Source organism: Sminthopsis crassicaudata, chromosome 6 (assembly GCF_048593235.1).
Source record: "Sminthopsis crassicaudata isolate SCR6 chromosome 6, ASM4859323v1, whole genome shotgun sequence".
In the NCBI taxonomy this organism is placed as follows: Eukaryota; Metazoa; Chordata; class Mammalia; order Dasyuromorphia; family Dasyuridae; genus Sminthopsis; species Sminthopsis crassicaudata.
In genome coordinates, this window is record NC_133622.1 from 151,398,738 (window position 1) to 151,542,916 (window position 144,179).

At 33.3% G+C, this 144,179-nt stretch overlaps 1 protein-coding gene across 1 annotated transcript; it reads left to right on the top strand.

Annotated features, from left to right (window-relative positions):
* Positions 1–46,708: 46,708 nt before the first annotated feature.
* GPRIN3 (GPRIN family member 3) lies at positions 46,709–96,475 on the top strand. Its single transcript, XM_074272990.1, has 2 exons — positions 46,709–47,251; positions 94,182–96,475. Exon 2 carries the CDS (start codon positions 94,293–94,295, stop codon positions 96,360–96,362), a length of 2,070 nt encoding a protein of 689 aa, XP_074129091.1. The 5' UTR covers positions 46,709–47,251; positions 94,182–94,292; the 3' UTR covers positions 96,363–96,475.
* Positions 96,476–144,179: the final 47,704 nt, after the last annotated feature.

Genomic DNA, 144,179 nt, shown 5'->3' on the forward strand with positions numbered 1-144,179 from the left:
GGGAGGGGGTGGGGGGAAGCAGGGGAAAAGTTGGAACAGAAGGTTTTGCAAGGGTCAATGTTGAAAAATTACCCATGCATATGTTTTGTAAATAAAAAGCTATAATAATAATGATGATGAGTTAATAAAACTCAATATTCATTTTACCAGATCCTGTATGTTACCTATAAAAATTTTAAATGAAATTTCAAGTCAGTAGCAATGTTGGAAAATGAAATGAAATATATGTTATGTGTGTGTGTATACACACACACACACACACACACACACTTACACACAATTCAATTGAGCTTTAAATCCCTATTGGTAACATGAAAGTTTTAATGGACAACAGTATCAACATAATACTTACAAATGCAAAATTTTTCTTTAAACATTTCCTCAAAATAATCCATAATCAAATTCAGTTACTTCTCCAGTGTAATAAATTCATCAGGCAATATTATATTTTTAATTGTGTGGTGACATTTACAGTACAAAGGAACAAGCTCCAGGGAAAACAATTCAAGGGTCTTCTAACCAAATTACACAGAATATTTGTGTGAGATATGATTTTTTTGTGTGTTTTTAAGCTATTCATCTTAACTAAAGGTGAGTTTTTTACTTCTTTAGTGATATTGTGGGATAGTTAAAGGGTTTGAGGATATGGTATAGGAAAATTAAAAAGATTTGAAGATACAGCATAGAGAACTGAACATAAATCTCCAGATTTTGTGCTAATAGTTTTTATTTTTTTTTAATGTTATGTTCTTTCCAAGACTTTTCAACAGCTTTGGATAACATATTATACAATTTTATGCCTTCTATAATAATGCTTACTTATTCTGGAAATTGTTTCTTTTTAAAACCAATTGGCAACTATTTGGGCTTGCCCCAAGAGAAGGCAAATTCCTTGATTTGAGACTATTTTTGTTTTTGTATTTCTAGTGTTTAGGGTAGTTCTGTATATATGTTTGTTAAATTGAAATGAATTACACTTAATTGTTTTATTCACATCATCATCATCATCATCATCATCCTATTAATTTTGGAGGATCTTAAATAAAACTTTATATACATTCAGCCTGACCTACTACTTTTCAAACTAGTTTTTAAATTTATAAATAAATTTTAATTGCTTTTACTTTTACATTACATATATAATTCTCTCCTCTCCCCCATCAGAGAATTATCTCTCAGTCAAAAGAAAAAACCAGATTAGTGAAACTAACCAACATGCCAAGAATATATGACATGACATGCAAATGTTCCACACCCACAGTCTTTCACCACAGCAAAGAATAATTAGAGGAAGTTATCTTCTTATATTTCTTCTTTGGGAGCCTACTTCCCTAAAGAAGTCTCAAATATAATTTTTCATTTTAGATTGTTTTGTTATTGGAATTTTTCTCTCTATTTATACTGTTGTACTTATTGAATATAATTTTTTGGTTCATTTTACATTAGTTCATATCAGTCTTCCCAACCTTCTCTGCATGTTTGTCATTTCTCATAATGTACTAATAAAATTCAATTATATTCATGGAGCATAATTTGTTTAGCCAATTTTGCTTCAGAATTTCTGGACTTGTCCATTTTCCAACTTTTCTACCTCAATCCCAACATTTTTCTGTCTCCAACTTTAGAGTGGTCCCTTATCTCCATTGGTAAGTTCCTAGCCAAAAACAACCCATTTGAAAGAATACCAAATTTAGCCATAGCTTACTTCTTTCCAGGCTATGCTCCTAGCTCTCTGAACTTTTTTTTTAAATCCTCTATTTCTTTTCTCTTACGAGACTTTCTCCCTTTCCTTTTTTCTTTCTTTCTTTCTTCCTTCTTTCTTCCCTTTCTCTCTTTTTCCTTCCCTGCTTTTCAGCTCCTTTTTATATGTTGTCTTTCCCCATTAGATTATAAGCTCTTCGAGGATAGGGACTGTTTTTCTTTTTACTTAATATTTCTACTCCTAGCTCTTAGAATATTACTTGAAACATAAATGCTTAATACATGATTATTGATTCTTCGACTATCTCACTACTGTTTAGATACTTTTTTTTTTATTTGCTACTATGAAAAGTATAGTTTTGGTTTATGTGGGCTACATTATCATTTCATTATTATTCACTAGTTAAAATCACTGCCCTCTTCTGAGTGCCAAACCTCTAGCTTTAAATATTACAAGCTATTTCCACTTAGCTAAATCAACCAACCAATAAGCTTTTCAGTACTTCTATATTCAAAACCATGCTAAGTGAAACATACAAAGAAAAGGTAAACACAATTTTTCCTCCGAAGAAGTTTTCATTTGAGTGAGAAAAAGAATATGTACATATGTAACCACTAGGAGTTACTTTGGAATAAGTACTCCTTATTTTCTTCCCCATTTAGTCCAAGAAAGGAAGGAAGGAAGGAAGGAAGGAAGGAAGGAAGGAAGGAAGGAAGGAAGGAAGGAAGGAAGGAAGGAAGGAAGGAAGGAAGGAAGGAAGGAAGGAAGGAAGGAAGGAAGGAAGGAAAGGAAAGGTGGAAAGAAACAATAGGCATGAAATAAGTGCTAACCAACATTACAAAAATTAAAACAATTTAACAAGTAATAAAATACTTTATTACTTAAGTGAGAATCACTCCCAAATCAGCTGTGTACAGTCAGACACCAAGTTTGTTATATAAAGTATAAAACAAAATTAATATAAAATCAGAGGAAAGAATTTTTAAAAATTAAATTAATTATTAAAACAAAAATCAAAAAATAAAATATTGAAATTTCACCTATTTTAAGTACTCATGAAAATGGGAAATAGATAATAGACATCAATACCAATTAAAACTACAAACAGAAATTTAACTGATGCAAATCTATGCCATAACATGTAGCAACAATGAATCTACTAATAGTCTTCATAAAAGATGATTACCTTCTTGACAATAGAAATAGGGTTAAAAAGAAGATAATATCACAAAGCATAAATTCATTAGTAAAATGTTACAAAAAAAGATGGTAAGAGAGTATGAGCACCATCACTTCACAAAATCATTAGAAACAGTAAAAAAAAAAAATCACATTAAAAATGTAATATAAAAACCCACCTGGCAGAAAGTCAATCCAAGGACACATAAGGATGGAATGTTAAGAGACTAATAAAGAGGAAAAAGTTGGAAAAGATCTCCAATTACATTTTATAACATGCCCTTTTCTCCATCAAGCTCAAAGGAGACACCCATTTGGAATTTTACATAACACTCCAAAATGTTTTTATTGAGGAAGTAAAATAACCATTTAAAATTAGCAAAAGTAATTGAATTACAGTAATGGAGGAGGTTAATGATTGAGACAACACAATTTTGAGGGCTCTGAGGGATAAATTCTTAAGTTTTCTGAAGGAGAGAAAGATATTAAAGGCATAGGGGGAAAAATACACTCAGACCTCCTTAATTTAACTGGATCTGAAATTTCATTAATTTAGGAGCTTCCTCTAATTAGGTAGATTATAATTTATTCACACCTGCCTATCCTATGTGATTGACCATACTATTGCAAAAATTTGCCACAGGGAGATCTCCAAATATGCTGAATCTCTCCCTCAGTTTGTCACAGCACAAGAGTATCAGTAAAGTACTCTAGTTATCCATTTGCCATGTTTCCTTCTTGCCATATGATCGTTTTTCCTTCATAAGATAACTCCCTTACCTCCTGTTTTTCAGATTTGTTTATTCTACATTGCATTCTTCCTACACTTACCATGCATCTTTCCTATTATCCTTTGTATGATATTCATCTTTTGTTCTTTGCAGATAATGATGATCATATCTGGCTAACATGTAATGATACTGCCATGGAAAAGATGAGCCTTTACTTTCATGGGAAGCCTGTGGATAAAGATAATCACTATCTAGGTCATTCTCATCTTTTCAATTCTGGGCCCAATTAATGGACTATTTACACTGTCCCAAATACACATACATACATATTCACATAAATGTATGCATATATATATATATATATATATATACATATATACTGTGTAAGATCTATAGAGTATCTATATGAATGCATATTAAAATCTGAGCAATCGCCATTCTTTGTTCACTTTTTCTTTCCTGTGTGGAAAAGGACAGTGTCAAAGATTTTACAGGATAGCCTGGCAGAGATTGGTTATGTTCTGCATTGTTGGAAGGATTGCCCATACCATTGAATTAGAACATAGATCAATTAGAATATTAAAGCATGACTGATATGCAAAATAATTAGCAATACAATGGGAAAATCATGAACTATTGTTTTAGCTGCACTAGTAGCAACTAGCTGAAGGAACTAGCTGTAGGAATAGCAAGTCATTTAAAGTCTCTTGGTTTCCTTATCTGTAAAATAGAAATAATAAAGCCTTTATTGCTTGCCTCCCAAAATTGTTATAGAGATAAAATACGATAAAGTATATGAAAATATTTTAAAATTGCATGCATAGTATTATCATGATATTGGTTCCATTTCTACAAATGTAATTTCTATCTCTTATATTTGGCCAGTAGAGGGCTCTTGGATGCAGCTTTAGTTTAAGACTAATATTTAAAATATCTTTTAAAATTTTTGTCATTTAGATATATGTATGTATATAAACTGAGAATGGACATAGTGGCAATATCAGGAAGATGGCCAATAGCTGATGAATGTTTTCATCACAGCCACATGGAGAGTATTTACTAAGACACAAGGAGATTCCAATTTGTTTTGGTGGAGGGAGGCATGAATGAAATCAAGGATTTTCATTAAATATCGAAGAAACTGGTAAAACATGAAGAGGAAATTCTATTTTAACGTTAAGTGATCCTCTTATCATTGTATAAGTCAATATTCAGCCCATTTAGAGTACTGTACTAAGTCCTTTTTCTATTTAATTATGCATTTATCACATTTTTCCTATTACTATACTAAGGCTGGGTTAGATATATTGTTTTAGATGAGAGGTTTCAAACGCACAGCTCATAGGCCTTATATGGACCATAACATTCCTGAGGGTGGCCCAAATCAAGTTCAAACGTCATTGGGAATAATACAATTTGAAAATTAATAAAACCTAGGTAATAGCAATATATGGTTTTTAAATCAATGAGGCCTGCAGAGATCCTTATATATGGTTAAGTGACCCCTGTTAGTATTGAATTTATACCAATGTTCTAGATCAGCTGATAGTATTTTACATATGCTATTGTGTGTATTCCTTTTGGGGATGTGTTGGACTAAGCCACTAAGGTTCAAAATTCTGTGATTCTGTGATTCCAATTATGAACTTCTCATTTATGGATATCAAGGTAATGGGTCATAATCTTAGAAAATCTTCACTCAGACAAAAATTTAGAATGGAAAATACACAGACACACACACATATATATATATTCGATATTTTCATGCATACCTTAATTTTAAGGACCTATGACTATAAAAATGTGGGAACACCTATCAATAGATTATAATCCTTTCACCATGGATGAACAAAAACCATAATTTTGTAACCACTTAAAAATTTTGGAACTTTCATATGTACAGTATCATATCATTTTTAAAAGGGTTTGAGGGGTCTGGATTTTGTTTTGCTTTATTTTTCCTTTTTCTTTTATTAAAGTTGAGTCTTGAGTATTTTGTTTAAAGGCTATACTTTGTTGTCATCAAGCTACATAAAATCTTGAAATCATCAAGATAGAAAAAGACCAATTATACAGAGCATTTAATGACAGTAGTAACTTAGTCATGATTTCTTGAGAAGAATTCTGTTATTGAAGAACCCTTGCTCTAAATAACTTAGAATTATCTTCATTACTTTTATAAGACTGGCATTCAACCTATATATAGGAAAATGATTAGAAACATAATGTATCTCTTTGGTAGTTAATTATTCATTTAATAGATATTTATTGAGTACAGTGTCTTTGCCAAGAAAAATCCAAATGGGGTCACAGAAGAGTTGGACATGACTTATCAACTGAACAACTATAATATGCTATGATAGGTGTTATGGTAATTGCAAAGATGAATAAAACATGGCTTTGCATTCTAGGTTGTCTTAATGACAAATAGATTGCCCTACTTTCCATAAAGCTGAAATCATTTTCACAAATGCTAATGTAAAGGAGGTAGAAATTTACTGCTTTGAATAAAAATACCATTTTCACTTGCACAACTTCACCAATAAATATCTCTCTCTCCTCATCGATTGAGAACTACACCCTATACCTGCCTACCTAAAGAGTGAGATGGAGTTGGTGAAAGCCAGAGAATGTATCTCTTTAATCTTGAGGATCTCTTCAGATTTCTTAAGTCTGTAAAGATCACTCTGAGTTCTCTTCATTCTTTTCAAGTTCTTTGGAATCTGCATTCATTCCTAACACTTCTGACTTGCAGCATTTAGAGAGAAAATGAACAATGTCCATTTGATTTCTGCTTGTTCAAAAATTCTGGGAAAAAGCCAACATGAATAAAGCAGGCAGTCTCCACCCAGCTATCCACTGATCAAGAAATACTTATTGAGCACCTACTATGGGCCAGGAATGTTACTAAAGAGACAAAAGACAGTTCCTACCCTCAAGCGCTAGAATTAAGAAAGATTGAGAGATTTAGAAAGGCTTCATATTTTTTAAATATAGATTTTTAATTGGGACTTAAAAGGAAATCAGTGGATGGAACCAAGATGGCAGGGTACACATAGTGTTCCAGCTGAACTCTCTTAATACTCCCCTTCAAACAACTTTAAAATATGCCAAATTAAATTGTAGAACAGCATAGTCAATGAAAGGTCATGGTGAGACGTTTTTCCAACCCAAGACAACTTAGGAAGTAAGAAAAAAAGGTCTGTGACTCTGGGGTGGGGGCTAGTCTAGGCCGTATAAGGTAGCAAAACCAGCTCTGAGTCTTGAAGGTAGCTATGACAATAGCAGCAGCAGCTTCAGGTAGAATGGGCAGATGAGAACAATTTGTTCCAACAGTCATGAAAGCAGGTGTGGTGGTGTGCACAGAGCCTGGTTAGATACAGAAGACATCAAGGTTTGCATTTTGAGTCATCACTAGTCGTCCTGTCTCTATCCTGCCACTGGACAATGGTGGCTTTGACTACTTCGTGCCACTCTGCCTCACTTAAGTCCAATTTACATATGGATCAAATTTAAAAAGCAGCCTCAGGAGTTCTCAACTCAGAGAGGGCAAGGGGATTGGACAAATGACCAGAAAGACATTATTAGGCATCCCTGTGCTGACACTGAACAGAGTACTAGGTGTTGTTTGACCACAGAGTTCATCTTTAATAGAAAATTCAAAGTCAAGAAATATGTTGAAAAAATAATCAAGCAAACAAAAGAATCTGATCATAAAAAAGCTAGTATAGTGACAAAAACCTTAAGCCAAAAACTCAGAAGGGAAGGAATTGAAAACAGCTGCAAACAAAGCCTCAAAGGAAACTGCACACTGAACACAAGCTCATACTTTAAGTATGCTATATATAAGGCAAATAGGAAATAATTGATAAAGGAAAAGCCCTACAATTAAGAAAAATTGAAAAAGACTTCCTGTTAAAAAAAAAAAAAAGACTTTTAATTGGGATTTAAAGGGAAGCCAGTGGATGGAGCCAAGATGGCAGAGTACATATAGGATTCTAGCTGAACTCTCCTAATATTCCCTCCAAACAACTCACCCAGAATTCATGAAATAGCTAAAGAAAGAACTAAAAACATTTTTAAATCAAACAAGAGTAGTATAAGAAAAGTTGTGGAAAGAAATGAATGTTGCAAGAAAATTAAGAGAAGAGAATTAACAGCTTTATACAAAGATATCCTAAAGGAAAATAGAACCCTGGAGAGTAAACTATAATACTAGTTGAAACAATCAAATATGTTATACATAAAATAAACTTACATAACTCATCAGTATTTCTATATATTACTAATGAAATCTAACAGGAAGAAGAAGAAAGAGAAAATCCACTTAAAATAACAGCAAAAAGTACAAAATTTTGGGGGAGTCTACCTGTCAATACAAATCCATGAAATATATAAACACTTTCCACACAAATAAAGACAGATCTAAACAACTAGAGAAATATTAATTGCTCATGGGTAGGATGAGCTGATAAAATAAAAATGATAAGTCTAATTAAGCTAACTTATTTAGTACCACACTAATCAAACAACCAAAGAACTACAGAGTTTAAAAAAAATTACAAAATTCATCTGGAAGAACAAAAAGTCAAGCATATCAAGGAAATTGATCAAATAAAAATTAAAAAATTAAGAAAGGCAGCCTTATAATAGAAGTTTTCAAACCCGGTTACAAAATGAAAATCAAAACAATCTGTTACTAAGAAATAAAGTAATGTTTCAATGGAATAGATCAGACATAATAAATAGTACTAAGTGACTATAGTAATCTAGTGTTTGATAAACTCAAATATCTAAACTTAGGGGGCAAGAATTCACTATTTGAAAAAATTTACTGGAAAACCAGAAAGTAATCTGGTAGAAAGTAGGCATAAACGAATATCTCATACTGTATAAAAAGACAAGGGCAGCTAGATGGCACAGAAGATAGTGCCCTGGGCTCAGAATCAGAAAGACATGTTCCTGAGTTCAAATCTGGTTTCAGACATGTGACTTGGAAAAGTCATTTAACCAGATGTGGCTCAGTTCTTCCTTTGCAAAAGAGAAGGAAATGGCAAAGTACTCCAGTATTTTCTCCAAGAAAACCTCAAAATGGGGTCATGGGATATCAGACACAACCAAACAACAATAACAAACAAAAACATAAAAAGACATGTTCAAAATGGGTATATGATTAAGGAATAAAGACTGATATTATAAGTTAATTGGGAGAGTACAAAAAATTTACCTGTCAGATGTATAGATAAGGGAAGATCAAACAAGAGATAGATAGAAGCTAAGATTGATCATTTTTATTAAATGGAATTTAAAAGGTTTTACACAAATAAAAGCAATCATTAGGAGGAACGCAGGAAAGCAGAGAAAAAAATTTACAAATTCTTTGATAAAAGTTTTGATAAAAATATTTCTCAAATATGTAAAGAAATGAGCCAAATGTGTAAATGTAAGAACTATTTATCAACTGATAAATGGTCAAATGATATGAATAAGCAGTTTTTAGAAAAAAAAAGTTATTCATGATCATATGAAAAAAAATACTATAAACCAGGAATAATTAAATCAATACAAATTAAAACAGCTCTGAAGTTTAAAAATATAGGAATGGCTAACATGACTTTAAGGAAAAAACAACAACAAACTCTAGAGGGGAACTAAAAAAATTAGCACACTAATGCACTGTTTATGAAGTTATAAACTGGTTCAATCTTTCTAGAGAACAATTTGGAATTATGCCTAAAGAGGCATAATACTGTGTGCAAGCCTCCAGATTATAATTACCCAGCAATAACACTATTAGATCTGTATTCCAAAGAGAGCAAATAGAAAAGGAAAAGGATCATACATACAACAAACAATTATAGTAGTTCTTTTGTAATGGCAAAGATTTGGAAATTTAAGGGAAGTCTCATCAATTCAGAAATGGATGAACAAGTTTAGGTATAAATCTGCAAAAAAAATTTAAGATTTATATAATAAAAAGCAAAGTGAGCAGAAGCAGGAGAACATTGTACACAATAAAAGCAATATTATAATAATGATTAACTATGAAACATAGCTACTCTAATCATTACAATGATCTAAAATAATTCAAAGGGATTCATGATAAAAATTGTATCTACCTCCAGCAAGAGAATTGATAAACCCTGAATACAAATTGAAGAACACTGTTTTTCACTTTCTTTATTTTTCTTGCTTTGGGGGGGAGGGAATAACACAGTTAATATGGAAAAACACTTACATGATATATATATATATACAAATGTATATATAGGAAGAAGAGACTTTGGAACTCAATTCTTTCTTAAATTAACTGAATGTTAAAAATATAACCAAGATATTTGTGCACTAAATACTTTAAAATGAAAAAAAAATTAAAGAGAAAAGAATATACCTGGGAAAAATAGAAGGCTCCTGAGCCACACAATGTAATGATTTTGATAGATAGCTTAACAGAGAAGTTGCAAACTCAGCATTTTCTCACATAGAAGCAAGGCCAGCTATTTCCTGGCATGAATGTATACAAATTTAAGTTGCAGTGTTTTGGGGGAGAGTAAGGGAGATCAGAAGGTCCCTAAGCTAATTTTGGCTCTAACATTATACAACACAAAAGAGAAAAGTCTCCTATTGAATTTTTCCTCAGGACAGAGCAATTATTACAGATTGATACAGATGAGCTCTGTGGATCCTGTAAATGAAGAAAAAATCACACTGCAAAGATGTGCCAATGCTTGATACACAGTCCTCAATTATGCAGAGATAGAAATCATTGCTATGGTCTTAATTGACTTCAAGGATCAATATAGTGTACTGGGTTTAATCTCAACAGACTGCAGCCCTTCTCAAATGTGGGTCACAAAAGCAAAGCAGAGTAACAACATTATCAATGCATATTACTTTAGATGACCAGGAAAAAGATGGAGTAATGTACAATCCTTTTCTCTTTGGTAAGGTAAAGTATCAAAAAAAAAAAAAGGAGGGAGGGCACAAATACCTGGCATAAGAACACCTCCATCAGATAAATGGATAACTGATAAACCTTTTGTTATAATTGTGAGTTGGGTGGATATACTTATGATTAGATATACATATTTATATTAGATGTACTAGCAAAAAAAAGACAGCATTGGTCATGAAGTTAAAACCTTCTGATCCACCTTAAGGAAATTGGACCAGGGATGTTTCATTCTGGGCCCTGAAGATAAACATATTGACCTCATCATCCATTCATTATGGTCTGTTCTACCTGGACCCAGATGGTGGTAAATATTGAGAATAGGAACTGTAATGCGGTCTTAGATAATGAATAACAAATTACTCTCATTTTACAGTTTTTTTGTGACAGACTTTTTTGGATCAAATACCTTTAAAAGCTATAACTTGGTGATTTGAGTGATAAAAACTATCCATACTTGGGATACATCCAGGTGATCTTAAAATTCCCCAAGGAAATTGTTGGTAAACATTGTAGTTCTGGTATTTGCAGAGCATCCAACACTTATTGGAATGTCAACATTGATTAGAACAAGTTCTAGTCATTTTAAAATCCTAATAGGATATTTGAAAAAATTCCTATGGGATCCAATACCTGTATTCTTTGGCCATCAATACAGACTATGCAAAGGCTTATAGAAGACTAAATATAAGAGGTTTCAATGAATGTCCCAGGACCCCTAATTCTTCATCCTCTAAGCTGGATCCTTAGATATTTTACTGGGAATTCCCTATTACTACAAGAATGAAAGGAGAGGTTAAGGCTAGAACTCTACAAGAGGACAATGAGCTCAAGGTGGAATCCATAGCATCTAGCTAATTGATTCCTGACCATTCAGAGAAAAATCTGAGAGGATTCCTTTCTTTATGATTGAAGATGTCAAAAACCATCTCAAATAATTGCTGGCTCATGTCATCATCACAGAATCCAACTTCCTTATGCATCACTCATGGTGGCAATGCCTAATAAAAATAGAAAGATGCAAATATGTATCAGTAGCTGAACTTTGAACTAAAGGACTAATGTGGACCATTAAATGAGGCCTTAGGTGCAAGATGTTTTGGATTTTCTGTTAGGCCAGTCAGTGTTTTTTGGTCTTAGATTTGCAATATTGGATACCACCAACTTCCTATGTTTGAGGAAGGCAAGGAGAAGATAGTTTCCAGTTGGATTTTTACCAGTTTGAAAGGCTGAACAACCTGCCTTTTGAAAAAAATTGCTCCATGGAATGAAGAAATCCTATCAGGACTATCCATCAAAACCATTTATTACACTAGGCAAATTAGTTAGAGTTTATAAGGAACAGGAGGAAAGAACTCATTCAAGCAAAGGCTAAGAAAAAGAGATTCTCTATCAGCAGTACAAAGACTTTCTTAGTCAGATCTGGGCATTAAAAGTAAAGCATCCTTTGAAAAAGACTGTATGTTATTTCAGGGCAAAGTTACTGAACCCAGAGGCAACATTTTTTTTCCAAAACTGCTCCAGGGATTTACAGATTCAACCCCATAAAGAAGGGATATACTTGAGGTTCAATCTGACATTGATGCCAGCCCAGATATAAAAAAAATAAGTCTATAACATTCTTTATGGTTAGTTCATGTCATCTACCATGACACAGGCATAGGAGCTGAAAGATCATTTAATGACAAGAGAACTAAATCATCCATGTGTTGGCATTTTGTCAAATTTTTCTCCTCAATCCTCCCTGGGTGATCCACAAAATATGTGAGGATCCTTCTTCTATTTCTCTTAACATTTGAATTATGCTAGGGGAGGATTTAACCTATTTATTAATTATCCCTTGATGCATTATAAATTTTAAAAATTGTCTTTCAGGGCCAAATCAGTCAAATGGAGAATCAGGAATTGGTTTTCCTGGCATCTTATTAGCTCCCTTCATAAGCAGGCCCATTCAAATATATTATCAGATCCTGGAGCAAATATCAATAGCATTGATTAATTGATTAAGATCCTCTAAAACAACTCTCATGCAGTGAACAGATAAAAATTATTTATCATTAGCACATTATTTGTTTGCAAGTGAATATAGAATAGGTTGTTGAAAACATTTTAAAAAGGAAAAATTGTGCTTATAGTCACAGTACCTTATATATATTCCATGCCATCCTAATTAAATTACAAAAAAATCTGTTTTACCGAATTAGAAAAATAATAATAAAATACACAAAAGTGAAATCTATCAAAGGAAATAATGAAAGTATAAAGGAAGAAAGTTTAGCAATACCAAATCTTAAATTCTATTATATGACAGTAATTATCAAAACTATCTTATACTGGCTAAGAAATAAAAAGGTAGATTAGTAGAATGGAATAGACATACCATTCATAGGAACAAACAAGCATCATTATTAATCAGAGAAATACAGATTAAAACAACTTTGAGATTTCATTTTATACTAACATGATAGAAGGCACATGTAAAAAATGTTTGAAAAGATGTGGAAAAATTGGGGCATATTCATTGTTGGTGGAATTATAAAATGATCCAACCACTTTAAAAACAATCTGGAATTATGCCCAAAGAGTTATTAAACTATCCATAATATCCTATGACCAGCAATACCACTACTTGGTTTATTTCCAAAAATAATTAGGGAAAAAGAAAAAACTCTATATAACCTAAAAAGTTTATAGCAGCCCTATTTGCAAAGAATTAGAAATTATAAGGATAACCATCAATTGGATAATAGCTAAATAAGTTGGGGTACATGATTGTGATGAAATATTACTATGCTATAAGAAATGATGAGCACAATGATTTTAGAAAAAAATAACATGATTTTTTCATGTTTTGCAAGAAATGATGAAGAGCAAAATAAACAGAACAAAGAGAACATAGTATACAGTAATAACAATACTGGTTTTCTTTTTTTTTTTTTCATTCTGTCAAGGAAATAATTTTATTAATAAAGATGTTGAAATGAATATCAATTTAAATGAGGCACTTGTAACCTCAGCTATAATTACATTTAAAAAGTGTCAGATTTTACAGTCTTATTCACAACTTCAATAATAGTTTACAAAGCTTTTAATTAGTATTTCTTGTGGTTAGTCTTTGTCTCCCACTGCATGGGTCACATCTCTCTGTCAGTTAAACAGACAACTCTGGACCTCTGAAACTGGAATGTAACACATCTGAAAAGCTTTGGTTGACTACTGCTATTATTTGCAGAGGAGCTGGAGAGAAGATTTTGGCTGATAGAAGGAAGATCAGACTCATTAGATGTCTAAATAGACTTGTTTTGTAGCTGACTATCAATTTCAAGACCAGCTTCTAAACAAATTCCTTCTGGTTCTATCTTTAAAAATACTTCATCTCCATCATCACCTGTCCTTGTTTTTTCAGTTGTGGATAAAGTGTCAGTGGATCTTATCCCCATTGGAACAGATTGAGATGTGTGCTCAAAAGCATTAATAGTAGTACTTTCAGTAAATAGTCAATAGAGCTGCAATATGTAAAAAAAATAATAGGAACACTTCAGTTCTGAATTTTTTTTCATGATCTAAGAAGAGGGGTATGTCATACATATCTAAATCTCCTTGAGATGCAAGGTAAGATCTGAGTGACACACAAATTAAAAAGAAAATTTAAAAAGGATAAAACCTTAGAGCCTCTGATTTTATGTCAATGAATAAGAATTTATTTAATATTTACTATGTGCCAGGTACTTTTAAGGGCTGGGGATAAAGTCACTTTTTTCATCTACATTATTTAATTGTTTACTAAAGCTTTCCCTTGTCCCCCCAAAAAACTCATCTGAATATTTCAAATTGGTAGGATTTGGATTTTTTTTAAAGGGTCAGTTATATTTAGCCAAGGGTAGTACAACTAAACCCAACAAAAATAAAAATTGAATATGGTTTGGCAAAGTGATTTAGGAAAAGAGATGCCTGATATTTCCTTCTATCGTTAACTTTTCAGTTTTATTAATAGTAACAGGAATTTTATCCAAGCCATTAAAGGCTAAATTTCAAACTCGACTTATACATATATGCAGACATTCAGGTGATACTATATCATACACACACACACACACACACACACACACGTATATTTGATAGCAGTAATTGGAGATGAAAGCAGTTACATTTTTATTTCAAGCTGAGTTTAGGAATAAATACCAGGTGAATCATTGATACATGACTTATATGTGCTTCTATGTTTCAGGATAAAAGTAGTGTCTATCTTTTATGTGATTTATTCTTTTAAACCATAAAAGGTGAAATGAAATAGGTTCTTCATTTTATATTTTTCACTAGAAAGAAAATAGGACTTGTCCTATTGCTGAGAAATAACTAAGATGTTCATTTGCTTAAAAAACATTAAAATTTGAAACTAAATTCTATATAGTAAAGTATTTTTTCCAGCACACTTTAATCTAAAAGAGTTAATTCTGCTTTTTCAAAGTGAACTCTTAGAGAAAAGGCCCACCTTTTCTGAATGAAATGTATATTCAGTATAATCTTGCCTGGTATTGAAAAATAGAACAGGAGCTTTCTACATACATACATATATATATTTATCGTTAGGATTAAAAATTTCAAGAGGTTCATCTGTATAGATACTATCTTTTAGGTTCCAAGAATGGATCCTGCTTTGTGATTGTGAACTGCTACTTGGTATAAAAGTACTTATGCTATTAAAGTAACACCAGAGCAAGGAAATGGGTACCTGTCAGAGAACAAAGAGAATTTTCCTTGATGTGCACAATGAACTTCTTTCATTATCCTCAAATTAGAAGAAGAAATAAAATGCATATCTCAGGCCATACCAAATAAAATTGAATTTTCTAAAAAGATAATTTTCTTAAAAGGAGAAAAAAAAAAAACTTTCCTCATACTTTGTGTTAGGACAGAAGAAAAAAGTCCTCTGTTTTATTCAAGGTTCATGTTTCCCCTACAAAGTTAACCCAGCTTTGCTAAATAAGTTATAACTGACTGTAAGTTTATATAGTTTTTGCTTTCTGCAATATTATATTCCACATTCTTTAGTCCTTTATAATGAAGGCTGCTAAATTTTGTGTGATAGCAATTGTGTCTCCTTAGAGCTTGAATTCTTTCCTTCTCATTTACTTGTGTTATTTTTTCTTTGATCTGAACTCTGGATTTTGGCTGTTATGTTCTTGGGACTTTTCATTTTGGGATTTCTTTTAGGAATTAACTAAGAGGTTCTATTTTCATTTTGTTCTATGGTTCTAAAAGACAGGCAATTTTCTTTTAAGATTTGTTGAAATATTATGTCTAGGATTTTTTTTTATGTATTCAAGTAATCTAATATTACTTAGTATCTTTTTACTCAATCTGTTTTCCAGGTCAATTGTTTTTACTAGGAGATCTTTATATTTTCTATTATTGTTTTCATTTTGGTCTTTGTTTTAATTTTTGTTGTACCACAGGGTGTTGTTTGAGCAAAGTTTTATACATCTTGTGTAATGTAAATTTTACTTCTAATTCTTCCTTCTACATCATTGATTCCTTGTTTGTTTGTTTGTTTGTTTGTTTATTTAACTCTGGCTTCATCTCTTCCAAAAATTCCAGTTGGATTTGTGTCCAAGCTATGTCTTGCTTTGAGGCTTTGTTTGTAGATATTTTGAAGCATTCTCTTTTGCATTTTTGTATAAAGCCTCCCTATAACCATAAGAGTTACTTTTGTGGAATTTTTGTTTGTTTGTTTGTTCATTTTTACAACCTACTTCCTGGCTTCAGACTTGATACTAGTGCTAGTCTCTATTCTGTTTTGGAGAGAAGATCCTGCTGTTGCTTTTTTGAAGTGTTGGATGTTGAATTATTTCAGGATCTCTGGGACATACAGGAACCAATCATCTTTTCATGCTTCCCAAAGTAGTCTGATCTGAGATAAGATCTGATTGCTGCAAGTTCTTGATCTTAGTTTGGGTTTCAGCAAGCTTAGATTGCTCTTAGAATTCTGTTGGCTCAGACTGACACCTTGAATACCATGGATTTTTTTTTTTTGCTCTGAAAGCTAGTCTAGTCATAGAAAGTGAGACCCTGATTTGACTCCTTTACTTTTATTTTATTTTATTTATTTACTCCTTCAACTTTTTTGCTCCTGAGGTTTAAGACACATCACTGCTGCTGTTGGCTTCTGAAGCCACTCTTTTCTCTATACACTACCTTCCTGTTTAAGAATGACACTTTGATGGTCAGGTTTTAGTTGTTATATGTTGTAAACAAACATGACAAAAATTTTTTATCCTGCATGTGCTGTGTTTTATTTTTTTTATTACCTTATATGATAGAATTTCTTTCTCCACTTTTTCTAACATATCCATTAGAATAGTCCTTTTCCTAAAATCCAGAGAAGATGTTCCCAACAATTTATTGATCCAAGAGGATCAATTCATTTAATTCCTGACAACTTCAGGCCATATTGATGTACCTTATTCACTATAGGATGTAAAAGGTCACGTGAACATACAGCTAGGGACCTTTCAGGCTTAGAGGATACCAAGGTCATTAGCGTTTACTATTTTGAGTCTGTTGACTAGAAGTATTTGTATATAGGGGCTGAGATTACCCAAGCTGAATTCTGTAATTTTCTTGAATGTCCTTTCTATAATTTAACTAAATAAACCTTGAATGACTTATGAATCTCTCATTTCATTCCAAAATGTACCTAAACTACCTGGTTCAGGATGATCCTCTACAAAGACAGAATTACCCTATACTCACTTTGCATATATATATGTGTGTGTGTGTGTGTGTGTGTGTGTGTGTGTGTGTGTGTGTGTGTGTGTGTCACTTCCCCAAATAGAATATCATCTCTTTGAGGGACTTATTTCTTTTTATGTTTGAGCCCCAATACCTAGCACAATGCCTGGAACATAGTAGGCACTTAATAAATCTTTTTGATGGATGAATTCATTTATTTTCTATTACCCATCTCCTTATCAGAAAGATGCTACAATCTGAGATTTGCAATATCATGTTCACTGATAACAGGAGATAGGGAAATAGGGAGAGGTGGATCAACGGAACATCACATAAATTAAGCATAGTTTAGATTTATCACAAATAATAATTTTTGCACTATGTCCTGAGATACCTTTTCTTCAAACAGAAACAATCCCAAGTTGTTAACTCTATTTAATAATAACATTCAATAGCTTTATTGACTATGAGCAGGCACTTTTTTCTTAATTGTTAGTTATTAAGTCACAATTTTGCCAAGCAATACAAACACAAAATCATAACTTCATTTTTCTGGGAATTGATATGTTCCTGTCTAATAACACAATCTAAATTACAGCTAGAATAAACCTGTCAAGTAGGAATTCTACCTTAAAAGATAACTGAAGAGAAAGAAAAGCAATTTTGTACTTATGGCTTCCCAATTAACATAACTTAAATGTAATTATCATGATCGGATCCAAGGCATCTAGACCCAAAAGGTCTTCTAGTGGGCCTGAAAAAAATATAGGCTTCTTAATGCCCTGCCAACTACCTGGCATGACCTAGTGCACCTCATGCAGGGGAATGAGGGGCTTTTTCAGACTTTCTGATACCTATACTACAGAAATTACCTTCCTATAGAGCCCTGTGAGGGTACCTGCTGCCTTGGTCTCTTACCTTGGTCTCTGCCTGCTCAGACAGTCCTATTCTCTGCTGCTACCTAGTTCCAGGCCTACACTTACCCCATACTAGAAGTCTTTGGCAGAAGGCTATTTTGCTAGCAAACTCAAGCTCAGACAACCAGTAAAGATGGGAGAGGAGAGTTCAATGCATTTCTGAGGGGAGAAATATCAGATCTCTCTATATATCAAGAATTAAATAAGAAAAAATGTTTTAAAAAGGCATTAAACAAGAAAAGGAGCTTGGTTATCTGGATGTGCCCTAGACCCAAGTGAGCAAGAAGCATGGTTGATTTCTTTTTTTTCTGGAGAGACCTTACCAGCTGGCCAAGGAGAAAGAAACTAGCTCTTAAGCTACAGAATAGACAGGAAATTGATGTTACTAGGTAACTACCATTGACAACCAAGACTATTGTTATTCCTATTTCCCTCATAGCCATACATGAGAAGGAAATTGGATCTGGACCTTTAGCAGCAGTCCCCTTCCCTTATCTTCAAGCTGGTTCTAGTTGACTTAATGAAATAAAAAATGAAGGGCACAAAGGGTATTTCCCTTTGCCTGATGGACAAGAGTTCCCCTGGGACAGTTACCATGCAGTATGTATATGCACACACACACACACAATCCTACATTTTCAACTGCTTCTTGGACATCTCTTCCACTTATATCTTATCGGCTCAACTCAAAATGTCAATACTTAATATTCTTTCCTTAGAAGCTAGCTCCTTTAAGTAAAATTGCAAATTATGTCACTACCATCACTATACCATCATCCAGGATATAAACCTTATCATTAACCATGCTACTTCTATGTCCTTCTCAGAATCATTGAATTTTAAATTTGGAAGGGGTCTTATCAGCAATCTAATCCAACCAATATATCCCCTACTCACCATCCAGATATTACAAGATAGTCAACTTGTGGTCATTCAACTTTTTGTTATTGTATTTTTCAAAGTACTTGGGGTTAAGTGATTTGCCCAGGGTCACATAGCTAGTTTCTGAGGTGAGATTTGAACTCAGATCCTCCTGATTCTAGAGCCACTGCTGTATCTACTGCATCTTTTAGCTGCCCCATCATTCAGTCTTTGATTGATGAACTTCTATTGTGAAGAAGGGACCTAATTATTTAGGTCAATTTATTATACCTTTGGATAGCTTTGTTAGGAATTATTAGAAATTATGGGGAGCAAAGAATCAAAGTTTATTTCTTTTTAACATGAGGTAATTATTCCAAGTTCTATCACTTAGGCCAAACAAAACAAGCATATGCACTTTTTTCCTTAGAATAATTTCAGATATTTGAAGATAGCTTTGTTCTTGGTATTAAATTGCTGCTATTTCTCTTTCCCTCCTAAAATTATTTTGAATTACTTTGTTTTATATTTATTTTTATTGCTTTGTATTTATTGATTTATGGACCTATTTTATTCTCTCAGTAGGATGTAAGCTTCTTGTGGGCAAATATATCTCTGTATATTACACTAATAACTACTTAATAAATAAATGTTTGACAAATGATTAAAAACAAAAGTAGCCATAAGGGAAGCTGAAAACATGCTGAAACATACAATTCAGGAGAAAGAAATGAGAAAAATTGAGAGCTTCTAGCTTCTGCAGAATCCTAATGTCATCATGAATATTTTCAAAAGAGAGTCAAGAAATACTAGCCGTTAAGAAATAGACTAGTTAATCAGTGGAATATATTAGGTTCACAGGAAAAAATAGTCAATAACTTTAATAATCTAGTGTTTGACAAACCCAAAGACCCCAGCTTTTGGGATAAGAACTCACTGTTTGAAAGAAACTGCTGGGAATATTGGAAATTAGAATGGCAGAAACTAGGCTCTGACCCACACTTAACACCATACACCAAGATAAGGTCAAAATGGGTTCATGATTTAGGCATAAAGAATGAGATTATAAATGAATTAGAAGAACATAGGATAGTTTACCTCTCAGTTCTGTGGAGGAGGAAGGAATTTGTGACCAAAGAAGAACTAGAGATCATTATTGATCACAAAATAGAAAATTTTGATTATATCAAATTAAAAGGCTTTTGTACAAACAAACTAATGCAGACAAGATTAGAAGGGAAGCAATAAACTGGGAAAACATTTTCACAGTCAAAGGTTCTGATAAAGGCCTAATTTCCAAAATATACAGAGAATTGACTCTAATTTATAAGAAATCAAGCCATTCTCCAATTGATAAATGGTCAAAGGATATGAACAATTTTCAGATGAAAAAATTGAAACTATTTCCAGCCATATGAAAAAATGCTCCAAGTCATTATTAATCAAAGAAATGCAAATTAAGACAACTCTGAGATACCACTACACACTTGTCAGATTGGTTAGGATGACAGGAAAAGATAATGCTAAGTGTCGGAGGGGATGTGGGAAAACTGGGACACTAATACATTGTTGATGAAATTGTGAATGTGATGAGAATTAGATAAGGAGTACCTAAATGAAGTTAGGGTTAATTGAGGTCTAGTGGCAGGTTTGGGGTACAGGGAGTCAAATAGAGCTCCCCTGCAACTCCTTTGGATTCAGTGCAAGGATATAAAGTTAAATGAGGTCTAGTAGTGGCACAAGAGTCTTCTGTAAAGGAATTTACAGCCCCCCAAACCTAGAATAATAAAAGAGGTTCATTGTGGAGTTTGGAAGTAAGGTTAGAAAGTAGAAAGACAGCAGGACAAGGGCTGGCACCGGTGGGCTGGCGTAAGGATGCCATGTTTGGGACTCCTGCAAAGTGTGGACTCCAGGGTTCCCCTTTTAATCTAAAGGGGCTCATGGGTGAAGTCTCAGATTGGCTCCTGGCTGGGTTTCAGCCAGGGTTAGAATTTGAATAGAATTCAATGGGTTTTTGGATAAGGAGGAAGCTGTTAGTGCTTGGGGTGAGAGTTGGGAAACTTGAGCAGATCATTAGAATGGGGGCTGGGACAGCCCAAGTTAGCTCAGATCCAATGGGGGCTGAGAGAGTCCAGCAATCTCCCATTGGAATTCATGGGGGTTGGGAATTAGAAAGGAATCTTAACCCATATCAAATACATCCAGCCATTCTGGAGAACGATTTGGAACTGTGCTCAAAAAGTTTTCAAACTGTGCATACCCTTTGACCCAGCAGTGTTACTACTGGACTTATATCCCAAAGAGATCTTAAAGAAGGGAAAGGGACCTGAGTGTGCAAAAATGTTTGTGGCAGCCCTCTTTGTAGTGGTCAGAAACTGGAAACTGAGTGGATGCCCATCAATTGGAGAATGGCTGAATAAATTGTGGTATATGAATATTATGGAATATTACTGTTCTATAAGAAATGACCAGCAGGATGATTTCAGAAAAGCCTGGAGAGACTTACATGAACTGATGCTGAGTGAAATGAGTAGGACCAGGAGAGGAGATTATTATATACTTCAACAACAGTACTATATGATGATCAATTCTGATGGATGTGGCTCTCTTCAACAGTGAGATGAAGCAAATCAGTTCCATTTTTTCAATAATGAATAGAACCAGCTACACCCAGCAAAAGAAATAAGTGTGAACCACTATATAGCATTTCCAATCCCTCAGTTTTGGTCCACTTGCATTTTTTATTTCCTTCACAGATTAATTGTACATTATTTCAGAGTCTGATTCTTCTTGTGCAGCAAAATAACTGTATGGATATGTATACATATATTGTATTTAACATATACTTTAACATATTTAATATGTATTGGTCTGCCTGCCATCTGGGGAAGGGGGTGGGGCAAAGAACGGGAAAAATTGGAACAAAAGGTTTTGCAGTTGTCAATGCTGAAAAATTACCCATGAATATATCTTGTAAATAAAAAGCTATAATAATAATAAAAAATACTAGCCATGGTGAGCACCAACTGTAATACTCAAAAGAGACTGGTTATGTTTTAACACATAAAATATTAGTTAGCAATTGGTTGGAATGATTTCCAGATCATCTGTCATTCTATGTAATCATTTAAGTAGAATTATTTTTACCCTTTTTTCTCATCTCACACCACTTGAGCATCTTCCACCATCTTCTCCTATTTCATTCTGAGGAGGTGGGTTTTTTCCTTCTTCTATTATAAAAAAGCCAGACCTCTACATCCATTTTTAACTCTCTCTGATTTTCTTCAACAGGTTTTCCCTACTATCATCCTTAATTCCTAATCTTCAGTCTCTTCTTGTGTTACTTGCTCCTTCCTTGCTGCTTAACAAATGAGTCCATGTTTTCTCTGTTCTTAAAAGGCTCTCTCTCACTTGATCTGACTATCCTTGTTGGTTTCATCCTCTATCTTTCTTCCCTTTTACCAACATTCTGAGAAAGCCATCCACTTTAAATGCCTCCACTTCCTCTCTTTTTTTCCTCTTTATGTTTTATCCTCATAATTCAACTGAAATCCTCTTCAAAATTATTAATGATCTCTAAATCAAGTGGCCTTTTCTCAATCTCCATCAGTCTTGATCTTTCTATAGCATTTAACACATGGATTACACCTTTTCCTTTTATACACATCTGTCTCTAGATTTTTGTGACACTAGTCTTTCCTGGTTCTCCTATCAATTTGACTGCTCCTTCTCACTCCCCTTTGCTAGCTCTTTATCAGGGTCATGCCTGCTAAATGTGATTGTCCCATAAAACTGTTTTGAGTCCCATATTTTTTCCCTTTATACTATTTCAACTGATGATCTCATCAATTCCTATGGAGTCAATTATCATCTCTACACATTAAATGATTCTACTGATGATACTCAAATCTATTTTATTCAACCTCCGGTCTCATATTTCCAACTGCCTCTTAGACATCATGAATTAGTTGTCCCAAAAGAATATTAAAAATCATTAGCAAAAACGGAAGATATTATCTTTTCCTTCCAATTTCTCCATCTTTTAAATTTTCCTCTTACTTTTGAGGTCACCAGTAGCCTACCAGTTATACAGGGTTATCATATTGGAGTGACAAGGAAACCCCAAAACTCTGAAAAATCCTTAAAGGAAAAAACCTCCTTAGACTCTGCCTCAGGGAGGGGACTCCACCCCAACCACAGTTTCATCTTTGTTATCTGGGTGGGGTCGGCTCAGTCCCCAAACCTATTGAATTCAATTTAAATTCTAACCCTGGCTGAAATCCAGCCAGGAGCTAATCTGGGACTTCACCCATGAGCCCCCTTCAGCTTGTAGCCAAAGCCTCCTATTATAAAAGAGCCAGACTGGAGCCCTCTCTTGTCAGAGGGTCTAAACAACTCTATCATCTAACTTCTAAGGTTTTCATAATCTAAAAATCATATTCTCCTGATTAATAATATTAAGTAGGGGTGAAAGGGAGAATGGTATAACTCTAATCTGATACCCCATCTTTTTGAGGAGAACAGAACAGTTAATTTTGGACCCCAACCTTCTACTTCTCTCCTGGCAGAAATCTTGTCTGTGATCTGTGAGATCCTAAGCAAGCCACCTAATAATTTCTTACCTCAGTTTACTCATATGTAAAACATATGTAAAATATGTACTTACCTCCAAGGATTGTTATAAAAATGAAATAAGATAATAACTGTAAAGTGCTTAGCATATAGTAAGCACCTAGTAAACTGGCACAGTGAGCAGTATATAAATGTTAGATATTTTTATTTTTATAGATGCAAATGAAACATGATGAACATCTTGAGTGATTGTAAGATCATAAATTAAGAGAGGAAGGGACCCTACTGGCCATTTACTTCAATCCTTGAGCTTATTTGACTTCTCCAAGTAGGTAGTAAGTGGCACAGCCAAGATTTCAAACCAGATGCACTCATTTTAACTTCAGTACTCTTGAGTTACAGCTGCTGAAAAATAAATCATTGCCTAGGAACCAATTATACAGTGATGAGTCTCTACCAGTATAGAACTCTTGAGTGACACATCTGATATTTCAAATATACTTGAAACCTTTGACCTTGATGGAACTTGCAAGAGTTCACATTGTGATGATAGTCTTGGCTTTGGGAAACAAAGGTCCAATCTATGTCAAAATGAGGTTTTTTTAGAAAATAGTTTATGTTGATTAGAGGGTAAAAGAAAAAATATAGTTTATTCTCTTGTTTGTTTGTGTTTTTTTTTTTTTTAAACCATTGGAGAAGGAAAAGAAAAAAAAAAACTACTAGGGGCATTTGGGGACCTTGGTGAGACAGGCATTTGAGGGGGTTTTAAGCACACATTTGAAAAAAAGGAAAACTAGGAGGTTGAGGCTTGACATTTCTTAATCAGAATAATGTTCAAGTCAAAAAAGTGGAGAAATAAAGAAGTTATTAACGACAGTAAAGAGTGGGAGAAGAAAACAAAGGAAATAATAAGATTAAAGAGATTTCAGAAATACTTAACAAGATAAAAAGCATGTGGGTGGTTATGAGGGTGTAGAAGGCAGGGAGTGGAGCTCGGGTATAATTTTACCTGTATACCTAATGATATTTAAGTACGAGCTGTCAGAGAAGTAACTTCTAGGCTAAAATAAGGTATATGTAAGGACTCAGAAGATGAGAGATGTATTATTGGCCTTAAAAAAAAATAAAAAAAAAAATGTTCGTTGTATAATGCTATCTAAGAACACTCACTTCCCAACTATACAGTTATACAAACAGATAATTTAAGGGCCAGAAGGTCATTTAATCTAAGTCTCTCCAAACTATATTCAGTGAAACTCCAGGATTTGGGGAGATATCTTTCATTTTTTTATGAACGTACATGAAAAGGATAATTAGATTTTAGGCATTTTTGTTTAAATTACTAGCTTTTTATATTAAGCTTGCATTAAGGGTATTATTTTTGGAACTAGGTAATTTTCTTTTATCTTCAAACTAAATTTCTAGCTATACTGTATAGCATAAATTATTCTTTAAGGTATATTTGTATATTTGAAGCAACTCTAACTTGACCTAATTAAACAATCTGATGTAATAGGACTCTGTGTCCCTCTGATCTTTGTGGAGGGTGGGCCACTTGGCCTTGGAAAATTCCTAAAATGATCCTCACCCTCCTACCTGGTTCCCATGGGAAATTCCCACCTCCAATTGATCTAGGAATCAGTTTGGCCTGGGAAACAATCACCACTCTTTATTGATTTGGAAATTAGTCCCTCAAATGGCTCCCTAGCCCCAAGCCATAGAAACCTAAATAAAAATCAAACTCTGTACCCCAATCTTTGTTATCTTTCTAATCAGTAGAGAGAAAGAGCTTCTCCATGAAAATAAACCCATTTTTTGCCAAACCTCGCTTGGAAACTGGGACTGCAAATTCTTTCCCAAAACCTACAATACCAGCCTAGGGACCCCTATCGGGGTTAGGGTATCCCACCCCTCAACAATATTAACCCTCTCAAATTTAAAGAAAAATCATGAAAGAGAAAGCCCATAAGTAGTCTATCCTCAATCTCTAAAGAAGTTTACAAAATGTATACTAATCACCACAAAAGGGTCAAAAATAGCTAAAAACCACCTTAGTCATCAAATACAGTCTCCTTGTCAAGCACAGAGGAATCAGCAGGAATACCAGTTTAAAATATATATTTGCTTGTGCAGCATTATGGAGGAAGATGGTAGAAGATATTAATATTATTTCATGATGCACCAAGAAACAATGAAGAGAGATAAATAAGTTTATAGAAAACTTGGTAAGAGACCCCAAAAAACAAAGTAATACAGGCATCTCAGTCATTTCACAATGTGCCATTTCTATATTTTTTGAATACAGTAAGACTCCAAGAAAGGAAACACTTTTTTGAATGTGCAAATGATCTTCAATACATTTCATTTCTAAGGAAGTTTGATGGACAACTAAGAGAAAGAGTCTACAGGCCAAGCAGAGACACCTGAAGAGGACTGTAATGAAGCCATGTGAGAGGTTAAGAAATTGAATGAGTTTTATGTGACAGTTAAGAACTCAGTTCATCTTTTCTTAGGTATCACATTTATAGTGACTTTTCCAAGGAAGTGGTTTCACTAACCTTTTCCTGTAGAATATGGCTTAATCACCATAAAGGAAAAACAGCTGTCTGACAGACAGAGACAAAAACACAAAGAGAATCAGCAAGATGGGGGCAATTTCATCACAGTCTAAAGGTGGTCTTTTCTTCTTCTCTCTTAGGCTCTTGGAACGCTATTGTCCCCTGGTTCTTCCATCTTTCAGACTATTCTCTAGTCTCCTTTGCTGGATCTTCATTGAGGTCATGCTATTCCAACCCTTGGTGTCCCACAGAGGCTGTCTTGAGCTTTCTTCTCCCTTTCATCAGCTCTCATGGGTATGTGTGGAATTAACTGAATGAAGACACTCTCATGGGAATGTACCTTAAACTATACCTTAATTGTGACTTGAGACTTTATAATAACTGGTAGAGCTATAGCTAAAAAAAAAAAAAAAAAAAAAAAAAAATTGCAGGTGTTTGTCCCCTCCTGTTTCCCACCACCTCTTAATTAGTATTTAAGTGCCTCTTTTAAAGGCAATTTATTCTTTTATTTCTGCAATGGATTTCAGCCCAATTAGAATGTAAACCCGACTCCGCCAAACAATAGGAGAAAAGGCCGGGGAGGGAGTGGAGGAGGGGGAGGGACTTCTGCATTCAAGCTATTTAATCTTGTGCTCTACAGTTTTTATTTTGCACTTCTTTTACTGACAAACCCCTTGTCAGATGGGAGATGCCATTTCTTTTGAAGATCGTAATAAACTCCTTTTTTACTTTTTCTTCCTCTAAAAGTCTCTGATTGTTTTTGTGGTCGACACTGTCCTACACAGGTATGCTGCTGTTGCTTTATCCTGCCCTAACTCTCTGCTGATCTCCAGTCTTGCTTCTCCAACTATCATTCAGAAATCTCAAATTGTACGTCCAATAGAAAATTTAAATGTATCCCTCCCATCCAAGTCCTCTTCCACTCCTCTTACTGCTGAGTGCAATATCATTTTCCCAATTACCGTAGGCTTGCAATCTGGCTATCCCTCTTCATTTCTTACTGTCTCCCAACATTTATAGACCATTCTGTTGTCAAGACCTGTTGATTTTGCTTTTGCAATATCTTTCAAATATATCTATTCTTCTTTGACCCAAATATGGGTCCTCATCACCTCACATTTGTATTATTGCAAAAGCCTGTGCATATGTCTGCCTGCCCTAAGTCCCTCCCCTCTTTAATTCATTCTTAATTTATTTACCTCCACACCACACTCAGTAAGCTCCAATAGCTCCTTATAACCTCTAGAATTAAATACAAATCATTGAAAGCCTTTCATAACCTAATATCTTCCCCCCACTTTTCCATCTTATTACATCTTATTTCCCACTACTTTTCCATTCAATGGCACTGACCTTCCACAAATAACACACTTCATTTCTCAGCTCCAGGAATTTTCTGTCTGGCCACCATGCATGGAATGATCTCCCTCCTCATTTCCATTTTCTGATTTCAAATACCAATCAAAATATTATCTCCTATAGGATGCCTTTCTCAATACTTCTTAATTCTGATGCCTTCCCTCTATTAACTAATTTTTATTTATCTTGTATGTAGCTTGCCCACACATATTTATTTGCTTGCTATCTACCTCATTAGTGAAAGCAGCGATTCTCTTTTCTCTTTGTCTTCTGTGCTTAGGCTATTGACTGGCACCGAGTAAGAGCTTAATAATTATTAATTGACTTACTATGGTAATAGACATCTGAACTGTCACTAAAATGTCTTGATTATTCTTTTCTAAAGGATCTCAATTGTCATTTGAAATAAAGCTACAATCTATGGCCAAGAATTCGTAGAGTGTGCTTAGAAATGGTCTGCATGAGCATGGAAGATCTGGGAGTAGTGAGATAGCAACTTTCTTGCCTTTAACTGCCAATGACTCAACCATATAATTCATTTTACTAAGAAACCTAAAATGCAGTCTGTCAGAAATAAGTTAAAAACATTATTGTACATCAACTCCTACAAAAATTAAAAATAAATGCATGACTTGAATGGTGAAGATCATTTTTAAAATGGAAAATATTTGTAATAGAAGAGAAACTGATCTTAATAATTTTTTCACAATTTTGGGTAAGAAATCCTAAGAATATGCTTTTTAAAAAGCCATTTATTTCATTATTATAGCTTTCTACTAATACCATTATAAGTAACTTTAGCTTTCTTACATACTTGTCAAAACAGATGAAAATAAAGAATTTGCAAGCTTCTTTGTTTCTGTCTTTCTTTACATTGTATGCTATTTTATGATTGGCCAACATATATTTAATATGCATATACACACGCTATATTCTCTACTATAAAAGAACTCATAGCCTAATTAATGGGGAAGATAATATATATACCATTATGTACAAACAACATACATACAGGATAGATTAGAAATAATTAACCAAAAGAAGGCATTATATTAAGGAGTATTGGGAAATGTTTCTTGTAGAAGATAGGTTTTTAGCTCGTACTTGAAGAAAGCTGGATAAGCTAGGAGGCAGAAGTGCTGAAGGGGAGAATTTCAGGAAAGGGAGACAGTAAAAATGCATAAAAGTCAGGAGCTGGAATGTCTTGTTTGAGAAACACATAAAAGTCCACAGAATGACAGTGTATTCAGGTGAAAAAAGATAGAAGACTGCAAAGATAGAGAGGGGCCAGAATTTATTTTTTGTAAGTCAACAAGTACTGACAGAATATAATTGCAAAAACATTAAAAAGGAATAAGAAAAAAAAACTATCTTTTCTTATCCTGTGTTTGAAAAACAGTAAGATAAAATAATTTTTAATTAGATATATTATTAGATCTGATTAGATACAGCTTTCCTTCAACCAGCATTAACATTTTAAAGTTGCACCCTGGTGTCAAAAGAGCCAAGTCACATAATATTTCATAAGCATCTTGCTAACACTACTTCAGATTGTGTGAATGTGTTATTTGTATTTTGTGTTTAATTTTATAGTTGTTCTAAGAAATATAGCTTAAACAAATATCTGTATGAGTGATACAACAAAGTAAAGAATAGTTACCCATTTAAGGCTTTCAATAAATTCTCAAACTAAAAAAAACTGCAAGGGATTTTAATTTAAAAACAAAAATAAAATACTTTGGATTAAAGATGATTTTTCTTTTTTAATATATTGATTGTTTGATGAAAAACAACATATTTGCACATCATCCTTACGAATTTTTAAATTGTACAAGATAAAAATACAGTTTGCTGTATTTCTCTACACTTGACCTGTTCATCCACTAAAAGCAAAAGGGGAGACAAGTAAAGGATGATAAGGAAATATCAAAGAGATGACAACTTATACAGTGTTTAACCAACTTCTATCCTTTTATAGAAGCAGGATATATAAATGATGTGCACTCCCTTCTTTGTTAGAGAAACTGCAAATCAAAAAATATCTAGGTAATGGTTGTTAATTTTTTTAAGAGCTTTAAAATGGATTTTAAGTAATGGCATTTACGGGGCAGCTAGATGACACAGTGGGTAGAGCACCAGCCCTAAATTCAGGAGGACCTGAGTTCAAATCTGGTCTCAGACACTTAACACTTCCTAGCTGTGTGACCCTGGGCAAGTCACTTCACCCCAGCCTCAAAAAAAAAAAAAAAAAAAAAAAAAAAAAAAAACAGTAATGGCATTTATAGTTGAAGTTGAAGAAGATTATTCATCTGATTTTTGAATCTATACTTTATATCTGCAGCCCTGCTTGGCCTTAACTCCATGAAACAAGATGACCTTTCCAGGATAAACTAATCTCATTATGGTGTTAACTCAGACTTGGATATACTTAGGACCTTTCCAACTCCTCTTGCCTCCTTTCCCTTTTAATAGGAGGGCTGGAGTGGGTGGAGCACTGAATTTCATTCAATCTTCCTTTATAATCAGCTAAACTTGTGTTTCACAATTTATTTAAATTTATATCTCTAACCTAGCTTAGTTTCAAATCTGCACAAGATGGCCTCCAAAGATATTTCCTGGGGCTCCACTCCCCCCCAAAAAAAATTGAATTGAGTTGATTATTTGGAACAGAATTTTTAATGAGTCCAAAATAAAGCATTTTCTTCATGTGAGTTAGTACAATATAGGACCAGGACAAAATGAAAGTATCATTCAGATTGTTATATGATTTTTAATTAATCCCGACTTGGTTATCTGATAGTATTAATGAAAATCTCAAAGATGCCTAAATTAAAAGCAATAGGGTAGGAGGACCTGAGTTCAAATTTGATCTCAGACACTTAACACTTCCTAGCTGTGAGACCCTGGGCAAGTCACTTAACCCCAGCCTCAGAAAAAAAAAAAAAAAAAAAAAAACCACAGGGATAGGGAAGCTAGTGGCACAGTAGATAAGATTATTACCCCTAAAGCCAGGTGAATTTAAGTTCAAATCCAATCTTAAATACTTATTAGTTTTGTGATCAAGGACAAGTCATTCATTTCCAAAGAATCATAGATGCTATTGCCTAATCTTTAAACATTGTCTCAACCAAATACATTCCTTGTTTCCTGAATACAAAAGACCAAGTCCTTTCACAATGAAACTAAGCCCAAAAACTCTGTGAATGGTCCCATTAATCTTACAGTTATTTCCTCTCTTGTTATCCCCCATTCTTACTCCATCTGTGCTTTCAGTTGTTGATGTTTGTGAGTTTGATTTAAACGGTATTTCTCCTGGAAGCTTTTGAAGGTTTATGTCATCCTGGGACATCTCAAGTTCCACTCCTGAGATATATATATATATATATATATATATATTTTTTTTTTTTTTTTTTTTCCTGAAGCCCAGTGGATGGATTAAGTTGTAACTAGTTGATTGTAGATTTTTGTTTTGGTCTTGCACCTAAGGTCTACTTGGTATAGGTTTGGTATACCTATGAAGATGAAGAGCTATTAGAGCTGGTTCTGCTGAAGATTATTACTTATTAGATTTAAAAGAAATGATGGGTGTTTGGTTATCTCATGGTTGTCAAGGCACCACACTGAACCCTTGATATCATCTTTATAATTGATGAGGAAAATGACATAAACATTCACCAAAATATATGAGTTACATATCTAGAATCCTAAAAATTTCTGGAGGTAGAAATCCCAGCTCATTTTCAGATAAAATAGTTTTATAAAATGTACTCATTCACAGCTCTACCAACATTACCTAGTGAATCTATATTCCCACTTACCTCTAAGTCTTTTGGGTCTGAGATATCTTGCATGCTAAATCCTTATCAAAGAAATTTGAAATAAAGAATTTTCTCTATCTTTCATCATAGATGGATTGATTTTATTTATGCAGAAGCATTTCAATTTTAAAAGCTAACTAAAAATACCTATTATAGCTTTTATAATTGCCTATATTCCTTGTTAGGTTAAGCATATGCTTTCTATCCATAGCTGCTAAAGGTATATGATCTGTTTTTCTTGTAATTTTTTGTCTATGGTATGATTTTTGCTTAGGGCACATATCTACTTTGAATTTATTTTGGAAGATACTATTAGTATAAGATTAATTTCTGTCATATTGCTTTCCAGTTCTCCCAAAAGTTTTCATAAAGTAGAAAGTTTTAAATAATTTATTTTTAGGTTTATTGAATACTGATTTATTGAGTTCTAAGTTTCTTATTCTTCTATGTCTGGTCTGTTCCAATTCTTTACTTCTCTTTCTTTTTTTAAATCATTACCAATTGGTTTTGATGACATACTTTTAAATGTAATTTAAAATTTGGAAGTACTATTTATCCCTCATTCTTTCTTTTCTCATTATTTTTTTTCATAGTCTAGATTATGTATTCCTCTGAAAGAATTTTGTTATTGTTTTATGGAGTTCTATAAAGTCTCTCTTTGATAATTTGCAAATTAACTTTAGCAGTAATGTCATTTTTAAAAATATCGGCATGATCTAGCCGATAGCAGCCCATTATCTAAGTACTTTATTTCTTTCAGAAGCACAATAAAAGTGAAAATATAGAAATTTTTGTGTGATTTGATGGATTAATTTCCAGATATCTTATACAATTTGTAGTATTTTGAATGGAGTTTTCCTTTCCATGTTTTCCTCTTGGACTATTATAATTATGTATGGATAATTATTGGATTTTATGGTCATTTTTTTAGCCTCCAACTTAGCTAAAGATATTGTTTCATTCATTATGTTTGCTAATTTTCTGTAATTGCTAAGTATATCATTATGTCTTCTGCAAATAAGGATAGTTTTATTTTCTCTTTGTATATCTTCATATCTTTAATTTCTTTCTCTTGTCAAATTTTTATAGCAAGCATTTCTAAAATTTATCTAAGTTTCTGGGGATGATGGATATCCTTGCTTGACACCAATATTTATAAGGAAAGATTATAATGTATTCCCACTGCATATAATGCTTTTTCTGATGTTAGATAGATTTTTAATGGTATTAAGTAGGATCCCACTATTCTTATACTTTGTAGGTGTGCAGGTATTTTTTTTAAAAGCATTAATGAGTTCTATATTTTGTTAAAAGCTTTTTTCCAACCATTGAAATAATCATGATATTTCTGGATATTTTGTTTTTAATATGATTGTTTTAAAATGCTAGGTAATTCCTACATTTCTGGCATAATGATTGATTTCTTATACTATTTCTAATGATTGCAATAGAACAGCTAGATGGTGCAGTGGGTAAAGCACTGACCCTGAAATCAGGAGGACATAAAGAGGTCTGACTTTAGACACTTAATACTACCTACCTGTGTGATCCTAGACAAATCACTTAATTAACAATTTTAAAAGATTGCTGTAGTCTATTTCATGTGATTTTATTTTAAAATCTATAGAAGTAATATTAGGCTACAATTCTTGTTTGTTTTGTCTTTCCCTAGTAAGATTTAGGATTATATTTGTCTCATAAAAGGAGTGTCTTTGTTTTCTGCTAATTTGGTAGTATTGGTATTATTCTTTTTTCATATGGTTTTTACTTTTATATTTTATTTTTCTCAATTACATATAAAAACAATTTTAACTTTTCTTTTCAAATTTTTATTTCCAATTTCTCTTACTTTCTCTCCCCTAGTTCCCCATCAAGAAAGATATGTGTAGTCATGCAGAACCCATTTCTGTGAAAGAAAACACAAACAAGAACAACAACAAAAACAACCAAGAAATATAAAGAAAAAGTATTTTGATATGCATTCAAGCTCTACCAGTTTTTCTCTAGAGAAAATATTTCAAGCAGCCAAAAAATAAGCACTTCAAATATCATGGAGTTACAGTCAGGAAAACAGATTTAGCAGTCCTCTAAGCAGAGAGCTTGGAACATAATATTCTGGAAGGCAAAGAGAATGGATTATCACCTATCCACCAAAATTGGGTATAATCTTTTGGGGGAAAATAAACATTCAATGAAATCGGGGGCTTTCAAGCATTCTGGATGAAGAGATAGGAGTTGAATAGAAAATTTGACTTTCAAAAACAAGACTCAGAGGAAGCATGAAAAGATAAACAAGAAAGAGAAATGAGGGATTTAATAAAATTTAAGTGTTGGAATTCCTACATAGAAATATGATACTTACAACTCCTAAAAACTTTCTCACAAGTGTGAGTTGAATATGATGGGTTGATTCTCTTGAAAAAAAAAATCATATTAAGGGATCAGAAAAAAAGAATGCCTTGGGAAAAAGGAAGAAGGTTTATATTTTTCTTCATTTGCTTCTAATGTTGCTTTTTTCTAAATTAGGATTTTTTTTCACTGTCTTTGTAAAGAAAGTACTTGTTTTTTCAGTTATTTTTGTTCAATCTACTGTAAGCCACTTCTATAGGCAAGCACAGGCTCCTTTCCCCTCACTCTCAAGCCTATTTCCTTCTATTTGTTACTTTCCCCCTAGTTTTTGAACTTAGCTTTACTTAATAATTCTTTTTTCCCTTTTTCTTTTTATTATTATGTAATTCTTCCTCTCTTTTTCTCTAAATAATTATTTTAAATAATTTTGTTTGTTAATTTCTTTTTCATTTTCTGTGCCTTTTTCTAAAAGAATTTCTTTACCTCATTTTCTTCATTATTTCTCTTCCTACTGTATCTATTCTCAACTTTTACTCTTTGATTCATTGTCCTTATGGGTTTTTTTCTTCCACCTTCAATCTTTGTGTTCCTCCTGAAATTAAAATTTCTAAAGTATCTATGTTGAATTTCCTCTTCTAAACAATCTCTATATTATTGCCTTATAGATCATGATTTCTTCCCTCTTTTTTTCTGTTGTTCACCACTCTTGGAAGAGGTATTGACTTTTGGTAGAAAATTTCTTCTGTCCTTGATTGTACTGCACATTTCTATCCCATGATCATTTTCTTTCCCATTTACTATGAAACCTCTTCCCTATATCTATAACTTCTTATCCAGCTTGACAGTTGCTACCAGAAATTCTGATTGCTCACTGTCCATGAAAGTACAACACTCACTTTAAGGTAGTGATCTTTTTGAGCAACAAATCTCTGCAGATTATGGTTTTTAAAGAGTCCATTTGGGAAAGAATAAATCTCTCCCCTCACAGTTAATCCCTGATAGGTTTTCAGTGGAACTCTCACCAATCAATTAATATTTACTGATTACTTTCCTGCTACTTTAGTTTTCCCCCTTTGTCATCTCATCCATTCTCATGTTACTCCTCATCTTATTCAAGTAGTTTTTACTTCATTATTTATCACTGATTTTATTAGAGCACATTGCACATTTGTCTTCTATTTCTGCCTTTCTCTTTTCTCTTTTATGTACCTTCTCACGCTGCACTTTAGTTTCACTAAAATCATTGATTTGCTTTGATGGGGTGAAACTGGTTGTAAAGTTCATTATATTTTCTTTCAAACCTCTTTCTCTACTACTACTTAGTCTATCTGGGTTGTTTCCATATTTATCTTCATATTCTGAAAATTATTTCTGCTCTACAAACCCTAACTTCTGATTCCACAGTTCTTAAATCTCTCTTGAAGTTTCTGTTCTTTTGGGAATCCACAAGACTCTACTCCAAAAGTGTCAAATTCAAATAGAAATGAGAGTCACTAAGCCATAAATAAGTATCTTCATCATCCATGATGATCAATCACTGTTGCCAGTTCATTTGAGACACTGATGTTTAAAGAATCTATGGGGGGGAAATGGGAATTTCAGCTTCTTCCAGAGCTTTTGAAACTATAAGGAATTCACCTAGTCAAAATGGAAAGGGGAACAAAGCATGGCCAAAATTGAGATCTCTTATTCCCCCCCTAGCTATTTTTCCTGAGTAATATATCAAAGCTGCCATGCACTGCAACATCTGGAAAAGTTCCCATCCCAATTAATCTGATGGTTTTATGTAGAACTTAGAAGATGTAATGAAATCTCATAGCCAGTTAGAAAAGACCTCCTTGTTTGAGATTATTTCACTTCATCAACTGGCTTTCAAAGACTTCATAGTTAGCTTGAATTCATTAACTTATTGATTGCAAATTAATGAATCAAATAAAAATGAAGTAGAAGTGGTTTTGACCATACCCTTACACATTCTTTACAGAGAGACCTACATAATTAGAATAATACTGATTGTTTGTGTTTATGTCATAACAATAAAATAAAAATGACAGTACTATTGAATACTGTCATCAATCTACCAAAGAATTATTTTATGCAAATGGATAATAATGAAATTCTTCTTAAAGAACCAAAGATGGAACATCTCAAGTTAAATAATGGAAAAATTGCAAAAGAAGAGGGCCTTGCAATGCCATTTCTCAAACTGCACCACAAAGAAAATTTGTCGAGCTTCAGCTGAAGGAAAAAAGGCATGGGTGACAATTATGATCTCAGGCAATGCAAAGCAAAAATAGTTCTAATTAAAACAGAAAAACTATAAAACCACATTTTGCTAAAAGGTACTATAGGCAATGAACTAATGATGTCAACAATGAACTTACTAATGTTAACCAATATTGACATTATATTGAAATATGTGCACCAAATATCATTGTATCTAAATTATGGGGGGGGGAAAGCTAAATGATTTTCAGGAGGAAATAGATAGTAAAACTATATTAGGAGGAACCTCAATGTATTTCTTTGAAGAATGACTATGCATATTGTTCACACTGAACATGTATTATAATGTAAAAACATAAACAAATGGAGGAAAGAAGAAATATTAAACATATCTTTTTTCTGATAACAACACAATTAAAAATACATTCAACAAACCTTTGAAACAGAACAAGAATTAGTTGATAACTAAAAATAATAATAAATCAATGGAATGGATTTAAGGACAAATTGTAGAAAAAAGGAATCATTTTATTAAAAATAATTACAACAATAAAACAACTTAATAAGATTCATGGAATGCAGTCAATGCTTACATGAATAAACAAGAGGAAAAGTAGATCAATGAATTGAGCATGCAACTAAATAAAAGAGAAAAACAATAAATTAAAAGCTCCCAATTAAATACCAAAATAGAAATCTTAAAAAATCCAAGAAGATATTAACCAAATTGAAAAAAACTCACAAATAAAACTAGAGGTTGTTTAAAAACAATAAAATATCTTAACCAATGATTAATCTGATTCTTAAAAAAAAAAGAAAAAGAAAACCTAATTATATTATAAAAATCACAAAGATGAATTCACAATGAAGAGGAATAAAAGCAATTATTAAGAACTATGTTCTGGAAAGGTAGGTGGCAGAGATAGAGCACCAGCCCTGAGTTCAAATTTGTTTTCAGACACTTAACACTTCTTAGCTGTGTGACCCTGGGCAAGTCACTTAACCCCGACTGTCTCAAGGAAAAAAAAAAAAAAACGCTATGTTTCCCAAGTATATGCCAAATAAAATTGACGATCTAAATGAAATGGACAAATATTTACAGAATGTAAATCACTCAGTTTAACAGGAAATGAAATAAAATACTTAAGTATCCTTTTCTTTCTTATATTTGTTTTGTTTTGTTTTTAATTTGTCAATTCCAAATTCTCTCCTCTCTCTCCTCTTCTCCATCCACTGAGAAGATAAAAAAAAAATGATACTCATATATGTGAAGTTTTCATATTAGACATGTTGTGGAAAAAATCAAGAAAATAAAGTAAAAAAATGCTTTAGAGTGTATTCTTCAGGCAGAATGCAGTCAGTTCTCTTTCTGAAGATGGATAGTATTTGGAATTGCTGTAGGTCACTGTATTGATCAGAGTACCCAAGTCTTTCACATTGATTATAATTACAATATATTGCTATTATTCTATAAAATTTTCTCCAAGTTTCACTAATTTAATTTTATACTAGGCCATATAAGTCTCCCAGATTTTTTTTGAAATCATTCCTTTCAGAATTTCTTACATGACAATAATATTTCATTGCAATTATATAGCAGAACTTCTCTAGTCTTTCTTCAATTGAAGAGCATCTCGTTATTTTCTAATTCTTATTCATCACAAATATGAATAGATATAAATACTTTTTCCTTTTTCTCTAATTTCTTTAGGATATAGATCTAGTATTTACCTGTCTTTGGGGATTATTTTCCAATTATTCTTCAGAATGTTTGTATCTAAAATGAGGAACATATTATATCTAACAATGCATAAATATATAGTGTAATATATTAGTGTAGTTTAATATACATTAACATGCCTATTTTTCTATATCCCTTCCAGCATTTGTCATTTTCCTTTTCTGTTATGTTAGCTCATCTGATGACTGAGAGGTGTTATCTCAAGTAATTTTATTTGCATTTCTCCAATTAATAATAATTTAGAATATTTAAATTAGTAATTTAGAACTATTGATAGCTTAGAATTCTTCTGAAAATGGTCTGGTTACATAATTCTACATTTATCAATCAAGGATTGGATGTTATTTTTTATAAATTTATATTTGAGAAATGAGACCTTACTTAGAGAAAGCTATTATAAAATTTTACCCCGTTTCCTGCTGTCTTTTTGATTTGGACAGCTTTGGTTTTATTTGTGAAAAAACATTTCAATTTAGTGAAATTCTACCTCTTGTTATTTCTTTTCTCTCTCATTTTATCATGAACTCTTTCTTTATCCACAAATCTGTCTGGGAACTTTTTGCATGATCCTTTAATTTGCTTTTGATTTCATCTTTTATTTAAAAGTCATATAACAATTTTGACCTTATAATGCTATAAAATGTGAGATGTTGATCTGTACCATTTTCTGCTAGACTGCTTTCTAGTTTTCCTACCACTTTTTGTCAAATAGTAAGGTCTTGCTCTAACAGCTAGGCTTTGCAAGAAAATTCTACTAAATATTTAAAATACAATTAATTAAAATATTGCACAAATTATCTTTAAAAATAGGTAAAGAAGGAATTCTATCAAATTCCTTCTATGACACAAATATATCTTGAGATCTAAACCAAAAAAAAAAAAAAACTATAGAACAATTTCCTAATGAATACCATTGAAAAAAATTTAAATAAAATATTAAAAAAGGAGATTATAGCAGGGGTTGGTTCAATATTAGGCAAAGCATAAGCACAACTGGACATATCAATAATAAAAACAACAAATAAAAACACATGATAATTTCAATAAATGCATAATACTCTTTTGACAAAACTTATTCCTATTTAAACTATCAGAAAGCACAAGAATAAATAAAGTTTTTTCTTCAAATGATAAAATCATGAGCAAGTATTATCTCTAATGGAGATAAGCTAGAAATTGTTTCCATAAGATCAGGGATAAAGCAGAGATGTTCATTATTACTCTTACTTTTCAATTGTATACTAGAAATGCTAGGTATAGCAGTAAGGATAAAAAAAAAAAAGAAATTGATGGAACAAGTATAGGCAATGAGAAAACAAAAGTAACACTCTTTTTTTTTACTCATAAAATGAGCCAATCAACCAAAAATCTAATCAAAACAATCAATTTCAGAAACAAAAGTAACACTCTTTTTTTACTCATAAAATGAGCCAATCAACAAAAAAATCTAATCAAAACAATTAATTTCAGTTTGTAAGATAAAAGATAAAGCATTTTTGTATGTTACCAACAAAACCAAATAGGAAAAGAGAGGAGAAATTCCATTTAAAATATCTATGGCCTATATACAATACTTGGGAATATATCTGCCATACAAAACACCCATAGGAACTATATGGACACAATGATAAAGCATTTCAACCAAATAAGTACTGAGCTAAATAAATGGAGAAATGTTTATTGTCCATGAATAGTCTAAGCCATTGCAATAAAAATGACAAAAAATAAAGAAATAAAAATAACAATACTACCTAAATTAATTTACTTTTCAGTAAATACCAAATAGCCAAAGAATTTCTTTATAAAATTAGAAAAAAAATAATAACAAAATTCATTTGAAGGAACAAAAGTTTCATGAATAACAAGAGAAGTAATGAAAGGAAAATGAAAGAAGGGAACCTCTCAGTACTAGATCTCAAACTATACTACAAAGCTATAATCATCAAATCAATTTGGTAATGGGTAAGAAATAGAAAAATTTATCAGTGGAACAAATTAGGTACATAGTATATTTATGCAAATAAGCACAGTCACCTATAATTTGACAAATGCAGAGATCCCAACTATTGGGGCAAGAAGTCAATATTTCACAAAAACTTTTGAGAAAACTAGAAAGTAGTCTATCAGGAACTATATTTGGGCTAACATCTTGTACTGTATACAAAGATAATTTTAAAATGGGCATATGATTTATATAGAGGAAGGGTTACATCATAAGAAAATTAGTAGAACATAGAAGAAATTACCTATCAGACTTATGGATTAGAGAAGAAAGTGGAATAGGCTATGTTCAGGAAAGCCAAATACTTCTGGTGTAAGGGCTACTGAGTCCTTTTCAGGGTTCCTTTTCACCTTCAGTGTCCACCAGATCTTCCTAATTCTCACCTATGGCTCCAAGAAGCTGTTGCATGCACAGTGGCCACACCCTGCTAAAATATTTCAGCAGATGGGCTAAATCAGGTTGAAGGTAACTGAGGAGCCTCAAATCCTATGGTAAGTTAGGGGGTGTCTATCTCAAGTATGTGAAGATTTGGTGGAATGGGTATGTGAGAACAATACCAAGGTCATCTATTACATTTTGAACCATCACTAGTCATGTTCTCTCTGTTCTGCCACTGGACTGGGATGTCTCTGAAAGAGAGAGTGAAACCAATGACTCTATGCAATTCTGCCTCAGTTAAATCCAATTTATGCATGAATCAAAAAACATCACCCATAGCATTTCTGCCTATCTCAAACCCCTGTGGTGATAGACAAGTGATGTAACAGCAGGTTCAGATACACTGGGAGTTAGAGTGACAGTCCTGCACACAAATAGCCTAAGCCATATCTTCTCACTGGAAGCAACAGAGAGATACAGCAGTCCCCTGGTTCTCTGAGCAGCCTTTTAAGAATACCACTGCTCACCTCTAGATGTGAGGAAGGGGATAGAAAAGATTCCCTGAAATTGTCTGCTTACCCAACCTTGGCCTAATTACCATGGCAGATGGGGATCCCACCCAGTGGTTGAGACATCAAAAAAAAAATTGTACAAAAATTTCTGCAAAGATGATTCCTCTCACCATTGGTTAATAGAATATGTGCACACTTAGAGACATGCAGGATTCTTGGCTCAGTAACAAGGTAGATGAAATTTGGTTTTATGCTGATAATACAATCCAAAGCACTTTTATGATGCACTGAAGGTTATTTGCGTATCTCAACTACTCAGGGCTGGATGGAGCCACATTAATTAGCAACAGGATATGTTCTTGGAAAGATGGGCTGAATATCCCCCCAATGTTCTCAACAGACTGTCAACAACCAATGCTGAAGCCATTGACTATTTGCCTCAGATTGAAGTCAATCTCTCCCTATTTGAAGTTCCAACTGAAAAAGAGGTTTTGAATACCATTCCGCTCCTGGTGGTGAAGCACCTGGTGCTGATTCCATTCAAGCTGAGATTTATAATGTGGAATTCCATCAATCATACAAAAGCTGACTGAAATTTTCCAGATTATATGGCAAGAGGAAGTTATATGGCAGAAGTTCAAGGAGACCTCCATTGTCCATCTTTATAAAGGGAAAGAGATTGTCTTGTGACCATCACAAGAAGTATCTCTCTCTTAGTCATTACTGGTAAAGTTCTGGTCAAAGTCCTCCTGAAAAGGCTAATCCGTCACCTGAAAGATGGTTATCTATCATTTGAAGTTACTGTGGCTTCAGAAGGGGCTGAGGAATAGTTAGTATAATGCCTGTTGCCTGATGACTCCAGGAGTCTGACTAAGGCCTTTAATACAGTCAATCATTAAGGCTCATGGAAATTTTTGTCAAAATTTGGTTGCCCAGAAAAGTTCTTCAGTATCATATGTCAATATCATGATGATATGCTTGCACTGTTTCTGGACAATGGACAATGCTCTCAAGTTTTCCAGCCATCAATGGGCTGAAATAAGCCTGTGTGCTTGTTCCCATGCTTTTTAGCATGGTGTTTTCAGCCATGTCTTCAAAGAGCACAAGCATGGCATCAAGGTCAGCTATCATGCTGATGATAAGTTCTTCAACTTGAAAGGCCACAAGCTAAAACTAAAGTGGAGGGAGGGATGGTGCATGATTTTTTTTTTTGCTTGTTTGTTTGCAAAGCACTCAGTGCAGTCTCTGAAGCTGAGATGCAACAATGTATAAATCAATTCTCTGCTACTTATGTTAATTTCAGCTAATAATTAACACCAAGAAAACAAAGGTTCTCCTTCAGTCAGCACCATGCTATCCATATGGAGAACCACCAATTAGAGGGAAATAGAGAAGTTTTGAATGTTGTAGATAAATTCAGTTACCTTGCAATAACATCCAGTAACATCCACATTGATAATGAGGTTGACATCTGCTTTGCCAGAGCTATCTCAGTGTTTGGGAGGCTCTGAAGGAAAGTGTGGAAAAGAAGAAGTGTTAAGAGTGACTAACAAATGCAGTAAACAGTGCAAAAAAAAAAAAAAAAGAGTGACTAACAAAATGAAAGTCTACAGAGCTGTTGTGCTGACTGCATTGTTGTATGCCTTTGAAACCTTGACATTATAGCAGCGCCATATCAGGAAACTGAATCTCTTCCATTTGAATTGTCTCAGGAAGATGCTGAAGATCACCTGGAAGTACAAAACGCCAGACACTGAGGTCTTTTCTTAAACTAAACCACGAAGCATTTAAACTCTATTGCGTAAAGCACAATGTCATTGGACTGGCCACATTGTTTGAATGCCAAATATATACTTCCCTAAAAGACTATTTTATGGAGAATTCATACAGGGCAGGTACTCATGTGGTGGTCAGAAAAAAGTGATGCATGAACACTCTCAAGGTCTCTCTCTTGAACTTTAGAATTGATTGGACGACATGGAAGTCGCTGGCATAGTACTGCTCAGCATTATGTGCCCCCATCAAGAAGGCTCTATACCCTAAGAGCAAACCAGAATTATGTAGCTCAGAAGAAATGGGAGATGAATTAAAGAATCTATCCCAAATGTTCATCTGGTGGACTTTTTGTGCCTGACCTATGGCAAAGCATTCTGAGTTCACATTGGTCTGATTAACTACAGCTGCCACACTATAGCTTGATTCTAACATAATGATGTCATTTTGGTCCCCTTCAAGAATGAAGGATAACAACCAACCAACCAGGGGAAGACTTCAAGAGCAAGTGAAAGATAGATTCACAGCAGATAAAATGGACAATTTTGATTACATAAAATTAAAGAGGTTTTTCGCATATAAAACAAGTGCAGCTAACAGAAGAAAAGTAGACAAATGGAAGAAAATGTGTATAGCCAATTTCTCTGATAAAAGTTTCATTTCCAGAACATATCTGTCATATTCACAAGAATAAGAACCATAATTCCTCAACTGATGCATTGTGAAAGGATGTGGCTAGATGATTTTCAGAGGAAAAGTATCAAAAAATATCAAATATGAGAAAATGGTTTAAATCACTAATAATAAGAGAAAATCAAATTAGAACAACTCTAAGGTATTACTTCACACCATCTTATTGAAAGAAAAATGACAAATGCTGAAGACAGTGTGGTACACTAATGCACTGGTGACAGAGTTGTGAATTAATCTAGTCATTTTAGAAAGCCATTTGAAACTATGCCCCCCAAAGTTATCAAAGTATGTATTCCCTTTGACCCAGAAATGCCACTACTAGGTCAACATGCCAAAGGAAAAAAAAGAGAAGGGTGGAGGAGAAAAGACCCTATTACAAAAATATTTATGAAAACTCTTTTTATGGCAGCAAAGAATTGGAAATTGAATATATTGTTCATCAGTTGAGGAACAGTATATATGAATGTGAGGGAATACTATTATGTTATAAAAATTGATGAAGGAAGTATTTTCATAAAAACCTAGGAAGATTTGTATGATCTGATGCACAGTGATAGGAGTAGAATCAAGAGAACAATCGATACAGCAATAACAATATTGTAAAGTCAACCAACTTGGAAAGACTTATTAACTCTGATCAAAACAATGACCAACCATTTTCCATTCTAACAGTGATTCTTATAGTAATGAAAGTTTAATTTCAAAATATTCATGATGAAATATGTTATCTCCAAGTAGAGAACTGATGAACCTACACTGCAGACAAACATATTTTTCTTCTTTCTGTATGTTATTTTCAGTTAAAATAAAATATTTTTACTTAAAATATGTATAACCAGGTATATTTGTGATGGATTTTGTTTTTCTTGCCTTAACAGGGGATAAAGGCAGCAGAGGAGGGAGAGAATTTGTAACAATGCAAAAATGACTGGTTTTTTTTGTTGTTGTTGTTAAAGAAGAAATTTCACAGAAGGAGAAACATTTGGGAAAAATCACAGATTGCTTTGAAAATTAAATTATTCAAATCATATATTTTTCTGCAGTTTTCTGTGTGATCTTGTTTTTCTGTTCTGCTATTATGTAGTAATGACTTTTTTAACTGCAAAATTCAGAATAAAAATATTTTTTAAAAGAAGAAAGGGAAAATATTGTGTTACATGAGTAAATTTTAAAATTTTATCCGAAAGCTTTTTTTCTTTTTTTTCTTTTTTGCTGAGGCAATTGGGATTAAATGACTTGGCCAGAGACACACATCCAGGAAGTATTTAGTGTCTGATGTCAAATTTGAACTCAAGTCCTCTTGACTTCAGGGCTGGTGCTCTAACTACTACACCAACTAGTTGCCCCTGAAAGCTTTTTTCTTGAGGAGATAAGCTACCTTTTCATCTATTTTCACCCCCAGTTTTTATTTTACATTTATTACTTTTTTCAAATTGTTTTCTTATTTGGGACAGAGCCTTAGATTCACCAAGGAAGTCATAAAATGTTATGGTAATTCTCTAATTGCATCTAAAAGTCTGATTCTGAACTTTTGAACTTGGGTACTCTTGAACTCGGGATATACTCAGGATGCAACTCCCCAAAGATGCACAGCAAATCCATTCTCTGGCTAAAAGGTTAATGCCTGGGACCATCCTACTTAGGAAATGCCATCACCACCAACTCCTAGGCAGGAAGTTGGTTTTCAGAAAGGTTGTCTAAGATGTCTCTTTTGGTCCACACAGGCAAAAAAAAAATTGTGTCTGCTTATTCCACTTTATTCTTCAAATATTCCAGATATCCAGGCTTCCATGAACTGTGAAAAAGGCATGTAACATATACTGCCTCTGTTTCTTCCTCTATAAAATGATTCTTTTTTATGATTATTATAGCCTTTTATTCATAAAACATATGCATGGGTAATTTTTCAACATTTCAGAGGACTGAAATGACATCATTATGTTAAGTACTGTTAAAGTGTGTCTGACTGCGGCTGATCAGACAAATATGAGTTTGGAGTGCTCTGCCACAGATAGAACACAAATAGTTCATGTGAACATTTGAGATAGTTTCTCTTATTTTGTGCATCTCTGAACTAATTCAATTCTGCTTTGTTCATAGAGCACAGCACCTGCTTTGATGAGGGCATGCCATACTGGGCAGTCCTGTGTCAGTGTCTCCCATGTCTTACAATCAATTTTAAAATTTTTAAAAGATACCTTGAGAGAGTGTTTGTATTGCTTTTTTCTGACCACCTTGTGAGCTCTTTCCCTGTGTGAGTTCTCCATAAAATAATTTTTTGGCCAGAGTATATTTGGCATTCAAACAATGTGGACAACCCAAAGGAATTGTGCTCTGTACAGCAGTTGGAATCTTGGCAGTTTTGTGGGAAAGGAACTCAGCATCTGATATCTTAACCTGCCAGATGATCTTCAGAATCTCCCTAAAACAATGCAAATGGAAGTGACTCAGTTTCCTGGCATAGCACTGGTATACTATTCAGGTTTCACAGGCATACAACAATGAGGTCAGAACAAGGAGCTTCCCAAACACTGAGTTAGCTCTGGCAATCCATGTGTCAATTTCATTATCAATATGGATATCCATAGTATAACAACTACAGGGTTATTAGGATTAAAAAAAAAAAAGGACATAAAGTCCTTTGGAAGCCTTCAAACTTATGTAAATTAGAGTTATCATTATTTTCCCCACCATGATCACTCTTATTATTTACTAAGGCATCAAATGAACTTTCCACATTCTCTATGGGAAGGTGCCCTTCCGTTGTCTCCAAAGAGACACCTGTGTCCTATAATCTCATTAATTAGGGGCACTCATCAAATTACCTCCCTGATAAAACTCATTTATCTGTCAAATATTAAAAGAAATAAGAAATACGTGCATGGTGTTTTATTATTTTTTTTCCTAAAAGACAGTTGCGTAGTGATTTGTCTCCAAGAAATCTTGTAGCAGTCTTAACTTCGAAGATATTATTTATGCAAAAAACAACAACAGGTTATACTTAAAATCAGAAAATACACTGCTCATCCAGATTTGCAGACGTCTAGATTTTGCAGCCACCCTTTCATAAAGGAATGATTATGATATTGTTATCAAAGCCACCTAAGCTCACATTCTAGCGGAGGTGAGTAATAATTCGCATTTATACAATTCGTTCAACTGATTCCTCACAACAACCTTGTGAGAACTTGATCCTAATTTTACAGATGAGGGAACCGAAGCTCAGGGCGGTTAGCAGCGACTTTCCTGTCTCTGTGGGACTCCAGGTCCAGCACTGTTCCCCTCAACCTGCCGCCTTTCGAGTGGCCGTGCACAGGGCGTTGTGAGAAGTATCCTGCTAGCAGCAATCGAATCCCAGACATGGAGCCTGGAGACAGGAGGGAGAAAAGGACGGAATGCCTGCTGAGGCTGTCTGCCTCCTTTGTCCCCTTCCTGAACCTCTCTCCACGCTTTCAATGGGTGTCACAGGTCCTTGCTTACACATAGACCCGCTGCTATTTCCCCCGCGGTGAAATATCAAGAACCATTCCTGGGGAAAAAGAAAACGGAATAGTCTGGGGAAGGGTTTGGCGGGAAGGCGGAGCCTACCAGCTCGCCTGCCTCTACCTCCGAGGCCGGCCGATGTTCCAAATGCTTGTTGACTAGGCGAGTTCAACTGTAGGACAGAATGGAGGCTGGGGGGATGTGATAGGGGCAGAGTGACAAGGTTCCTGCCAGGTTGATCTGAAGGCGGGGCACGTGGAAAATCCACCTCTGCGTTAGTTGAGGGAAAGGCGGAGGAAGGAAAAAGGAGCTAGGAGCAGCCGCAGGCTCAACCCGGGTCATTTCAGTGTCTGCGAGCCAAGCTTTGGCAGCCCATGGGAAGCTCTCCCCACACACTCCCAAACCTGCAGCCGCGAGCGCTGAGCCTTGCTGCCATTGGAAGCAACGGCCCCTCTACAGGACACAAGAGGGCAGCTTCCCCAGATCCCGGGAAGCAGGTGACCTGTGGCTCTGCGGGATGCCTCCTCTCTTTTATTAATGGGGCTCACCCTCGGCTCCGCATTCTACCCTGTGATTTCTTGGAGATTGCCCCTTTTTCGTATTCTTCTCAACAGCCAAGGACAAGGAGGAGGAGGAGCTGCTGCTACCAGGTGATGAATTTCTCTGCAAGGTCACTGAGCTTTCAATCACCTGCCTAATTACTGGTTTTCAAGGTAAGAAAGAGGGAACGTTCCCTCCCTTTGTGCTCTTGGAGGATATTTGTATTTACACAGTGTGCACACCGGGTGTGCGTCTGTGTGTGTGTGTGTGTGTGTGTGTGTGTGTGCGTGCGTGTGTCTCTGTGTGTGTGTGCCCGCGTGCCTGTAAGGAGAGGTGTGTGTGTTAATGTGTTGCAGTGGTGGAAAAGCGCATTGACTAATTGGATCTTTTCCTGCCTTTAAAGCAAATTGCGGTTCTATTTTTCTCTGAGTCTGGGATTGTTGGAGGAAAGATTGTGAAATTGTTCTGTAGATAAACTTTGGAACCAAATAAAATCAGGGTGCCAAATACATGCAGTAAAGTGTCCCTTGAAGGTGGGTTTTTATAAAGCTTTTAAGAAAATTGTAAACCAAAAAATACAATGCCAGAGGCTGGGCCTAGGAAGAAAATCCTGGGAAAATCGAGACCTCATCAATGGACACCAAACAAATGAAAATAGACCCTCACACATTTATTACGATGATGAAGATTATCTTCATCATCATCATCATCATCATCATCATTATTATGAAACGGTTGCAAAAGGTTTTTAAAGGACTTCTGGGGTGATAGCTGAAAAGGTGTGAGCTTTTTGCTGTTCAAGGTTAGGGATATGAATTTCAAGAATTCATAAAGTGTATTGTAGAAGGGGAAAATACAAGTGCAGTGGGAGAAAGAAATAAAGCTCTGGATGGGGTTTTTGACTCCAGAGACAACCCATTCTCCATTTTTTCCCTAGCAAAATCCCTTTCCAGAATTGCAATATTACATTGTCATTTTTCAAAATATTTTTATAAGCATGCTAGCTAGCCCTTTTTCTTGTTTTTGTTTCAATGCTAAAATTTTGAGTCATGGTGAAACTTAAAGAAATTGAAGTGTTTAATTTACTAGAAAGGTTTTGAGAGACATGTAGAAAAAAAGCTGATTAGCTCCTAACTATGAAATATGCATAGCTTTATGAGCCTTTTTGTGGTCACTTCTATGTAGTTTATGCTTTTCACTATTTTGGGAATGGAGATACACCTATGAGTCAATGCAAAGAAAAAAACCTGTTTTTTTAAAAGGAATTACTTTTAAAATATTTTCAATCTGTATAAGATAGAAGTTTGTATTGTAAAGTATTACTTTCAGATCGACTGTACAAAATCAGTTTAGATGGCTGGGTGTGTGATTAGTTTATGTCTAACAAGGAGGATCAGAAATAAAAACAATTGAGGCTCCAATATATTATGTTGTATGAATGAGCTTAGGATAGAGGTATGAAACAGGTGGAATATATAGACTTTTTGTTTTGTTTTATTATTTAAAGGTAATATTTGGTAGGAGGAAAATACTTTCTAAGAAAGAATTGGATTTTGGCTTGACATTGCCTTTTATTCTGAAATTGTATGAAAACTAAACTGATGTACACATGTGGACTCTGTACAGTAAAGTGAAGTAAGTTTATTTAAAAAATTCAGGCTAAGCAAATCACTTATTTCAGTTATATATCAGAGTTTGGATTTAAAAATATTTCTAACAAACTCATAATATGTTGGGTTTTTAAAAGATTGTTTCATAATACTTCTGAGATTTTTGCCCCACAGTTTAGATTTGGATGTTTCAACAATGCATTTGATATATTTTAATGAAAGAAAAAAATTTTAGGTTCTACCATGAACTGTATGACTTCAGATCATTTAATTTTTCTGTGTCTGGACCAAAGAGACTGGTGTACCTTTATCTTATCACTAATTTTGTCCTATGAAAACTTGGTCTCTTATGACATGTTGCTCAAAAATAGCACATGTATGGGAACAAAGGTAGGAAAAAAATTAAAATTATGCTGACTAGGTCCACTGTAAATTTATGTTACATAACCTCCACTGGACTCTGACTATCACTAGACAATCCTTCTAGAATTTACTTATTAACTTATCCTATTCCTCACAACAGCTCTTCCAAACTTTTTCATTACTCCTTAAATTCTCAGAGTTTCCCCATCCCCCTAAATTGAGAAACTAACTTCATTTTATTGAAAAAAATGAGGACATTTGTTGAAGGGCATCTCTTCTCCTCTCCACCTCATTTCAAACAAATGCTTTCTGCTACTCTTTTCCTTCATTTCTATCTCAAAGATAATTCAAAGAAGCTTCATAGTTCTAAATTCTATGATGGGTATGTTTTGGGTTTTGTATCTCTCTAGATCTATTGGAGCTTCCTGTTAGAAAAATTACTGCCTGGGGGATAAATCAATTAAGTCTAGGTTAGGATAGATAATTTCAGTCCTAGGTTACATTAAAATTATATCCCTCTATATAAAGTCAAGCAAACCAAATTCTCTAATTAATTGAAGAGTAGGTGACTAACCTGGATAATCTTTTTTAAGTATATTATTGTCCTTTCATATATTTCATTTACAAGAGTGAGACCCATCACCCAATAGGTGGTTGGCCATGAGGTTCTGTACTCTTTGGTCTTGGAAGCCCACGAAACTAACACTGAGGTAGATGAATAACTCTGTCATCTTTCTATGTAATTTGGTCTCTTCGTCTGTAAAATGTCTCTTACCATAAAGAATGTTGTGAAAATAAATGTGAGAATGTGAAATCTGTGCTTTAAATAAATCCGTACCTCTTGGATTATGATTAATCTGCATGAGTTTACAAAGAAGAAGTGCTAAGGGAAAAATATGTTTCTAGCATTTAGCAATTGTTCAGTTTTCAATATCCAGAATCATGACAGCTGAATGAAAACAAATGAAAACTGAAGCTAACTCAGTGTAGTTCTATGCAAATTTCAAAAGAAAATTGAAAACTAAGACTGAGGGAAAATGTTTAGCATAGTGCAACAAGAATCATATTGATTATTGATCATTACATGTTTATTGAACACTATGCTGACTACTCTATCATAGAACTATGATGGAAGGAAGGAAGGAAGGAAGGAAGGAAGGAAGGAAGGAAGGAAGGAAGGGAGGGAGGGAGGGAGGGAGGGAGGGAGGAAGGAAGGGGAAGAAGGAGGAAGGAAGGAAGGAAGAAGGGAAGGAAGGAAGGAAGGAAGAAGGGAAGGAAGGAAGGAAGGAAAGAGGAAGAAAGGAAGGAAGGAAGGAGGGAAGGAAGGAAGGAGGGAGGGAGGAGAGAGGGAGAGAAGGAGGGAGAAAGAGAAAAAAGAAAAAGAGAAAGAAAGACAGATGGGAATATCATGACAGTCATGCTAGATTTTTACAGAATAGATTTCAAAGGGTTCAGAAGAAGTATATGGGTAAGATCATTAGGAAGGAGGAACTAGGTTCATCTGACTACTTACCTTGCATTTCATGCTCTGTCTCCACCTTCTGCTGAAAAAAGATACTTTTCACTTAATGATTAACAAACTTCCATTAACAAACCCATCAGTCATATTCCAAACTGTTTTCTATCTCCCACTCCCCAATTCTTTATTCCTATCCCCCTCAACTCACCCATCCAAAAATCCCAACCAGATGCTACCCCTTCCTTCCACTGTACCCTATGGAATGCAACAAAAACCTTGCTTTCAGTTTTTTTCTCATCCTCTCATCTTGTGGCTGTCATTGAGACGTCACTTCTCCTTAATAGTACTGTCTCTCTGGCCATTCTTTTCATCACTAATTATACTTTCACTTGTTTTTCCCAGTTTACTAGTCAAGGAGGAGGAGTTAGGATCCTCCTTGCTTCTTCATTGTTACTCTTTCTTTACCCCTATCATTCAATAATATCCCCTTTGAGATTTTTATGATACACATGTATTACTCAATGAAAATCTTGGTAAGTATTGTCCACAGACTTCCAGACAGATCTCTTCCTTTCTTAATAAGTTTAGTACCTGATTTACAATTTTTCTCTCCTTCCTAATTCCTTTCTTCATAAGTAGGAAACCCCAACATACTCCTTTAAATAAACTCTTAAAAACCCTAACCTCACAGTTTCTCAATTTACTCATTTCCCATGACCTACTCCTCCACCCCATCACAATCACATGCAGAAATGATCATATTTTTTTTATTTCAGATGTCACCCACAAATGTACCATCTCCATATTTAAGAACTCTGAAAATCCCTTATCTAAACAATCTTTCTACCACTTCCTCTTTCCCATACCAAACCTTACTCTTACACCACACTATAACCCCAATCCTTTGACCTCTAAATGATCTCTTGGACCATCATCCCTGCACTAGTCATTCCTTGTTCTTTGCATTTTTGACCCCTTAGTGAATAATTCAGTTCTATACTGTCTTCTTCTGTTGCCCCTTTATTTTATTACTGTTTGTGCCCTATCAAACATTACCCTTTGCTTCTTTAATATGTTACTGAGCAGCATGTGTGTAGGAGCAAAGGTAGGAAAAAAAATCATAAAATCTTGCTGATTGAGTCCACTATAAATTCATGTTACATAATCTGATTTGGGCTCTCATTCTTGCTAGACAATCCTTCTATAATTTACTTACCACTTTCACTTTTCAATTTCAACTTCAACACTTCACAGCTCTTCCAAACTTTTTCATTCCTTCTCCTTCCCCCACCTTCTAAGCTGAAAAACTTATTTCATTTTCATGAAAAAAAAATTAAGACCATTTGCTAAGGACCTTTTTTATCCCTGCTACCTAATTTCAGATAATGCCTTCTGGCACTATATCATTCTTCATCTCTGTCTCAAATGAAGAAATGGCTCTAGCTCTTCGGACAGCAAACTTCTTGACTTGTACAAGAGACCGCATTATGTCATTTCTCCTCCATCAGATTGTCCCCTCTCCATTCTCTCACTTATCTTCAATCTCTCTGTGTCTGTTGAGAACCTTCCACACTCACTGCAGACAAACAACTTATCTCTCTGTTTAAAAAAAAAAAAAAAAAAAACTTCATCCTTTCATCCCCACTAAGTGTTGTCCAATTTGTCTCCTGATCCAAAGATCAGGATAAACTCCTTGAGAAAGTTCTCTATAAGTGCTTCTGCTCCTCTTCTCATTCTCTCCTTAACTATTTACAATTTGGTCTCTGATCTCATCATTCAGCAAAACAGCTTTCTTCAAAGTTACCAATGATCTCTTAATTGCTAAATCTAATGATCGTTTCTCAATCCCATTCTTCATCACCTCTCTGCAGCCTTTGACATTGTCAATTATCCTCTTCTCCTTAGTATTTTATTTTCTCTAGGTTGGGGGACACTATTCTCTCCTGATTCTCCCTCTATCTAACTTTTTTCTCAGGCTCCTTTCCTGCATTCTCCCTCTATATTTATGATCTTATTAACTACCATGGATAAATCATCATCCCTATATTGATCATTCTCATATCGATTTATTCCTCCTTAACCTTTGTAATCTCACATTTCAAACTGACTTTCAAACATCTTGAACTGTATGTCTACTATTTCACTACTACATTTCAAAATCAATGTATCCAAAATTACACTTATTAACTTTCCTTATAAACTCTCTCCTCTTCCGTACTTTACTGTCATTGTTGAAGGTACAACATACTGCCACCATCCTGATACAGACTCTCATTTCCTCCTGCCTGTTCTATTGCAATGGCCTGGTGGTTGATTGGTCTTCCTGCTACAAGTCTCTCCCTATTCCGTCCATTCTCCAGCTGCCAGAGATTTTTCCTAAATAGAAAATCTGACTATATCATTTCCCCATTCAGTAAACTCCAATGGCACAATATCATCTCCGGATCAACTATAAAATCTTCTACTCAGCATTGAAGGCCTTTTCATCACTTAATCCCCATATCTTTTTCTGGTCTTCTTACATCTTATATTCCTTCTTGCACTCTGATTCAGTGACACAGACTTCCTTGCTATTCCACACACATGTTACTCCATCTCTTAGCCCAAGGCATTTTTATGGCTATCCTCTATGTGTGGAATGCTCTTCATCCTCATCTCCTTCTCCTCATTTCTCTTGCTTCATTCAAGCCCAAGCTAAAATACTACCTTCTACAGAAAGTCTTTTCTAATCCATCTTAATTCCAATTCATCATTTATTTTCTTTTTATTACATATACATACATACAGATATATACATTTATCTCCCTCATGAGATTGTGATATTTTTGAACTAGACACAGTTTTTTGCTTTTCTTTATAACCCTATGTCTTAGAACAGTGCTTAGCATAGAACAAAAACTTAATAAATGTTAATCGACTGACTAAAAATGATGGCAACCTTTGAGAGGAAATGGCTACCACATCTTAGCATTTGTGATAAGGAAAGGAAACCTAGGAATATTTTTTTTAATTATATATATATATATTTTTTTTTTATAATATTATCCCTTGTATTCATTTTTCCAAATTACCCCCCCTCCCTCTATTCCCTCCCCCCGATGACAGGCAATCCCATACATTTTACATGTGTTACAATATAGTCTAGGTACAATACATGTGTGTGAATATCATTTTCTTGTTACACAATAAACATTAGAATCCGAAGGTACATGCAACCTGGGCAGACAGATATTAGTGCTAACAATTTACATTCACTTCCCAGTGGGAAACCTAGGAATATTAAGATATGTAGCCTAAATTTGAAAAACATACATACATGCCACATTTCAAAGTAATCAGAGAAAAGATAGGTATTATTCTTTGGCCTAAAATTCTAAAAGGGACAAAAGGAAACAATATAGAGGGATAGAAAGTTTACAAGAATTAAATCAGAATACAGTAAGAGAAACAATTGCAATGAAGAAATGTCTAACGAAACTCATGTGGCTGCTCATGGAACTTCCCAAACCAGTTAGATGTTTAAAGGAAATGTGCACAAGATGGAAACAAGGAATCGTAAAAGAGGAAGAATGCCTTGATTCTATAAGAAGAGTGCCAGGAAACTGAAGTTAATGAAAAAGTTATGCTACTCAAAAAATTAATTATATTAGAAAAAAAAGAGGAGAATCCCCCAAAAGCTTATTGCTTAAGGTAGTTGGAAAGATAATTGATACTAGAAAGAAGACAGGGCTATTTTATTTCACTTCTGTTTCCTTTGCCCAAAGAACATGATCTCTGGACTGGAATAACAGAAAAAAATGACTAATAGGGAATTGATACCCAAGATAAATAAGGAAATAGTGAGAGAGTACTTAGTTGCCCTGATTAAGTTCAAGTCACCTGATCCAAATGAAATATGTTGGCGATACAGAAAGAACTGATAAATGTTTACCATTGTTAGTGATCTTAGAAACATAGTGGAGAACAGATAGCCTACAGAACTGTAGCAAATGTTGACCCTAGTTTCATAAAAGGGAAGAGTATAGTGGTTGCAAGATTAACTTTGATTAGATTCAAAATTTAATTCTAAAATTAAAGTTCTAGAATATTTAAAGGGATTATTTGTAGTTATATGGATAACAAAACAGTGACTAGGAGTTTGCTAGAGAGTTCATCCTCTTCTCTTTTTTTTTTCAACAGAGTTCTACACTAGGGAATGTGGTAGCTACCATTTACCTACATTTTATTTTTAATCTTTAATCCATTAGTATATAATTTAATAATTTATCTTTAATGCTTCGAAGTTTACAAAGTACTTAACCTAACTTTTAACTTAATAGATATTGTATTTAATTCTTGAAACCACTCTGTAAAGTAGGTAGTATCTCTATAAATAAGGGAAGTCAGGTTAAATGACTTGATTATAGTTGTATGGTTCATGATATATATTAATTATGTAATTTACAATTCTGACAGTAGACTGAAGTTTAATAATGTCTTCAAGAACCAACCGGTATCAATATATAGTGCATATATTTATGCCAAAGAAAATAGAGGTAATTGGGTAAAACGGTTTTTTTTTCAAAGTCATTTTTACATCAATCGACATGCCTTGGGTTAAGTCATATTTCGATCCTATGGCCTTATTGTAATTTACAGTCTGTTAATTTAAGCCCTCTCTAAGGTCTTTTAGATAGCTTCAAAACTCAATTACCTTCAAAGAAGCCTCCAGGGATTGATTTTGGGAGATTCAGAAAGAGATTTTCTCATCAGATAAGGACAAATTCATGATGAAGGGAATATGTGTCATTCTCTGTTCTCTGAGATCTCATGTGCTTTTCCATTACTCAACTTCCTTTTATAAAATCTTAATTCACATCATTATAATGATTGTCTTGATTCTGCTTATTCCACTCTCCATCAGTTCATAGAACAGAGTTGCTGTATTCTTCTGGGTTCTTTATATTAGTCATGTCTTACTGTACAGTAAGGTTACATTATGTTCATATATCTATGGGTTTTTTTAAACCATTCTCTGAATGTGTCTCTACTTTGTTTCTTTGTTACCAAAGAGTATACAGCCATGACCTCAATCAACCCCATCAATAAACATATGTATTATATCATAAACATTTGTTATCATCTTTTATTTTTCTAGGGTGTATGATCAGTAATACAATTACTGGATAAAGAAGAAAAGTATAAACAGCTTAGCCATTTTTCTTCCAAAATTCTCTATGGATAGCAATAATGGTTGGGCTACTTCACAATTCTATCAGCAGTGTGTTGGTATATCTATCTTCTCACAGCCTTTCCAAAGTTTTATATTTTGTTGTTGTTGTTTCTAATTTGCATTGTCTAAAATGAAATCTCAAAATTGTTTTGATTTTCATTTCTCAGTTGATTATCTTTGGTCTATTCAGGTAGGTATCCTGGAACTATATATTTCTGCTAAAAACTGCTGTTTACAGATGATTTTTGTTCAATGAAGGGTTGCCTTAAATGACCATTGAATTCTCTCTCTCTCTTTTTAAAGAAATAGTCAGCATTAAATGAGTTATATGGGTCCCACAAGCTAGTACATGCCTGAGTCTGAATTTGAACTCTGGTCTTCCTGAGTCTACATCCAACACTCCATCCATTGCACCATCTGGCTGTCCCAAATTATCTTTTAACTTTGAATTTCTGGGATTTTGAATATCAGAATTGCCTTAATAACTTAATAAATAGAACAAGGATTAAAAATGTAACTCTATTTCCCTTTCAGACTTATGCCATGTAAATACAGAACTTGAGAAAAAAAACAAAATAATAATCAACAAGAATATTTTAAGACCCTACTTTCTATCAAGTACCATTAAGCATTGGGGTTACGAAGACCAAAAGGAAGCAACTTTTTCCCTCAGGGAACTTACATTCTTTCAGGGAAGACAAGTACATATACATATATATGCACATGTTTTCTTTGTATGTGCATATATATGTATACATACAAAAATATGTACAAGGAAAGACCACAGTTAGGAAGTGTTATGTGAGCAAAATTTATAATGAAATTGAGAAAATGAAGAAGGATATCATTCCACATATTTACCTGGATAAAGGCAGAGAGATGGGAGTTAGAGTGTCATATGTGAACAACTGAAACAAGACTAGTTTGGTGGGAGAATGCATGCCAAGGAATCATGGAAACTGAAAAGAGAAATTGGAGTTGTATTGTAAAGCACTTTAAATGCCAAGCACAGTGTGTAATTGATCCTAAAGATGGAGGGTAGGGAAAGAGTTTATTTAGTAATATTGTCTAATTTGTGTTTTAAGAATATCACCTTGGTAGCTCTATGTAGTTGGGATAGAGAAGGGAAAGATGGGAGGCAAGGATATCAGTTAAGAACTTATTGTAAAATCATATGAGAAGTTTTGATTTAATAAGCTGGACATTTCAGATGTGACTTTCTTAGCACCAAAGTACGAGGAATAGTTTTATTAAATCACTCACAATTTCTCTACTTGCCTGCTGCTTCATCCCTCCGCAGACATACACTTAATTGCTTTGCCACCCCCACTCTTATATTACCTCCCACTTATATTCTAAAAACATCCTCTCATCTAATTATTCATTCCAGAACATCTTTGATACTTCACCATAGTTCTGAGATGACATGGAGGGCTGAGAACAGTATCAATTAGAAGATTAAATATGTTGTCTATTTACACAGTCAGTGGGATCTTCTTTTCAAAGTGTTTATGTCTCTGAGTTCAAGATTTAGGTATATTCCATCATAATAAGTATATATGTTTACTGCCAGGGAAAGAAAATTAGACATTACCTTTTTGAAATCATTTTTACTTTAACTTATATTAAAAGTATTATGATAAATTCATAAGTATCAGCAAAAAATCAACATATAAACTAAGAAAATCACAGAAATATACATGGTATATTTTTAAAAACAAATAAGTCTTGGACCTAAAAGAATTTGTATTCTCTGTGGATAGGTAAAACATGTATATATGTGTATACAAAACATATAAAAGTTGATAAACTTTTGTTGGTAACATAGAAATGCTAATAATTTATATGCATTTATTTTATATCCCACAACTCTCCTAATTATTCATTGTTTCAACTAGTTTTTAAGTTGGCTTAAACTAGGCTTCTCTGAGCTTACTATTATATTGTCTGCAAAGAGTGATCATTTTGTTTCCTTGTTGCCTATTTATTTATATACATTTTATTTCTCTTTCTTGTTTTGTTGCTTTAGCTGGCAATTCTAATATAATAATGAATAATAGAGGTAATAATAAACATCTTTGTTTTATTGCTGATCTTAATAGAAAGGCCGATCCCCATGTTTGCTCTTGGTTTAAGATAAATACATAATTTAAAAAATATATCTATTTTTATTTGTTTTCTAGTATTTTTAGTAGAAATGGGCATTATATTTCATCAAATGTTCTTTCTGCATCTATTAATTATACATTTTGGGGTTTTTGTTATGGATTTTATCAATTATATTAGTGTGTGGTTTTAGCGATATGTTGCTATAATTTCCTCACTACTGTTTTATTTATTTATTTGTTTGTTTGTTTTGCATCTATAGTTATTAGGGAAAGTGGCTTGTAGTTTTCTTTCTCTCTTTTTTCTCTTGTTGCTTTAGATATCAAAATCATATTTGGGGTTAATTATTCCTCAACTGTTTGTTAGAATTCATTTGTAAATTCATCTGATTCCGGGAATTTTTTTTTTTCTTTAGAGAGCTCCTTGAGGGCTTGTTCATTTTATTTTCAAGGTTATTTAAGTATTCTATTTCCTCTTCTGTTAATCTGAGCAGTTTCTATTTCTGTAAATATTTATTCATTTAACTTAAGTTGTTAGTTTTACTGACATAATCCAGCAAAATAGCTCCCAACAATTGCTTTGATTTCATTTTGGATATTGGTAATTTAGTTTTCTTCTTTCTTGTTTTAATTAAATTAACCAGTGGTTTATCTATTTTATTGTTCTTTTCATAAAACCAGTTCTTAATTTTATTTATTATTTCAATGCTTTAACTTTATCAATCTCTCCTTTTGTTTTCAAAATTTCCTTTTTTGGTGTTTTAATTAGGAATTTTAAATTTAATTTTAAATTTATAGGCTTTTCAGTGACTTGTTTTTCCCTGTAAAGATAGGATCAATTTTTTTCTGAATCTTACCAAATCTTTACTGAACTCATTGAAAAAGGCACTGTCTCAAGTTTTCTGTTTGCTTTTCCAGTGCTTACTTTAGCACAGTTTTTGGTACATGGAAGGGTTTATTAATGCTTTTATCCCCATTCATTCATATATTTATTCATTCATTTTTCTTGCTCCTTAGTGAAACCGATCTACAGGAAGCACAGATTATTGCCAGACAATATTCCAAAGCTATCTAGCATATTAGAACATGACAATTAAGAACATATTAAGAACATATAAAAGCAAATACTGAAGTTGAGACTGCCATGACAGTTTTAATTTACTTTTAATTGGTATGAATAAAGCTCTAAGTTTGGTTGTTAAAATGAAATATGAGCAAATCTGCAGAATATGTAGACATTAAAATAGTCATGAAAGACATAATTTTCATTTTTAGATATTTTTCACTCAAAATGGATTTAAACTAATGGGTCATCAGAGCAGTGGGTCAAAGTCTTTATTAATGAGGTTGGTATTTATAGATCTAATCCCCACATGTATCTCTTAGCTTCTTTTGTTTTAGAGTCACAAATGGATTTGGCAAAAATGCAGTCACTTAAAAACTATAATATTTATTTCAAGCAGAAATAAGATAGGATGATTGGTATGCAGCAAATCTACTTCTTGCTACAAAAACAGCTTAAAATGTTGTCTTCATGGCAAGTCATTATATAAGCTTTAATAGGTTTTCTCATTGTGAGATTAAGAAAGATATTACCTGTGGAACAACTTTCTGGTGGTGGTCTATCCATGTAAATACACTGGTCCTTGGATAAAAATATATTCCTTATTCTAAGGCACTGTTTTGGAGTCTTTCTATTAGGAACATCCTTAGGAGTTTGCTTCTTCTTTTACAGTCTTCAAGAATCCAAACTTTTTTTTTTTTTTTCCGGTGAATTCAAACATTCTGATATAGCCAATTATTTTCCTTTAGTCTTTGTTCAAATTTGTGATTAATTAGATTAAGGAAATCCTAATTTGGAAACTCCCTCTAATCAAAACAGATCAGCAAATACTCTGCATTTTTAGGCTTAGAGAGTTGTGTTGGAGTAATGAGAAGAAATGTGAAGTAAATTGACCATCTTGTTCTTGCCACTGTCAGAGGACTCAAATTCAAACTTTCTTAGTCTTAAGAATGGTCCTATGACTATATGGTACCTTTTCTAACTTACTTATCAATATTAAAATATCAGTTATAAAGTAATTTTAAAATAACAGTTATGTGTAAGTCCATTTCTTCATCATAACCACCAAAAATCATTTACTAAATGCCCACATTGCATACTAAAGTTGTATGTACATAGAAAAATACTGAATATTGAAAAGGATTATCTTCAGCAATTCTGGCTTTAATGGCTGCTTAAATAAAGACAGGCGGGCAATTCCTATACACCTACTCAAGTAAAAACCTCAAAATAGCAGCTTACTGAATAATAATGGAGAAACCTACTGAGAATATATACAGTATGCTACTCTATTCATTCCAGAACTACAAAAAAGTCAGCCAGCAATCCACAGGCAATAGGAAAGAACAAAAAATCCAGTACCAAAACAGTAAAAAAACAAGAGAAGCCTCTTGCCATGATTGGAGATAGAAAAGAAACACCTATAGTCTGTAAGAATATCAAATGTGAAGGACAAAAAAATTAATGGAAATGTAGCAGAATTGTTTGGAAAATCTCACTGTGGACCTTGACCTCAAGTTGAAGTATCTGAAACCAGTCTAGGCATGGTAGCCCTAAAAGCAGGAGACTGAAATCCCAGGTGCCCCTTGGTCTGCAACAGCATGTTTTTAGATGGCAATGAAGATGCAGCATTCTAAACCTTCAAGATTAAAGGATGCCTAAAAACCTAGTCCCTTCCTTAGTTTAGACATAGTCTAAAGTTTAGATGTCAGAAACAGGTGAGACTAAGCAGTACTGAACACCTCTTCCAAAAGCACTGAGCCCAGGGACAAAGCCCCAGTTCATGATTGTGGCTGGAAATATGAGTAAATTGGGGAATATATTGACTATTACAAAGAATTTATTATAGATGAAGAGATACCCTCAAACGCAACCTAGAAGACGAGAACAACTGTACAACAGTTGTAAACAACATTCAAACAGAATTTTTCACAAGCACAACAAGAAATTCTGAAATAAATGAAGGGAAATATTAAGAAATTAAATGCAAGGAGAATGGATAGTTTGGAATAACAAATGATAAACCATACCACTGAAAATTAAAATAAACCCCCCAAAACCAATGATCTAAAAAGAAAACAAGAAATATCAGAACAAAATAAAAATATACAAAAGCAGAAAATTGATCACCAACATGTAAAACAGGTAAAGAGAAGACAATTGAAGAATAATCAGACTATGCAAACAAGCTTGGTACTATCTAAAATATTCTCTTGCTTCTGCTTACTTCCCTTTGCATCATTTTTAAAATATGAAATAGGTGAACTACCAATGGGAACCCCCAGAACATGAGCAGAGCACTACTCTTTCTGCTCCTGTCAGTCAGATAGAAAAGTTCAGGAAATTTGCTTCCATAAAGGCATAATATTCATTTCCCAGGTATGCCTCACTTAAAGCACATGGCTGTGCGTTGCTCCCATTGCTGTTGGGTCTATTTTTTTCCTGACTTAAGAGAAGGATTTTTGAAGATGGATTCAAATGCAATTCTATAAGCTTTAAAAGGTCAGGACAACAACCAGAGAGCCAAGAATAAAATTCCAGATCAGAATTTGTAGAGAGCAAAATCCTGAAGAGTGACTGGGATTCAACCCAGCTGTGAGTTGATCTCACAATCAAAACACTGAATCTTATAAGAGGGAAAGCTACATTCAACCATTATGTCACATTCAGAAGTGTGATAATCTTGATGGGAAAAGTGCTTTGAAGAAATTAAGTATGAGCCCACTTTACCAAGAAATTGAGGTGGTAGAGGGCAAAATGTGTCCTTGGAAATTGGGGGAATAGTTTATAACTTCTATTTTTACTACACCTTAATAAATATCTCTTGTAAAAACGAATTAAATTGCTGAGTGAGACTGATGAGTTAATGACTAGAGACTATCCATGCATCCAGTGGAGATACAAGGTAAAAGTGGCAAGATATATTGAGGAAGCCACCAGAATGGTGGCAAAACTGAAAATATCAAAATCCTATTCATCCAGAATCCTGAAAAAAGCAGTATTTAGCTTTGACTTTAGATCTAGAAATAGACAAGTCTCTTTTGGCACTTGCAAGAGGGACTTTCCAAGAAGGCCAGAACTCATTGGACCTCTTTGAATAAAGAGGTGAGAGCACAATAACAATATTCCTCTATGCAAAATAAGAAGTTTACAGGGACTAGGGAGAAGATGCAAGTAGAAGCCAGGGATGCATATTTATAAAGGTCAAGATTGTATGAGATACTTTGGTAAATTATGTTATATGGGTACTGATCTTGGCCAAGAATAACACAGAATAACAAAGATTGTTTTTTCAGAAAGCACTGGAAGGCAAGATAACTGTATAAATATGTATACATATAATGGATTTAACATACACTTTAACATATTTAACATGTATTTGGATTACCTGCCATCTAGGGGAGGGGGTGGGGGAAAGGAGGGGAAAAGTTGGAATAGAAGGTTTTGCAAGGGTCAATGTTGAAAAATTACCTCTTTGTATCTTTGTCTTTCTTTCTCTGTCTCTCTGTATTCTTCAGAACAAAGCAGCTAGGTGATGTTGTAGATAGAGTGTCATTAGGCCTGGGGTCAGGAAGACTCATATCTTGAGTTCAAATCTGTCCTCAGACACTTATAATCTGTGTAACTCTAAGGTATTTAAAAAAACCTCAAGAAAAATAAAGAGACAGACAGAAAGAGAGGAGGACACACAGAGAGAGATAGAAAGGGAGACAGAGAGAGAGGAGAGAGGGAGAGAAGAGAGAGAATGAGACAGAGGGGAGAGAGAGAGAGAGAGAGAGAGAGAGAGAGAGAGAGAGAGAGAGAGAGAGAGAGAGAGAGAGAGAGAGAGAATATAGTTGAATCTGTTTTCAGATACATTCATTTTTTTCTTCTCTGGATATTGGATAGGATCTTTCAACATAAGTCCTTCAGAGTAGTTATGAATCAGACTATTGAGTTAACAATTTAACTCAAAGACCAGAGCTATATCACCCAAACCAGAGTAATAACTAGCAAAACATGATCGAGGGTGAAATTGTTAGCTATATTTGTAATATATGTCATTTTAAAGTAATCTAAAAAATTCTTCATTAGTTGGTTTGAGGAGTAAGTCTTCCCATACTATGATGGACTTAAGAGAATTCTCTAGGAGAGGAATGGAGAAAATGTTTTCTTATTGTTTCCTGGGCTCCATTCTGAACACAAGGAAGAGAAGGGTTTCTGTCAGAAACAAAATCTTGACTTTTTTTGAGGGATAAATTTTCAACAAGAAGTTCTTATTTGTCTCAGGTTCTTCATCTGTAAAATGATTTGGAGAAGGAAATGACAAACCATTTTAGTATCTTTGCCAAGAAAACATAGATCTCTCACTCTAACTTAAAAAAAAAACAAACCTCAGAAGGTAGAATTTACCTTCTTCTTTGAATGAAAGAATGAAAATGCTTAATTAACTCCTAACTCATTTGAAAATCCAGTACCAGGTATATACACCATTTATGAGAATTCCTTCATCATTTGTATTTGTTTTTGATTTTGGCTATCTGTCTGAAATGTTTTTAAACAGCTCTTTCTTAAAAATCAGTATTCACATATGCTTAAAAGGCATTGGTTTTCAAAAGGCAAGGTTCTTGCCAGTATTCAGTGTGACTTGAGTAGCAGAATTAATTCTATAAATTGAAGGTACTAGGGGTATAATAACAACAGCTGACATTTATAGTTTGCAGATCTCCACATTGTCTCAGTTGACCCTCACATTACATAGATAAAGTGAAAGATGTGAGGTAGATGCTGTGGATGTCATTGTCTCCTTTCTATAGATAAGAAGATCCAAACTCAGAAAAATGATTTTTTTCTGAGGGCCTGCTCTTGAAAGTAAGTGTTGGATGCAAAATTCGACCTCTGTCTTCCTAATTGAACATTGCTGCTTTTCCACTATGTGTTCTGCTTTCCTTCTTTAGAATATGCGTTGAACATTTGCTCTTTTGAAAAGAATGTATAGTTTGATATAGGTTTTGTAAGAATATAATCCTGTTCTCTGATCGCTCTATATTATTGTCCTTTGTTGTTTTATAAAAATCATATGGATCCCCTTCATGTAAAAAAAAGGTATCCAAAGAAAGTTAAGGTTTTGTAAGTATCGTGAGATGAATGTGAAATCACAACTACGATTATGTGATAAAAGTCAAATAGACCCAAAAGAATTTGTAGGAGATAACAAATTATATCTCTCTCTCTATATGTATATTAATCTTGTTTTAATTATAACTTTGAAGTCATTTAATGCTTAGTAGTTTGACCTAATGTCTGGATCATTGAGCCTGGAGGAAAAATTCCTTGGATTTTGCTAGTCTTTAAACATTAATTTGGTCAGTATTTCTAATCGGATGCCTTTCCAGGTATCTAATAATTGTGCCAAAGGGAATATTCTAGTTGTGATCATAACTTATACTCTAGTTAGCCATCATGAAGATTTCTGAAATTTGAGGGGAACAATTACAAGGGAGCCTTCTTTGCTATCTGAAAAAATTAAGAACTTATACTAGATCAATCAATCATTTTTAAGGACCTACCATCTTATATACAATGCAGATAAAAATGCAAAAATGAAATGATTACCATTCTTAAAGAGTTTATCTTCTACTGGATGGTTATATGTAAATAAATGCAGAATTTATGCAAAATGAATATATGTTGAAAAGTGGGTGGGGAATAGAAAGCATATATTAACAGTCAAGGAGACCAAGGACACTTTGAAGAAAGTGACCCTTAGCTAAACCTTGAAGGAAAATAGGAAGTTCTAAGAGGGATAGTTAAAGAGGAAAATTATTGATCTCAGGTATGGGAGATAACTTGTAAAAAAGGCCTAGAGGTGAGAAATGTAATGTCATGATAAAACAACAAGGTTGTAATGTTAAATCAGACCAAAAAATTAGGCTGGAAAAAATAGTGAAGAGCTTTAAAATGCCAAATAGTTTGTATTCTATCTTAAAAGCAATGGGAAACCACTGGAGTTTCTTCAGCATAGGAATGACTGTCATATGTGTGCTTTAAAAATATTAATCTGATGGATGTGGCCATTTTCAACAATGAGATGAACTAAATCAGTTCCAAAAGAGCAGTAATGAACTGAACCAGCTACACCCAGTGAAAGAATTCTGGGAGATGACTATGAACCATTACATAAAATTCCCAATCCCTCTATTTTTGTGTGCCTGCATTTTGGATTTCCTTCACAGGCTAATTGTATACTATTTCAAAGTCCAATTCTTTTTGTACAGCCAAACAACTGTTTGGACATGTATACATATATTGTATTTAATTTATACTTTAACATATTTAACATGTATTAGTCAACCTGCCATCTTGGGGGAGGGAAAGAAGGGGAAAATTAGAACAAAAGGTTTGGCAATTGCCAATGTTGTAAAATTACCCATGCAAATATCTGGTAAATAAAAACTATTATCAAAAAATAAAATATTAATCTGGAAGTTTTGTAGGTCATAATTTAATGGAGGAGAGAAGAAGGGAAGGGGAAAGAGTAAGATTTATTAAGAATCTACTGTTTTCCATATACTGTTCACATTGTACTTTACAGGTATTTTATAAATATTAACTTAAGTGACTTGCTCAAGGTCATATTGACAAGACTACATTTGAACTCAGATCTTTCTGACTTCAGGCTCAGCAATCTATTCACTGTGTAGCCTAGCCACTGTTCCTTGAGGAGAGGCTGAATTCAGGGAAGGTAATTAGTAGGCTATTTGTAATATATCAAGGAGAGAAAATATAGGAATTGATGTACTATCTGAAAGCTATGATCAACATAAGAGTCTAGACATTCTATTTCAAGAACTTATTAAGGAAAATTGCTCTGAAGTTTTAGAACTAAAAGGTAAAATAAAAATTGGAAAAAAATTCACCAATCACTACCTAAAAAAGATCCCAAAATTAGAAACATTATTGCTAAGTTTTGAAACTCCCAAATTAAGGAGAAAATACTATAAGCAGCTAAAAAGAAAAAAAATTAAATAGTATGGAATTGTAATCAGGAAAACACAAGGTTTAGTAGTTTCTACATAAAAAAATCAAAAGACATGGGGCATGATGTTCTGAAAAGGAAAGGCATGAAATTTGCAACCATGAATAATTTATTCAGCAAAGATGACTGTAATCCTGTGTGGGAAAAATATATTTAATGAATTAAAGGACTTTTGGGCTTTTGTGATGAAATGACCAGAAATGAATAGAAAATTTGACCTACAAGATTTAGGAGAAACATAAGGTAAATATGAAAGATCAATTATGAGCTATTTAAGGTCAGATTGTCTACTTCTTATGGGGAACAACATTATTTATATCTCATAAGAATGTTATAATAACTAAGATGATTTAAAAGAGCATACACAGATAGAAGGCTTGGAATTGGGCTAATTATTTATAGGATAATCTTAAAAAATAAAAATGAAAATAAAAATATACATATATGTATATATATACACAAACACACAAGTATTATATTGCATGAGAAAAATCAGATCAAAAAGGGGGGAAATGAGAAAGAAAACAAAAATCAAGCAAATAACAACAAAAAAGGTAGAAAGACCAGGCTGTCATCCACCCTCAGTTCCCACAGTATGATATTCTGTCCATCTCAGTCTATTAGATTTGACTTGAATAAGCTTACTGTTGAAAAAAGTCCATCACAGTTGGTCATCACATAATGTTTTTGTTGCTGTACACAGTGTTTTCTAGATTCTGTTCACTTCACTTAGGATCACTTCATGTAAATCTCTCCAGATCTTCCTGAAATCATCCTACTTATTGTTTCTTATTGAGCAATAGTATTCTATTACATTCATATACCATAACTTTGTCAGCCCTTCCCCAACTATTGGGCATCCACTCAGTTTCCAGTTCCTTGCCACTGCAAAAGGGGCTACTACAAACATTTTTTGCACATGTAGGTCCTTTTCCTTTTTTATGATCACTCTGATATATAGAATCAGTAGAGACACTACTGGAACAACAGATGTGCACAGATTGAAAACCCTTTGGACATATTTCCAAATTGCTCTGCAAAATGGTTGGATCAGTTCACAACTCCACCAACAATGTATTAATGTCCCACTTTTCCCACATCCCCTCCAACATTCATCATTATCTTTTCCTATCATCTTGTACAATCTGAGAAGTATGTAGTGTATCTCAGAGTTGCCTTAATTTTCATTTTTCTGATCAATTAGTGATTTAGAGCATTTTTTCATATGACTAGAAATAGTTTTAATTTTTTTCCTCTGAAAATGGTCTGTTCATATCTTTTGAGTATTTATCAATTGGAGAATAGCTTGTATTCTTAGAAATTTGAGTTAATTCTCTAAATATTTTAGAAATGAGGCTTTTCCATTAGTGTTTCTACTGGGATTATATCCCAAAGAGATCTTAAAGGAGAGAAAGAGACCCACATGTGCAAAAATGTTTGTGGCAGCCCTTTTTGCAGTAGCAAAAAACTGGAAACTGAGCAGATGCCCATCAATTAGAGAATGGCTAAATTGGTATATGAATATTATAGTATATGGTATATGGTATATGAATATTATAGAATATTATTGTTCTGTAAGAAACAACCAGCAGGATGACTTCAGAGAGTCCTGGAGAGACTGACATGAGCTGATACTAAATGAAATGAGTAGAATCAGGAGATCATTATACACGGCAGCAACAAGACTATATGATCATCAATTCTGATGGATGTGGCTCTCTTCAACAATGAGATGATTCAAACCAGTTCCACTTGTTCAGTGACAAAGAGAGCCATCTACATCCAAAGAGAGATAACTGTTGTGGGGACCACAACATAGCATTTTCACTCTTTTTTTTTTTTGATATTTCTTGCATTTTGTTTTCTTTCTCAGGTTTTTTTCCCTTCTTGATCCAATTTTTTCTTGTACAGCAAGTTAACTGTATAAATATGTATACATATATTGGATTTAACATATATTTTAACATATTTAACATGTATTGGGCTACCTGCCATCTAGGGAAGGAAAGGAGGGGATAATTTGGAACAGAAAGTTTTGCAAGGGTAAATGTTGAAAAATTACCTATGCATATGTTTTATAAATAAAAAGCTTTAACAAAATAAAATAATAATAAAAAAAAAGAAATGAGACCTTTATCAGAATCTTTGGATGTAATTTTTTCCCCAGTTTTCTGCTTTTCTTCTAATCTTTTAAACTTAAAATAATCAAAATTATCCATTTTATATTTCATAATGTACTCCAGTTCTTCTTTGGCCACAAATTCCTTCTTTCTTCACAGATCTGAGAGGTGGACTGTCCTTTTGCTTATAATATCACTCTATGTCTAAATCATGAACCTATTTCACTCTTATATTGGTATAAGATGTTAGGTATGGGTCAATGCCTAGTTTCTGCCATACTAATTTCTAATTTTCCCAACAATTTTTGTCAAATAATGTGTTAATATCCCAGAAACTGGGATTTTGGTTTATCAAACACTAGATTTTTAGTCATCAATTGTTGTGTCTTGTGAACCTAACCTATTCCACAGATCAACTACCCTATTTCTTAGCCAGTACCAAATGGTTTTAATTGCCACTGCTTTATAATATTGTTTTTTATCTGGTATAGCTAGGTAATCTTCATTTGCATTTTTTTCATTAATTCCCCTGAAATTCTTGACTTTTTGTTCTTCAAGATGTACTTTGTAATTATTATTATTTAGTAATTTTTGGCAGGTTGATTGGTATGGCACTGAATAGATTAAGCAGAATTGTCATTTTTATTATATTACCTCAGCCTATCCATGAGCACTTGATATTCTTCCAGATAATTAGATCTGACTTATTTGTGTGGAACACAATTGTAATTGTGTTCATATAGTTCATAGACTCCCAAATATTTTTTATTAGCTACAGTTATTTTAAATGGAATTTCTCTTTGTATCTCTTACTACATTTGTTGGTGACATATAAAAATGCTGATGATTTATGTGGATTTATTGTGTATTCTGTAACTTTGCTAAATTTGTTCATTATTTCTAGTAGTTTTTAAATGATTCTCTAGGATTCTCTAAGTATACTATCATATCAGCTGCAAAAAATGATAATTTTGTTTCTTCATTACCTACTCTAATTCCTGTAATTTCTTTTTCTTCTCTTATTACTAAAGCTAACATTTCTAATACATTATTGGATAGTAATTATGGTACTGGACAACCTTGGTTCACCCCTGATCTTATTGGGAATTCTTCTAGTTTATCCACATTGCATATGATGCTTGCTGATGGTTTTAAATAGATGCTACTGATCTTTTAAGAAAAACTCCATTTATTTCTATACTTTAATGTTTGTAATATTAATGAGTGTTAGATCTTGTCAAATGCCTTTTCTGCATCTATTTGAAATAATCAAGATTTTTCTTGGTTTGATTATTAATATGGTCAATTATGCTAATAGCTTTCCTAATATCGAACCAGGTCTGCATTCCTGATGAAATTTAATTTAGTCATAGTTTATTATCCTGGTAATAACTTGCTGTAACCTCTTTTCTAATATTTTATTTAAGACTTTTTGCATTAATATTCATTAGGGACACTGGTCTATAGTTTCTTTCTTTGTTTTGACCCTACCTGTTTTAGGTATCAGCACCATATCTGTGTCATAAAAGACATTTATTACACTCCTTCTTTCCCTATTTTTCCAAATAGTTTGCATAGTATTGGAAATAATTTTTCTTTAACTGTTTCATCAAATTCACTTGTAAATCTACATATCCCAGAGATTTTTTCTAAGGGAGTTGATCACTAGCTTGTTAAATTTCTTTCTTTTTTTTCTAAAATGGGACTAATTAAGTAGTTTATCTCCTCATCTATTAATCTGGGCAATCTATATTTTTTTTAAATATTCATCCATTTCATTTAGATCACCTGATTTATTGGCATATACATGGGCAAAATAGATCTTAATTATTGCTCCAATTTCCTCTTCATTGGAGAAAAGTTCACCCTTTTCATTTATGATACTAGCTGTTTGATTTTCTTTCCTTTTTCTAAACAAATTAACAAAAGGTTTGTCTATTTTGTTGGTTTTTTCATAAAGCCAACTCTATGTTGTATTTATTAGTTCAATAGTTTCCTTACTTTCAATTTAATTAATCTTCCCTTTTCTATTCAGAATTTCAAATTTTGTATTTAATTAGGGGGGCTAACTTGTTCTTTTTCTAGTTTTTTTAGTTGCATGTCCAATTCACTGAACTTCTCTTTGTCTGTTTTATTCAAGTAAGCATCTAAACATATAAAGTTTCTCCTAAGAACTTCTTTGGCTTCATTCCATAAATTTTGGTATGTTATTTCACTATTGTCATTCTCTTGGATGACATCATCAATTGTGTCTATTAGATTATTTAGAGTCCAATTAATTTTTGGTCTATTTTTCCCTGGCCCTTTATTACATGTAATTTTTACTGCATCACAATCTGGAAAAGATGCATTTATTATTTTTGTCTTTCTGCATTTGATTTTGAGGGTTTTAATGTTCTAATACATGGTCAATTTTTTGTGTAGGTTCCATGTATCATCAAGAAAAAAATATTCCTTTCTGTTCCTATTCAGTTTATCATACTTAACTTTTCTAAAATTCTATTTACCTCCTTAACTTCTTTATTATTTTTTCAGATTTATCTAGTTCTGATAGAACAAGATTGAGATCTCTACTAACAGTTTTACTATCTGTTTCTTCTCGCAACTTCTTCTCTAGGAATTGGGATGCTATGCTACTTGGGGCATAGATGCTTAGTATCTATATGGTATCCTTTGGCAAAATATAGTTTCCTTCATTATCTCTTTTAATTATATCTATTTTTGCTTTTGCTTGATCCAAGATCAATTTCACTACTTTTGCTTTTTTTTTTTTTTTACTTCAGCTGAAACATAATAGATTCTGCTCCAGCCTTTTACCTTTGCTTTGTATGTATCAAGCTGCTTTAAATGGATTTCTTCTAAACAATATATTGGAGGATTCTAGCTTTTAATCCAGTCTGCTATCTGCTTCCATTTTGTGGAGAGTTCATCCCATTCACATTCACAATTAAATTACTAACTCTGTATTTCCTGCCTTCTTATTTTTCCCAAGTTATACTTTTCTCTTTTCTTTCCCCCTTTTCCTCCTCCCTAGTGTTTTCTTTCTGACCATCACCTCTCTTAATCTGCTCTCCCCGTTTACAGCTCTTCCCTCCTTTCTTATCCCCTTTCCCATCTACTTCTATTCTCTATTCTATTAGCCTCTTTCTCTTCCTCCTTTCCTCATCCCTACTTCCCTATAGGATGAGACAAGTTTTCTTTTGAAATTAATTAGGTCTCATATTCTTTCTTTGAGTCAAATTTATTAAGATTAAGATTCACACAATGCTTATCTTCCTCCCTTCTTTCCCCTCAATTGTAATAGGTCTGTACTGTATGTATGCATACATGGAGTATAACCACAAATATACATATAAATACAAATACATATGTATGCATATATATTATCAATTTGTCACAAAAATTTGAAAGATAAATCAAATTCAATTCTTTACCTCTTCCTCAAGATCATACATAATTAAGAATAAAACAGATTTCAAACCAATCAAGAAAAAAGTTTCCTAACCATCAGAGTTGTCACAAAATGAAATGGGAAGTAGTGAATTCCTTAGAAGGCATCTAGTGCAACTTCCTCCTTTTACAAATGAAAGAGAGTCCCAGAAATATTAAATGGGTAACAAAAAAATCAGTGACAAAGTTGGGATTCGAACCAGGTCTTTTAAGTACAAACCCAACCTTCTTTCCTCCATTCTTTTTCTTTAATTTTTTTTATTAAAGCTTTTTATTTTTTCAAAACATATGCATAGATAATTCTGCCACATTAATCCTTGCATAACCTTATGTTCCAGTTCTCCCCTCCCACTCCCACTCTCCCTAGATGGCAAATAGTCTAATATGTGTTAAACATGGTAGAAATATATGTGAAATCCAATATATAGATACATATTTATACAATTATCTTGCTGTACAAGAAAATCAAATCAAGCTAGAAAAGAAAATGATGAAGAAAATAAAATGCAAGCAAACAACAACAAAAAGTGAGAATGCTATGTTGTGAACCACACTGTTCCCACACTCTTCTCTCTGGGTGTAGATGGCTCTTTTGATCAAAAGATCATCGGAACTTGTCTGAATCATCTCATTGTTAAAGAGAGCCTCATACATCAGAATTGATCATCATATAATATTTCTGTTTCTGTGTACAATGATCTCCTGGTTCTGCTCATTTCATTTAGCATCAGTTCAAGCAAGTCTCTCCAGGCCATTTTGAAATTATCCTGCTGATCATTTCTTATGGAACAATAATAGTCCATAACATTTATATATCATAACTTATTCGACCATTCTCCAATTGATGGGCATCCAATCAGTTTCCTGTTTCTTGCCACTATGAAAAGGGCTGCCACATCTTTCCTCCATTCTAAAGAAACATTTATCAAATTTGAAGATAACAGAAAGCTGAATTTGAAGATGATATAAAGAAGATAGTTAATATGAATCAAGGCTAAAGTAATTTTAACTGGTGAAGATCAAACGAAAGAGATAAAATTTAAAAGGAAGAATTATAAAGTCTTGCAATTAGATTTTTAAAATTATTTGCACATGTGAAAAATGGGAGAGACAGTTATGAGAAAGAACTGAGAATCTTAATTGAATAAAAGTGACTTCTCATACCTATGAGGATGCTTAATATCAAACAAAAGACTGGCAGCTCTTATCCTAGGATGGGCATTCATATTTTCATTGCATTGTTTAGTTGTGTTCCTTTCCCAACTTATCCTGGCTCATGAGTCACTGTTTGCTGTCATTAATACTTTTGTGCTAGGTTTGATATCCCACCTCTGTTTTTTATAAATGAGCTTTAGTTGTCCCTGTTTTCTCTTATCTAGTACGGATCTTGAAACACTAATTCTGGCTCATTTAATTGAATTCTGCACCTGCAGTTTGACTTATCATCTTGGTCTCTGACACAATTTTAACCATTGGATTTACATATTCCATTTGTCTCATACTAAGGAATACTACCACCTCCAAATCCTTTGAGGAATAAGCTGAGTTTGGTATAGCTATTTAGTATAACAATAACAACTTAACTGCCTCCCTCATATGTCTTTTGTAATGTTTTGTCTTTTGGCTGCTTTCATTCATATCCTGCTGCTCTCTGCCAAGGTTCCTCTTGCTGTCATTAATGAGCCAATATTCAGTGATGTTTGATTCTTTTTAACCCATTTTCTTGGCATCTTCCAGATGAGGAACTGAGGCAGACAGGATTAAGTAACTTATTCAGAATCACATAACTAGTAAGTATCTGAAACCAGATTTGAACTCAGGAAGACCAGTCTTCTGACTCCTGGTGTGGATCTCCAACCACTGCACCATCTTGCTGGCCTAATACAAATATAGTCTGTTTTCTGTATTGGGCAGATGATGCTTGGAGTATGTTGTATTCAATTCTGGTTCTGTATTTTACAGAGACATTAAGAATGTATGTTTACCTAGAGGAAGGTAACTTTTAAGTATCTAAATTTTTTTTCAGAAAAAAAGGACTGAAAGGCATGATATTTATCAAAAGATTTTGTAGAATAAGATTCATATCCATGCAATAGGTAGAAATTTCCAAGAAAAAAAATTTTCATTTAAGTGTTTTAAAAATCAAGTCAAGGACCTTTTGTTGCTGTTCAGTTGTGTAAGTAATGTCACCGTGACCCAAGGATCAAGACAGCTGGGAAAGAGCCAAATCCTTAAGGCAAAGTATTTAGCTATTCATGCCAAGATTTAGCTGTTTAATATCTGGAGGCTGTTCATCTGTGTCAGCAGCTTTTCACTTTAGTTATTGAAAAAGACCTAGACTTACAGATCCTTAAGTTCTGCTGTTGGTAGCATAATTGTTAGCATATTGTGAATGAGACACAGTTGTGGTGAGAAAAGCAGAGATTGGCATAGTATTTTTCCTATTTTACAGGTGAGGAAACTGAAACTCAAAGAGATTAATAACTAGTCCAGTATCATAAATCTAATAAATACTGGTCATGTTTTCTGAATCTAAATCCAATGTGTTTTCCTCCTATAATGCTATGTTGCATGTTTTGGCTCAATTCATCATAAACCTACATAAATGGTAAAAATTTCCCTGGACTGTGTTATAGTCCTTGTACCTCATGACCTAAAGGTGATAGGAAAGTATAGCATAATTATCTGTTACATTATTTGCAACCATTAGCACTTTTTACCATAATTTATTTTCACATTGAAAAACTTAAGTACAAAAGATATGTTTTCTTGTCTTGTATAAACTTACCACAGACCTGGGAAGGGATTGTGCCCAGTTCTCCAATCTATAAAATGAAGAAAATCATGATTGTGCCTATCTCAGAAGTATTAGCTAGATTGATACATGACTCCAGTACTTTAGTGACCTCAATTATCTTCACTTTTTTTTTCCTTTTTTCCTTTCCTTTATCTTTCCCTTTATGACTCTTGCTCTTATCTCTCTAACTCTGGCTTCCTAATAGTGTTTATTGGATTTGCTAATCTTTTTATTGACTTTATTAGCGAAACTATCAGTATTACACACTTCAAAAATCAAAGTAAAGGAAAAGATGTTACTACTTTAATGGAACAAACTGATGATGCATTAGCACAAGAAAGTTTGAATGAAATCAATATTAATACTTATCATGGTTGTCCTAAAACACTAATAATTTATCTAATTTGACCATAAAAATGAAAAATTTACCTTATTTGACTAAAATAAATTAAAATCAATTACTCTCTCTATATAGAAATATTCTCTTTCATTGCCAGAGAATGACAAGTCATCACACTTTCTACATAAATTGTTTGATTCTAAGCAGTCTGAATTTCATCTTTCTAATGCTTTTATCAGAATTAAGAGTTAGAATGAAAATAAAATCTCAATTTAATATGTTCAAATAGATTTCCTTCACACTCCCTTAATGAGTTAACATTGCAGATAAAGGAAATTAAAAAGGAAAACAGTGAGATAAAAAAAAAAAAACTACATATAGAAAGAACTCCCAAAAAGGTAAGACTTGTAGCTTACCCATGTTTTTCTTCTTTTATAGAAAACTGTCTAGAATATAGAATATAGTTAAGGAAAGTAGTATACATTCACAATGTTTTTCTTGGTCTTTGGTTGTAGATACAAAACATGTATCATTCATAAAACTGTCGCACTACCAAAACATTTTGGGGCAGCATATTATTCAATATATATTTCTACCATAAATGCTTGTATAGGAACATGGGGCCTCCTTTTTGCCTTTTTTTTTTTTTTTTTACTGATCTATCATTTGATATATTCTGGTGCAATAAGGAGAAAAAAGAGTCATTGTGGGATATCGCAAAATATGCCAAATCCTTATGTTTCTGGAGATATAAAGTAAAATCAATGATCCAAAAGTAAAGATGAACCCCACCCCCCAACACAATTCATGACTCAGGTTCCCAGCTGAGGATATACATCATATATATATAATTATTTTGAAAAATATCAAAGGTAGTGGAACATTTTAGCAGTATTTCCTCATAAACCAGCAAGAAGCAGTGGAAATAGCAAGTCTACAGAAGCCTTGGCAAGATATACATGTAAGCAAAATCATCCCATGAGTTTTCTAGAATGAAATTAGAAGAACAAACATGAAAAACAAAATGGAAAAAAATCTATATGGATTCCTATAACAAACTATTTTATCCAATACATTACAAAGGAACTACAATATGCATAGTTTAACATCACAGTCCTTGATGCTCTGCATGAGAAACTGAAGTATCACAGAGATGGTGAGAGCAGCTTCCAGTAGAGAACAAATATACTCAGAATAGCATGATGGAGAGAGATGCAATTTGCAGGTGCTGAAGCATCATTTTTAATATATCTGTAAGAGGAAAGGATACTACATTCTCAGAAAAAAATCAAGGAATATGTTTTTATGAAAAGCAAACAGTGACCAAGAAGTAGAATTCAATTAAATTTAATGAACATTTATTCAATTCCCACTATGTTCCAAATCTATGCTGAATAGTTGTGTGGTGAGCATCAAGTAGTGTAAACTGACTAAAATACAGACTATTGGAAAGGAAGAAGCTTGGGAGAAGCCAATGGTGAAATGCTTTAAATGCCAAACCAAAGAGTTATCATTTTATTCTGAGGAAATAGACTGAATGTTTCTTGATTAGGGGAAGGACATCACGGATCAGAGAATTTTGGAAGTAGAAGGACTCAGCTGCCATCTAGTTCAACAAATATTTGGAAATGAATCTCCATACAACATATATGAGGTTTTTTAATCAACATATTTTGAGATAACATTTTAAGAATTCAGCACATTTCTGGCTTTCGAATTGAATTCAATGTGAATGCTACTTTAAAATTATATAAACAATTCCCAGAGAGTGCCTAAGGTAGGCATGTGCTGAGGAATGCAAGAAACCAGGGGTAAAGGAAGAACACTTCAAAGAGATGATTGGATCATATGATTGCATTTATATAATAGATTATAAAGGAACATTGTTTATTGAAGCACTTAAGTTAAAGGTTGTGACTACAACAAATCATACAGAGAAATTGAAAGCCAAGGAATAGATTTTTTTTGGCAGAAGTTCTTTTGTTTGAAGATGAACTTGATGGTTTTAAACTTTGTGAAAATTAGAGCAATGGCTTCTAGCTTGGTCCCCAGAACTGCCCTCTCCATCCCCCTCCACATTGAGATTTTCCTTAAAAACTGATGGTGTGTATATCCCAAAGAGATTTTAAAGAAAGGAAAGGGACCTATATGTGCAAGAATGTTTGTGGCAGCCCTCTTTGTAGTGGCCAAAAACTGGAAACAGCGTGGATGTCCATCATTTGGAGAATGGCAGAATAAATTGTGGTATATGAATATTATGAAATATTATGTTCTGTAAGAAATGACCAGCAGGATGATTTCAGAGAGGCCTGGAGAGACTTACATGAACTGATGCTGAGTGAAATGAGCAGGACCAGGAGATCATTATATATTTCAACAACAATACTGTATGATGATCAATTCTGATGGACGTGGCCTTCTTCAACAATGTGATGAACCAAATAAATTCCAATGAGCAGTATTGAACTGAATCAGTTATGCCCTGCAAAAGAATTCTGGGAAGTGATTATGAACCATTATATAGAATTCCCAATCCCTCTATTTTTGTCTGCTTGCATTTTTGATCTCCTTCACAAGTTAATTGTACACTATTTCAAAGACCCAATTCTTTTTGTACAGCAAAATAACTATATGAACATGTATATATATATATATATATATATGTACATATATATATTGTATTTAACTTATACATTAATATATTTTACATGTATTAGTCAACCTGCTATCTGGGGAAGGAGGTGGGGGGAAGGAGGGGAAAAACTGGAACAAAAGATTTTGCAAATATCAATGCTGAAAAATTACCCATGCATATAGCTTGTAAATGAAAAGCTATAATAAAAAAAAAACTGATGGTGCGCTCATCAGAGTGAGTAACAAAAGACTTTCCCATGAGTCCAACAACATATATAGGTTAAGATAATACATTTCAAGAAAAGAGCAAAATAGCAATTTAAAATATATTCCACCAGCTCTCTTCAACAAGCCTAATGAAATATCATAGGAGGCAATGTTTGAGAAGCTGAGGTTTCCTGAGAGAATGGGTTGTGGCTATACCAAAAAATACATGTGTGGAATCCAAAAAAAGCCATACAACATGAGGTCAATATGGAAATCCTCACTGGAAATGATTACTTTTTTGGGAGGTCAAGGAAGAGTTGTCTAGTAGACAATGAAATGTTTTACTTTACATCAAGATTTATGATAGTCTTAAAAGAAAGAAAATGAAAGTTTGATATAGGCAGGTTCTACACAACCACTTGTTTGTGTCATATGCCCATGTCTATCCATAACTAAAATGAATGGGAGACTGATTTCAACTGAGGTTTTGAGCTATTATAGAATGGGAATTCAGCAATAGATATTTATATGTCCTGAAGGTGCAATTAGAGGCAGTAGGCATGTTACCACAAATATATTTTGTATGAAGAGATTAAATCTAGTAGTTCCTTTATAACTTTCTTAAAAATCCTGGAAAATGAAAGATTGTGCATTTTGATAGCTTTTCAGTTTTTATCTTTACAGAAAAATACTGATAAAAGGTACTGCGGGAAAAAAAGTGGCTTGAATTCAGAATTTAATCTTATGCTAAATATTCAAAGTAACTTTATATTTTTCCTCAAAAAAAAACTATTGTGTTAGATAGAATTTCAAAGCAAAATATTTATATTTAGAATCAAAGAAACAATTATTTTCAAAATTTCAAAGTCATACACTAAAGTAGTATTTAATGGTATTTATCTCTGAGCTGTGGTTCTTCACACAGACAGGTGTGCTGGTGTCACAACTAGTTTTTGCCTGGCATTTTCTAAAGTCAGGTGTCTTAGTTTTGGATCTGTTGTTGTTCTGCTTTTGTATTTTTACCTTATATGATAACTTAATGTGAATAAATATGTTGAAATTGGTGTCAAAATGAGAAGCTTTAGATATATATCTTATCTATTGGATCTGATAATAAGGAAAATATGCTACACATTGTCTTGAATCTATATTTTTAAAAATAAAATATTGGGGGTTAACATGGGAAAAAGGTGAGAAAATGAGAAGAAAATATTTTAAAAATAAAACCTTTTTATATTTAAATGTTCAGATTTAATATTATGAAGAGGGACTCTAAAAATGGATTAATTGAGAACCCATGAGGGAAAGACTGGCTGGCTTTACAGTGAAATGAAAAACTAAATAGTCTTTAATTTTTTGTCTGTCTATATGGCACATGTAAGGCAAAAAAAATGACTACCATACCTTTGAGTTAAGAGAATTGTTGAAAAAGTTGATTTTTGGTACCTTCTTTAAAAAGGAAATAAATTTTTTGTTTTAATTAGGAGAAATTATTTTATCTTTACGTTCCTTTAAAGGACAGATCACTAAATGGTCTCATTAATATTTTAAAATGTAAAATTTTCATGTTCTTATGTTTTCACTCTTTGGGAAGATTTTTTTTAAGAGGTGGTAGGGTGCTGCTTATTTGTGTAGATCTTGGTTTAAAGAATATAAGTCCTGCCTAAGAATTTGTGGTTAAACCAAAAGAACTTGGATCATCTTAAATCTAATTCTCACCTTAGATGTTTATTGTTTCACAGATGAGTGCTGTTATGAACCACCCAGAAAGTATTAGGCAAGTCAGTATTTAATCATAAATGGTTAAGGAAATCATCTACTTTTTACTGTTATACCTCAAAACAGATATGTATTTTTATTATTATTATAGCTTTTTATTTACAAGATATATGCATGGATAAATTTTCAACATTAACCCTTGCAAAACCTTCTGTTCCAACTTTTTCCTTCCTTCTTCCCACCCCCTCCCCTAGATGGCAGATAGTGCAATATATGTTAAATATGTTAAAATATATGTTAAATATAATATATGTATACATATTTGTACAATTATCTTGCTGCACAAGAAAGATCGGATCTAGAAAGAAAGTAAAAAAAAAAAAAACCTGAAAAGGAAAACAAAAATGCAAGCAAACAATAACAGAAAGAATGGAAATGCTATGTTATGGTCCACACTTATTTCCCATAGTTCTCTCTCTGGATGTAGCTGATTCTCTTCATTGCTGAACAATTAGAACTGGTTTGGATGATTTCATTATTGAAGAAAGCCACATCCATCAGAATTGATCATCATATAGTATTATTGTTGAAGTGTATAATGATCTCCTGGTCCTGCTCATTTCATTCAGCGTCAGTTTATGTAAGTCTCTTCAGGCCTCTCTGAAATCATCCTCCTGGTTATTGCTTACAGAACCATAATATTTCATAATATTCATATACCATAATTTATTCAGCCATTCTCCAATTGATGGGCATCCACTCATTTTCCAGTTTTTGGCCACTACAAAGAGGGCTGCCACAAACATTTCTGCACACACGGGTCCCTTTCCCTCCTTTAATATATCTTTGGGATATAAGTCCAGTAGTAACACTGCTGGATCAAAGAGTATGCACAGTTTGATAACTTTTTGGGCATAGTTCCAAATTGCTCTCCAGAATGGCTGGATTCTTTCACAACTCCACCAACAATGTATCATTGTCCCAGTTTTCCCACATCCCTTTCAACATTCGTCATTATCTTTTCATGTCATCTTAGCCAATCTGACAGGTATGTTGTGGTATCTCAGAGTTGTCTTAATTTGCATTTCTCTGATCACAATGATTTGGAGCACCTTTTCATATGACTAGGAATAGTTTCAATTTCTTCATCTGAAAATTATTCATATCCTTTGGTCATTTATCAAATGGAGAAGACAGATATTTCAAGTAGAATTTTATATGCTCTGAGAGAATTAATTTCATGTTTAGTGGATATGTATCTATTCCTGTATTAAAGTTTCTTAAATGCTCCTCTAATTTGTTTATGATATCACACTTTTGGTTAAGTCACGTATTCATTTCAACCTTGTCTTTAGAGGAGGAAATACAACCTGTCAATAGACATGTGAAAAAAATGCTCTAAATTATTAATAATTAAAGAAATGCAAATTAAAATAATGTTGAGAAACTACCTCAAATACATAAGATGAAGTTCACCAAAAAAGAAAAATGGCAAGTGTTAGAGGAATATGGGGAGATAAGAACTTTAATGTACTTTCTAAAAGTTTAATATTTTATTTTCCTTCAATTACATGTAAAAACAATTTTGATATTCTTTTTTTTTAAACTTTGACTTCCATATTCTCTTTCTTTATTCTCTCCCTCTCACTCTCATTGACCAGGCAAGCAATTTGATATAGGTTACATATGTGTAGTTGTAAAAAACACATTTCCATGTAAAGTAATGGTTGTAAAAGAAAACCCAGACAAAAATACAAAGAAAAATAAAGAAAAAATACATTTAAATCCGTATTCAGATGGCAATAGTTCTTTTTTTCTGGAGATGAATAGCATTTTTCAACATAAATCCTTCCAAATTATCTTAGATCATTGCATTACTGAGAACAACAAAGTCATTCACATTTGATGATCATACAATGTTACTGTTTACAACAGTAAAAATGTTACAACATTTTTCTGGCACTGCCCATTTTATGTATATTAGTTCATGTAAGACCATATTTTTCTGAGAGCATCCTGATCATCATTTTTATAGCATAATAATATTCCACAGCCAGACCCCAATTAATGTATCTCCCCTCAATTTCCAATTCTTTGTTACCATTAAAAGGGGTACTATAAATATTCTTGTACATATAGGTCTTTTTTTTTCTTTTTTATCACTTTGGGATACAAACTTAGTAATTGTATTGTTGAGTCATATTGTTGAATCAAAGAGTATTGATGGTTTTAAAGCCTTTTAATCATATTTAATGCACTTTTGACGGAGCTATGTATGAACTGGTTCAAGCATTCTGAAAAGAAATTTGGCACATGCCCAAAAAACTTGTACATATAACACAGTGAAAATATTACAAGGAATGTAATAGATAAAAAGAGATCAAAGAAAGTGGGAAAGGACACTATAGCATTTTTATGGTAACAAAGAATTGCAAACAGTGGATATCCCTATCTTGAGAAATGCCTGAACAAGTTATCATATATGCATGAAAATTATTTTGATGTAAGATATAATGAAGAAGATGATTTCAAAAAAGTATGGGAAGAAATGAATGAACTGGTGCAGAGTGAAATGAGCAGAACCAGGTGAACTATTTAAACAATAACAAAAATGAAAAATAAAAAATAACAATCAACTTTGAAAGACTTAGGAATTCTAAGCAACACAATGGCCAGTTCTGACTCCAAATGACTCATGATGAAATATTCTTTCCATCTCCACATAGAGAGCTGATAGACTTAATAGAGATTGAGGCATGTTTTCTTTTCTTTTGTTCTTTCTTCTTTTTTGACATGCTTAATGTGGGAATATGTTTTGCATGATTATTCATATTTTTAATGGTTTTTTTTACTTATTTTCTCAATGGATAGGGAAGGGGAAGGGAGAGAATTTGAAACTGAAAGTAAAATACAAGTTGTTTTAATTTTTAAAAATTAAAGTATGGGCATTTAATAAAAGAGAGATTTGAATCATCCAAACAACAACAAAACATAAGCCTATTTCTCAATTTTCCAACACTCTTAAATAACAGAAAGAAAAAAAAAAGGTCTAATTATCCCTAGAAACTATAAATAGAAAAAAACAAGAAAGAGAAAGGCTTCTATGGGGGTTAAAAAAAGAAAAGAAAAGGAACAATTAAGGAACCATTAAGGAATTTCTTTCCTACTGGGCTTATATCCCAAGAGATCTTAAAGGAGGGAAAGGATCCACATGTGCAAAAATGTTTGTGGCAGCCCTCTTTGTAGTGGCAAGAAACTGGAACCTGAATGCATGCCCATCAATTGGAGAATGGCTAAATAAATTATGATATATAAATGTTATGGAATATTATTGTTCTGTAAGAAAGAAGCAGCAGAATGATTTTAGAGAAGCCTGGAGAGACTTACATGAACTGATGCTAAATGAAATGAGTAGAATCAGGAAATCACTATACATGGCAACAAGAAGACTATATGATCATCAATTCTGAAGGACATGACTCTCTTCAACAATGAGATGATTCCAACCATTCTGGAGAGCAATTTGGAACTATGCCCAAAAAGTTATCAAACTGTGCATACCCTTTGATCCAGCATTGCTGCTATTGGGCTTATATCCCAAAGAAATACTGAGGAGGGGAAAATGACCTGTATGTGCCAAAATGTTTGTGGCAGCTCTTTTTGTAGTGGCTAGAAACTGGAAGACGAATGGATGCCCATCAATTGGAGAATGGTTGGGTAAATTATGGTATATGAATGTTATGGAATATTATTGCTCTGTAAGAAATGACCAGCAGGAGGAATACAGAGAGGCTTGGAGAAACTTACATCAACTGATGCTGAGTGAAATGAATAGAGCCAGGAGATCGCTGTATACTTCAATGTTGTATGAAGATGTATTCTGATGGAAGTGGATATCTTCAACATAAAGAAGATCCAACTCACTTCCAGTTGATCAATGATGGACAGAAACAACTACACCCAGAGAAAGAACACAGGGAAGTGAATGTAAATTGTTAGCACTACTGTCTATCTACCCAGGTTACTTATACCTTCAGAATCTAATACTTAATGTGCAACAAGAAAATTGGATTTACACACATATATTGTATCCAGGTTATATTGTAACACATGTAAAATGTATGGGATTGCCTGTTATGGGGGGAGGGAGTGGAGGAGGGGAGGGGATAATTTGGAAAAATGAATACAAGGGATAATGTTATTAAAAAATTACTCATGCATATATACGGTCAAAAAAATTTATTTAAAAAAATGAGATGATTCAAACCAAATCCAATTGTTCAGTGATGAAGAGAGCCATCTATAGCCAGAGAGAGGACTGTGGGAACTGAATGTGGATCACAGCATAGCATTTTCACTCTTTCTGTTGTTTGTTTGCATTTTATTTTTTTTCTCAGTTTTTTTCCTTCCTTCTTGATCTGAGTTTTCTTGTGCAGCAAGATAACTGTATAAATATGTATACATACATTGAATTTAGCATATATTTTAACATATTTAACATGTATTGGAGTACCTGCCATTTAGGGGAGGGGAGGGGGGGAAAAGGAGAGGAAAAATTGGAACAGAAGATCTTGCAAGGGTCAATGCTAAAAAATTACCCATGCATATATCTTGTTTTGTAAATAAAAAACTTTAATTTAAAAAAAAAAAGAAATTTCTTTCTAAAAGTACACAATGAGATACAGATGAAATCAATACTTAAATAAAAGTGATTGTGGTGCAACAACACTGAAATACTATGCAATACTCCCCCCAACATTACAATGTGTGAATCAATGTATTTTGGGGGACTAAACTGTAGAACAAAAGGATATATTTTAAAAGAGAGAGGAAGACGATAAAAGACTAATCATCTATGGTTCTTTTTTTTTTTTTAATTAAGGGAAGATAACTGAAGTCTCTCACCAAGAAGAGTTATAGAAAATTTAGTGATATGGCAAAGGAAGGTTTTGAAATAAGGAGAAAGAAATATGGAATTGTTGAGTCTATTAAAATATCCCCAAGAAGAAAGAGTTCTATTTGGTAATGGGAGATGAGAATATTATAGTGGGTCTAATCTGCAAGGATTCAATATAGAGTTAAATGACTGTTGAGAGAATGCAGTTTCTCTATGGACAGACAATAACTTAATTTTAGAGAAATCAGAGATTCTGAGAATAAATAGCATTAAGAAGAAAAGTAATGCATAAACCCAGAGAAGAGATTCCAAAACAAATGGGGAGTAAATTATCCTAGGGAGTTCATGAAATAGGCATAGATTCAACAATCTGAGACACAGGGATAATTATCTTTGGAACATTGTCCCTATCTTGATTACTTTCCATGAAAAATAGTATTTCTATTATGAAGTACAACAGGAAGAAAAAAGGAACAAAGGGGTCAGATTACAGGGAAATAACATAAAAATTGTCTATAGAAGAACACTAAATTTGATAGATTAGATGATTTAGTTCCATAAGGAATACAAAAAGACAATAGAAGGAATAAGTAAGTATAAAAGGATGAATCAAAGAATAAAAAACAGAAGAGGAAAGGAATTAATAAAATAATAAGATAAACAGAGGCAGTTAGTTGGGGCAGTGGATAGAGCCTTGAAGTCAGGAGGACCTGAGTTAAAAATCTGATCTCAACTGTAACTCTGTTGTGGGTATATAAAAAGTACTCAAGGATAATTTGATTTTACTGATATAAAAGAAAAAAGGGGGGTGTAGTAAAGGGAAGGAGGTCGTTTCAGAAAAAGGGGAAGGAATGATAAAAAGAGGGAAACTACATCCCAGGAAGAGGCATAGAAAATACACCATATCTGAGGGAACTTAGTAAGGGGGAGAATCATTGTGTGAATCTTACTCTCATGAGGAGAGGCTCAAAGAGTAAATAATTAACATATTTGTTTTTCAGAGAATTTTCTCTCACCTCATTAAAAGGGGGGAGAGGAAAAGGGAAAAGGAAAAGGAGAATAAGTGAAGGGACTTGGAGGGAGGGGGGAGGGATACTAAAAAAAAAAAGGGAGGGTTGCGCGTCACAAGGGGGGTCTGTAAATTAAATATCGGGGAGGGGGATCAGGGGGGTCAAGGGAAAAAGCATAATCTGGGGATAATATGATGGCAGGAAATACAGAATTAGTAATTTTAACTGTAAATGTAAATGGGATGAACGATCCCATCAAACGGAGACGGATAGCAGATTGGATCAAAAATCAGAACCCTACAATATGTTGTCTACAGGAAACACACTTAAAGCAGGGAGATACATACAGAGTAAAGGTAAAAGGTTGGAACAGAGCCTATTATGCTTCAGGTAAAGCCAAAAAAGCAGGGGTAGCTATCCTTATCTCAGATCAAGCAAAAGCAGAAGTAGATCTCGTTAAAAAAGATAAGGAAGGAAACTATATCCTGCTGAAAGGTAGCACAAATAATGAAGCCATATCAATACTAAACATATATGCACCAAGTGGTATAGCATCTAACTTTCTAAAGGAAAAGTTAAGAGAATTGCAAGAAGAAATAGACAGTAAAACTATAATAGTGGGAGATCTCAACCTTGCACTCTCAGATTTAGACAAATCAAACCACAAAACAAACAATAAAGAAATTTAAAAAGTAAATAGAACATTAGAAAAACTAGGTATGATAGACCTTTGGAGAAAACTGAATGGCAATAGAAAGGAATATACTTTCTTCTCAGTAGTTCATGGATCCTATACAAAAATAGACCATATATTAGGACATAAAGATCTCAAAATTAAATGTAGGAAGGCAGAAATAATAAATGCCTTCTTCTCAGATCACAATGCAATAAAAGCTAAATTCAGTAAAAAGTTAGGGGTAAATAGACCAAAAAGTAATTGGAAACTGAATAATCTTATCTTAAAGAATGACTGGGTGAAAGAGCAAATTATAGAAACAATTAATAATTTCACCCAAGATAATGACAATGATGAGACATCATACTAAAATCTTTGGGATGCAGCTAAAGCAGTAATAAGGGGAAATTTTATATCTTTAGAGGCTTATTTGAAGAAAATAAAGAAAGAGAAGATTAATGAATTGGGCTTACAACTTAAAAGGCTAGAAAAAGACCAAATTATAAACCCCCAACCAAAAATTAAACTTGAAATACAAAAAATAAAAGGAGAAATCAATAATATTGAAAGTAAAAAAACTATTGAATTAATAAATAAAACCAAGAGTTGGTTTTATGAAAAAGCCAATAAAATAGATAAACCTTTGGTAAATTTGATCAGAAAAAAGAAAGAGGAAAATCAAATTGATAGTCTTACAAATGAAAAGGGGGATCTTTCCACCAATGAAGAGGAAATTAGAGAAATAATAAGGAGTTACTTTGCCCAACTTTATGCCAATAAATTTGATAACTTAAGTGAAATGGATGACTTCCTCCAAAAATATAGGCTCCCTAGATTAACAGAGGAGGAGATAAATTGCTTAAATAGTCCCATTTCAGAAAAATAAATAGAACAAGCTATTAATCAACTCCCCAGGAAAAAACCCCCAGGGCCAGATGGATTCACATGTGAATTCTACCAAACATTTAAAGAACAATTAGCCCCAATGTTATATAAATTATTTGAAAAAATAGGGGATGAAGGAGTCCTACCAAACTCCTTTTATGACACAGACATGGTACTGATACCTAAACCAGGTAGATCGAAAACTGAGAAAGAAAATTATAGACCAATCTCCTTAATGAATATTGATGCTAAAATCTTAAGATATTAGCAAAAAGACTTCAGAAAATCATCTCCAGGATAATACACTATGATCAAGTAGGATTTATTCCAGGAATGCAGGGCTGGTTTAATATTAGGAAAACTATTAATATAATTGACCACATTAATAATCAAATTAATAAGAACCATATGATCATCTCAATAGATGCAGAAAAAGCATTTGACAAAATCCAACATCCATTCCTACTAAAAACTCTTGAGAGTATAGGAATAAATGGACTATTCCTTAGAATAATCAGGAGCATATATTTAAGACCTTCAGTAAGCATAATATGCAATAGAAATAAACTGCAACCTTTCCCAGTAAGATCAGGAGTGAAACAAGGTTGCCCACTATCACCATTACTATTCAATATAGTACTAGAAATGCTAGCCTCGGCAATAAGAGCTGAGAAAGAGATTCAAGGAATTAGAGTAGGAAATGAGGAAATCAAACTATCACTTTTTGCAGATGACATGATGGTATACCCCAAAGAACCCCAAAGACTCTGCTAAAAAGCTACTAGAAATAATTCAAAATTTCAGCAAAGTGGCAGGATACAAAATAAATCCACATAAATCCTCGGCATTTTTATATATCACTAACAAAATGCAACAGCAAGAGATACAAAGAGAAATTCCATTCCAAACAAATGTTGAGAGTATAAAGTATTTGGGAATCCATCTACCAAAGAAAAGTCAGGAATTATATGAGAAAAATTACAAAACACTAGCCACAAAAATAAAATCAGATTTAAATAATTGGAAAGACATTCAGTGCTCTTGGATAGGCCGAGCGAATATAATAAAGATGACAATACTCCCCAAACTAATCTATTTATTTAGTGCTATACCAATCAGACTCCCAAGAAACTATTTCAATGACCTAGAAAAAATAACAACAAAATTCATATGGAAGAATAAAAGGTCGAGAATTGCAAGGGAACTAATGGAAAAAAACTCAGAGGAAGGTGGTCTAAGTGTACCTGATCTAAAGCTATATTATATAGCAGCAGTCACCAAAACCATTTGGTATTGGCTAAGAAATAGACCGGTAGATCAGTGGAACAGATTAGATACAAAGGACAAAAAAGGGTACATCTATAGCAATCTAATCTTTGACAAACCCAAAGATACCAACATTAGGGATAAAAATTCATTATTTGGAAAAAAACTGTTGGGAAAACTGGAATTTAATATGGCAGAAATTAGATATGGATCCACACTTAACACCATATACCAAGATAAGATCAAAATGGGTCCATGATTTAGGCATAAAGATTGAGATAATAAATAGATTAGAGGAATAGAGGATAGTCTACCTCTCAGACTTGTGGAGGAGGAAGGAATTTATGACCAGAGGAGAACTAGAGATCATTATTGATCATAAAATAGAAGATTTTGATTACATCAAACTAAAAAGTTTCTGTACAAACAATACTAATGCAAACAAGATTAGAAGGGAAGTAACAAATTGGGAAAATATTTTTAAAAACAAAGGTTCTGACAAAGGTCTCATTTCCAAAATATATAGAGAACTGACCCTAATTTATAAGAAACCGAACCATTCTCCAGTTGATAAATGGTCAAAGGATATGAACAGACAATTCTCAGATGAAGAAATTGAAACTATATCCACTCACATGAAAGAGTGTTCCAAATCACTACTGATCAGAGAAAAGCAAATTAAGACAACTCTGAGATACCACTACACACTTGTCAGATTGGCTAAGATGACAGGAACAAATAATGATGAATGTTGGAGGGGATGTGGGGAAACTGGGACACTAATACATTGCTGGTGGAGTTGCAAAAGAATCCAGACATTCTGGAGAGCAATCTGGATTTATGCCCAAAAAGTTATCAAACTGTGCATACCCTTTGACCCAGCAGTGCTACTACTGGGCTTATATCCCAAAGAAATACTAAAGAGCGGAAAGAGACATATATGTGCCAAAATGTTTGCGGCAGCTCTTTTTGTTGTAGCTAGAAACTGGAAGATGAATGGATGTCCATCAGTTGGAGAATGGTTGGGTAAATTATGGTATATGAAGGTTATGGAATATTATTGCTCTGTAAGAAATGACCAGCAGGAGGAATACAGAGAGGCCTGAAGAGACTTAAATCAACTGATGCTGAGTGAAATGAGCAGAACCAGAAGATCGCTCTACACTTCAACAACAATACTGTATGAGGATGTATTCTGATGGAAGTGGAAATCTTCAACATAAAGAAAAACCAACTCACTTCCAGTTGATCAATGATGGACAGAGGTAGCTACACCCAGAGAAGAAACACTGGGAAGTGAATGTAAATTGTTAGCACTAATATATGTCTGCCCAGGTTGCATGTACCTTCGGAATCTAATGTTTATTGTGCAACAAGAAAATGATATTCACACACATGTATTGTATCTAGACTATATTGTAACACATGTAAAATGTATGGGATTGCCTGTCATCGGGGGGAGGGAATAGAGGGAGGGGGGGATAATTTGGAAAAATGGATACAAGGGATAATATTATAAAAATATATATATAATAAAAAATTATTAATTTAAAAAAAAATCTGATCTCAGACATTTAACACTTCCTAGCTGTATGTCCTTTGGCAAGTCACTTAACCCCAATTGCCTCAGCAAAAAATTATAATAATAATAATAATAATATAAACAAATTATTTTTTTAAAGTGTAGAATAAAGCCAGGATTGCAGAGTAGAGAAAGCACTCAGCCAAGCTCTTCCAACATTCCACTCCAAACAACTTTAAAATACCACCTCAAATCAAATTTTGAAGTAACATAACCAACAAGATACCAAGATGAGACATTCTTCTAGGCCAAATCAAATTAGGAAGTCAGAAGGAAATATCTATGACTCAGAGATAGAGGTTGGCTCAGAGCCCAAGTAGATGCAACACCAATAGTAGGACATGGTGGTAGTGACAAAATCAGCAGCCACTTCAGAAACCCTCAAGCCAGAGAAAGTAAGGGGGATAGTTAAAAAGAGCTTTGCTACCACTAGACAGGATTAAATGCCTTTTGGCAACTCCATTACCTATTTACTTCTAGTCACAGTTCAAAAGTGGAGTGGAGTACCTTCAATCATGAAGGAGTAGAGTCTCTAAGTAGTACACAAAGAATAAGGAAATTTGAGGAACAAGATTACTTGGGATCCCAGGGTGCAGGTGACTGAGTAGAAAAATCATTTCAATCCAGAGGGATGAGGACCCATTTTGATAAAAGGACAGACCAAAAGATCAGTGATCACAACTCTCCTCTGCTGGCATTACCTTAAAAACATCCAAAAACGTCCAGATCTCCAGAATTACTTTTGAAAACAGCAATGTGAAAAAACCTAAAGTTTAGGTCATTGTTTCTCCCCAGTCCTATGCTAGGAGCAGAGTTCAACTTTAATAAAAAGTTCAAAGTCAAAAAATAGTACTGGATAAATGACTAAACAACAACAAAAAAAGTCTAAATAGCTAGTGTAGTGCCAAGCAAGATCAAGATACAAATTCTAGAGGACAATGTCAAAATAACTCTAAGCAAACCTCAAAGGAAAAAAAAAAGAATTCTAAGGTACCACATCACATCTATCAGATTAATAGAACCAGAACCTAACTGTCACATAAAAATGCCACGTCACAACAAAGGCAGAAAAAATTTGAGCAAAAAAAATGAGCTTAACTATAGAAAGTTACTATGATGATAGGAAGGATCAAGACATGAGATTAGAAGAGGACAATTGTGTCAAAATGGCTGTGTGTGATGCCTCAAAGCAAAAAATATAATTTGGTCTCAGACTGAAAAAGAATTTCCAGAAGAGCATAAAAGGATTTTTTAAAGCAAACTAAAGAAGTGAAAGAAAAATTGGGAAAAGAAATGAGAACATTACAAGAGAATCATAAAAAAGTTACATGGAAATCGATTACTAAATCTTACCTAGGAAAAAAACTCCCAAAAAGTAGAGTTAGCTAAATAGAAAAAAAAAAAAGTGCAAAAGCTCACTGAATAAAATAATTCCTTAAAATCAGAATTGAACAAGTGGAAACTGGTGACTGTGAGACACATGGCAAAACAAAATTTTAAAAAGATAAGAAGGAAAAGAAAAAGAAGATGATGATGGTGGTGATGATGATTGATGATGAAGAAGATGATGAAGAAGTAGATATGAAATTTCTCATTGGAAAACAATTAACCTAGAAAATAGATCCAGGAGAGATCATGTAAGAATGATTGGACATGAAAGCCATGATCCATAAGGGGAAAAAAAGACCTCAAAAGAATTTTTCCCATGGATTACATCAATTTTTCCAAATCCACGTAAAGGTAGTTTTCAACAATCATTTTTATAATGGTTCCAAAGTTTTTATCTTTCCCTTCCTCCCTTTTCTCTCCCCTCCTCTGATACAGCTTAAACAGGTATAATTCTTTGAAACATATTTCCATATTTGGCATGTTGTACAATAAAAATGAAACACAAGAAAGTAAAAAGCAAAGAAATAAACAAATTAAAAAATAAACTAATAAAAGATGAAAATACCATGCATTAGGCTACATTCACTTTTTATAGTTCTCTTTCTGGATACAGATGGCATTTTTCATCCCAAGTCTATTGAAATTGTCTTGGATTACTACATTGTTGAGAAGAGCTAAGTCTATCATAGATGATCAGAACATAATCTTGCTGTTACTGTGGACAGTCTTCTTTTGGTTCTGCTCACTTCATTTATCATTAGTTCATGTAAGTCTTGTCAGGTTTTTCTGAAATCAGCCTGCTCATTATTTCTTATAAAACACTAATATTCCATTACATTCATATATCCTGCATTATTTAACCATTATCCAATTGATAGGCATCCCTTCAATTTCCAAATCCTTGACATTTCACAAAAGAGCTGTTATGAACATTTTTGCATATGTGACTCCTTATCCTTCTTTCATTACCTCTTTGGACTATAAGCTCAGTAGTGATACTGGTAGATCAGAAGGAAAGCACAGTTTTACAGCCATAGTATGTACAGGGCATAGTCTAAACATCATCTTTCAAGAAATTGTAAAAGAAAACTTCATTGATATATTAGAACTAGAGAGTAAAATAGAAATTGAAAAAAATACATACTATATGCATTTAATAACTATAAGTAGAAAAAATTGTAAAAGCTTAAATAGATCATGTGAAATTGCAAACCTTCTGCATAAATAAACTGCATCAAATATAAGAATAAAGGGAATCAAATGGGGGAAATTTGCATAATATTTTTCATATAATGGTATGAAATACAAGATTTATAGAACAGATACAGAAATAGGTAAGACCAAAAGTCATTCCTTGGTAGATAAATAATTGAGCAAAGGATATGAACAAATGGATTTCAAAAAATTAATTACAAACCACTTACTACTATATGAAAAATACTCCTAATCACTAATAAGAGATAACTAAATCAAAATGTCCTTTAAATTCTACCTCAAATTGGAAATGTACCTCAAAGCTGAGAAAAGATAGAATTAATCAATGTAGCAGGGATTATAGAAAGGTAAAACAATTCATTTCTAGGAAACTTATGAATTAATTTTGGAATTATGCAAATGAAGAGACTGAAATATTCTACTATTTGTCCCAGAGATTCTGCTGCTACACTACAAGAAGGCCATTGGTTAAAAAAAAAAAAAAAAGGAGGTAAGGAAGGAAAGAAGGAAAAAAGGAAAGAAGGAAGGAAGAGAAGGGAAGGATAAAAGAAGGGATGGAGGGAAGGAAGAAGGGAGAAAGGAATGAAGGAAGATAGATAATAGCTAGATAGATAGATCAGTGCTTTTGTAATGTGGTTGTGGTAGCGACAAAGAAGTAGAAACCAGCTTTATATCTATTGATTGTAGAATAGCTAGATAAATTATGACATATGAAGATAATGGAATATTTGTGTTATAAAAAATGGTGAATGTGATGAGTAGAGATGTATAACAGGACTTAGCAAAAGCTGACAAAAATGACAGAGTCAAGAAAACAATGTATGCAATGTCATGTAATGGGAAGAACAAACAAAACAACTGAAAAGGAATGTTGCAAAATTATAAGAATAATCTTGGCCCCAACTAAGAAATATGAGAAAATACTTCCATCTACTGCTTTCCTGAAATGGGAGTTATGTGTAGAATACTGTACACATGTCAGATTTTTTTTTTTTTTTTTTTTTTGCAAAGCAATTGGTGTCAAGTGACTTGCCGAGGGTTAACATAGCTTATAACTATTAAGTGTCTCAGACTGGATTTGAACTCAGATCTTCCTGACTTCAGGGCTGGTGCTCTATCCTTTGCCTCATTTAATTGACCTCCCGATTTTTTCAAAGTATTATCTATTGGGGTTTTTTCTCTTCTTACTCTTATTTCTTTTAAACAATACTATATGGCTTAATTTTCTAGGAGGGTGCAGGGGCTGGAGATAGGAGTAAATTTAGACCATCAAATAATAGATAGCAAATATATTTATTTAAATTTTAAGTAATAAAACACTCATTTATGTTTTCTATCTTATATGTTTAAATTCAAAATGTTTATTTAAAGGAGAATATCAGGCAGAAATAAGAAAGCTAGTGACTGGAACTTTAGATAAGTGGCTATTGGTCAGTCACCCTGACATGGAAACTGGCCCAATATTCACTATTACATTTTGCTTCTTTATTAAAGAGAAATATGTTAGATTGCTTAATACCAGTTATCAAGATTAACATTTACATTAATTCCAGAACAAAGTGAAACTTGCTGTTGTCTTTTTTGTATTAATTGGCCTATATATTGTCATTCAATTGATTATATCAAGCATGTTTAATTATCATACAATAGTTTCAGTTTTTGTCTGTATTTTCTTTTTTAAAATCAGGTATAGTTGCTCCTAGTAATTAAATTTTTCCTTTCTGTGAATGCTTAACTTTTCATTATAAACTTTAAATGAAAAAGAGATTTCATAGTATCTCACATCAGATATATAATTTCTCCTCTATGTGAATTACCTCTTAGTGGGAAAAACAATTATTTTGAAAGTCATTTCCTAGTATCTAAATAAAGATATAATAAAATTAGTGGGAGAGGTCTATTCTTTTTATTAATTTGCTTCAAGGCTTCTTGAGAAAGTCAAAAGAAGAAAGGGTTTAGAGTTTAGCATATTTGAAGAAAAATTAAATAAAAGAAAATTAATCCATATTTAAGAGACTTAATTTAGGTACTTTTAGCTATTCATATAATATGTTATTATTGACATTATGTTTTCCTTTTTTCAAAGATTTGTTTGTGGAGGAGTTGTGTCTCATTGTCTTCACGGTGAAGATCAGCTGTCACTCAGCAGGGACACTGTCAGAAGAAATTATAAGAAATTGTCCTAAAGAGCTCTTCCATGGGGACTGTGCCTGACCCACTGAGGTTGACCAAATCTTCCCTGATAGGAACTCCAGAAAAGAAAGAAGATTTTCAAGACCAGAAACCTTCCATTCCCCAGCAGACATCAATCATTGCCTTTACCAATGCTAATAGTCTTCCTTGTTTTCCTTCAGAATCTGTTAGAATTGGCTTGTTAGACCTCAGCTGCTCTAGACCACTAGAAAACATAATGAAGGACTCTGAGCATGATCTTACCCAGACAGTCATGTCTTCTGGTATTTCCAGTGAGGATGAAAAATTACCTCCCACATACAGCAGCCCTTCTAATAGCTCTCAACATCAGGGCAGCAGTGAACATGTAGCACAAATTCCAGGTCCATTTGTAGACTTGACCCATACTGTGGCAAGAGTAAAAGAGGAAAGCAGCCATCCCACACCTTATGATGAGCCAAAGATCTTGACAGATGTTGTTTCTTTGACTTCATTAGAACAATCTTCAAAAACATCTCAGCAGTCTAGCCTCACTACCAAACAGTTAGTATGCTTTACAGAACAAGAAAAAACACTGCAAGCAGAGCATCTGTCCTCTAGATTCAAAGAAATAGGTACAATGACAAGCCTAGATGAGAGTGGATTTGTGGCAGAGGAGAGAGCAAAGAGAACTTGGCAAGATGCTGAAGTTCAGACAGTAATCAGTACGGAGAGCAGAGCTGTCTCTACCAGTCCAAGTATCCTTGCTACATTCTTAAACAAAATTTCTCCTCCTGAGACTCTGGAGGAACAAGAGCATTTGTATATTATTTATCAGAGCAACAGTAACATGAACAATCCAACAGGGCTCTTTGACAAATCAGTAGGTCCAAGAGGAGCACCTTCCCATTTTGATAACAAGAGAGAAGTACATGTACAAGGAGCTACTGGTGATTCTTCAAACATACCAACTTTCCAAGTGGACAATAAGTCAACAGATTCAGCAGCCACAGTCTTTAAAGTGGCATCAAACGATGGAATATCTAACCTCTGTTTCCAAAAGCCATCAAGTGAAAACAAAACTATATGCAAGGAAAAACAGCAGGCAGTAGAAATGGCCAGTGAAGGAGAAACTCAGGTCATTACACAGGCAGTACCTACTACACTCATCCCATCCAATACAAAATCAGTCGATAAGATTTCTACTCATGCATGTAATCAAGCTGATGTAAGTCATGGCTTAGGAAAAGCTGAAACCAAATCATCTGAGTTGTCAACAAAAACTGTTAATGCCTACCAAGCTGAAAGTACCCCCAGTGATCCATGTCATAAACCACTCAGCCCTGACAACGAACTGCACAAATTTGATAGCTTGAATGTCACGGACAAAGGTAGTGCAACCGAAAAGACTTTGCCTACTCAGATAGTAAAAGAAGGAGATCATACTGATCCCAAGGCAGACATAAAACCAAAAATGGAAACAAAAGCAGAATTGCTTTGTCCTAATGCAGAAGGACTAAGTGTCCTTACTCCTACCACAGGCAGAAAGAACCAGGACAAAGCCTCTGAAGAAAGTAAGCAGACAAAGTCAGTTACAAGCCTGGGATTACCAGGAGAGTTGATGGGGGAATCCAGTCCAAATTCTGGTAAACGTACACCCTCTCGGTCAATCAAAGCAAGTCCACGTCGTGCCAGCCGTGTCAGTGAGTTCTTAAAGGAACAAAAACTCAATGTGACAGCAGCGGCTGCTCAGGTTGGATTTACCCCTGGAGAAAAGAAAAAGCTTGGATCTGACGCCAAGCTCCAGTTCAAGCAGTCCAAGCAAGTCAGGGATGTCATATGGGATGAGCAAGGCATGACCTGGGAAGTGTATGGGGCTTCCGTAGACCCTGAGTCACTCGGCCTTGCTATTCAGAACCACTTACAAAAACAAATAAAGGAACATGAGAAACTGATTAATGTTCAAAGCAATCAGAACCGGAAATCCATTTCTTCTGATACATCTTCAAATAAAAAACTTAAGGGGAGGCAACACAATATGTTCCAGGCCATGATGCAGAACTTAAGACGTCCCAACTGTTGTGTCCACCCTGCTCCCTCATCTGTGTTAGATTAAAAGAGAAAATAGATACAATAGTGTGTGTACATTTAGTATTTACATGAATCTTGGTCTATGATAAGGTTATTTCTGTTTTACAAAGAAGTCTGCTAATCACAAGAAAGTGTTAATTTCAGGAAATTGCTTTAATATTTTATGAGGACTTTGTCCATTTGGATGTTGAAACTAAAGAAAGAATATAGGTTATAGAAAAAAATAGTAACACATTTTAGTGTAGGTTTACATACTAAATAAAAATAGTAGGCAGATACAGAAATATTTATGGAAAAAACATTGTAACAACTTCATTTATATTGTTTTCTCATTTTAGCAAACTGGGGTTATTTGTATTTAAATCTTTATTCTGTGTTTAAAAGTAGGGATTTAGCACAAACACTGTTGTACATTTCCTGTTCAAATCTCTAATCCAGAAAATGAGGGGATTGTATAACACCATCTTCAAGTGGTACTACACCTTCCTACTAGTTTTTAAATTCAATAATCTTCCTTCATCAAGGATGGTATCAAGATACAAAAGCTTTAAGTAAAGGATAACTAACATGAAACATGAAACTGAACTTTCATTTATTGATAAAAACAGATTCTGTAAATAAAGGAATTCTTAAAAAGCATAGAAAGTATCCAACATTAATGAATGTTTATATGTACATGCAGACATCCAAGTACATCAGTTTTGCTATAATAGTTGGCAAATATAAGCAAGTTTTATTAAAGACCATCAAGCCTTTTCTTGTATGTAGGAAAGATAATACAGAAATACTATAGTCAGATTTCATTGATCTCCTCTGGTACAATTTCACCTATAAGAAGTCTATTGCTCTGAATTCATAAAAGGAGTTTTCTGTAACATTCTACTAACAATTAAAAAAATCTAAAACACTTCCCAGTAAATATAAATGCCCAGATACCAGCTGGTTTTCTACCTGTAAATAATAATGCTACATTCACTTGTTGATTCCAGTTCCAATAATTATGTGAACAAAAAAATACATCACACTATTTTCCCATGGAATCTGCCCCAAACTTATTTCAAGAAAATGTGGTGAATATTTGTGGAACATGATCTTCTTTGGGAAAATATTTTCAGAGGCAGCTAATACCACAATGGATTGGGTTTTGGCGACTGGTTTCAGGAAGACCTGAGTTCAAAATGACCTAATAGACTTTCTAGTTGTGTAACCCTGAGCAAAAACAAAACAAAACAAAACAAAACAAAAATCCATGTTGCCTCCATCTCCTCATGGGTAGAATTATTGCACCTAATTTTAAGGTAATTATGAGGCTCAATGAGATCCTCAGTTAGCATAGTATCTGACATATAAGAGGTGCTATTTAAATACTTATTGTCTTCCCCTTTTCATATCTAATTTGAGTTTGTGGCTAAATTGTGTTAACTGGAAAAGAAGTGGTCCCAGTAATTTAATGTGAGAAGCATTATCATATACTTTATCATAATACAGAAAAAGAAATGTTAGTTTCCTGTTGTTTGGTATGTTTATATTTTGGGATCTCTCTCATACAGCCTTCATCTACAACATGCCTCTGTAAGATAGACTACAGCTAGGACATATAAGATTTTAAGTGGGCTAAGCAGTGATAACACACCTCTATTGTTATCTCATGAAGTTTGGTAAAAATATATAAAATGAAGGGAACAAGGAAGCATGTATTGCAATATTTCTTGTTGAGATGAGCATTGGCCTAGCCTTAGTGTTGGACATTGAGTGGGTGCAGATTGCTGAAAGGAACATTGATTTTAATGTTAAATTTAATTGTTAATTTATCCTTCAAGTGGAAGTATCTGAGTTTCTAGATTATTTTTTCAGTATCTGATATGAAACTATGTGTCCAGTAAAACCTCCAGTTGATTTTAATCATTTGTTCTTTTAAAAAAAATTTTGTTTGAAAGTTCTGAACTTGTAAAGAATAATACCTACGTTTAATTCCATAAATTGTACAATACAACATGATTGAACATTAATCCATGGTGGTTTTAGTTTTTATTATTCATTCATATGTAAATGTGTTATGAGTAGATCAGAATCACAGCATAATTGATAATGAGAACAGTCAACTATTCAGACAGATCTGTGTTTTTATCGATATGGTTATTTCTTCCATTGATGCAGATTATAATTTATCCATGTCTGACTATTCTATGCAAATCATGTCCATGTCCTGCCACAAGTTTGAAACAGGATTGTCAATTCAAGGGACTTTCCTTCAAACACACATAAACCATTTAACTGTTTTGAGAGAAAGAATTCCTAAAATATATCATACCATTTAAAAAAGAAGGTTCTAGTCATTTGTACTGTATTAAAATAATTTCTGAAATGGAAATACCTCCTCTACTCAAAAACTATAATTAAAAACTCACTTAACCCTTTTATGAAATTGTGATAATATCCTAGTATAATTATGTGGTTCAATGGACATTTGCAATTTTCTCTCCATCTTTCTCTCACTGTCTCTCCTTTACAAATACACACACACAGATATACACACACTATATAGTAACAATCATCAATATTAACACTAGAAGGATACTATAGCTCAAATAATACTACTTATGAGTTTGGGATAAAAACATCTTTAAATGTATTTAAATAAAGCAGATCCCCAGATGTTTTGGGGATATATGTCCCAAAGAAATTAAATTACATAGTTTTGTCTACTTGTCTACTGCTGGTGTTCTATTTTTGAGTTTAAAAAATTTTTTAAATTAAAAATATTTTGAAGGTAGCAGTTCTGTTTAGCATCAGACTACTTTTATGGGATTCTTTTCCTTCTTTTCAAAATAAGCTTCCTCTCTGATCACCAGACAATAGTGTATTTAGTAATAAATGGCTTTGCAGACACAAATTGGGTCCAAGGCTCTCAGTCTGCATGAGGACCCAGAATCTTGGTTTCTATTTAGATAATACATAGTTAAATGATTAAAAAAAAAAACCAACAAGATATGGGGATTGAGCCACTTTGTTCCTTGTGCATTTTATTTTCATATCACATATATTGCTGAAAATATTTTGCTTTCATTTGAAACTTTCCTTGTAACAAAGAAAAATAAATGAGAAAAAACAGCAGATTTACTGACCAAGTTTGACAATTAATGCATTTTATCCTAGTAGGCCCCTACTCTGATACAGGAGGAGAGAGATAGGTTTCATAATTTTTCCTGTTTAATTTTTTTTGGAGTGCCATTTATATTGTTAATTACTATATCTTGTTTCCTTGGTTTTATTTTTTCATTCTATATCTATTCATATACAACTTTCCAGGTTTCCTTTAATTCCCATGATTTATCTTTTTATTATTCCACAATAATTTTACTTTACTTTAATATGCCATAGTCTTTCTGGTCATTCTCCTATGAAATATTATTTTTATAATTACATATTTATAAAGTGTTTCAGAAGACAGCAATAATTATTTATTTTTAAAATATTTATTTAAAATATTTTAAAATATTGAGTACATACTATGTAAAAATCACTGTTGAATATAAAATTATTGATGAGTAAATCCTAAAAAAGAAACTTTTTTTAAAAACAGAATTATGATAGTAGCTAATAATAATTAAACTAGAAGGGAGAGGAGTAATGTGGAATTCAGTTTGTAGGAGAAAATGGAAATAAAACAGAAACTGTTGAGATGGTATTTTCCTTGGCAAGTGAATAGGAATTTTAAAAATCTAAATTCTTCCTTGTCTGTTTTCCTAACAATAATATTTGGGTACAGCAAAAGGATAACACCTTATAGATTTGTCTCTTCTATCAAGTTTTCACTCATCTCTCACTTATTCTCTTATGAGTTTCCTAATTATTTCTTCATATATGTATATGTTTTGTTATAATAGGCTCAAATTACGTATATTAATATGGGTGGGGTTTTAATTGAGTACTAAGGAAATAAGTAGAATTTTTGTTGCTTTGTTATTAATACAGTTGATTTTTTAAACTTGAGCTTTAAGAAAATGGGGCATTACCAGAAAGCTTTTCGGTTTTAACCCAAAATGAGAACTTTGTTAAAAAAAAAATCATTTAGTACATTTTACTTACTTTGGCTATTTTGGTATACCGAATATGATGTAACTACAGATACAATATTTGGCCCTTAAAACGTCTCCAAAAAGTTCAAAGTTGACCAGTTTTAAAGTGGTTTTTCATTTCCTTTCTCCTAATTATCATTTTAAAAGTTATTCCTCTTCTTTTTCTATAATTACACCAAAAGTTTAAATTTCATTTGCATTGTAGTAGAAGTTACTCAAAGATGGTGATGTGAACTTAGGTTGTTCCAACATTGTTTCAGCTAGAAACCTCTTATCTAGATTCTATAATGTAAGCTAAGTATCTTTCTACTTTAACAACAACACAATCCAGCAAAGATTTCACACTTGGTATTTTTAAGAAAATATATGTGTGTTTTATGTGTGTATCTGTGTATTTTGACAAATAGGGCAAATTTGATTTTGTTTAATAGACTTATAACAAACAGATAATAATTTTCTACAAATTTTGCCATACTTGTTAGACTATTTATTTTATATTATAGTTCTAATTTAAATGATGACATAAGTATTGCTATTTATGACAGCTATAAAATTAAATAAGCAGTATCTTGGTTGAGTTCAAAAACTTACTCTTCCTTATGTTCACTTCCACATCTGTCCTTTCTTATTCATTAAGTTGTCATCCCTGTCTATTTTGTTGTTTGTAATTTTGCATTAAAAGATTGACTTCTTATGTAAGAATTGACACTGGTTTCCTCACTAGTTTCCATACAAATGTAGGTGAATTACCCCCATCTGAAAAAATAATAGATTATGGCTAGAATTTATTCTCCATTTCTTGTTTCATTATTCCTTTCACTGAAATTATTAATCTAAATTACTATTTGAGTGTGGGAGGGATGAGACACCTCTGAGTTCTAAATATAATTTTTTTTGCATTGATCTGGAGTTGAGTATATTTCCAAATTTCTTATGGAAGAGGAAATTAATAGCCATGAACTTAATCAATTTTCCTGGACGTAGACACAAAATGTGCTTGGTTTGCAGTAACAGGAATCATCAAGATGGAGTAAATTGTAGTGTTTCACAAGTACTTAAAAACATCTGCCAACAATCATTTTAATTATGAACACTCACCAGCTCAATTACTCACTTACTACAATTCAGGAACCTCTCTAAATAAGTAGTAAAAATCCAATACATACTTACATTGTATTATAAAGAGAAACAACAAAAAATTACAGAATACAAGAGATTGACTCTTGGACAAATACTTTCTGATGATCATTTTCAAGTGTTCATATGGACCTTGGTAAAAGGATCAGAACATTCAGAATGGTGCAACTCAATTATATTAAAAAAAAATAAAGACACAAAGGTCTAAGGCATAAACCATCAAAATAACTGCTATGGTCAAAGCCAAGCAATAATGTTTCAAAAAGAAAGAAAGAAAAAGAAAAGGTACCAGCAAGTATGTGTATTACATGCACATTACATCACTTTTTAAAAATCCTAGGAGCCATGATATATATATATATATATATATATATATATATATATATATCCTGAAATGATGCTTTCTCCTACATAGTTGGAAAACTATTTTTGCATGTTCTATAAAGATGTACGATACTGGAAAGAATTAGTAAAGATGTGGCAATGTATGTTGGCTTTCTGCATCAAGAGATCTTTATGTTGGTCAAAATAAAGGTAACATTAGCATAGCTTCCTCAAGTAAAAATTTAAAACGTGCATAACAGGATAAGAAAATGAAATTATTAACACATATTTCATTTTCTCTCCTGTACAGCACCAATTTAGAATCAATTGATTTGACTCAATCCAAATAATTACCAGAAAGAATTAGTAAAACTGTATTTAAAAAAAAAAGAAAGAAAAAAGAAAGAAAGAGAACAATCCTAAATATTGGGGTGGGGGAGAGAATGTGAATTCATATATCTAAAAAGGCCTCAAATAATGTATTCCCTGCAAAGAAAAAAGTATTGCAGTGGTATTATCCTAAATACCTTTGTGGACACAAGTGCAGACTTAGACCTTTGGTAGTTGAATAATTGGGCTGCAGATCTTCAGGAAAGATCAAATTTTGACCTCTTGGAGGGGTTGACCTCATTAGCAAATAACCACTGTAGTGATGCCTATGATACAATGCTCTAATGAGATGAGTATGAAGAGGGATTTTTTCCCCAGAGGATTCAATTGGAAAGGCATGATTGTTTGTCTTTGCATCTTTAATGTGTTATGGGGATTTAAGTGTGGGGAGGGAGAGGGAAGATTGCATACAACTATTTCTGGGCTAAGAATTCTATGTTTACTTTTCATCACTATTGTAATTATTACTATTTGTTAATTTTGGAATTAAACAACCTACTTGTTTGCAAAAGTCCTTAGCAGTTGCTGATTTTTCTGATTCACATACTTTCTTCCAATGAAATGCAATCTTGTTAGAGAGCATAATATATTGGAGAAGTGCAAGGTGGTTTACTCATTACCATTTCTAAAAGGCTTCTTTAAAAGTAAGATATTTTACTAACATATTAAAGTTTGATAATGCTAAAAAAAACCCCACAGTTTTTAGCTAAGATCTTTCCATTTCTGTCACATTCCAGAATCAAGAATATACTTGAAGTCATAATTGTAACTCAATAAATTATATTAATAATTATAAGGTTATCCAGAAATTCCTTGCTAAAGTTTTGAGATAAGCTTGAAAGAACTTAAAAAATTTCAAAATACATTTTCAATGATACTGATGCAGAAATACTATGTTATCTCTGCTATTGTAGATGGGAAAAGTGTGCTAATATATATATTTTTTGTGAATGAATCTATCAGTCTGAGTGATTGCTCTACTTTTTTATGTGTAGAAGAAAATGCTGAATCACATGTTAAAATTCTGTCTACAGGGAGGCATGTGCATATGACTATGAGTGAAATCAACAGAGGCATCCATGTGAATGAAGGGACAAAACTTGGTCTTTTATTATTCTTCTCAAAGAGAGAATCATGAGGGTAATATCTTGATTTGAACACTGACAATTATCAGATGAAAGATCTATCTTTTCCTATTGTGCTGCTTATAAATACAAAGTCCAGTATCCCTCCAGTGTCTAAATCACTTTCTAGTTTTAAGTCAGGTACAAGAGTAGAAGGCATTTCATAAGTGTTTGGTGAGTGAATCCATAAATCTGCTGTAGGTAACAATAATCTTGAAGGTTTATTTAACATAAAACAGTAGAATGTGACACACCATGCAGTTAGACTTTAGTTTTCAGAATATACTGTCCCCTTCCCTATGAAAATTAGCTTCTGATATACATGTAAAGAAGTTTTTTTGGTTTTTGATCCAAACTTCTGACTTTATCAAAAATTCTCTAAAAAGTTACATAATACTAAAATTAAATTGCTGACAGCCAAACCTTCAAGAAATTTAATCTTTTTTGTATCTAATTTCTACAATGAATATAATAAAACAAACATATGTAAATAGAGATCAATCTTAGATTAATTGGACATATAATAAATAAGCTAACTTTAAAACCACTGATCGGTGGTTTAGGATGTGTGAAGAGAAGAATGAAATATTAAAGATAGAATTTCTGTGTTTAAAATTATTACCTTATCATCATCAATAGTAGTTTCCCCAATTGTTTCTATAGCAATTATTACATTTTCCATTTAGAATCATTAAATTTTACGAATCAATTCCTTAAAAGTCCTAATGCTGGGAAACATTTGTTTTAAGAATACTTAGCAGAGAACCAGGAGGCAGAAAAGAAAATTCAATTAAAAAAACTTTTTATCATTTTTAGAGAAAAAGATTATTTACATAATGTCTTTCATTTGAAATCAAGCAGTTCCTGATCCATTCTCCTTTTCCCTACCAAACTACTTGCTTAAGACTAAAATGGTTTCCTGTATTTGCTTGCAAAGGAGTAAACACATATTCAGAATTAGGAAAATAAATCAAGTAGATATCTCAAATAGATCAAATGCTATTTAAGAGAAATAGAATGATAATCCTATAAGTATAGGATTATTGATCTAGGACTGGACAGATCTTTAGAGGTTACTCTGATCTAATCCTTCATTTAGCAGATAAGAAAAATGAGTATCAGGGAGTTTGGCTCCATGTCAGGAGTAGTACTTGAACCTGGTTCCACTGATTCAAATCAATTGCACCATGCCCCAATTCTTTGGGCATTGAGATAAATTGATTTTTATAAACCAGTGGTCATATATGCTATGCAAGCTGGCATTTGAGTCATAAAGGGCCTATTTTCTACTACCAAATAAATATCAATTGTGGTTCGAGTCTCAGTTTTCTCTTTAATCTTATAGCACAGAGAGATAATCTCTTTGATTATCTTCTTAGAATTTTTTATAAATTATCTCAGTCTCATCAGATGCATGAACTTTCTAAGGTACAGTTCCTAACATTGAACTGAATTGATGAAAATATTTTCATAAATTGGCCACCATTTCATACTGAATTGTTAAGTCAACATAGAGCAATTGTGTGCACTATTGATATTTTAAAATAGTTTACTAGGATGATCCAACAAATGTGGCTTTTTTGGAATCTAGTTCATTCATGATAAATGGTAAGAAACAAGATCATGGAACCTTAAATCAGGAGATCTCACACTAAGAAATTTCTGATGCATTATCTGTAAAATGAGGAATTTGAACCATATGATCTATAGATTTCTTTTCAGCTCTAAAAACTGATGACCTCAACTTCTAGCACTGCTATTTATTAATTATTTAGTGTCAAACACATCCCTTCTCTCTTATTCTACATCTTCATCTACAAAATAGGGATAAACAATACTTACTCAGTGGGTTGGTATTAAATGACTTACTGGAAAGGCTCATCTATTTTCCAATCTATCCTTCACATCTGTCCTGCATATATATGAAGACCACATATTCATACTTTTAAAATTGCCATTGCTTACTATATGAAATATAAATGTATTATCCTGCCAGTCAAAATTATTTTGACTTCTTCATGTCCATTCATACCCTTTGATCATTTATAAATCAGGGAATGATTTATATTCTTACAGATTTGACAGAGTTCTTTATATATTTGAGATATTAGATCTTTATTTGAGAAACTGCTTATAAAATTTCTCAGCAATTTTCTGTTTTCCTTCTTATCTTGGCTACATTTGCTTTATTGATACAAGAATGTTTTAATTTCATATAATCTAAATTATCCATTTTACTATCCTTCCAGCATTTTTATAAATCTCTTACTTCCTACATTTTAGTCAAATCAGACAATTAATTGTTCCTCAAAATCTTCCTATCCATTCCTTCCTCTTTGCCTTTGTGCATGGTCTCTACTTCATGGGAAGATGTTATACCACGTTAATAGCACTACACTTAGGCACTCCACCTTCAGGTTAAGCTCTTCTGACTGATAGTTGAATAAACAAAAAATCACCTAACAATCAGAAAGTTGAAAATAAGTGGAAGGATAATTGAAGGATTTTCTAGAAATAGGGAGTAATAAAACTTGGCAAAACCAAGATATTTTTCATAGAACATGGTGTGAAAACAATGAGTCAGGTACTAAATATCTTTAAAAAGAAGATAAAATGACTTAACAATTGGTAGTTAACTTCCCCTGGGATATGGATAGGATGCTATGTGAAGGGATGTCCACCAATTGGGAAATGGCTGAATAACTTGTGGTATATGGTCCTGATGGAATATTATATTATACTTCTATACTATATCACACTTATGAGCAGGTTGATTTTAGAAAAACATGGAAACACAATGTGAAATAATGAAGAGTGAAACAAGCAAAACCAAGAAAATGCAGTATACAATAACAGCAATATTGTTTAAAAAATAACTGGGAATAACTAAACTTATCTGAGTAATATGACATTCAAATCAATTACAAAGGCTCTGTGAAGGAAAAGAACTATTAGAAAAAGAACTAATATATAGAAGTAATACTGGATAGTTCCACAAATATATCTATGCCAAATGTTGGTCTTCTATAATTCAGGATTGAGTTTGGAACTCAAAATGTAACAAATAAAATAAATATTAAGAAAAATTTAAAAATCCAAAAAATAAAACAAACAAAAACTAAATTGCTTAGGGGAAGCCTAGGCACTATTCACATTCAAAGTTCTCAAATAGTCAAGAAATCAGATACAAATAAGATGATTTCAACCCCACCCATTCACTAAAATCACAGATTCAGAGCTAAAAAAAGCCTTGAGTCCACAAAATCCTGCCATTTTATTTTGCAGATGAGGAAGAGAGTATCTGTAGCAGGATTAAACTTCTGTCTTCATAACTCTAAGTAGTGTGAAAAGTTTTTCATAAAAAATATTTACAAACTCTTATTTTGTTAGTTCATATTACTTGTCCATCCACTTTCATCCTTAAATGCTCTTAGGATGAATTTGTTTAGTTGAGTCTCTCACCAAGCTTTTCTAAAAACTTAATTTTCCTTCACTTGCTTCTCATTTTTGTCACTAAGAATCGTGTGACTCAGAATCTTCCACTATTTTCCTCCAGAAGATAGGGACAAACTAACTCTAAGATTTCATTGATTCTGGGAACTCCCAGTTTCTGTCAATGTAGGTTGATACCTTCTCTACAGTTTGTAATATTAGAGATGTCTTGAGTTGGTGAGGTTACTTGCCCAGGATTATACAGTCATTATATGGCAGAAGCAAAATTTGAACCTTCCTATTCTGCTATTCAGTGGTACCTCTATACAATTTTGAAATAAAGTTTTCATTCTAAACTGGTATTGCCATCTAGATCTTCATGATTGATGATGAGTATTAAATGGCTAAGGTGGTTACTGGGCTTTTTTGCTCTCTTCATGATAACAAACAATTGGTTTAAAAAAATTTAACTTCCTTAATAAATGCTTTTAATAAGGTATCAGTGACATACATATTTATATTTCATATCTTTCTTCATCAGCAGACTATTTAAATAGGTCATGTTGAAGTGGTTTAACTTGCATGCCATCTTTTTTGCATTTGTATATTTTCTTGTATTAAATTTGATAATTCTATAGTCTGACTATTCACAGCTGATTTGGGAATGACTCACATCAATAATGAATCATTTCCTGTATAACAAAAGAGAATCTATTTAAATTTTTGTTTGATTTGTTGTTCCCCAAGCCCACAGATTCCTGAGTCTTTTCTTAACCAGCTTTGTGATCCATCTAATTTCTTCCTTCTGAATGCTAGTTTCCCATCATACCATCCTCACTTGACTGATCTTTGTGTTGAATTTACCAAATATCAAAGGATATGTGTACTTAATTTGGACTCTTTGTTAAATTTCTCCAGATATTCTTCCTTTGAATTTATTTTCATATGGATATTTTGCAAATGCTCATGAAGCTTGAGATGAGATGATCAATGGTTCCATGTTACTGTTTCTTCTTGAAAAAATGTTTGTATCCTCTGTACTATACATTTTATTTTGTTAATAAGAAAAAAATCCATATGCCTAAATATGTTTGCTTTTACCAATGTGTTTTCAATTTTAGATTTCTATCCCCAATTCAAGTGTCATCTAAAAGAAAATGGCAAAAAATAGATTATCAGAACATTAGTTATTGGTCTGTATTTTTAAAATTATTTTTACTATATCCAGAGGACACACACATATACATACATACATTTTAACTACCTTCATTGAAATCTAAAAAGAAATGTTTTAATTTTTAGGGAAATCTTGAATAACCAGTTCAATAGGATATTATTCAGTATTTTAAGAGTTTGCTTTGAATCTAAACCAGAAAAATTTAAGTTTTAAAAGTTATTTTAATAAGACAATGTAGGCAATGGTACAACGCTTTTACATCATGAATTTCAAGGATCTTTTAGTATGATCATAAAGCAATGATGTTATCCCAGAGTTTTACCTAGAATTTTGTTTTATATGTACGTGACACATAAACTAGAACCAACAGTGATTTGCAAATAACAATTCAATATATTTAATTTAGCAGATATTCATTAAGTACTACGTGCAAGATACTCAACTGAGTTGATGATATAGTGGGGAAAACACATATACCCTGATAAATAGTTACAAAATAAATATGAAGTAAATTCATGATTAAGAGGGGGCTAATGACTGGGAAATCAAAAATGGCTTCATGTAGCAGAGGGCATGGGAATTGTTCTTGGTAGGAAGCCAGGTCTATAAGGCAAAGGTGAAAGAGTAGGGCATTATAAACCATCTCAGAGACACAAAGGTAGGAAATGAAGTGACAAGAAATATGTCATTACAGATGTGTATTGTTTGTCTGGGTGGCAATGATATATTGGTAAGGCATTATTGTGGAATACTTTAAATAGTAAGCTGAAGAGTTTGTATTTTAATATAAAACTATTACAGGGGTTTTTTGGGAGGGATAGTGGTTATTTTGCTAATATAAGTTTGATAGTTGCTTCCTTCCCTTCCTTCCTTCCTTCCTTCCTTCCTTCCTTCCTTCCTTCCTTCCTTCCTTCCTTCCTTCCTTCCTTCCTTCCTTCCTTCCTTCTTTCTTTCTTTCCTTCCTTTCTTCCTTCCTTCATTTCTCTGGAACTGTGATTTAATTGATGTAGGAATTCTGGATTGAGGAAACTCCATCAACGTATATCAGAAACTTTTCTTGCAGTCTTAAAGAATTGTCTGAGCCCCTGAAAGGTTAAGAGGCTTGCCAAGGGACACAGAGCTAGTGTTTGTTAGAGGCAGGACTTAACATAGTTTGACTATAATCCTTATGCCATGCTGCAGAAATATTATGGAACACAGAGTACAGTAGAAATGTATCCAAAATCAGTGATTCTCCATTGGCTGGAAAGGTTGCCAATAATAATAGCCACGACTATTATTATTAGATTATTTGGCAATTTCATTAAAGAGAATGACAACAATGACATAGCATACCAAAATTTGTGAGATGCAGCCAAAGTGATATTTAGGGGAAAAGGTATATCTCTAATTCCTTACATCAATAAAATAGAGGAAAAGGCAAAATTGGATATAAAAATTAAAAATAGAAAAAAATTAAGTCTCCATTTAAACATCAAATTAAAGATCCTGGAAATCAAAGGAGAAATTAATATAACTGAATGTAAGAAAACAATTAAATTGATAAATAAAATTAGAAGTTGGTTTTATAGGGAAAAACAATAAAACAGATTTAAAAACTACTCTAAATTACAAAGTTGCAGAATATAAGATAAACCTACACAAATTGTCAGCATTTCTATGTATTACCAAAAAATTCCAAAAGCAAAAGAAAGAAAAAAAATCCATTTAAAATAATTGTAGACAATATAAAATACTTGGGAGTCTACTTTGGCAAGGCAAATACAAGAATGAATACCACTATAAAACACTTTTCAAACAAGTAAATCAGATCTAAATAATTGGAAAGACGTTAATTTCTTATGAGTAGGTTGAGCCAATCTACTAATCTAGACTAATCTGTTTATTCTCACGTACCAATCAAACTATAAAATAATTTTATAGAGCTAGAAAAAATATAATAACAAAATTCATCTGGAAGAAAAAAATGTCAAAAATAATAAAGGAATCAATGAAAAATAGAAAAGAAGATGGGCTTGCCATATTAGATCTTAAACTGTATCATAAAGTTTTAATTATCAAAACAATCTGGTGCTGACTAAAAAATAGAATGTAGATCAGTGGAATAGATTAGGTACAAAGTACATTATAATAAATGACCATTGTGATCTAGGATATTATAAGCACAAAGATCAAGATTTTTGGAACAATAATTCATTATTTGACAAAAACTTCTGGGAAAATTAGAAAACACTATGGCAAACTAAGTATAGACCAATATCTCACAGTGTATATCAAGATAAGATCAAAAGGGGTGTATGATTTAAACATAAAGGTGATACTAAAAACAAAGTAAAAGAACATGGGATGGTTTATCTCCCAGATTTATGGAGAAGGGTAGAATTTAGAACCAAAGAAGATTATGAAGAATACTACAAAATGTAAGATAACTAATTTTTATTATATAAAATTTAAAAGTTTTTTCCAAAAACAAAGCCAATGCAACAAAATTATAGGAAAGCAGAAATTTTGGGAGGGCAGGGATTTTGCAACAAATATCTCTAATAAACACTCATTTCTCACATAGACACATATAATTTTCAGACAAAGAAATTAAAGCTATCTATAGTCATATGGAAAAATATCCAAATCATTATTGATCAGAGAAATGCAAACCAAAAAAATCTGAGGTACCATATCACACCTATCAAAGTGGCTAATATGATAAAAAAAATGTTGGAGAGGATGTGGGAAAAGTAGAATACTAATGCACTGTTTGTGGAGTTCTGAACTAATCCAGTAATTCTGGAGAGCAATTACCCTTTGATCTAGCAATGCTATGCTATGTTTATATCTCAAAGACAGCCAAAAAAAGGGAAACAGACTATTTATATAAAAATATTTATAGCCGCTTTTTTGTGGTGGCTAAGAATCAGTAGTTGAAGGAATGCCAATCAATTAGAGAATAACTAAACAAACTATGGTTTATGATTATAATGGAATATTATTATTCTATAAAGATGATTTTAGTAAATACTAGAAAGACTTATATGAACTCATGCATAGTGAAGCAAATTGAATCAGGAGAACCCTATACACAGTAAAAACAATATCATTTGATGAATAACAGTGAATAACTTAACTATTTTCAGCAATATAATGATCCAATGCCATCAAAAAGGATTCTCTGCTTCCAGTGGAAAAAAATTGATACTGATTGAATAGATGGAAGCATGTTATTTTTTTCACTGTTCTTCTTTCTTTTCTTTTTCTTTTATTTGAGTCTTCTTGTACAATATGGTAATGTTTTATATAATTACGTGTGTATAACCTATATTTGATGTTTTACCATCTTAGAGAGAGGGTTATAAGGAGGTTCAAGGCAATTCCAGAGACTTGTGATAGAAAGAGCCATCTGCATCTGGAAAGAAGACATTGCAGATTGAATATGGATCACAGCATAATATTCACTTTTTTTGTTTTGGTTGGTTTGCTTGTTTTTTTCTTTCTCATTTTTCCCCTTTTGATTTAATTTTTCTTGTGCAGCATGATAAATGTAAAAATGTGTTTAAAAGAATTGCACATATTTAATCTATCTAGGAGAGGAGGAAGGGAAGAAAGGAAGAAAAAAATTTGAATACAATATTTCGCAAAAGTGAATGATGAAAACTATTTTTGCATGTATTTTGAAAATTTGTTTTTAAATGAGGAAACTAAAACCAGTAGCATGAAGTGACTTGCCAGTCACACATCTGGTTAGTGTTTGGGGATGGATTTGAACTCAGACCCAGCATTCTATATATTGCACCATCTGGCAGCCATCTAGTTGGAGCAGAGCAAGTCTAAATGTAAATCCTGCCCTAGATACTTCAAAGATGTGTGATGCTAGGCAAGTCACCTATCCTCTGTTTACCTCATTTGTAAATGGGGATAATAACATCTACCTCACATGGTTGTTAGAAGGAACAAAAGAGATATCTAAAGCATTTTGCAAACTTTAAATATATAAAAATGAGATAATGTATTGTTAAAATAAAATAACATAAAATAAATTACACAGTGGAAGGATGCATAAAAGTGTAAGGGAAAAAGAGGATGTAAGGCAATGTCTGATGTGCTCTGGTCTAATCAAAGACTAACAGTGAAGAGAAAGTGACTCCTGTGACCTCTCAGGAAGAGAAAAGCCCTCAGGAGAGTGAGTGAGCAAGCAAGAAAAAGGAGGGAGAATGGAAGAATCACGTTTTAGTGGGGATAGGACCTGCCACTAATGATTGCTTCTATGACTAAAGAGATATGCTTTTTGAAAGGAGATAGGAATCTTATGCTTGTCAGGATGTGTTGCTTAGAGAAACCACTTATCCTTATTCAGAATTGGAAAGGCAGTTAGAGTTTTTGGAAACAATTGGTACCTAAGAATTCTAGGAAGACCTGGATCCTGGGAGAAAATTTGAGAAAAATGGGGGGAAAAGTAACTGGGGAAGGAAAACATCAGTGTTGGATTGCATGATGAGGACATGCAGGCAAGATATTCTTCCATGGAGCAATGCTCTCTCTATTACCTTCAGGATTGATATTGTTCCAGCAGTGAGGTTTAACGAAAAGGGGAGGCAGAAATAAGCTGTATATAGCAGTGATTTTTAAAAAACTGCTTAGGGAAGGGAACCTAGAATGGGTATATTGGAAGTTTTAATTCAATGAGGATTCATAAAATGAGAGGGATTATAGGTATAGGAGTCATGAACTAGCGAGCTAGAATAGATAGAAAGAGGATGAATTATGGAGAGAAATCCTCTCTGGAAAGAGATTCAGAAAATGAGAAATTGAGTGACTGATTTCTGTTTGACCTATTCCAGTTTTCATGAAGTCCATTAATTGAGACAAAGTTCATTATTAAGAAGAAAAAGTTTATTTAACTATTTATTCTCCTTTCAATTATTTCTTTTAGGACTTTTATTTTATTTTTATTTCTTGTTTAATGTTTACTAATTGGTTAGTTTTTGTGGGAAAATCATTTTCCCCCCTTTTAGCCTCTCTGCTTGCAATTGTTAGAGTTACTTCTCAGGTTGGAGGGGGTAAGAGCAAGGAATCTTTAAGTTTCCAGTAATTTTTATATTATTATTTTCTCTGATTTACACATCTCTTTAGTTTAATTTCTAAATTTGAGATTTGTGAGAGGATGTCTTTGTCCCTTGCTGTACTTTTGGGTGAGGTGATTAACTTTGATTGATCTCATCTTGGGGTCTTGGCTTTTTGTTATGAATCTCTCAGTATTAGAGACATGCATCCTTCATGTTTTAGGTTCATAACACTAATGTCTTCTTCTAGGAATCAGGATCTTCTGTGGAGAATAGAGTACCAACAATGTCAGAATCTCAGGCACTTGGATAATCCCAAATTGAGTGCTGCTGGAATACTCTGTTTACTATTATATCTACATGAGTTGCTAATGCTCCCTAGGGATCCTGATGTAGTTTTACCTATATTCTTAGAGTTTTCTTTTTTGGACAGAGAGCCTTTCAGAGTATACCTGTCTTCTTGCTGTTTCTTTGGCTGCATTGGCAAACTGTAGGCTTGTTTGTCTCCTGAGACTGACTTTTCCCTCCCTTGCTGGTCCCTTTGTTATTTCCTGAAAGCTGGTAGATATTGGAGGGGAGAGGGAATTAGTTTTGGGGTAGAAGAACTTACTTTTTCTAGTTTATTTTTTGATTTTTCAATCATTATTTGATCTGGTGTAAATTTCAAATTTTTGTTGAAGTGAGAGTGGATGATATGGAAAGACTGCTTCCTGCCAAGAAGTTCTCTTTCTCAGGAGTGAACATACATTTCAATTATAAAACACACACACACACACACACACACATACACACACACACACACACACACATAATATAAATGTGGACTTGAGACTTTATGGAAATGTATGTGAAGAAAAACAATTCAAAAACAGATTTTTAAAAATAAATCCATAGTTTGTGGAATTGTCTTCTTTCTTATTGGATTGGATCAAATATAGTTTTGTTATTAGATGTTTCCTTAATGTTATTCAGTTGAATTTATATTCTGAAAATAGATTGTTTAATAATAATAGATCAGGCATTGAAATAAAAGAGTTGCTGTTCATATCTACTCTCTGAGTGTGTTGCTAGTTGAAAATGAAGAATGTTGGTGTTTTTTTCCGCTGGTGTTTTTACGTAAGTAACCTATTTAGCCATGTATATCAATCAAGCATATCTGAAGCAGAGATATGCTTTGTTCATTGTGATTGATGAATAAAATATTGCTTGCTATTACCATTTCCTGTTACATATGTGATTGATTATTCACTGCCACTTACTTGCTGACATCACTCATTATCACTGTGGTTGTTTCAACTGCCATCAATGTAAAGATGCCTAATGAGTGGGTGGCTCAGCAATTCTCTCTACTTGACAGCTCTGTATTTAGAAGTGGATGAGCAGTACAGCTCTAATCTGAAAAGATGATAAGGACTTTGACAAAGAAACTCTGACAAAGAAACTTTGTCATGAAACTACTTTTTTGCTCATTACTGTTAGTTCTCAACTGATTTTTCTACCTCACTGTTCAAATTACATGCTAAAGTAATGAGGATTTCAAAATTTTGAAGAATTTTAATCTCTGAAATGTCACTAGTTAGGACCATGGAGGCACAGGTGCTTAAGATAATGGCAAACTCATAATTCAGACTACAAGCTTCGAAATATAGTTGAGAAATATTTAGCAAAATAAAAAAATATATAATACAACATAGATAATGGTAATTTGTGTTTCTTAAATTAAACATAGGTAATGCTAATTTGTGGTTTCTTAAATCAAAATGAGACTAGTAGGGATTTTTTTTCTTTGAGTATCATGCTGCTGTAAGTGAACTCATTCTGGTTATAGTAGAAATGTTCAGGCACCAGAAGTACTAAATTATAATATACAATGTACTATTCAGATACACATAAAAATTCCTTGAGCAAGAACTGAAACAGAGCAAGAAAAAAAATCTAATTAAGAATATAAAAGAGAGAGAGAGTATATGATGGCTGAAACTGTTCTTTCCAAAGTTTCTAATGATCTCTTAGTTGCCAAAACCAATCATCTTTTCTCATTCCTCATTACTCTTGATCATTCTGAAATCTTACATCGATATTCTCTTCTTTCTAGGTTTAAAGAACACCACTCTCCCTTTGTTTTCTTCCTACCATTTCTTCTCTGCTCCTTTGCTGGATTCTTCTTTGTATCGTGTTATATAACATGATAGATGTCCCTCAGGGATCTATGTCAGATCCTCTTCCCTTCTTTGTCTATAATACTTCACTTGATGATCCCATCAAACCCCATAAATTTACATAATATCTCGATAATGATGAATCTCAAATTTACCTTTTCTATCCTAATCTCTCTGCTGACTTCTAATCTTGCATCTCAGCTGCTTTTCAGACATCTCAAGCTGAATTTCCAGTAGATATCTTGAGTTCAATATATTCAAAAAAGAGCTGATTATGTTTCCTCTTAACTCTCCCACTCCACCTTTACCTTCTCTATTACTATGGAGGGCAACATCATCTTCGCAGTTTTTCAAACTTTTAACTTATAAGGAGTCATCCTGGATTCCTCACTCTTTGCATTCCATATCTCATATCTAAGTTTTCACTAAAATCTGTCAACTTCATCTTTGCAACATCTCTAAAATATGCCCCATTTTCTCCTCTGAAATTGGCACTGTTCTGAAACTGTTCCTCATGTCTTGATTATTGCAATTGCCTGCTGGTTGGTCTACCTGCTTTAAAGTCTCTCCTCATTTCAATCTATTCGCTATACAACCAGTAAAGTGATTTTCCTTAAACCCAGATCAGATCATGTCACCTCACATCCCCTATTCAATAAATTCCAATGGCTTTCCCATCACCTCAAGGAGCAAATACAAAATGCTCTGATTGGTATGCAATGCTATTTATTTTTTCATTTACTTTTAAATTTTTATTTTAACATTTTATTTCCCCCAAAATTACATGTAAAAACAATTGGAACATACTTTTTAAAATTTGAGGGTTCAAAATTCTCTTTTTCCCTCCCCTACCTCCTCATTAAGAAATTAAACAATTTGGCATAAATTATACATGTGCAGTCATGCAAAACAGATTCCCATATTAATCAGGTTATGGAAGAAAACACAGACAACTAAGATGACAGGAAAAGATAATGATGAATGTTGAAAGGGATGTGGGAAAACGGGGACACTGATACAATGTTGGTGGAATTGTGAATGAATCTAACCACTCTGGAGAGCAATTTGGAACTATGCTCAAAAAGTTATCACACTGTGCATACCCTCTGTTCCAGCAGTGTTTCTATTGGCATTATATCCTAAAGAAATCTTAAAGGAGGGAAAGGGACCCACATGTGCAAAAATATTTGTGGCAGCCCTTTTTGTAATGGATAGAAACTGGAAACTGAATAGAAGCCCATCAATTGGAAAATGGCTGAATAAATTATAGTATATGAATGTTATAGAATATTATTGTTCTGTAAGAAATGACCAACAGGATGATTTCAGAGAGCCTGAAGAGACTTACATGAACTGAGGCAAAGTGAAATGAGCAGGACCAGGAGATCATTATACACAGCAAGAAGACTATACAATGATCACTTCTGACGGACATGGCTCCCTTCAACATTGAGATGATTCAGAACAGTTCCACTTGTGCAGTGATGAAGAGAACCATCTACACCTAGAGAGAGAACCATGGGAAGAGAAAGTTGAACACAGCATAGCATTCTCATTCTCTGTGTTATTATTTGCTTGCATTTTGTTTCTTTTTTCTCAGTTTTTCTTTTTCTTCCTTCTTGATTTGATTTTTCTTGTGCAGCCAGATTGTGTGAATTGTATACACATATTGGATCCAGCATGTATTTCAGCATATTTGGCATGTATTGGACTGCTTTTTGGGTGGGGGGGAAGGGATGGGGGAAAAAGGGGAAAATTTGCTGCAGGAGATTATGCAAGGATCAAGATTGTAAAAATTACCCATACATATGCTTTGTGAATAAAAACTTTAATTTAAAAAAAAAAGACAAAAAAAAAAGAAAAAATAAAGTTTTTTTAAAAAGTATAGTTTAATCTCCACCACTTCTTTCTCTGGAGATAGATAGCATTTTTCATCATAAATCCTTTAGGATTATCTTGAATCACTATATTGCTGAGAATAGCCAAGTCATTCACAGCTAATCATCATGCAATGTTACTATTGATGTATACAATAGTCTCCTGGTTCTGTTTATTTCATTTTGCATCAGTTCATGTAAATATTTCCAGGTTTTTCTGAATCATCCTGCTTATCATTCTTTATAATAGCATAATACTATTCCATCACAATCATGTACCATAACTTGATCAGCCATTCTCGAATTGATGAGCATTCCCTCAATTTTCAAATCTTTATCACCACTAAAAGATCTACTATAAATATTTTTACATATAAGTCCTTTGACTTTTAAAAATCTTTTTGGGAGTAAAAAAAAAGATAATAGTGGTATTTTTATGGCAAAGCATATATATAGTTTTATAGCGTTTTGGCCATAATTTCAAACTGCTCTACAGATGGCTGGATTGCTTCACAACTCCATTAGTATTTCACTTTCCCCCACCTCCCTTTAAATTTGTAATTTTTTTCTTCTGTCATATTAAGCAAGCTGATAGGTGCTGGTGATATCTCAGAGTTAGTATAATTCACATTTATCTAATCAATTGTGATTTAGAACATTTTTATGTGAGTATGCGTAGCTTTGATTACTACCTGATCATATTCTTTGACTTTTTATCAATTGAGAAATGGCTCTTATTGCTATAAATTTGATTCTGTATATTTGAGAAATATAACCTTTATCAGAGAAACTTCTTACAAAATTTTCTTCACAGTTATGACGAATAAACTTTTTGTTTCTCTCTATTCTATTTTCCCTATTTATCCTTTCTCCTTTCACCTTATCCATCCTCAAAAGCATTTTGCTTCTAACTACTGTGTCCTCCAATCCACCCTCCTTTATATCAGTCCATCACTGTCTTTTATCCCCTTTCTCTCCTACTTTTCTGCAGGGCAAGTTTCTATACCTAAGGGAGCCTATATGTTATTCATCTTTAAGCCATTTATGATGAGAATAAGATTCAAATACTCCCACCTAATTACCCGATCTTCATCTCAACAGTTAAAGCTCTTTTGGGTCTTTTTTACAAGAAGTAATTTGCCCTATTCTACATTTTGAATGCCTAAGGATTTCTCTTTTCTGTATGCTTCTCTTGAGTCTTGTGTTTGAAGGATCAAACTCTGGTCTTTTCATCAGCAATGTTTGAAAGTCCTATATTTCATTGACTATTCATGTTTCCCCTGAAGGATTATATTCCACTTTGTTGGACAGGTAATTCTTGGTTATAATACTAGTTATTTTGCTCTCAGAATATCATATTCTAAATCTTCTCATTCTTTAATATAGAAGCTGCTCAGTCTTGTGTTTTGTGATCATGGCTCTATAATATTTGAATTGTTTTTTTTTTCTGGCTGCAATATTTTCTCCCTGATCTGGAATCTTTGGAACTTGATTAAAGGTTTCATTTAGGGATCTCTTTTAGGAGATAATCAGTGGATTCTTTCAATTTCCATTCTACTCTTTGATTTTGAATATCAGGGCAGTTTGCTTTGATAATTTCTTGAAAGATGATGTCTAGGCTGGTTTTCTGATCATGACTTTCAGGCAGTTGAATAATTCTTAAATTACCTCTCCTGGATCTAATTTCTAGGTTAGTTGTTTTTTCTAAGAAGATATTTTATGTTTTCTTCCATTTTCATCCTCTTTTACTTTATTTTATTGTTTTTGGTATTGCACATAGTCTTTGCTTTTATTTGCCCAATTCAAATTTTTAAGGAATTATTAAATTATATTTAAAGAATTTTTAAGCAAATATTTTTTGAGTCTTTGTATTTCCTTTTCCATTTGACCAATTTTAATTTTTTAAAGAGTTAGTTTTTTCAATTACTTTTTGTACATCTTTTTCCATGTGGCCAATTCTGCTTTTTAAGAAATTCTTCTTTTCATTGGCTTTTTATGCCTTTTTTAAAAATAAAAATCATTTGGTCTATTCTGTTTTTTTAAGAATTTTTTTTGTATTTTTGTTCCTCCCTTACCAACTGTTGACTCTTGCACCAATGTCATTTCTTTTCTCAATTTTTTCTATATCTCTTATTTGATTTTTAAAATCCTTTCTGAGATCTTCTGGGAATTTATTTTGGACCTAAGACCAATTCACACTTTTCTTTGAAGTTTTGGATATAATAATTTTGACTTTGTTGTCTTTTTCTGAGTTTGTGTTTTAATTTTCCCAACCATCAAAATTACTTTCTATGGTCAGGTTTGTCAGGTTCTTTTGTTGTTGCTGTCTGCTCATTTTCCAATCTATTCCTTGACTTCTGGGGGATTTTTTGTTTGTTTTTGAGGTAATTGGGGTTAAGTGACATGCCTAGGGTCACACAGCTAGGAATTGTTAAGTGTCTAAGACTGGATTTGAACCAGATCTTCCTGAATTCAGGACCAACACTCTACCTACTGTCTCAGCTAGCTGTCCCTTGATTTTTTAACTAGTTAAAATTGGGCTCAACTCACAGCGTTGATTTGGAACTGTCCCAAGTTTTAGGGTTTTTTTATGTAGCCATTTCAAAACTAGTTCTGGAAGACCGTAAGTTTTTAATTCTTCCAAGGTGTTATGATGTAAAGAGAGATGTTATTATTGCTCTTCCAATCTGTGACCAACCTCAAGCACTTTTCTTTGCCTTGAAATCATGAAAAGGGTTTCTTTCCAACTTTGGCTAGATTCTTGTGTACTTGTGCTCCTCCTCACTCTGGAATGAGGTGCAACACAAGACTGTTACTGGAATCCAGGTATAAGCAAGGTATCCAGTGCAAACAAAGGGACTCTGTAGCTTCCTTCTGATCAGTTATCCAACCCCCTTAGCATCTGAGAGCTCCTGAAGTTGCACCTAGCACTCCTGATTCTGCTGCTCCCAAGCAATATTTAGTAATTTAAAATTTTCCCCTCAATGCTGAAGTTACACTCTCCTTGATTTCATTTTAATCTCTGGGGGAAATGTTCACTGACTTCTTTCCAATTCATAGAAATGGAAATTCTGAAAATATATTTTAACATGTTTAGGCTTACTGCCTTAATGGAATTTGTAGAAAATCTCCAAAATATCCAGCAAGACCCAGCTGGTTACACTGTTTGCAAATATTAAGTGAGTTAATAAATGCTAGATTTGTGATTTTTGTTCATTATTTATGGAATAGGGGAAAGAAGAAAACAAAACTGATTTTAATGTTGAATTCTTTAAACTATGATTTCTTCAAAATATTTGGAAACAGCAGGAAGGATATAAGAAGTTTTGGTTCCTTTGGAAGGTCATATGAAGAATTTCAGATTCTAATAATGTTCTTTTATGTCTTCTATTTACTTCTGAGTTCAAAATAGGTCACAAGGTAATATATCAATTCACATCTGTCAATGTCACAATTTAACAGCAAAATACCTATCAAAATTAGCATCATATTCCTTCACAAAAGATGTCCCCATTTAGTACATGTGAACTTAAATAACCTACAGGGGAATTTTCTCACATATGACAGATCTTTTGAGAATATCTTCTTTTATAATTTCAGGTTGCTTCTCTCCCACATCTTGCATGTTCCTAAGGAATTTCAGATTTTGAAACTGAAAAACATTTGCAAGCAGTGATTTTCCTAAGCACATTAATGAAGTGCTCTAGTTCTTTTTCTTGACAATTTCAGAAAGGTGTGTAAACCAATCTACACCTTCCCCCTGATAATCACATATAACTCTTTACTCATCATTCACTTTCTGAAAGCTAAACTTGTCCTAGAAACTGTATGACCTTGAATGAATTAGTATACCTTTCAGACCATCAGTTCCCTCAAGTGCATGTTGAAGTAAACAGTCACTGATCTTGTATTTTGTAAATATCTTGTAAATTCTTTCTGTCTTGAACCTTCAATGATGCATACCATTGAGTAATTTCTGATCTTTTTTTAGATTTAAAATAATATTTATTATAATATTATAATACAATATATATATGGGTCATATATAATTATTAAATTGCTTAATAAACATAAGTGGATAAAACCTATTAATCAATTAATAAACTTAATTAATGGCTTTTTTATTTTTAATAGCATTTTATTTTTTTCCAAACACATGAAAAGATAGTTTTCAACATTCATTTTTGCAAAACTTTGTGTTCCACATTTTTCTCCCTCTTCTTTCTCCCCAAGACAGCAAGTGATCTGATATAGGTTAAACAGGTGCAATTCTTCTAAACATATTTCCATATTCATCATGTTATACAAAAAAAATATCAGATCAAAAGGGAAAAAACTGTGAGAAAAAGGGGGAAAACAAGCAAACAAACAATAAAAGGTGAAAATATGATGCTTTGATTCACATTATCTGTATAATTCTCTTTCTGGATGTGGATGACACTTTCTGTCACAAGTCTATTGGAATTGCCTGGAATCACATCATAGCTGAAAAGAGCCAAGTTCATCACAACTGATCATCACTTAATCTTCTTATTACTATGTACAATGTTTTCTTGGTTCTGCTCACTTCACTTAGCACCAATTCATGTAAGTCTTTCCAGGATTTCTGAAATCAGACTATTTATCATCTCTTACAGAACAATAACATTCCCCTATATTCATATACCATAACTTATTTAACCATTTCCCAAATGATAGGAATCCACTTAATTCCCAGTTCCTTGCCACTACAAAAAGAGCTACTAGCATTTTTGCACATGTGGATGGATCCTTTTCCCTCTTTTATGATCTCTTTGGGATAGAGACTCAGTAGAAACACTACTGGATTAAAGGGTCTGTAGTTTTATAGCCCGTTGGGCATACTTCCAACTTGCTCTACAGAATCATTGAATCATTTCACAATTCCAACAACCACACATTGGTGTCCCAGTTTTCCCACATCCCCTCCAACATCCATCATTATTTTTTCCTATCATCTTAGCCAATCTGAAAGGTATGAAGTGATACTTCAGAGTTGTCTTCAGAGGACTTTTTTTATATGATCATAAATGGTTTTAATTTCTTCATCTGAAAATTGTCTGTTCATATCCTTTGACCTTTTATCAGTTGAGAAATGGCTTGTATTCTTATAAATTTTAGTAAATTCTCTGTATTTCTAAAATGAAACCTTTATCAGAAACACTGGATGTAAAAATTTCCCCCCAGGTTTCTACTTCCCTTCTAATGTTGGTTGCATTGTTTTTTTTTTTTGTTTGTTTGTTTGTTTGTGTGTGTGTGTGTGTGTGTGTGTGTGGAAAAAAAAACTTTTTAACTTAATGTAATCAAAATTATCCATTTTGTATCTCATAATGTCCTTCATTTTTGCTTTGGACAAAAATTCCTCCCTTCTCCACAGATCTGAAAGGTAGACTATACTTTGTTCTCCTAATTTGTATCACTCTTTATGTCTAAATCATGAACCCATTTTGACATTATCTTGGTATAGGGTGTTAGATGTTGGTTAGTGCCTAGTTTCTGTCATACTATTTTTTAGTTTTCCCAGCAATTTTTGTCAAATAGTGAGTTCTTATCTTAGAAGCTGGAGTCTTTGGGTTTATCAAATACTAGATTATTATAGTCATTGACACCTTGTGAACCTAATCTATTTCATCGATCAATAATGTATTTCTTAGGCAGTACCAAATGTTTGATGATCACTAGTTTAGAATATAGTTTTAGGTCTGGAACAGCTAAGCCACCTTTGTTTGCATTTTTTTTTTCATTAACTCCCTTGAAATTCTTGACCTTTTGTTCTTCCAGATGACTTTTGTTATTTTTTTTCTAGCTCTATAAAGTAATTTCTTGGCAGTTTCATGGGTATAGCATTGAATAGACTAGATAGATTTTTAATCTATCTTAAATAGATACATAGTTAAATAAAACATATTTATTATATTAGCTCATCTTACCATGAGCACTTGATATTCTTCCAGTTGTTTAGATCTGTGTTTGTGTGATAAGTGTTTTGTAATTGTGTTCATATAGTTCCTGACTTTGTCATGGCAGGTAGCTTCTCAAATATTTTATATTATCTATAGTTATTTTAAATGGAATTACTCTTTCTCTTGCTTCTGGACTTTGTTGGTGACATGTAGAAATGCTGATGATTTATATGGATTTATTTTATATTCTGCAACTTTGCTAAAATTGTTAATTGTTTCTAGTAGTTTTTTAGTTGATTCTCTAGGATTCTCTAAGTATACCATCATATCACATGCAAAGAGTGATAATTTTGTTTCCTCATTACCAACTCTAACTCCTTTTATTTTTCTTCTCTTATTACCAAAGGTAACATTTCTAATGCAATATTGAATAGTAATAGTGATAGTGGGCAGCCTTATTTCATCCTGATCTTATTGGAAATACTTCTAATTTATCTCCATTACATATCATCCTTGCTGATAGTTTTATATAGATGCTACTGACCATTTTAAGGAGAATTCCATTTATTCCTAAACTCTCTAGTGTTTTTTAATGAATGGGTGTTGGATTTTGTCAAATGCTTTTTCTACATCTATTGAGATAATCATACGATTTCTATTAGTTGGTTATTGATATGGTCAATTGTGCTAATAGTTTTCCTGACATTGAATCAATTCTGCATCCCTGGTATAAATTCATCTTGGTCATGATAAATTGCTGTGATCCTTTTGCTAATGTTTTATTTAAGATTTTTATATCAATATTCATTAGGGAAATTAGTTTATAATTTTCTTTCTCTGTTTTGGTCTTAACATATCTGTATCATAAAAGGAATTTGGTAGGATTCTTTTTTTCCCCTATTTCCCCAAATAGTTTATAGCATACGGAATTAATTGTCCTTTTATAGTTTGTTAGAATTCATTTGTAAATTCATCTGGCCATGGAGACTTTTTCTTTGGGATAATGGCTTATTCAATTTATTTTTCTGACCTGGGACTATTTAAGTAATTTATTTCCACATCTGTTAATCTGGGCAATCTATATTTTTATGTATTCATTTATTTCATTAAGATTATCAGATTTATTGACATGCAGTTAGACAAAATAGTTTCTAAGTATTGATTTAATCTCCTCTTCACTGGTGGTAAGTTCAACCCTTCCATTTTTGATACTGATAATTTGGTTTTCTTCTTTCCTTTTTCTAATTATATTAACCAAAGGTCTATCTATTTTGTTGGTTTTTTTCATAAAAATCAACCCTTCATTTTGTTTATTAGTTCAATGGTTTTCTTACTTTCAATTTTATTAGTCTCTGATTTTCAGAATTTCTAATTTGGTATTTAATTAAGGAAGGATTAATTTGTTCTTTTTCTAACTTTTTAAGTTGCATGCCTAGCTTATTGAGCTTCTCTTTCTCTATTTTATTCATGTAAGCACCAAGAAATATAAAATTTCTCCTAAGAAATGCATTAGCTGTGTCCCATGACTTTTGGTATGTTATCTCACTAATGTCTTTCTCTTGGATGAGATTATCAACTGTTTGTATGATTTGCTATTTAGGGTTAGACTATTTAGTTTCCAATTAAGTTTTGGTTTATTTTTCTATGTTCCTTTATTACTTGTAAATTTTGTTACATCATGATCTGAAAAGGATGCATTTACTGCCTTTCTGCATGGTCAATTTTTGTGTAAGTGCCATGAGGAAAAGGTATATTCCTTTCTATCCCCATTCAAATTTCTCCAAAGGTCTATCATAAAATTCCTTTAGATTGTCCTTAACTTCTCTTAGCACCCTCAGTGCATCCAAAGTTTTAATACTATATTTATAAGACAATTCATGGTATCTTCCTCTGCTACCTTCCCTTGCTTTAATGTTTGTTACTTGGATTTTTAAAAATCTTTGCTAATTAGTTTTTCCTCAATATATGCACATAAGTCTCTTCAAACAGTGCTCACTATTCGTCTATAATTTGTCAGGCTTTAGAGAGAAAAACAGAGCCTAAAACATCAATCAGTAATTGAGTTTCTCCTATTTTATATAGGATTGTTTTCAAGCAATAGACTATTTTATCCCTCCCTAGGTTGAAACTTTCCAGCTTGAAAGAATTTGCTGTTCACTGACATATTCCAGTTTGCCACTAAGGCATTGGAAGTCAGTTTTTGTAGAGGGGTAAATGTAACACATTTAAATTATATACAATTCAGAAATAAAATATATATACAATTCAGAAAGAGATACTGTGTAGGACAGCGATTTCCTAACAAAACCTCCCTGACCCTACTGTAGATTCCTCTCCCTCAGCAACCTGATTGACCCTAACTCTACTGATGAAGCTTCCTGGTCTTGGAAAAAGAAAGAATAAAAGAAAGGAATATGCTATATATAGTTGCTTTCTTTTAGATTTGGTCAGTGCCCCATACCACATGAGTCATTATATCATTATAACTATTCAGGGTATTTTTCTAGATAAATAGGAAATATCCAGCAAAGCTTATATCTTTGTGGCTCATTGCTGTTAGGACAAAGTAAACTTTTCTCCTTTATAAATTTGTAATTTGCCTTAGAAATGCTTCATTTCATTCCAACATCAAACTTGAACTAAAAGGTCACTGACTTTAGAATTATACCCACAACAGATTTAAAAGTAAAATACAGTGTAAGTCCCAAGGAAAGGGAAGGTCATTACTAAGGATATCAAGGAAGGATAGGAGGGTGGGAATTATAAGGAATGGCTAGGATTTTACTAGGATAGAGAATAGGCCATTCCAGGAATTAGGAACAATATTTCCAATGGCAAATAAGAATAGGATGACTGAATGAGATTATAGACTATGTGCAAGGAAGTACTATAGAATATGGCTAAAAAGGGAGGATGATAAGACTGTGTTAGGGCTTGAATTCCAGGTTATAATATATGACATATAAGTAAGATAAAAAGGATTCAAACTCTCTCATTTTATATGTTAGGAAACTAAGACCAAGAGAGATGAAGCTACTTGTATAAAGATCATAACAAAACTTAGATTCAACTTTTAGTACCTTAGACTCCATGATGACCTTTCCTTTGAACTATGCTGCTTAATCTAAAAAAAAAATCCTGAATGTGACCTAAATAGTTTTTACTTATTAAATACATAAGAAAATTAGCTGAGATAAGAAACCAAGACTGGTTTGACACTACTTTAAAAAAAAGTTTTAGCAAAGACTTAGTTTTGCAGGGGGAGAGGGGGGAGGAATGAAAACAATTCAACAATAAAATTGAACAATGAAAAGAATGAAAATAATTTTATGTAAACAGTGTTCTCACTAAGATAGTTTATATCTTACACATAAAATTCATAGTGCTAGGTTGAATTTGATATTGTGATAAAATTGTTATGTACTGCCACCTTGTGTAGCATGATTATGAATATTATAATTTCTTTAAGTATCATAATACAAAAAAACAAAAGCATATTTAGGAAAGAAGATATTCTATCTTTGCAAAATATCCATGCTATTTACATTCCCAAAATAAATGCAAAGTCAAAATAGAATATCTTTGGGAGACTGTGAATCAGATGAAATTCTAGTTGATTGACAAGAAGAAAAATTAATATTCTTCTCTTGTATCATTATCTTTTCTTGTTAGCTAAGCCTAAAACAAATTCAAGATTTAAAATGCAATGAAATGTTTCTGTAGTACAAAACCAACAAGATAGAGAATGAGAAATGTTATCCATTCCCTAATAATTGTCAACAAACAAAAACAAGAATCATGCACCTGTGATAGAGTTGTTTCCAAAGGATAACATAGTAAAAAAAATCCCAATAAGATAATACCTTTATGTATTAATAATGGAGAATTCTAAAACATAAGGTATTAACTCAGAATATTTCTCTCATCAGCACACAGTTCTCTCATATATCTCTAAGCCAGGACTTGTGCTTGGGATACAATTAAAGATTTTCTAGGCAACTAGTTAATAGAGTAGTAAATATAATGTTGGGCTTGAAGTCAGAAAGATTCTTTAGACTTGGTGTATAAGAGTCCCTTAAGGAAAGTGTGGGAGAAGAGTGGTATTAGACTGCCTACCAAACTGAAGGTCTACACAACTGCTGTTCTGCTGTATACCTGTAAAACCTGGACAGTATACCAATGACATGCAGAAAACTGAATTGCTTCCATCTGAATTGTCTTAGGAAGATTTGAAAGATAACCTGGCAAGATGAGGTACCATATATACTCAGGTCCTTTCTCAAGCATAAATGCCAACCATGCAAACTCTGATGGACAGGCATATTGTTCAAATTCCAAACATATTTTCCTAAAAAGCTATTCTGTGAAAAACTCACATGAAACAAGTGATCACATAGAAGTCAGAAGAAGTGATACAAGGACACTCTCAAAGTCTCTGTGAGGAACTTTGGGATCAATTTATGGCATAGGGATACTGGCAAAGAACTATATAGCATGCTATGCCCACAAGGCACATATAGGATCTATAAATAAAGCAGAATTAAAGTAGCTCAGGAGAAATGTGAGATGAGCAAATTTAGACATCCCCACTACAAATATTCATGTGGATTTTTTTGTGCCTGACCTATGGTAGAGTTCTTTAAGCTCATATTGGTCAGGCATTTGTACCTTGACTCCAACATAGTGATATCATTTTGGTCCTCTTCAGGAATGAAAGACAACAATCAACCGCATAATGGATTGAAGAGTTTATCTTGCTAAAGAGTAAAATCACATCTTCATATGAGATGGGTTAAAAAAAGAGATAATGGTAGAAGGCATCTGTGCAATATGAGATGAGAAAGTAAAAGAGAGAGCTCAGACAAATAATCTCAATTTTTCTGTAAATTATGAATCAGAGTTCTCAACTGACAGTATTAAGGGCTACAGAAGGTTTGAGGAGGGATAAAAAAATTTTGAAATCAATGAAGAAAGTAAGAATGTGTAAAAGTAATTTGTAGTGGACCCAGTCAGAATAGTTGTGATTTTCTTATTTTTTTAATTCAATTTTATTTTCAATTCCTTTTTCCTCCTTCTTCACTCATTAAGAAAGCAAGAAAAATAAAATCCGTTATAAGAACTAATTTCTGCCATGTTCTAAGAAAAAAAAACAGAAAATATACTCCAATTTCCTCTTCTCAGCTCACTTTCTGAATATGGATAGCATGTTCCATCGTGAATTCAACAGTAGTTGTTGAGTGGTTGATCAGAGTTACTAAATCTTCCAAAGTTAATCATTTTCACAATATTGTTCTTAATATGTAAATTGTTGTACTGGTTTTACTAATTTTTTTGTATCAGATCATACAAGTCTTCCTAAGATTTTCTGAAAACATCCCATTAATCATTTCTTATCACAAAATTTCATTATAATCATTTATCATAACTTGTTCAGCCACTCCTTAATTGATAGGCATCTCTTCATTTTCTAATTCTTTGCTAATATAAAAAGCTATAAATACTTTTGTCTATATAGCCTGCTTTTCTATCTCTGTCTCTGTGTGTGTCTCTCTCTGTGTCCCTCTCCCTCTCCCTCTCCCTCCCTCCCTCCCTCTCCCTCTCCCTCTCCTTCCTCCTCCCTCCCTCCCCCTTTCTCCCCCCCTCTCTTCCTCCCCCTTCCTCCCTCTCCCTCCCCCCCTCTCTTCCTCCCCCCTCTCTCCCTCTCTTCCTCCCCCCTCTCTCCCTCTCTCCCTCTCCCTCTCCCTCTCTCCCTCTCCCTCTCCCTCTCCCTCTCTCCCTCTCCCTCTCCCTCTCCCTCTCCCTCTCCTCTCTCCCTCTCCCTCTCCCTCTCCCTCTCCCTCTCCCTCTCCCTCTCCCTCTCCCTCTCCCTCTCCCTCTCCCTCTCCCTCTCCCTCTCTCTCTCTCTCTCTCTCTCTCTCTCTCTCTCTCTCTCCTCCCTCCCTCTCTCCCTCCCTCCCTCTCCTTCCTCCCCCCTTCCTCTTCCTCCCCCTCCCTCCCCCTCCCCTCTTCCTCCCCCTCCCCTTCCCTCCCCTCCTCTCCTCCCTCTCCCTCCCCCCTGTCCCCCTCCCTCCCTCCTTCTCCCTCTCCCTCCCTCCTCCTCCCTCTCCCTCCCCCCCTGCCCCCCCCTGCCCTCCTCCCTCTCCCTCTCCCTCCCCCCCTGCCGCCCCTCCCTCCCTCTCCCTCTCTCTCTCCTTTTATCTATCTCCCTCCTTTGAGGCATAGTTAAAATAGCTAATAGTTTAAAGGTTTTTAATAGTGACAAATAGCTTTCCAGAATGGTTGGACTAGATCACAGCTTCACTAACAGGGTATTAATATACTTACTGTCCCACAGCCCCTCCAACATTTGTCATTTTTTTTTTATTACATTAGACAATCTAAAGGTATGAAACTATAACTTAGAGTTGTTTTAATTTGCATTTCTCTAATAGTAACTTACTGCATTTTTCATATAGCTGTTGCTTTTCATCATATATGAGTGGTTGATAGCTTTGATTTTCCTCTGAAAAATGTCTTGTCATTTAATGATTTTCCAAGTGGAAAATTAAGATATTTCTGCCTAATTGTTACTGATTAAATGAAATTTATTTAAATGTCTTAAAAGTAAGTTAATTTTGGAATCATGATGATGATAGAATCTATTAATAGGCTTGATTATCTTGCAAAGAGGGAAGAAGATCAAATTAATATTACATCAAGTTTCTACTGATTTGACTTTTACTGTATTGGTTCTACACTGTGATTGATTTTATACTGTATTGATTTTTAAAATTGAGACTGCATTTGTGTAAAACTACCTTTCTATATCCTTGAGTTGAAGTCAGGAATTTAGTTTTCCCCTAGATAGTTAAGTTATAATTAAAAGAAAAGTTATTATCTCTAATGACAATAGCCCTCAGGATAATTTCAGGACATCTTGTTATTTTTAAAATCCCAAAGTTAACTTAGTACCATCCCCAAAAGATATATAGTCTGTCCTTGCTATCCTTGTGCAACAGACTATTTATATCTTCCCAGGAGAAAGCAAATCTAGTTATTTTTACCCCTAGAAAAGATTATAAGATGCAGATGCTGCCTACAAAACAATTAATTTTCATATTTTTTTAGCAAGGAGTCTGAGTAATTTTATCTGAATGCCAACCCACCTTTCTTAGCATAATTAATTATAAAATACCATGCCTACTAAAACCCTTTTTTATTGTGTGTCAATAGAAGCTTCCCTTCTTATTGACACCCCTGGCTGGCTTCACTGACATGGATAGTTGTTAAGATTCTTACAAGGTGTTAAGTCACTGGAATGAATAGAGATAATAATTATCTAATTTAGCTTGGTTCAGTATGACTGATCTGACCCTACAAGGAGATGTTATGGGCCAGAACTTGAAACAAGGTACTCAGTGGAACTGGTAAGATAATGATTCTCTAATTTACATGTACTTAGTACCTACTATAATTCCACAAGATTCACACCTTTAAGAGAGCATAAATAAGGAGGAGCTGACAAGGAAGCCTGCTCTTGGACTTCCAGGAGAATTCACAAGCCCCCAGAAACCCACAATCCCACACTCTTGGAGGCGGAATCAGATTCATTTCCACTTCCACCTTTATGCTGCCTGGAGACATTGGGAAGATGAAAGGCTGAAGCTGACAGAGACAAAGGACTAGCAGCAGTAGCGCTCGGAACCAAGGAGAGAGGAAGGCCTCCAGAAAACTAGCCGACCCCCAAGTGAAGGAGGTAAGATTTTGGAAGAGACAATAAAGGATTTGGACTTTAACTCCTGGCTGCATTTGGGATTATTGAACTGAACTGAAACTAAGGCTGCCTCCAGAAGCTCCCCAAGAAACCTGCTCCAAGAGAATTATATTTTTAGAAAAGAGAACATTACAGATAGTCTGATCTGTTTTATTAAAAATTATATGTATCACTGTTAATAAGCTGATTTTGCTCAGTCATGTATCTTAGTTTACCTTTACTGAGATTTGCCACAGAGATTCATGATTGGCAATGAGAGAACTATTTTTAAGTAAGGTTTTGCTACCTAATGCCTTGTGATCTTGTGAAAATCATTCATATTCTCTTTTCTTCAATTTCTCATCTGTAAAATGAGAGAATTAGAGCATCTGAATTCAAAATTTCCTTCAAACACTAACTATATGTCTTCCTGATATCAGTAGGATATACACAAATATTGGATTACTCTCTGGGAGGGAAAGGGGGTAGCATAGTTAAGAGTTATGTAAAGACTTATTTTAAATATATCCATATACACATACGTGTATATATACATATGTCAACTCTAATGCCTTTTCATTAATTTAGATTAAATATAACTATTAGGTGATATTACTACTCAATCTTATTCAGAAAAAAGGAATTAGTCCTGGGAAGTCCTGAGCTTATTCTTGCAACTTGCGTATAGATCTGACTAAAGTGGAGGGAGTATTGGTGCATGACTTTTTGCTTGCATGATTGTGCACTCAGTGCAGCCTTTGAAGCTGAGATGCAACAAAGTATGGATCGGTTCTTGGCTGCTTGTGCTAATTTTGGCCTAACAATACCAAAAAACCATAGATGCTCCAGTAGCCAATATCACATCACCCATATGTGGAACCATCAGTTACAGCAAATGGGGAAATTTCTGCATCTTGGCAGTGTACTTTCCAGGGATGTCCACATTGATAATGAGGTTGGTACACACATTGCCAGAGCTAATTCAGTGTCTGGGAGGCTCTGAAGGAAAGTGTGGGAGAGGAGAGGGGTTGGACTACCAAACTGAAGGTACAGAAACCTGGATAGGAAACTGAAAGGCTTCTATTTGAATTGTCTCAGGAAGATTCTGAAGATCACCTGGAAGGATAAGACACCAGACACTGAGGTCCTTTCTCAGATTAAATTGCCAAGCATTTAAATTCTACTGCAGAGAGAATAACTCCATTGGGTTGGCCACATTGTTTTAATGGCAAATGTATGCTTTTCTAAAAGACAATTTTATGGAGAACTCATACTGGGCAAGCTTTCACAGCATAGTCAGAAAAAGTGACGCTTTCGAAGTTGATCTTACAGTGGAATTGATTGTGACATGGGAGTCACTTGCACAGGACTGCCCAGTATGGTGTGCCTCATCAGAGAAAGTATTCTGCACTAGGAGCAAAACAGAATTGAAGTAGCTCCAAAGAAATGCAAGGTGCACAGATTTAGAGATTCTACCCCAAATGTTCACATGGGTTTTTTGTGCCTGACCTGTGGTAGAGCGCTCCAGGCTCATATTGATTTGATCAGCCACAGTCAGATACACTGTAACTTGACTCTAACATAGCAGTGCCATTTGGGTCCTCTTCAAGAAGAACAACAATCAACTTTAAGGTTTGTAAAACTTTCCAACTCAACTCATTTTATCCTTCTAACCTCCCTGTGGTGCTATTATCATCAGAAAACTGTAGTTAAAAGAATTTATTTGTCCATGTCAGAAAACTAGAGTCTGAGGCACGACTTGAATTTTCTGACTCCAAATTCCAGTTCTCTAGTCAACCTACTACCTCTCCTAGCCAGAAAAGGTTTTGAAAGCTACTGTGGTAAGTGGGATGGTGAATCATTTAGGAAGATGTAAAAGGCACACTTGTTGCAAAGAGGGTGGCTTACCCTGCAAATTTGAATTTAAAACATAGATGAAAAAAGTAGACATTCAACAATAAAGAAGCATTTGAACCATTTTTGGAAAGAAAACTGGCCCTAAAAAGACTTTTTTGCTTCTCATATACTTCACACAATAGAAATGCAGGAGAATTGAATGAATGCAGCAGTCAGGAACAGCAGAGTTAAGAAGAGAGTAAATGTATGCAAAGTGAGGAGGTAAGTCTGAGGCATCTTTTCAGATCTATCGGATTTTCTGTTGTCCAAAAGTGTGTACACATTCCATGTAATGATGGCGAGTGGAATAATCTTTACACAAGTTTTTGTAGTTTTTGTTTTGTTTTGTTTTGACTGCAGGGTAGGATGCCCACTTGCCAACATAATCAGGTCAGGGTTGGATAAGCAGTCAATTTTAAGATATATTTTCTAGTCCCTTCCTCAAACCAGAAAGGACATTCAGCAATTTGGAACTATGCTCAAAAAGTTATCAAACTGTGCATACCCTTTGATCTAGCAATGTTAATACTGGGCTTATATCCCAAAGAGATATTAAAGAAATGAAATTATTTTTTATTTCCACAGGTTAATGGTACGTTATTTCAAAGTCCGATTCTTCTAGTGCAACAAAATAACTATATGGATATGTATACATATATTGTATTTAACATATACTTTAACATATTTAACATGTATTGGTCAATCTGCCATCTGGGGGAACAGGTGGGGGGGAGGGGAAAATCGGAACAAAAGATTTTGCAATTGTCAATGCTGAAAAATTACTCATGCATATATCTGTAAATAAAAAGCTATAATAAAAAAGGAAGGGAAAGGGACCTGTATGTGCCAAAATGTTTGCAGCAGCACTTTTGTAGTGGCTAGAAACTGGAAATTGAATGGATGCCCATTAATTGGAGAATGGTTGGGTAAATTGTGTATATGAATATTATAGAATATTATTGTTCTGTAAGAAATGACCAGCAGGATGAATACAGAGAGGCTTGGAAAGACTTACATGAACTGATGCTAAGTGAAATGAGCAGAACCAGGAGATCATTATACACTTCAACAACGATACTGTATGAAGATGTATTCTGATGGAAGTAGATATCTTTGACAAAGAGAAGATCTAATTCAGTTCCAATTAATCAATGATGGACAGAATCAGCTACACCCAGAGAAGGAACACGGGGAAATTAATGTGGACTACTTGCATTTTTGTTTTTCTTCCTAGGTTATTTTTACCTTCTGAATCCAGTTTTTTTCTTGTGCAACAAGAGAACTATATGGATCTGCACACATATATTGTATCTAAGATATTACTTTAACATGTTTAACATGTATGAGACTGTCTGCCATCTAGGGCAGAGGCTGGAGGGAGGGAACAGAAAAGTTGGAACAGAAGTGAGTGCAAGGGATAATGTTGTAAAAATTATCCATGCATATGTTCTGTCAATAAAAAGCTATAATAATAATAAAAAAAAAAGGATGCTCAGACACCCAGGAGCTTGCCAATTCCTGCTGCTTCCAGGGAAAAGATGGTAAAATGAGATGGTTAGTGATGAGTAAGAGTTAAGTGGATCAAGTGAACACCAAAAGTAGAAAGCATCCCTGAAAAGCACTCAGCAGCCCTTACACCAGAGGTATACTTTCTCTGAACACATCCTATACCCTAAACCTTGAAGTAAGATGTAAATAAAATGTTATCATTACCATAGGTCTTTTCCCCCTTCCCTCTCCTTTCAGCAGAGAACTTTGCTTCATATTTCACTGAAAAAATAAAACTGTTTGCTGTAAGCTCCCTCTTCATATCCTTCAGATGCCTTCCCTTACTATCTTCTCTTTCCACCTTGTCTCACAAGAAGAGGTAACTCTTCTAAACCCCTCTACATACACATATGATCTCACATCATCCTCTCCAACATCATTCCAATATCATTCTCTGTGTCTCTCCCTTTGTATAAATTATTTTTTAAACCAAATAACCAGTTTTGGTTTTAGGAAATTTTTTGCCACTGCTTTGAGGCCTTAGTTTTACAACTATAACAATTTTACTCACAAGATTCTTCTCTTGAGTTTTTGAAAAATTTTTATAATCTTGTGCTATATTTATTCCACAGGGGCATTTAGCCATAGTTAGACATTTTTACCACTGTTTTCTCTTGAGAATTTTATTACTGATTATCCAAAATCCCAGTATCCACCTATTTACAGTGGTGGTCTTCACATCCTTCAAAGCAATTTGTTCACATTTAGCAATTTGAGAACTTTCTTCCTTCCACAACAGGAAAAAAAGCACTATGATAACATAGAATTATCCAAACAACCGTATCAGAGAAGACTATCCACATCATTTCTGTTTTATTTATACTGGAAGGTACTGCCCCAGATCTTTTCAGTCATACTTTGATTTTTTTGTTTATTTTATTATTTTTCAGCATTCATTTTTAAATATTTGAGTTCCAAATTCCCTCACTCCTTCCTGCCCATGATATATTCAGTATAAAGTCAAACAGTATGTTATCAATTATACATATCAAGTCATGCAAAAATTTCCACATTATGAAGAGAAAATGAAAGTGAAAGAATTATGGTTTAATTGGCACTCAAGAGTTCATCTATTCTCTGAGTATAGTTAGCATTTTATATCATAATCTTTATGAATTGTTTTGTTGATAAGAGAAGCTATGTTCTGCACAGTTCATCATAATTAAAATATTGCTATTACTGTATATGATGTTTTCCTGGTTCTCCTTACTTCGTTTTGTGCCAATTCACATAGGTCTTCTTGGTTTTTTCTGAAACTATTCCGTTTGTCATTTCTCATATCATGGTATTATTACATCACAATCTTTTGCCACAACTTCTTCAACAATTTTCCAATTGATGAGCATCCCTTTGATTTCTAATTCTTTACAAATATGAAATGAGTTGCTATATGTATTTTTGAACATACATGTTTTCACTGCCTTATTCTATCATAAGCAAATTCTATCATAAGTTATCATAAGCAAAGCAAAATAAATGAAATAAAAGGAAACTAGACCATGTATTATACAGAAGGACTGCAGTATATTTTGAGTTACATATGCAATTGGAATTAAGAGATTTGCCCAGAGTTACATAGCTAATCAGTGATAAAAGTGTCTGAGGCCAAATTTGAATTCAAATCCTCTTGATTTCTGGTCTGGTGCTCTACCCACTGCATCATCTAGCTTCCCCATAATGTTTTAAATGTCACATATTTGGTTTCTCCTGAAATATTTTCAGAATTCCAACTACTGGCAGCAATCTAACATGATTTAAAACAATCCATTTGATACTCGATGAATATCCATGTTGAATTCCAATATCTTGAGTTATGGTAGTAAGCTTTCATCACCTCAACTTAAAATAGGGTTATCCTATTAGAGCAATATAAATGAAAGAGAAACAAGCTAGTTATTTTTATGCTATACTCAAGGAATGAACCAGATTTTTAGTAACAAATGTTAGTTCTAAAAGATATTGGCTTTTCCTTTACATTTAAGATTCTTAATGACAGCAATAATTTGAAATGGCACTCTTTAGTGGGTACTGGATCAATGTCCTCATATAATAGGATTAAATTTAACTACCTTTTCCTGCTTCTCAAAAACACCACATCAAATGGAGTATATTAATTTCCAGATCATGTTTTCTTCTTAAGTCATTTCTTATTATATATCTAGGTTCTTAAAGTTTTATAACTACTGGGTCTTCAAATTTTTCAGCATTCCAGATTTTGGCATCATTCTAAAATGAACTGAATCTTTTTACAACATCTTGAATCTGGGATAATTGTGTTGAACTTAAGTATTTTGGTTATCAGAAGCTGAACATCTTAGCTTGAAATAATGCAATCCTTTCAATTCAGAATAACCCATACTAAATGGGAATAAACCATACACTTTAAGTCTAGTTACATAAAATTTTAAGTTGATAAAGGCTGTATTTCTTTCTACTGACTGGTCAGCAGGATTCTAGAAATTTTCAGCAATTTAACATGGATTGGAACTATGTGTCTGATCCGTATTGTGGCATAACTGTACTAGACTTAGGTATTTTATTTAAGTATTTGGCTCCCAGAAATAAGTTTTCATTTCCTTCATTTGAAACTGAACTATGCTTATTCAAAACTAAATAAGCCAAATGTGAATAAACAAATTGATTTGTATAGTCAATTCAAGACATGTATCATGTGTCTAATCATATACATTTCAGTTATTTTTGGTTCCTTCAAATATTCACAGGATAATTACAACTAGCATCAATTTAACAAGAATTGTAATTCTTTATCGGATAGTGACTCAGAGTCTTTCTGTACCTGTATTGAATTTTAGCATCTTGATTTCTAGTAATAAAATGTCACTGTTATAGTTTCAAACAAGCCAAATGGTAATAAATTGTTTAGACCTTATATTATTCCCAGGGAATGTGTGGGGTGGAGAGGGTGGGGGGGTGACTTCTAAAAAGTTATGTTGGATTTCTTTGGCAGGGATTTCAGGATTTTTGTTGATAGGAAACCAACATGAAATGGAATTCATTGGATCAATGTTTTTGGATTAGATTGGATTTATTTTGGTCCTTTGCAAATTTCCACTGCTCAATTTATAGTGCTCTCAGCCTTTCAGAACATACAAGTCAATGGAAAACTAGTTCCTAAACTAGGGAATGTGCCAGATTTCTCATTGAATATCTAAGTTCTCATAGGTTATATAGGATTTCGGTCTTAGCTTGAAATACAGCTATCATTTTTGCATACAGAACAAAAAATAGGACTAAAGCAATTGCTCATGTTCCAAATATTATGTTCCAACAACACATTCCAGGAATGTACTAGATTTTGAGTTACATACTTATATTCTATGTATTACAAATACACACATGCATGTCTTTTAAGCACTGGGAATACTAAGAGATAAGATAGTCCCTGATCTCAAGGAGCTCACAATCTAAAATGGGAAACATATAAGAAGCTGAAAAGCTGGGGAAGGGTTGCCGAGTTGATTTCACCTTGTAGAATGATTTTTCTGGAGAAAAAAAATCAATTCCAGGGTAGGCACATGGGAAATACTAATTTCCAGAATGCCATCTTTAAATAATGAAAAATATGGCAATTCTCCAATATCCATCCCTCTACCCCCTCCAGAGGATACAGCATACACACACACATACATAAGTATCCTATATACTGTATTTATATGTATGTATATGTACACATATGCAATATGTGTGTGTATAGCCTCCATATTACATACACATTTTTCTATAAAACACCTACTTCTATTTTTTACTTTCAGTTTATTTCTTAGTTTCTATTTAAAGTGTTCTAAACTAGGATCCAATTCAAATTACTTTCATTCTAACTAAATTATCTGAAAAGCTTCCAGTTATGCTTATTATGCAACTCATGCATTAAATCACTTTCTTTCTCAATTTTATGCCTGAACAATGCTTTCAAATTAATTCTTTTGTTGGGGGACAGTAAAATAGAATAGGCTAGGAGATTCTGAGTCAAAGCACTTAGACCAAATAAACTTCGAGAGCAAGGAGTCATGATTCTAAAAATAGGAAAGTATATTTGGTTATTAAAAGTAGAAATGCAGAGTCTAGTGTCAGAGAATACAAATGTTTGTTTTGAATAGGTAAACATATTAAATACATCTCCTCTCAAAAAAGAAAGTAGTGAACTACTGGTGCAGAGCATTGCATATGCTATCAGCCATGACACTTGTAAACTGATTTTGTCTAACCAGTTTTTCTTACCTATAAAAGGAGGCTTCAAAGGTGTAGTTTAGGAATAATTGTGATATCAATAAAATATAAAAAAGTTGGGCCAGTGGGACTCCAACTAGGAAGTCTGGGTGATCATGGTAATAAACCACCCTGTAGTTTGTAGTAGACAAACTAGGATGAACAAAGCAGACACTGAGACACAAAAATTAACGTCTATCAGAACACAGAATAGATAATATGGTTAAAGAATGCAATGAAATCACATTTGGATGGGACATACAAAGCAGCAAGAATGAATTTTGATGATAAAGTAACATTTTGAAGCATAGATCCATTATAGATTCACTATCCACCAGTTGTAACTCAGGGAGTAAATGGGACTTTGCCCCCAAAAAACAAAGTTGGATGTGGGGTGGAATTCTCAAGGTAGTGTTGTCACCAAAGTCAGTCCTCTATTGGTCCATGACACTATTTTCCAGCAGTCCCCACTTCCAAGAGGCCTAACTTTCCCACTTTATCTTGGAACATGTTGAATCCTCTGGGGAACACAAACCCCTTTTAAGTTTGGATTGTGCTTCATACTCCCACTGCTCCTCCCCATTTTCTTCTGATTCTTGCACCACAATTCTTAGATGAAAATTTCTGATCCTATTACCTGGAGTCAAAAGGGTCAGAATGTGTAACTGATTCTATAAAAGATAAATAAGCAAAATTGACTAAAATAAGGGAGTGTTCCTCAAAATCTACGTACTTACCACTTTGCTCTTATAGTAATAATTGCCAGAATACTGAGGAAACTTTAGATTTATGACAATCTTAGTGGATTACCAAAGCTTCTTGAAGTTTTCTGAGATTATCCAAGTACATCTTATTCTCTGATATTCACCTTTCATATTTATTTTTCTCCCAATTTTTTTTTCTCATTCTGGGACCCTCTTATTTTTACTTTTATATCTTTCCTTCTTTCCCCCAGTCATCTCTGACCTTCGTGTACATTCTTTAAATTGTCCTTAAATCCTGAATCACAACTTTCCATAACAAAAATAAACCTTTTTTTTCTCTTCATGGCCTTCTCATTATACCTATTCTTCCCATTTTCTTCTTTTCGTTTCCAGATTATTAGTTTCTCCTTTCCCCTTGCTTTAAACCCAATCCCCTGTGGCTAAAACAGCTGTCACTCCTTTAACACTGAATGAAGTTTTGTTAGCTTCACTGATGAGAAAAGGGTGTTTTCAGTTTCCATGAAATTGTTCACAAAGGGTATAGTTCATTAGTTTTGTCTCAGTGGCCATGTACCTCTACTGATTTTCACAAGTGTCTTCCCCAGCAATTATCTGCTCAAAAAAAAAGAAGAAAAAGTGGTACCACATTTTGTGTTCAACTTGTCTGCAATACTGACAGATGGACTGAAGAATTAGCTGGGAGAAGTGTCTCAAATAGCTAAGATATACTCTCAAGAACAATGAGATAAAGGAGGAAGGGAAGGGCAGAAGAGGGGAGGTAACGAAGGACAATGCAAGATTTCTATTTGACATAATTTGTTCTTAATTCATGTAAGACAATTGAAAGCTAATTGCATTTCTTTTTTAAATCTAAAACTTCATTATTTTTATTCAATTTCTCTTCTTCAGTCTAATTTAGCAAGACTACTATTATACATGTCTGTCTCTACAAATAAATGAACTTGAGATTGAAAAGGAAAAAAGAAAACACTATGATCGTTTTAGCAGGTCATATCAAACATGCAGAAAAAAAAATCTGGCAAGACTTATTTTCAAATAAAATGGAAAACTTCTTTGTATTAAAATTATATTCATTAAATATCTAAATAACGTGTTTTGCTTTTTTGTCAATCATTTCAGCTGTGTTCAATTCTTTGTGACCTCACTTTACAGAGGAGGAAACTAAAGCAAAGGAAGTTGTGATTTCCCCAGAGTAACAAAGCTACTAAGACTTAAGGTCAAATTTGAACTCAGGTTTTTCTGACTCCAGACCTGGCACTCTTATCACCATATTACCTAGTTGCTTTTCCTAGTATTACATATGTTACACTATTCTAAGTAATTTTAGTAGAAGTTTGTATTTAAGTGGAATGTTGGTGGGAATCCTACTTCATAGTAAAATGACTATCCTATTATACTGTAAACATAATGCAATTTAGGTGTCCTCTGTCCTAAGGCGGTTTATCTCAATATTAGGCTGAAAATAAAATTGGATCAGGGCATTTTTATAAATTGTACCCAAAGTTGGATCCCAGAGGTAACCTAATCCAACACCTTCATTTTATAGGTAAAGAAATTGAGGCCCCTAGACGTTAATGATTTCTCCACATTATATAAGTAGCATCTTGAAAACGAACACAATTCCTGTGGCTCCAGAACTAATGATGTTTCTTAGACTCTACCATACTGTCTCCAATTTCATAATTAAACATAAATGAACAAAAATCATTGTATAGTATCTGTATTGTTGGATTACACATTGTCCATATACATAGTTTGAAAAGGACAGGATAAGGATGGGAGAAAATGTTCAGATCTGAGATTTTATCAATGTGGGGAAATTTCTCCTCACTGATGCCTGATCATCAACTTACACACAACCTAGTGCTGAATAGTCTGGGGCACTGAGAAATTAAATTTGTCCATGATCACATACATCTAACATATGGCAGAGACTGGTCTTTCTGACTTTACTGAGGCCTCCATGCTGCAATTTAAATTAGATTATTAGAATATAAGCTTTGCATTTCCACAAATGCATTTAAACCAAAAAGGATTTTTTTAAGAATCAGAAAAATATCTTTCATCATTAGCACTTTATATTGACAGTTTGGTTGCTTATCCTGGCAGACATAGTATTAGCTAAGAAAAAAGTGTCTTACTATTTTAAAAAGTTCAACTGCTATGTTAGTATCTGACTTACCTTTTTGTTTCTAATCAAACACAAAAGTACTTTAAGGCTTACAAAGCACTTCATAATTCTCTTTTTACCCTCAGAACGACCCTGTAAGGTGTAATTATCTCCCCCATTTTATAGAAGAGGAAACTGAAGCTGTCAAGAGAGTGACAATTAACTATTTGACATCAAATTTGAATTGTTTTTACTAACTTCAGGACCAATTTCTATTCTTTGTGCCATTTGTTGCCTTATCTCATGGTCTGAGATGTCACAGACCTGAAATGTAGGGAAGGATTATGTGGTCAATTTTTGTTTAAAGGAGTCTTAGGTCATTTGGGTTAGCTAAATAGATTCATGCTTCAGTTTGAGGCAGGGAGGTGGTCCAGAAGAATTGAAACTTGGAGTAAGGCTTTAATTCAAATCCCACCTTAAACTAATTAGTTGTGTGACTGTGGTTAAGTCATTTGACCTCTTCTCAATCTGTCCTTTATATGTAAAATGTGGATAATAATAGCAATAACCTTCCAGGATTGGGAGAGCATCATGACAACACATGTAAAGTGCTTAGCAACTTTAAAATTTGTAATCTTTAGCTTAAAAAAAAAAAAAAAAAAAAGGTCATGTGCCAGCACTGCTTTGTCCTCCAAACTAAAGATTCTTAAAATGTGGGTTGCAATCCCATGTGAGATTGCATAACTGAATGTGGGGATTTCAAAAAAATTAGCAACAGTAAAAGCTTTCAAATATTCCTCCAAGATTTAATTCTTTATGTAAAAATAAACAAGCCATCTCATTAGTATGCAAATTTACTTTTATCTTCAGTAAATGGTAAAATTACATGTATGCCAAAGAACTTTTAAAATAAATCTTTATGATTATCAGTAAATGTTTAATTTGTATACCTATTTTATATACTTATGTATTGGGGTCATGTAAAAATTTCCCAGACAATAAGTTATTGTGAGTTGAAAAAGTTTAAGAAGTCCTGCTATAACCAACTCAAAATATTGTCACTTTTCTAAATTTAATTTAAGGCTACATCAATTAACTGATTTTCACATTTTTGGACTATTTAAAATATGCTAAATAATGGTTATTTTCAAAACATTTAATTTAGTTCAGATTTAGAACTAAAATAGTAATAATAAAAGCTAAAACTTAAGTATTTTAAGGATGGAAAAATGACCTACAAATATTATCTTGATTGATGCTTTTATGATATAGTATTCCCACTTTACTGATGGGGAAACCAAAGTCAAGTTACGTGATTAGTCCAGGGTCACATAGCTAATAAAAATCAGAGGCAAGATAAGGATTCAGATCCTCCTGATTCCACACCTAGATCTCACTCCTCTATAACACTTAGCTACTTCTATAATAGCTGTATCAAAATAACTTTTTCCAAATATCCTATGAATTCTTTAGAGAGCAGGGATACAAAGGAAAAATCATAGGCATTCCACTAAGAAGGGTTGAGTTCAAATACTATCTGAAATTTTCTGTGTGACCTTACGAAAGTCACTTAAATCTCCATGGTACTTGATTTTCTCATCTATAAATGAACAGTTGAACTAGATGGTCTTTGAGGTCACCTAAGGTTCTATGATACTACAGGACCAATTTCAAACAAATATAGTTTAGGATTTTTTTTTCTTGTTTTTAGCTTATTAGTGTTCAACTAATATAATCAATATTTATGTTTGATGTTGTATATACAGATAAAATAAGATTAGAAAATAGATAAATCTTCTTACAACCTAACCTAGGGGGAAAAAAAAGACTTAGAAAATTTTCCTTACAAATTCCTAGTAATTCCAATCCAAAAGATGAACAAGTTCTATCAAGAGAGACCACTTTCCTTCTTTTGCAAATATCTACTTTCATTTAATATTGCTAAATCATTTGAATTAAATTGCTAAATTTAAATACTTTAGCAACATTTTATATTAAAGTCCTTCAATTCTGCATAAAATCATCAGGTTGTCAGGTACTGTCACTACTATCAAGAGGAAAAATCATGAAGTAAGCATGCCTGATTTTTTTTAATCCTTACAACAGAGACTTAGTCCCTTTGGACTTTTCAAGGTCTTTCACATTAATATCAATGTACTAGACCTTTTCTAAATTGCTTTCCTCCTAAACCTTATCTTTCCTGTGCCTCATTCCTTTCAGATTTCTGTTGCCTAACTATTCAGGTAAACTAAATCATACTGGTGTCTGTCCTCAGATACCATGTATTTTAACAGAGACCATACAGAAATGGCTTGTAGCTCAAAGCAATTCCAATTTTTTTTTTGTCTCAACACTTAAGTATCACTAGTGCTTTTATCATGCAATAAAATAAGTGCAGATTTTTTTGTACAAGTGGAGCCCAGTTAACACTTGCAAAATGAAATGGCTTCTTACTTGAGTTGTACAATTTGCCAGTTAATCATATCCACTAGCTTCCAAGCTCTTTTCTGATCCTTTATAATGCATCCTTTCCCCATATCCTAAATCTCCTGCACTACAAACTTCTCAACAAGATGTCAATACATTGATTCAAACTAGTTTCAACAAACATTCCCAGAGTTCTGGGGGAACTTAAAATTAATAACTAAAAAACAACTAGACAGCTTAATGAACTGTGAATATCACTAAACCTATTAAAATTTCCTAATGCAGGAAATAAATTTTCAAGTAAAATCATGTTGACTTTCTTGACAAGAAAGTTAATACCAAAATCATTTTCAGTTAGGACTCAAAAATCATTTTATATCGAATGATAATCTTCTTTACTAGTTTTAAGAATAAAATCTCTTGATTTAAATTTTGTCAATTGTTAATCATTTTCTCCTGAGAGTTTTTCCTACACAAGTTACCCTAATCTTTTGATTAGCAGT

Coding starts and splice junctions, on each gene's coding strand:
- GPRIN3 (XM_074272990.1), top strand. CDS start 94,293: ATGGGGACTGTGCCTGACCCACTGAGGTTGACCAAATCTTCCCTGATA.